The sequence below is a fragment of the Motacilla alba genome, chromosome 4A (assembly GCF_015832195.1).
Source record: "Motacilla alba alba isolate MOTALB_02 chromosome 4A, Motacilla_alba_V1.0_pri, whole genome shotgun sequence".
In the NCBI taxonomy this organism is placed as follows: domain Eukaryota; kingdom Metazoa; phylum Chordata; class Aves; order Passeriformes; family Motacillidae; genus Motacilla; species Motacilla alba.
Genome location: NC_052045.1, coordinates 14,500,891 through 14,622,418, shown reverse-complemented (window position 1 = coordinate 14,622,418; position 121,528 = coordinate 14,500,891). Strand labels below are relative to the sequence as shown.

Here is a 121,528-nt window from a genome sequence, read left to right as displayed (position 1 = left end):
GGTGCCCAGAGCAGCTGTGGCTGCCCCTGGATCCCTGGCAGTGCCCAAGGCCAGGCTGGACACTGGGGCTTGGAGTGTCCTGGGATAGTGGGAGGTGTCCCTGTCCATGGCAAGGGGTGGAACAAGATGGGCTTTAAGGTCTCTTTTAACCCAAACCATTCTGGGATTCCAGAAAAATATGTGAGGGGGCTTTACAGGACAGAAAGCCTGTGACACCCCTGGGCTTAGCTTGTCTCCCAAAATAGTTACAGCCTCTTCCACTGTCACAGCCAGACTGTCTGGGCAGCCGGGGACTTCCCCTCCCCAGAGAGCTGAGGTTCCTCTCCAAATTGCAGAGTGGCAACAACTTCTTTCAGGGGAAGTCTGCCGACTCTTTCTGCCCCCTCAGTGGCTGGGGAGATCCCTCCAGGTGGGAGCAGCTTCACTGAGGAACGTCACACCTGGGCAGGGTGAGGAGCTTCTCCAGCTCCATCAGCCCCCTGGTATGTGCATGGCAGTCCTGCCTTGAGGGACGCATCCCTCCATCCCTTTTTCCTGGGGATATGAGTGGGGGAAAGCAGGGGGATACAGGCAACACCTGCCCCGAGGTGGTCCCTGCAGTGGTGCCCTCCATGCAGTTCAGGAAGGAGGTGACTGGCTGCCAGCCAGGGCCACCTCCATGAAGCTGTCACCTCCATGTCCCAGCAGGTCCATCTGGGTCCCCAGGAAGCCAGGAGATCTGCTCCAAGCCAGAGCTGCATCCCCCAGCCCGGAAAAGGGGCTCAATGGGGACCTTGGGAGAAAGTGTGTGGGACTCAGGGCCTGCTCTGCCGGCAAACGCCCCCGTGGGCTGCAGGGGAGCCACAGGGAGCCGGGCTTGCGGGAGCTGGGCTTGTGGGATCTGGGCTTGTGGGAGCCAGGCTTGTGGGAGCCGGGCTTGTGGGAGCCGGGCTTGCAGGAGCCGGGCTTGTCGGAGCCGGGCTTGTGGGAGCCGGGCTTGTGGGAGCTGGGCTTGTCGGAGCCGGGCTTGTGGGAGCCGGGCTTGTGGGAGCTGGGCTTGTGGGAGCTGGACTTGTGGGAGCTGGGCTTGCAGGAGCAGCTGCAGGCCCGTGCAGCCGCCTCGCACGGGTTACCCACTTCCCGCTGCCGCTGCTTCTGAGAAAACACCCGGGGGGCCCTTGGGGACCGCAGCAGGGAGCAGTGACAGCCTCGCTGGTGGCCCTGTGCGGCAGCACAGCCCCACTCCAGCCTGGCCAGGGCTGCGTTGGAAGCTTTTCCTGCCGTGGGGAGCAGGGCCCTGGGGAGGAACTGCCTGTATCGCAGGACGTGCGTGTTCGCTCTGATCGATTTTGCAGCACCTCCAGGGCACGTGCAGGGCCACAGACCCTGCAACCCACGGACCCTCTGACCCACAGACATTCCTACTCACCAGAGCCCCCCTCACGGACCCCCCAGCCCCTCAGCCTTGTATCCCCGTGAGTGTGGGAGCAAGGTCAGGGTTCCTCCTGGGCTGCACAACAGCCCGTGGACAACTGCTCCTCCATGGGTCAGTGGATGTCTCAACCTCCATCTCAGGGCCACTCTGGTGTGTCCCCAAGCTCTTGCTGGGGTTCCCAGGAAACAAAGTCCACCCCCTGTCCCTGCAGAAGAGCCCCTGTGCCCAAAGGGAGCCGCTGCAGCAATGTGCAGAAGTCACAGAATCATGGGATGATTTAAGTGGGAAAAGCCTTCCAAGACCATTGAGTCCAACTGTTCCCCCAGCACAGCCAAAGCCACCATTAATCCATGTCCCCAGATGCCACATCCACGTGTTTTTTGAATATTTCCAGGGTTGGGGGTTCCACCATTGCCCTGGGCAGCCCAGCACGGAGGTTTAGGATGATCTGCTGTCAGCACAGGCTGGGCAGGACAGGGCTGGCATTCGGGCCTCTGTCACCCCACACATAGAACTGGCACTGTGGAGCCCAGTGACACCCCCTGGGCCCCAGCCCCAACCCGAGCAGATGCTGAGGTCTGTGTCACTGGGGCAGGAGAGGCTCCTGTGCTAATGGGACAGCTCAGCCGTGGGACAGGGGCAGCTCCCACCCACCCATCCTAAACCCAAGGGGCTGGAGGAGCCCGGGGTGACACCCCAACCTGCTCCTGGCAACCCCCACAACAAACAAACCCGCAGAACGTCACCAGAGCTGTGCTGTGGCTGCAGGGGTTATCGGCCTCAGCAGATTTGGGGCCGGAAAATATTTATTTCTGTATCTTGGCAACATTTGCCACTGCTGTGCGGGTGGAAGGGGGCGAATGGGACGTGGGGACAGTGACAGCCCGAGCATTGCTGTCATCATTGCTGATGACATTGTCCTCCATCAGGACCGTGCTGGCTGGGGTGGGTTCAAAGCCCCTTCATGCACAGGCTGGGGAGGAGCTGGTGCTGCCCAGGGGCAGAACAGGAACCGTGGGTGGAAGAGACACCAGAGTCAGAGCAAGACAGAGAGGGCAAAACGCTGACTGCAGTGACTCAGAGGGGAAAAACGCCCCCAGTGACACTGGGGTTGCTGTCATCAGCACAGTGGGACAGTCCCCACACCACCCTGGCTCCAGTGATGGGGGCTGTGTGTCCCCACAGAGTGTCACAGGCAGATCCCTGAGTGTCACAGACATCTCTGGGTGTCATCACCTTGGCACACACTCACTCTCATCTCCTGGCTGCCCCTCAGGGTCCATTTGGGACAGATATCAGTGGTCACAGCACACAGCATGGGGACAGCAACAGCCCAGAGCGTCTCCTTGCTGGCCCTGCCCAGGGACTGCCACCCTCCTGCAGGACCAGCACCACCAGGCTGGGATCCGTGTGTGCTCAGAGCCTCCTCGGCAGCACTGAGTCCTGGGGTGGCAGAGGGGGTGTCCAACATCCTCCTGCTCATCACCCACGGACCAGGGATGAGGGCACAAACTGAAACTGCCCATTTCCTGCTCAGACAAGCTGCAGCAGAGCCACATGTGACCCTGCTCCACGTGAAGATCACAGGGAGAGAGAGGAACGAGCAGAGCCACAGGTTCCTCTTCTGTCATCCTGGTGGCACCTCCCGGGGATGGGAAACCCCAGGGGAAAAGACAGGAGGGGAATCCTGGGGGGACCCATCATCCCATCCACGGCCAAACCTCACTCAAAGCTCAGCTTGGCAGAGGGCTGCAAAGCCACATCCCTGGGCCTTGCTCCTGGGCTGCTGACAGGGGCAAGATCCAGGGGAAGTGGTAGCAGAGCCTCTCCCTGTGGAAGCAGGGCCCTCCATCGCAGAGGGATGGCAGGCAGTGGTCCATCTCCCTGAGCAGGTGGAGGAAGGCACGGGCTCTGCGCCCTCTGCCACCCCACACTGTCCGAGCGCCATGGGGAGGCAGGACAAGGGAGTCCTGATATCCCTCTCTAGCCAGGCATGCTGCTGAACTTGCTTCCCTGAGGTTTCCCCCTTCTCCAATGCCAGTCCCACCAGCTGGCAGCCTCAGGCATCCCTGCTCCCACCCCTGCCAATGGGAAAAAGATGGACACAGACAGGCAGAGGTTTAAAATCGTGTTCACAGAACCATGTCCCCTCTGTACAGCACAAAACATATTTTTTACAGTATTTACAGCAGCAGCTGGGGCAGAGGTACTTGGGGGGCAGAGAGGGGCCCGATTTGGGGCTCCCCATGCAAAGCAAAGGTCAGCAGTGACAGATGCCACCAAGGAACCAGTCTTCTCAGCCTGGAGGGGTCACTGAGGTCACACTGATATCCTGCAAGCTCATCCTCTCCAGAATTACTCTGGGGGCTTCAGCAGCAGCCCAGCTCCCCCCCAGACCCCTTGGTCCCTGGAGTCACCAAACCCCGCACAGGGCAGGGCCAGGTGCCCGCCCAGGGCTGTCCTCCCCTGGCGCTGGCCTCGCCATCGTCCCACGGCCGGATCCGTCCCCACTGCCCGTCCCTGTCCCCGGAGCCATCCCCACCCCAGCAGGGGTGCAGAAGCAGAGGCAGCATCAGGGAGACTCAGGGCTGGGGCTGCTCCTCTCCAGACTCCGCAGCACAGCTCACATCTCTGCAGGATGACACAGAAGAGGGTGACAGTCTGCAGGGTTAGAGCAGAAATCTGGGGCAGGGGGTCAGCTCTGGTCCCCTTCCTCCCTCCCTCCCAGCATGGCTGGGGCCTGCAAAGGAACACTTCCCACCGGCCACCTCATTTTGGACACCAGGGATGGGAACAGATAGCAGAACTGTGCCTTACACAGTCTGCGTGGGGGAAAATGGTTTTTTTAACCAGGTTGTCTCTGCCTCCAGCCTGTCACGCAGGGCCCCTGTGGGAGGAAGTGGCCTCTGCCTCGGTTTCCCCAGCAAAGCAGCCATTGGGAAGCAGCCAAACTCCCCAGAGGTGCTGGGAACAGATGCCAGATGCCCAGCACAGCATCACCCCCTCTCACAGGGACACCCCCAGGCTCTTACCAGGAGGGAAACATCTGGAGGAGGAGAGCATGACCAACAGGCTGGGACTGCCCTCCCTGCCACCACACAGACCCTCTCTCCTCCCTCCTGATGGGGTGGGTTAGGATACACCAGGAGGGAAGATCCCTTCTTTCCTCCTGCTCACCTTCCCCCCCAGGTAAAGAGCAGCCTCTGAGCAGCAGCTGGAGGGAGGCTGCAGGCAGAGGACCACAGGTCTCTGTGCATCTTCCCAAAAACATCAACAGCTCTGCAGGCTGTGCTGTTGGGCTTCACTGCCAGGACTAACCCAGCCTTCATGTCCCCAGTCCCCTCCCCCAGGCACCAGCACTGCACCTCATCTGAGGCAACTGAGGCAGCAGCGGGGGAAGACACTTAAGCCACGGAAATTCTTCCCAAGCTGAAAGAGTAGAGGGAGGTGACATCCATGAGCCCCTCCCCAAAAGGAAGGATGGAAGGGTTCCACCACTGCAGCCAAAATCAAGTTCCAAGCCCCCTGCAGCGGGACCCCAGGCAGAGGAGGTGCTGGGAGGAGCCCCAGCCCAGGTGTCCCATCCCGTGGGGAGTGCAGGGATCGGGGCTGGCCATGTACCTTCCAAGGCTTTATCCAGGTCTGCGATGAACTCCTCCAGCTCCTGCGTGTCTCCAAGCTTTGCTAGTGGGGAAAAATACAGTCAGGTCTCCCCATTCCCCCTGTCACTGCGGAGAGGACAGACCCCCAACCCCTTGTGCCTAGCACAGCTGCTCCAGCTGTGTTTGTCCCAGCCAGCCCAGCCTCAACTGGGAAAATCCCAATCCAACTTCTGCCCCTTCCAGGCTCCTGCCAGGACACAAGGGCTCATTCCCAATCTGTAGGGCCCCACTGGCACCCCCCTATCTAGGGCTGGCAGTCATTGCCAAGCCCAGCTGAGCACAGAGAAGGAAGCCCTGCAAACCCCTTTGGGTGGGGCCAGGCTCACCTTTGGTGGGGTAAGTGTCAGCTGGGCTGTTGAGGTGCTCCTCACTGGAGTTGAGGCTGCTTCCTGGGGACGTGCTGGCACCTGTGGAGACAGAGCATCAGCCCCTGGCCTGGGCACAGGCACCTGATGAACACTTTGCAGGAACACGGCCCGATCGTGCCCATGGCACAGGGTGGCACACTCTTGGAGACCCCATCTGCTCCTCCCCTGCTTCTGGGAATGCTTGGAAAAATTGAACTGAGTTTCTTTCTCAGGTCAAAGGGCACCAGAGGTTCTCTGGGCACAGTTACAAGGACAGGGTTATTGCAGAAAACTGGGTTATCCCCAGCCTCTCAGTGTCCTACAGCAGCCTGCCTGGCATAAGGAGCCCCGGCAGATGTTGGCAGGTCCTGGGCCAGTATCCAGGGGTCATCCCCCCATTGCTCATCCAGCCCACCAGGGCTGAGTCAGGCAGCATCAGCAGGAAGATGTGCTCCACGGAGGAACCACAGAGCTCCCACCCCGGCAGACACCATCCTCCCCAGGGCTCCTCACCCCCAGCCCAGACTCACTCTCCAGCTCATCGATGCCACTGTCATACACACTCTGTCCCGCTTTCCTCTTCAGCTCCTCCAGGTGCTGCTGGTACTGACTGGCAGGGCCCCGGTCAAAGTCTTCCATGACCTCGTCGAACTCCCTCAGCAGCTCACTGAGCTCCTCAGCCATCGCTGGGGGCAACATGGGGGTGTTGGGTTACCCACCTGGCAGGCAGGGCCGGCAAGAGCCTCTTGGGAGCAGCCCATGCTGGGGACGGGGCAGAGCCGGGCTCCAGTCCCGGCTCCGCAGGCAGGGGCCAGCACGGGTCCGAGCGCACGCAGCTCCTCGGACAGCTCAGCCTTCCCTCCAGCTCATCCCACCGCCAGTAAGAGCTGGTCCTACGCGGGCTTGATAGAATCCCAGAAGGGAGCTTCATGCCCATCCCATCCCACCCCTGCCATGGCAGGGACACCTCCCACTGTCCCAGGCAGCTCCAAACCCCAGTGTCCAGCCTGGCTTGGGCACTGCCAGGGACCCAGGGGCAGCCGCAGCTGCTCTGGCGGGGCTGGCACATGGAGCAGCGGAGGAGGGCACAACCCCCGGCCGGGACCCCCGGCTCCTTCCCGCTCCCGGGGGATGCCCGGCAGCTGCGGGGGGACACAGGAGCGGAGCCCCTCACGGGTTCCGAGGAGGCGGCATCCCCCGGTTCGGTTCGCTTCGGCACTCACCGGCTGCTCGGCTCCCTGCGCTCCGGTCCCGGCGGCAGCGGCGCCTCCCGCTCCGCTCCCGCCGCTTTTGGCCCCGCACCGGGGGCTGGGCGGGGGCGCCGGGAGGCTCCGCCCCCCAAACGGCAGCGCGGGACCGGGGGAGTCCCGGGATCACCCCCCCAGATACCCCCGAACACACACCCCCACACACCCCCGAGCACCCCCGAACAAACACCCCCGAACAAACAAACATCCCCGAACAAACAAACACCCCCGAACACCCCCGAACAAGCACCCCCGAACGCGCCCTGCCCGGTCTCGCTCCCGACGAACCCCGGACAGGAGGTGGGACACGGGCGTCGGGCTCAGCTCCCGGGGAACAAGGGACAGACAGCCTCAAGCTGTGCCAGGGGAGGGTCAGGTTGGATATTAGGGGAAATGCTTCATGGACGGCGCTGTCCGGCCCCGGCACAGCTGCCCAGGGCAGTGGTGCAGTGCCCGTCCCTGGAGGGATTGCAAAGCCGTGTGGATGTGGCGCCTGGGGACGGGGGTCAGTGTGGCCTTGGCAGTGCTGGGGAATGGTTGGACTTGGTGCTCCTGCAGGGCTTTTCCAACCTCAGCCGTTCCACAATTCTCTCCTACAGGTTTCCCAGAGAGCTGTCAAGCCCAGAGCTGTGTCTGGGCCCTGCCCTGGATCCTGGTCAGCAGCGTGAGCGAGACACAGGAGCTTAAAAAAGAGGAGCCCAGGCTCTGCTTTCTTTGCTGTTGACTCTAAACCCACCCATGAACCCAAGCAGCCGGTCCCGCTCCTGCAGATACTCCCTGTTGTACCCTCATACAAGCCCTAGGCCTGGCTCTGCCCCACTAGTCAGAGGGGCTCACGGGGGCTTCGGTGGGGCTGGAACTAAAAACCAGCCAGCACCACCCCAACAGCAGCAACTGCCCCCAAAACCAGCAACTGCTCCCTAAACAGCAATGACCCCCCCAAACAGTGACCAGCTGCTGAGAGCAACCACACCCCCCAAAAGCAGACTCCCCCCACACATTCAGCACTGCCCCGAAAAGAAACCCCCCCTCAAGCAGACACCCCCAGCAGCAGCAGCCCCTCCTCTGCCAGCCCTGGGGATCAGCAATGATCAAGGCAGAACCTTCCCTGTCATTTCTGAGCCCCAAGGCTTGCAGGGGCCAAGAGCCCCTGAAAACAGAACCCGGAGCAGAAGCCAGCCAGCCCCTCCGGAGCGGGTCCAGAGCAATGCCAAGGCTCCGTGAATGAGACGTGCAGCTGCCTGGGAGGGGGTTTATTTTTTGAGGCTGGAATAGAGCAGCTCCGGGCCAGCCCCCAGCGCTCCAGCAGCGGGAGCAGAGTCTCCGTGCAGGCCGGTGCCGGGCTGCCCTCAAGCGGAGTTTCCAGCACTATCCCATCAACACTGCCAGGGATAAACACCCTACGGCGACTGTGATGGCTCTGTAGCAGCCAGAGAAAGCCGGTACTTCCCAGTGAGCTCCCCGTGCCCCCCTGTGCCCGTTATGGTGCTGGGAAAGTGAAATCCAGCAGGACTTTTCCTGCAAAGAGCTGCCTCCTGTGTCAGCATCCCTGTTCCATCCTAGAATCATGGAATCACGGAATGGCTTGGGTGGAAGGGACCTTAAAGTCCATCCCGTTCCACCCCCTGCCATGGGCAAGGACATCTTTCACCATCCCAGGCTGCTCCAAGCCCTGTCCAGCCTGGCCTTGGACACTTCCAGGGATCCAGGGGCAGCCACAGCTGCTCTGGGCAATCTGTGCCAGTGTTTTACCACCCTAGGAAGGAAATTGAAAGGCTGGGGGCAGCTCTTGCAGCAGGTACAATCCCACCCAGAGCAGTGGCTGGACACAATGTTGGTTTCACAGCTGACACTCGAGTGTTCCGGTGGCCCCTGGAACCTTCCACAGCCTCATGGTGTCCCAAATTTATCTGCTCCTCCAGACACAACAGCTCTGCTGCTCTCTGGAGCTTATCAGCTCCCAGGGGGTCTCACCAGCTATCTCACAGCACAGGCTCCTCCGGGAAATGCTTCCCCACCCATCCCAACTGTTCTGATCTGCAGGGAAGGGGGACCTTTGCAAAATAAGAGCCCAGCCCTGAGCAGGGCACCTGAGAAGGTCTGGGTGCCTTCAGACCAGGCCTGGGTGCAGGCTGTGGTGGAATATGGAACACTGTTTGCAGAAGTACTGTTTTGTCCCCAAAAGTGCCCTGCTGTGGCTGCCCCATCCCTGGAAACATTCAAGGCCAGAAGGCCAGGCTGGATGGGGCTTGGAGCAGCCTGGTGCAGTGGAAGGTGTCCCTGCCTGTGCCAGGGCCTCACCACTCTCACGGCGAAGAATTCCTCTGAATATCCCATGAATTTCCCAATTTCTCCCTCTGGCAGTGGGAAGCCATTCCCCTTGTCCTGTCCCTCCAGCCCCTTACAAAAGCATTTGGATTCATGGATAAGGTCCCTCTGAGCCATCTCTTCTCCAGGCTGAGCACTCCCAGCTTCCTCAGCCTGTCCTCCCAAGAGTGCCCGCAGGTCTAGGGATGGCAATCCATTCCCCGAGGTCCTGTGAGAAGGAGGTGGCAGGGGAGGGCCGTGCTGAGGACGTGGCAGCGGTTGGACCCGCAGGGAGGTGCCAGCCCGGCAGGTGACCCCAAGTACAGCTCTGCCCCCAGGGCACAGGCACAGGGGCTGCCCCCAAAGTGAGGCAAGGGCTGGGTTTTGTGGGAAAAGCTGCCTGGTTTTGTCCAGAGAGCCTGGCCAGGGCTCGCTAGATGCCAACATCCAGGTTTAGGAAGGAGACGTTGCTGTAGAGCTCCGAGGAGACCGAGCCTCGCTCCAGGCTGTGCGTCCAGCCGGGCAGCGCGGACGGAGCGAGGTCCTCCCTGGGATCCTCACGCTCTGCGCTCCTAAGGAAGCAAAAAAGAGAGAGATGCTGTTTGCAAATGCTTCTACTGCCTACTGCACTCCCAAATGGGCTCAAGCAGTGATCCCAAAGATTGCCATCTCCAGGCAGTCCCAAAAGGAATGTGAAGACAAACAAGAAGCTGTAGCATGGATCACAGAATCCTAGGTTTGGGTTGGAAGGAACTTTGAAGAGCATCTAGTCCATGGGCACAGATACCTTCCACTAGACCAGGTTGCTACAAGCCCCATCCAAACTGGTATGGAAGTGGCCTGTGGTCCAGGAAAACCCTTCCCACAGGACAATTCATGTTTACTGAACAGTCACCAGCTCCACTGAAGGCTCCTGAGCATCCCCTGCTTCCCAGGATCCCCTGTTTCCAACCATTCCCTACTTCCAACCCCAGGGAACGAACTCCCTCCTGCATTGTGTGCCCTGGTGGAGCCAGCTCATGGGATGTGAGGTCCTTTCAGCCACCATTTTTACCCTTAGGGAAGGGCATGAGCTCCAGTTCTGAGCCTCAGTGGGACTGTCCCATCTTGCACCCAAAATGTGGATGTATGGACAGATCTGGCAGCCCCACACGGACCCACGGGGCCGGCAAAGACTGCAGTGAAACAAGGACACCAAGGATGGAGGGGGTTTGAAGGAGGCCGGTGGTGGAGAGGGAATCAGCGTGTGACACCGAGAGGCAAGAGCAGGGGAGGGGCTGGAGGAGCTGTGTGGATACCAAAGCTCTGGAGAGAGCTGGCACAGGCTGAGGAGCAAACAGGGAGCTCTGAGGGACGGGAAGGATGGAGTGTGAAGGGCTGTTGCTGGGGAGCTCGTGACCAGGGTGCTGTAGGAAGGAGCAATCTGGAGGAAGATGAGCAGGGCGTGCTGTCACTTGTCCCTGTGCCCTGAGGAGCCCCTGGGGCACTTACGGCACGTCAGGGAACTTCCTGCGCAGCAGGTACTCGATGACATCGGGGTCTGTCTGGAACAGCCTCCTCAGCACGTCGCATTGCATCTCTGGAGACACCTGGGGAGACACGGCCACACCACTCGTGGGACCACTCTCGGCAGGAGGCTGAGCAGAGGCAGCCAAGGAGAGACCCCAGGACGTGGTCACAGACCCAGCATGTTGGTGTCACACCCCACACGCCTCCCAGGGTCTGCAGGATCTCAGACCCTGCTTTCCCCCACTATCCCCAGTCCTTTGGCTCCCTGCAGACCACAAAAATTGCCATTAGGCTTTTTGGGGACCTGAAATGTCACATTCCAACAGACCTGAGGGGACTCTTACTACAGCCTGCGAGTGCCCTGTGGGAAGGTGGAGAGAGGATGGAGCCAGATCCTTCCCAGAGGATGGGAACAGACCGAGGTGTGCATCTCTGACAGTGACAAAATCCTTCCCCTGCTGCTCTTGGAAGAGTTCAGAGGGAAGGAGGGGCTGCCCTGAGGAGCCCCACGTACCATGAACAGGGAGTGGTGGTGCTCAATCAGCCTCTGGAGCACCAGGATTATGGCAGCGCTGTCCTCAAAGTTCAGGGCACCGGCATCTTTCTCTCCAGGCTTCTCCTTCTGCAGGATGTTGGGACCAAAGACTGTAGCCAGGTTTGACACTGTCATTTTATTCCCAGGAATCTACAAGGAAGCACAAATGGAAGCTGTGGACTGTGGATGTAGTGGCATGGGATGTCCCAGGATATCCTCACCCACCCCAGGGCAGGAACACAAGGGCGAGGGAGGGTGAGATGTTGGTCTGGGTCCAGTTTGGTCCTCTCTGAGCTGGTGGCAGGGCCAGCACAAAGGACTTGAGGTGCTGGAGCACACACTCATCCCATTCCAACCTGCCTCACCTTCCCGCCTTTTCCAACCACAATGATCCCGGGATTCCATGAAGAATTTGTTTTTTCCCGAAGCCTTCACCCAGGCTTGCAGCAGCTCCTCTCAGCTGCAGCCACAGCAGCCCGAGCACCTTTCCCCAGGCAGCTCCTCTGGAGCAGCCTTACCTCGCGGCCCTCGGGGTCCCGGGAGCTCTCAGCGTGCCGGGCCACCTCGGCCAGGAAGCGCAGGAGCCGGAGCAGGGTGTCACTGTGGCACGGGGGCAGCAGGAACAGCAGCAGCTGCAGGGTGTCCAGCTGGGCCGGGCCCTCCAGGGCTGGGGAGAGCAGCTGTTAGTGAGGGTCCCAGCCCACCAGGCACTTCCAGCCCTCCTCCACATGCTTGGCAATGAGCTCTGGTGGGAGCCAGGCTGCTGTCCCACCCTTCCTCCCGTGGGATGCAGGACCCAGCGAGGGCTGTGGCGTTGTTTGATACTGCACGGCCACACAGCCAAAGACTGTCGTGGACCAGAGGGATTTTTATAGCCCAATTCAAAAGAAATCAAACAAAAACCCCACCAAACCCACTGTTTACAGTAACTGCGTGTGGCAGTGCCAGGGAGCACAACACCCTTCCCATCGCTGTCCAGAGGCTTTGGAAAAGAAGGGTGGTGAGGAAGGATCCATTCCTGGCAGTGTCCAAAGTCAGGCTGGACAGGACTAGGAACAACCTGACCAAGTGAGAGGTGCCCCCAACACAAATCCTCCTGTGGCTGTGCAGGCTCTGCTCCTCAGGTACTCACTGGCTGTGCTGAGGAAGGCTCCATAGAGCTCTCTGGGAATCAGGGAATTGGGCATATCCCGGAGAAACTCTTTGAGCAGGGCAGCCACATCATGAACACTTTGATGCTCATCCAAGAAAACATCCAGCCCTTGGTCAAACTCTTCCCTCAGCTTGGAGATGGAAGAAATGGGAAGCATGAAAATCAGTAAGTTCTAGTCGGTTTCAGACCTCTCCACACCAGTGTCAGCTCTATCCATCCCCATCCACACGAGCCTCTATCCCCAACAAAGCACAGCCAGAGGATGCAGTCAGTGTCTCCTTTACCTGCTGGACTCTTTTCTTGGAGCTCCCGACACGGAAGATGCCAACAGTTTGGAGCCCTGGGGGACAGAGAGGTTAGTGCTGTGCATTCCCATGGCTCCCTGCCACCCTGGCTGCTCCTGGGAGCACCTCAGCACCGTGGCAGAGCTTCTCTTGCATGGCTTTCCCTTCTCCAGGCAGTGAGGAAAAGGAAAGGCTGTGGAGCCATGAGATTTCCTTGGGTTGCCTGTGGGAAGGGAGGTGATCCCATCCCTACAGTCACTGTGAGCAAGGGCTGGATGTGCAGCAGAGGTTGAGGCACCAGGAGATGGTCACTGACACACACAGTGACATTCCCTCCTCAGTGACATTCCCCTCTGGTGCTGCATCCAACCCAGAGGACTCTCCACAGGAGGCTTTTTGGAAGATGCCCTGCCCCAGGACTCACGGAAGCATTCAGGTTGGGAAAGACCTCCAAGGCCACGGAGTCCAACCTTCGGGTGAATCCCACGGTGCCCGTTAAACCCGGCCCTCCTCCCACCTCGGGGGTGGTCAGGCCAGGATGTCCTGGTGGCCACACACAGGGAGTTTTTCCAGCCCTTACCGTGCGTCTCAAGGTGAGTGCAGCACCTGTCCACAATCCGTGGCACCTGCCAGGTGATGGGGTTCAGGCTCAGCGGCTTCTTCTTGCCCCGGCTTCTGCGAGGGTCCAGCTCGTGGGGGTGTGAGAGCTGCAGGGCCTCCAGCAGCTCGGACGTGTTGTCACTCAGGTCTGTGATGGAATCCACACACAGGGCCCCCTGTGATGGAGCACAGGGCATTTGCAGGTGGCAGGAATGACCCCACAGATCCATCACTGCCGTGACCTCACAGGTTTCTGGGAAAGGGCAGCATCCAGTGCCACCCCTGCCATGGGCAGGGACACCTTCCACTGTCCCAGGTTGCTCCAAGCCCCAGTGTCCACCCTGATCTTGGTCACTTCCAGGGATCCAGGGGCAGCCACGGCTTCTCTGGGCCCCTGTGCCAGGGCCTCCCCACCCTCATGGGGAAGAATTCCTCCCCAATATCCCATCCATCCCTGCCCTCTGGACCCCTAAATGTCCCCCTGGTAACCTCAGCTCCATGAGAGCTTTGCTAGTGAGGGTCCTCCCACTCCTTGCAGTCCACCTCTGAGGGGACTGGGCACATCACCATTTCCCCGAGGACAGACTGGGACCGGCCCAGCCTGGGACACAACCAACTCAGCCAAGAAAAAACCCTGGAAAATCCCATTTATTGCCGAATTGAGACGCCCCCATCCCACAGCACCACCGCAGCCCATTTTGGGGACCATACCCTCCGCTGGCTCCAGGAGCTCTTGTCCACAAGGGCTGGGGAAAGCGGCTCCTCTGGGAAGCCCCTGTCAGGTGCCCGGATGCAGCTGGTGCCCATTCCCAGCCTCTTGTGTCTCTGAGCCCGGAACCTGGTCACCGTGGCCTCCACCTCCAGGCAGAGCCGCCGGCTCCTGCCCACGGCCTCCTGCAGCTGCCGGCAGGCGCGGTCGTTGGCGATGACCTGGGGCAGCGGGACCCCGAAGGTGTGGGGAGAGCAGTCTGGGGGAAACACGGGAGGAAGGGACAGGCATTGCAGTGAGGGAGCTGAGCGGACGAACCCCGCGTGTCCAGGAGCACCTGGAGCCAGGCAAACCCGAAGGGAGCTGCTCCTCCTGGAGAGCAGGAAAGGTGTGGTGGGACCCCAGGTGCCAAAGAGCCAAGGGGGAGGGCAGGGTATGGGAACGGGGTGCTGGGGGGAGAGGCAGGAGGCACAGGGGCCTACTCTCCATCAGTGGGCTTCTTGAAGCCTGTCCCAGTTTTTCCTGGAGTTTCCTTCCTCTAACTGGCTACAGGCCCATGAAGATGCCATGGCATCTATGAAGCAACAACTTCATAAATCACCAAAAGATCCTTTCCAAATTCTAACTGTAAGAAATGGATTTGTAGAGAGTTCTCAGGGCCCAACAGAAGGTCCACACAGTATACATCCATATGCAAACTTTGAGACAAGAAATGCTGACTTAGAAGTACCATAGAATAAGACAGATATTGTTGAGAGAGAAATGGAGCTAGAAAAAAGTTTCAAAAGATGACCTTACAAATAAGACTAGATACTTTAGAGAAATAAAACTATGAAAAATGCATTATATTAGGACCCACGAGGGGTAGTTTTAGATGATTTGCTTTAAGGCATCTACAGCATGGCATGGCAAAAAGCTGATAGGCCAAGAAATGCTCACAGTGTGTCGTAATTAGGAAATAGCTGGCTTTTGATTGTGATAGCGTGAATTATAACATCTGTATTGTCTCACCCTTCTCATGAGATTGAAAATTGAATAAAAGTTTTTAAAACACTTCTCAGCTGCCCCATCTCTAGAGCAAGAAGAGAGTATTGTCCAACAAATTGGTGCCCCACGTGAGGAGCAGATAACTAAACTGTCCGAGCTGCTGGAAAGCCCCAAGGTCATTTTTGTAAAGTGTTGCTGAGAGAAGCACACATCCCAGGATCATAATTCTTGCAAGAAGAGAGAAGTTGGATTTCTACCCTCATCGCTGGCTCGAACAGGACGGAGATCCGACAAGGACTTGCCTGCTGTTCAACATCAGGTAAGCCTCAGGGAACATCTTAGGACACGAGATGTCCAAATTGCCTAGAGGTGTTTATAAAAACCTTAAAGATCTGGTCAAACCTAATTCCTGTAACATTTCAAAATCTGAGTTAAAGGACTTACTATTATGCATTCAGAAGCAGTTCCCAGCTGCGGATGAAGCTTCTATGTTATCCCTCCCTCTCTGGGAACTTTTAGGACTGAAACTATACAATGCTTTTACCATAAACAGGGATCAAACAGCCACTAAGTTGCTGCCAGCATGTCATACAATGATTGATATGTTTAAACATTCTACTAAATATTCTAAGTAAAATATGAGGCCTTAATTTCAGTAGTTTCCTTGAATGGGTTTTGTACTGGTGTGGGGAAGCTCATTCCTACCTGCCTCTGCTCTAGGATTCTGTGTTCCCCAGGGCTGTCACTGAGGTCCTTCAAGGGGTGCTAAGATAGAACTGGAGGTTGCAAGATTGGGGCAAAACGGGCAGATAGACACATTTATAGGTGTTCACCTTGAAAATGCATTTCACATTGCGCATATGCCACACACCTTTCCTTGCCTTCCATCAAGCTCGTGCCATTCCAAGAGCAGCAGAACTGCAATGAAGCATCCTGCTGGATTCGGGCACCTCCCACCCCACCAAGAATCACTCATTCCCCCTGAGAGCAGGGACCAAAGCCCAGGTAAAAGTGAGGCTCCTCACCTTTCCTCTCCTTCGAGAAGCTCTCCAGCTTCTGCCGGATGGATTTAATGCCTTTGGAGCCATCTAGGAGAAGACAAGGAGAAGGTTCAGCACCAGCATCTTGGGGCTGGCTCAGCATAGGCTTCCTGTCCCTCTGCAGCCTCCAGCCAGGGGACACTGCAGTGACAGCCACGACCCTGAGGGGATCCAGGAGTCCCCTGGGACACAGTGGGCAGCAGCTGCCCAGGGACCAGCCCTGGAGATGGACAGCACTGCCTGGGGAACAGCCCTGGAGATGGACAGCACTGCCCAGGGAACAGCCCTGGAGATGGACAGCACTGCCTGGGGAACAGCCCTGGAGATGGACAGCACTGCCTGGGGAACATTCCTGGAGATGGACAGCACTGCCTGGGGAACATTCCTGGAGATGGACAGCACTGCCCAGGGACCAGCACTGGAGATGGACAGCACTGCCTGGGGAACAGCCCTGGAGATGGACAGCACTGCCCAGGGACCAGCCCTGGAGATGGACAGCACTGCCCAGGGACCAGCCCTGGAGATGGACAGCACTGCCCAGGGAACAGCCCTGGAGATGGACAGCACTGCCTGGGGAACATTCCTGGAGATGGACAGCACTGCCTGGGGAACATTCCTGGAGATGGACAGCACTGCCTGGGAAACACTCCTGGAGATGGACATCACTGTCTAGGGAACAGCCCTGGAGATGGACAGCACTGCCCAGGGAACAGCCCTGGAGATGGACAGCACTGCCTGGGGAACATTCCTGGAGATGGACAGCACTGCCTGGGGAACATTCCTGGAGATGGGCACCATCCTCTGCGGGTGAAGGGGTGGAGGGACCCCATGGCTCTACACGAGCAGTGAGACCCAGAAAGGCTTTTGGGAATGTTTTACAGAGCACAGACATAAAAAGTTGTACAAAACACCATCACAAATGCCATCCTGCTCTGTAGGACTCCCACCTCACACATGCAGCAGCAGTGAACTGAGAATTCCCTCACTGCCCACCCTAAATCCTTCCAGGTCACATCACCCTATTCTGGCTCGTACTCTTCATTCCTGAGGAATTCTCTTCCTAGGAACAGCTTATATCTACTTGTTTGGGTTATTTTGTAAGACTTAGAGGAAAGCTCTGACAGCTGGAATGAGGAACATGAGTGTAGAAGCCAACATAAATTATCCAGCAGCACACTGACCAACCAGGAAGGAAATATTGGGGTTTGGGGCTTTTTTTGGCACTGCACCGGTCCCTAGGGGAGCTGCTGCTGGATCACAACAGCCACTGCAGGCTGGATCACAAGAGTCCAAAATAAAACAAAATAGAAAAGGAATCAGGATGTTTGTGGTCAAAGTACTCCAGGGCTGCAGTCCTGGAGCAACTGGGAGTTCTGGGAAGGAGAGGGGAGCTGTGCTGGACTCCTCATGACGCCGTTTCATGGCATGAAATCTTTGAGATATTAAGGTGGGAAGCCAGACTTGGGTGCCACCTTAAGCAGTTGGTGCTCAGTGTGAGGCTGGGCACTGGGAATTGCTCCATCCCTGGGAGAGGATCCCAGAGACCTGGGGCCTCCGTCCTGCCCTGGGCTGCCAGGAGTGGAAGGGGGGCTGGAGATCCCCAGGCTCGCTCTGCACTCCCAGCCCCAGCCCTGGTGAGCTGGTGGCATCCCCTGCCCTACTGGGATGCCAAAATATGGCCCAGGGCACAGGAGGCACATCAAGGGGATAAGAAGTGAATTTGGGAAGGAGTCTGGGAACCACAACTCTCTGGGTTTGCTGGTGGACACAGGCAACCCTGGGAACCCTGACAGGGCCTCTGTGCTCAGTTCCTGTGAAGCTCCTAAATTTATCCACCCTTTTATGTGCCAGTGCATTATCCACTCTCCCACAAGCCCCTTTCCAGCATCAGGACTTAGTGCTGGCCATGGATCCTAACAGCAAATCCCGTCCCACCCCAAGGGCACTCAGACAATCCCAGTGGAGGCCTCGCCAAGCTGTCACATCTGGTTTGGGTTTGGGGTGGGAGGGTCATGTTCTCACACTGCCGCGGACATGCAAACCCCTCCACAGGCTGATCAGGCCTTCGGGGCTCAGAGTAAAGCAGGAATGAGAAATAGAACGGACCAAAATGTGTCCCAAATGTCATCCCGGGCTGTGGTGCGGGGGTGAGCAGCAGGAATGGCTCAGCCTCAGCCCCCCTTGGCAGGAGCGTCCTCTCCTGTCCTCTCCCATCCTGTCCCTCCTCTCCCCTGTACCTCTGTCCAGACTGAGATGCCCCACGGGCAGCCTCTCCTGCAGCTGGAACAGTGCCAGCTCCTGCAGACTGGCCCTCTCCAGCTCCGACAGGCTCTGCAGGGCCACGGGCTGCATCCCAGGACTGGGGCCTGGCACACGGAGCGAGCCGAATGTCCTCTGGAAAACACACCTGTGGGAAAGGAACACACGGCAGCGACACTGCTTTAGGAGAGAAACTGCTGGGAGCACCCCAGGGAGTGTTTGCAGGAGACATTGGTCCCTCTGTCACCTCTCCAAAGAGCCAGCGGGGCTGCAGATGCCCCCAACTACATCATCTCACTTCAACCTTCCAAGCAAAGGCCTGGGAGGCATCAGGAGAAGATATTTAGATTTGATATTGGGAAGGAATCGTTCCCTGTGATGGTGGGGAGGCCCTGGCACAGGGTGCCCAGAGCAGCTGTGGTTGCTCTGTCCCTGGAAGCGTCTGTGGCCAGGTTGGACAGGGCTTGGTGCAGCCTGACCTGGTGGAAAATATCCCTGCATGGAAGGAGATAAGCTTTAAGATCTCTCCCAAATTCTATGATTTATCTCTTTTAAATCACAAACATGACCAGAGGTGCCCAAGCCCTTTACCCCAGACACAGGCTGGACACCCCATCTCCTCTCCCAGAGCTTCGGGGAGCCCTCCCTGTTGTGTGCAGGCTCTGGGAGAGCCCGCACAGGGACCTGGTCCTCACCCCACACCGACCTGGCTGCCTCCAGCAGGGCCACCTCCTCCTGGTGCCACCTGTGCCCCTGCCCCAGCGGCACCACCCGGCACGGTCCAAAGAGCAACAGCAGCCCCAGAGAGAAGATAGGATTGAGGTCAGAGTACGGGCTCTGAAAAGAACCTCCCCAAAGAGGCTTCAGGCAAGAATGAAAAATAAATGCCTGGAAGTCTCAAGGGATGCAGTGAGACCCCCAGGAACGGGACAGGGCTCCTGTGTCAGTCTCTGCCACCCCCCTCCAGCCCCTGAGACTGGTTCCTTCTGGCCAGGTTTGAAATTTCAGTTTCTAAAGGTTAGAAATTAGAAATTTAGAAATTAGAATTTAGAAAGTTATATAAATTAAAGAAGAAAACAAATATAAAAGAGTTGTTCAGAGCTCCCTGTAAGTGGACACTGAAAAGGGAATTCAGCTACATCATAGAATCCCACACTGGTTTGGGTTGGAAGAGACCTCAAAAACCATCTCATTCCACCCCTGCCATGGCAGGGACACCTCCCACTGTCCCAGGCTGCTCCAAACCCCATCCAGCCTGGCCTTGGGCACTGCCAGGGATCCAGGGGCAGCCACAGCTGCTCTGGGCACCCTGTGCCAGGGCCTGCCCACCCTAGGAAGGAATTCCTTCCCAATATCCCATCTATCCCTGCTGTCTGTCAAATCAAAGAGGCACAATGCAGGGATTTTTATAACTTCCATCCTGCTCCCCTGGGATGGCATGGGGCAGGAAACTCCTTGGCTGTCACAGATGAGATCATCTCCCCATGCCAGGGACAGGTCCTGTGCCTCTGCTGCATCGGGAGCTCCCAGCAGGGCGGGAGCAGCTCTGCTGTGCATGGATGGCTGGATGGACGGATGGACAAACCCCCAGAGAGACGCACTGCAGGGAATTACCTTTGTGCAGGTGAAGCTCCACACTCCAGCAGAGCCCACGGCCACATCCCCAGCCTGAGCAGAGTCTTGGGGGATGTGGCTGCCATGGGGTGAGGAGGAGGAGGAAGCCCAGTCACGAGAGGGAGCGGCAGAGGGAAGGCAGGAAGGAGAAGGTCGGACGAGCTGCTGCTTATCTGCCCAACCGCAGGCGCCGCTCGAAGAGCCCTGTGGCGTGCCACTGCCACCGGTACTGCCAAAGCTCATCCTCCAGGAGTTACCCCCAAACACCTGTCCTGCTGCTCACCCCAGGTGTGGATTTATGTCCCCGGGAACAGCTGGGATGGCGACCAGCACCTCCAAGCCAGAGGCACAAGAGCAGTGTGGGTGTCCCGGCAGAGGACAGGGATCAGTGATCCCTGTGAATCCCATGGGACAGGAGAGCTCGCTCAGCCTGGGCAGGCACCAGGCTCCCCACAAGGAAGGAAATGCTGGCCCGCAGCAGGGGCAAAGGCAGAGCCCCACAAAAATCCTCCTTTGGAGGGGATGCCGGAGCAGGAATCTCACTAACTCAAAAACAGGACTAGAGCTTATTTCAGGAAATCTGACGGGGAAAGCTCAGTCCAGCTGCCCCCTCCAGTCCCAAGGAGCAGTGGCTGCTCCCCCAGTCTCAGCTGCAGTTTCTCTCATCCCAGCTGGAACAAAGGGCCCACTTTTACCTTGCCTGTGTCCTCTTGCAGCAGCACCAGCAGCTCCTGGAGCTCCCGGCTCTTCCTTTGGGACAATGGTTTTCACAGCAGCATCTCCTCAAAGGCTCCAGGGGCCCTTCCAGCCCACAGGCAGGAGGAGAAGTGGGGAAGTGATGGAAAGGAGCTGCCACAGCCACAGAGGGGAGGAGAGAGGGGATGAGAATGTGAATTTTCTGCCAAAGAAATGAGAGCCAGAAACAGCGTGTGGAGAGAGGGCAGGGCTGGGTGGAAGGAACCGCGCTTCCCACGCTGGACACGGAGCCTTGGCAGGGATTGCTCATTGCTCAATCCCCTCCATCCTCAGCTTTCCCCACTCCCATCCATGGGCAACCAGGACACCCCCGAAGCATCAGCTGTGCTGGCAGGTGAAACCTGAACTGGGAACGTGCTGCCTGGGCTGGCTGGGGAGGGCCAGGGGATGATTCCCACCTCAGCCTGGTGCTCCACCATGGCATCTTCCCCGTGACAGAGTGTCTGGCAGGGTCTGGCACATGGATGCTCTCTACATCCAGGGTCCCTGCAGAGCTCTGCTGTTGAGGAGCTCACAAAGCTCGTGGGGTGGAGCTACAGCTCAGGCTGTTTCCAGAGGGTTACAGACCTGGGAGAGCCTCCCAAACCTCTACCAACACCCAAAATTGGCACTTCCTTGCCAGTTAACATGCCCATAGCCCTTTGGGGGCCACAGCCGGGCTCCTGGCCCATGATAATGGAATAGTTTGGGCTGGAATGACAAAGAAAGCAGCAGCGCCAAGATTTGCCCATAAAAAATGTTTATTCCTTAAAAATACAGCATTCATCTGCAGGGATGCAACTATTCAGAACATTTTTAAAGGGTTTTTATCTGCTCCCAGTGTGGCAAGCGCTCAGTGTTGGGAGCAGAGAGAGCAACAGCCCATGTGGGAACAGCCTGGTCCCAAGGGAAGATCTCTGTCACCCATCCCTGGATGCCACCTCAGCAGCCCATCTGCAGGATGGATTTCTCCTGGGAGAAACCTCAGCCCCTCTGGAAAGGTCCTGGGACAGGGGAGGCAGCAAGACCCTGGGGTGCTCGCCCTGAATCACTTTCACTGCACCAGCCATCGCCCCACAGGCCCTGGCTCCTCTCCCTTCTGCTGCCCCATGGAACAACCTGCCTGGTCTCTCCAACAGCCCCAGCCCCCTCAGAGCCCCAGGAGGTGGCTCTGGCTGCCCACGGTGCCCCGGCCCCATCCCAGCTCCCACCCTGCAGCCAACAGAGGCTGGGACCCAGCCAGTCCTTGTGCTGCAGGAGCTGCCCTGCTGGGGAGCCCAGCCCTGTCCCCACTGACCCCACGCCTTCCCTGGCTCCGGGTGCTCCAGCCACGGCTGCTCTCAGGGCTCTGCAACTGTCCTGAGTCCTGAAGTTTCTTCCTTGATTTTCCCAAGGAGAGCTCTCACTGGGTACACACCACTCTGCTCTCTCTCCACCTGGCTGACCCCCAGGGACAGGTGGCACAGTGCCACATTCCCACCTAGCACAGTAGGGGTGTCCCCTCTGTGGCCACCCTGGCTCCCCCAGTGCCCAGGGAGAACCGGTGCCAGGCTCTGCCAGTGGAACAACAACGAGGAGGATGATTCATTGGGGCTGGAGGATGAAGGTGCAGGAAGAAATCCAAGGGATCTGGAGAGACCTCAGAGCCTTGGGGTGAGTGGGAAAGGGAGCAGGAGCACAGGCAGTGCTCTCCTCTGTCCTTCCCATTGCAGGGGATGGTGAGGGGAGAAACAGCTGGCTCCAAGCCTGATGTCACCAGTGGAATTTTGGGGTTTTGGACGAGGAATTGGTTCACACACCATCAGGTCTCTGTGCCAGGTACACAGAACACACCAGAAATGTCCCTGTACTCACCTGGGCACTACCTTGGCCATGGCACAGGGCCAAGCAGGAAGCACCTAGCAGGATGACACCAGGGCTGGGGACGTGTCACACGTGCGGGAAATGCCTGAGAACAGGAGCACATGAACTGGGGCTTCTCCCCCAAAGATGAGGTGGGATCAACAGCCCAAGTGAAGGGCACCAACACCTGGGGCATGGGGAACGAACAGGAGGGGCTGGAACTGTGCCAGCTGCCGTGCTGGGAGCACACTGGGATGCCTAGCAGAACAGGAATACTGCATGGGGTGACTGAGAGCTCTGCAGGTGACACCAGGCTGGGAACGTGAGGCTGCTGCAGGCAGGAGGATCCAGAGGGCTCCAGGCAGGCTGGGATGGGCTGAGCTGTGCTACCCTGCACCTCTGCACAGCTGGGCAAGAGCATGGCATGCACGGGGAACATGAAGAACAGAGCTAGGAAGGATCAGGAGCAGAAGTCTGTGCTGCTTGAGCTTGGTCTCCAAAGCAAAGTAGTTGAAGGAACTGGCTGGTAAAAATCACCAAAAGCCAGGCTGGTGTCGCTCTGCTCCACCCACATCCCCAGAAAATTAAACACCCTTCCCCTGTAAAAGATTCTGTACAGACTGACCCAGAGCATGAGTGGCACTGCCAGAATCCCCCTCTGCCCCCACCTCAGCTTCACTGTTAACAGAGAGAACAGCAAAAAAAGAAACAATTCCTTGGCTCAGAGGCCCCTGACGCATCTAAATCTTCTGTTTAAACATACCTTGGTTTTTACTCATAGAAATATCTAAAAAATGCCATTTTTTCCCCTTTTGGTGATCTAGAAACCAGAAGAAGCCCCTTTGTTGTTGCTTCAGGACAGTCTGTGGCCGTTCCTAGCAGAAGGAAGGTTGAGGAGAAGGAATTTGGGCACGCAAGCACATACAACATTGGCAGAACACAGAGTCAACACGCTGTGCTTCAAAGGGTCAGGCAGGAGCTTTTTTCCCCAAATATATTGAACAGCACTTGCCCAATAACAAATAACTGATCAAAGCAGCTGCAGAACTTGGAGGTTCTTCCCGTGCTGCTCTGGACTTGGTTTCACTCTTACACTTTGTACCCCGAGGCCATGGTGTGAGGGAATCATCAGGAACAGAGGAAGGAGCATCCCAGGTTTTCTCAGCATCCACATCCCACTGTTTGCAGTGTTAAGTCAAAGCTCAAGTCATTTTCAACCCATCAAAGCCACAAAACTTCCACCTCTTCTCCAGGCTGGCCCCAACCCCGCTCAGCTCCTGCCGGAACGTGTTCTGCAGTCGTGTCATGAGAACTTCCACCTCTGCCGTGCAGATCTGGGGGAACACAAAGAAAACAGGACTGAAAGGCAAGATGGAAGCCCTGATGGCTGGTGATAACTCAAACTCAAACAGTTACACGGCTGAAGTTCATCCAGGCTTTCCCTGAACTCCTGGGGATAGTGCTGGGACACCAGGAGCTGTGACAAGAGCTAAGACTGGGGTTGCACCACTGCACAGAAGGAACCTGAGGTGAGCCCAAGGTCCTGCCAAGCCACACTCAGGGCTACAAGCAACTTCTGAAGGGCTCTTCCATGGCTCCAAACCACCTCGGATCTTAATTTTTGTGCTCTCTGCTGATCTTCTTGGTGAGAATGATGGACAGGGAACACGGGAAAGATATTCCCCTTCCTCTCCTGTTGGCAGCTTCAAGAAATCAGGTTGTACTTCCAAGTACTCCCCCTCCTCCTGCCTCACCTCAGACCCAAAGATCTGCTCAGGGTTAAAAATAACATCCCAAACTAATCTGAGCTCCTGCAAGAGTCAAGGAGGAGACAGAAGAGCTCAGAAGGAACACAAAGGACGGTGGGAATAGGCCTAAGTGTGAGTGAACACGAGGAGACTGATGCCATAGCACAGGTTAAAGGGTGGGCTCTGCGCAGGGGTTCTCCCAAGCAGAAGCTCCCAGAAGCCCTTCTGTGCACTGTGGATACCAAAGAGGAAGTTCCAGAAGGCAGCTGAGTGCTATGATGGCAGTTTTATAGGAGCTCCAAACCAAAATAAAGGCAGCTGGTGGCCCCACAGACAAATTCCAAGCTAGAATGAGGAGATAAAATTATTAACTCTGTCTTTATAAGGCTGGAGTGAGCAAGGCCAGGCGGCCACGTTTTCTTAGGAAAGGGCAAACTAAACACTCATTTATATACACAAGCAGCTGGATAAGTTCCAATCCCAAGACAGGATTCCCATGACTGTGGGGCCTCCTGTCCCTGGGGCTCTTTAAGGAAGACAGCTGGAGTCCAGAATAAAGGAGAATGAGATGTAATTCCTTCCTAAAGAAAGGAATGAGATGTAATTCCTTCCAGAAGCCTTTGCACCGTTGCTCCCATTTACTCTGAAAAGGAGCACAAAGCCACAGGACACGGGACTGCTTGGGGACACGGTTAGTGGTGAACCCCAAAGCTGGGATAGTGGCAAGTGTCCCTGCCAGGGCATGGAACTGGATGGGCTTTGGGGTCCCTCCCACCACAAACCATCCTGTCATCCTGAAATGCACCCATCCCTCATTCTCTTCCAGCAGATTTCTGCAGGGAGTCGAGCCCAGGCCACTGTCCAGCCCGGCCTGTCCCACACCCACCTTGCTGTCCAGGCGCTGCAGGTAGGAGCAGATGTACTCAATGCTGGCTCCAAAGGGATGCACATGGAGAAACGTTGAAATTATCCCTGGGGAAAGGAACACCCCAAAGGTCATTGTCACGAGACAAAAGCCAGCTGGGAACACCAGCCCTGTGCCCCTGCAGGCAGCCAGGGGTCACAAGGTCACATCCTGACCCCAGCAAAGCTCAAGGTTTTCCTCAATTCCAGGACTCCCACCTCCCTTGGGATAACCAAAGAAGCCAGAGGTGGGCAGGAGGAGTGCAAGGTCACCTTGAAGCAGGTCCCCCCAGCTCAGGTCTCTGGAATCACCACCGACCCAGCAGAACTCACCAACTAAGAGAACTTCTCGTTCAGATTTCACAGGGCTGTTGCTCAAGGTCTTCTCCACTGGACATTCTTTCTCCTGGCTGCAGGCACAAACTCTGGACGTGCTGCTCTCCTGCAAAACAAACCCACAGGACACGTTCCAGACAACCTGGCACAGCAGGGACTGGCTTGGGCACACTCCAGAGAGCGTGCAGGGGTGCTTTCCTGGTTTTCTGAGTCACTGCATCCATCACTGCTGTATCTGAAGTTTATTTTCACAAATGCTCCCAGCAAAGCACAGCTGTGTCCGTGGTGCTGGGTGTCATCCACCAAGTGAAATGAAAAGGTCATGAAGTTCAGCAGATGCCACCACACACCCTGCACCAGCCTGCTCCCTGACATGACATCTGCTCCAGAAGGGCCTTGCTTTAAACAACAAAATACAAACCAGACCGTGGCCTTGCCATGACTGATTAGGCTGCAGAGGTTTATTTTTCAAATGCCCACACTGACACAAAGTCATTCATCAAGTGCCATGGGGCTGCACAGGGCTTAGGATCAGACTGTCCCTTGAGTTTGTGGTACTGAATTAAAACAGAATTGGGCATAATTTATTACCCCTGACATAAACACAACAACGCAAAGACAGTGGCTGCACTAAAAGCAGAACTTGCTTTTGTTCCCTAGTTTTATGTGGAATTCCAGTGGCCTGAGAGCTGTGGACAGCTATAATCGGGAACAGCTTCCAGTGACCAGTGAGATGGGCTGGAGGGAGGCCAGCGACCAAGATAGAACTGAATGGTCCCCTGGGTTTGCTCAAATTCTTACACCAGTGCAGTTCTCAGCTCGCAGGGCTGAGGCTGTGCCCAAATGGCCTGAGCTTCCACATTTGCTTCTAGAGGAGAAAGAGCAGCGCTCCCCTGTGGAAGCTGATCCAGGGACTGCAGCCCAGCAGCTGCACTGCAAACCCACAGCCTGCCTGCTCCTGAAGATCACAGAATCATGGGATGGACTGGGCTGGAAGGGACCTTAAAGCCCACCCCGTTCCACCCCCTGCAACAGGCAGGGACACCTTCCGCTATCCCAGAGCAGCAGCTCTTGGACTTACATTCCCTTGGCAGTCAGCTGCATCTCCCTCCTTGTCCTCTTCATCTGCCATGCTCTGCTATATATGGGCAAAGAAAGGAAAGATTACTGATGATAATCTGTTATTTTTGTTTTGAAGATCCTGCTCTGATGATTACTGGAATACACAAAACCATTTTTAGTTAGTAGAAAGGCATTATCTTCCCTAGCTACTGGCACAAAAAAGTGGGACTAAAGATGGAAAATGAGATAAACCCAGTATCTGGCTTTGTGGGCCAAGGGGGAAGCGCTGCCTCATGCTTCTTTTGTGCCTGTGCTATAGAGGAAAGAACCCAGCAAGTGAAGAGTCAGATCCACAATCAAATCAGAGGGGATCAAACCTGAGAAGCAGAACTATGGATTTCTGTCTGGAATTCTGCATGGGTTTTTGTTGGGAATAAACCCAGCAAGAATAAAAATATCAAAACACTCACAAAAAATTCCAGTTCCGAAGTGTTTTAAGGAGGCCAGATAAAAACATGCTCCCAAACCACAGTTGTAAATATCAGTGTCTGATAACTGAGACCTTGTTCCTTGTCTTTTAAAAGCTCACGCTGCAGAAAACCCTGTTCCAGCTGTGATACCACTGTACACTATTCAGTGACTGTCATTTTATAAATAAAATGTATTTTATTTATACAGCTGCTGAGATTGTCTCACAGGTACATGAAGCAACTGCAGGTCCATTCCTGACAGACATCCTGCAATTTGAGAAGTAATTTTTCCTCACTTTCCAAGGACAACTGCCCAAAACCAGGGCTGGGCATTCTCACCAGGAGCGCAGGACAGATGTCCTTCACCACAAAGGTGAGGACTGCACAAGGAAGACCTGCATGGCACATACCTGCTCCTTCAGGTTTTCTAGTAATGTTTCTATTTTAAGTTTGTCTTCTTTCACTTTTTCCAACTCAGCTTCTCTTTTTTTGTACTCCTCTTGGACTTTCAAAAGATGCTGGAAGGGAAAAGATAAACTCTTAACCTGCCTTCCACCTCCTATTGTTCAAAGACCATAAAATTTAGAAGGGCTTTTCCACGAAGACCAGACAGATCACATCCAGAACCACTACGAGATGAAGCATAAAAGAAGGATCCACCTTAGAAACACCTTTTCCTATTAGCATAGAAAAAAAGCACACTTGTGTAAACATGGGGCAGTAATTCCATCCCCAATGGATGGGATTTCCCACTTCCTAACTCAGCTGGTTATGGACAGACTTGGTACTTTGGAAGTCACAGTAACGAGCACACCAGGAATCCTTCAACTATGGATTGCTTCCATGGGACTTATCAGCTCATACACAATCCCCAGTACCAATATTTTCTTTGGGGTTTTTTTAAGCAACACTGGACACAACAAAGTTGCTCCCCCCTGCCAGTTTGGATCCTGCTAAAATCTAGAGTGTTTTTCCAAGTGTTTCTGCCACCCATTCCAGCCTCCTTCCCCTGCAGCACAGCCCCAGCTATGAAAAATTCCAGGCCCACCTTCTGCATGCCCTGCAGAGCCTGCTGGAGGAGCTTCATCTGCTGCTCCTTGGTGGTGTCCTCATCCCTGGAGGCCTTGCCCTGCTCCTGCTTGAGCAGCTCCACCTCGTTGCGATAGGCGTCCAGCTGCCAGCGCAGGCTGTCGTTCTCCTCCTTCAGCGCCTCCACCTGCGACACCAGCGCTGGGGACAGCACAGCAATCAAACCAGGGACAGCAAGGAACCCCTGGCTGCTCTCCCCACCCTGCACACAGGCTCAGCAGCTCAGGATACAGATCCTGAGCACACAAAGGAATGGCTCCAGCTGTTTGGGATATCACAGGGCTGGAGCCCCTCTGCTCTGCAGCCAGGCTGGGAGAGCTGGGGCTGTCCAGCCTGGAGAAGAGACTGATCCAGGGAGACCTCAGGGCCCCTTCCAGGGCCTAAAGGGGCTCAAGAGAGCGGGAGAGGAACTTTGGACAAAGGATGGACTGACAGGACAAGGGGAATGGCTTCCCACTGCCAGAAAGACACCACTGAAGAGAAGCACGTTATTAGCTGTAAAAAGGGATTTTACCTGACTCTTCCGTTTCTTTCATCTCTGCTGGGTTTTCTATTTCTTCATCAGACATTTCCATCTCCTCCTCTCTCCGAATGCCCATCAGCTCATCATTGTGGATGTTACGGATCTCCTGGGGTTCAGAAGCAGAGAGGGTTTCAATACAGATTTTGAGGAACAGGTTGGCTGAATGAAAAATTCCTGAAATCTAAGTCTGCAAAAAACAACTCCAGGACATGACTTAAAAACTGGCACAGATTATTAGATCAAGGGCAATATCCAGCACAAGTCACTCTGTCAGAGCTCCTGGGATTACAGACTCTTCCATCTCCCTTCTGCTCTTGTGATGAGGCAGCTCAGCCTTGCTGTGCAAACCATGAGGAACTGGAGTCAGCCCTAATTCTCTGGAGCCAAAATCCCAACCTGAGCTGGGACAGAGCAAACCAAGCTACAGCTGTACGCCTGCATGGACAGGGACCTCCTCAAGGTGACCCCAAAAGGCTGAGAGACCCTTTAACCAGCATCTGATACTTACAATGAGGTAAGAGACATTTTAAATTACACCTAAAAATGTACCCTATACTAGCAGCATTTTTATAAATATATAACTATCTGCCAAAATGTGTACCAAGAAGCTGCATCTCGTGGCTTCCACCTTCCTTTAAGAGCAGTCCCTAAGCCGAGGGAGAGCAGAAAACTGAGCCTGGCAGCTGAAGTGCTCCTGAAAGAGTCCTCACCAGTGGTCTCACAGCCTCTTCCTACTGGGAGAACTTACCTTGGAACAAAAGACAGCTCCAACTGGAGAAAGAGCTCCCACCCCAGCCACAGCCAGCAATCAGAAGGCAGGGAAGAACAGGAGCACTGGGCTAAGAGTGAATCTGAATCAGCACTTGGCTTCTCAGGTGCAAAAGAAACCTTGGCTCCTCTTTTAGCTGCTACAAAGGTTTGACTCAGTGGGATCTGGAAAGTCCCATAGGTACAGTCTCATGGGGAGATCACACCTGGAAACTTCCCAGGACAATGTGGGCATTTAGAGTATTCCAGCATGGTGGAGGATTAACCACCTGCTTGGTACAGCAGGGCCCTGGCTGGGCCAGATCCAGAGCCTTCCCAGGCTGCAGCTTTGCAGGAAGGTGGCCTGGACACCCCAATCCACAGGAATCACAGGCCAGGATACCTCCAGCCCACAGGGATCCCAGGCCTGCATGTCCCTGGCCTGCGGTGATCATGGATCAGCAGCCTCTCAGCTTTGCTGAAATTCACTCTGGATGTTAAATAATCTTAAAGGTGAAAGACATCTCCTGGCTTTGCTGGGATAGACTTGCTTTCCAAGTTTGTAGTAGAACTCAATATCCCAGACAAATCCAGAACCACAGGAAGATTTACACTAGGGGTAAGGAATGACAGCCAAAGGGAGCAGGACAGGGTGGAGGAGTGGGATAATACCTCATGAGACTCAACAAGGCCAAGTGCAAGGCCCTGCACCCCCAAGGTGGCAGCATGGATCTCATCACAGCCCCCAGGACAAACATCTCCCCACCCATCACCTTCCAACAAACACCCTTTCTTTACCTTAGCTTCCTTATTTCTGACATTTTGCCTGACTCTCCTATCTGATTTTATTAAATCTTACTGGACTAAGAACTATTCTTCCTCCTGCAAGAAGAGCAGTGGGAGTGACAAGCATTCTTCCATCAGTTCCTTTCTGATCACCATCTTTAAACCACACATTTCATCATGTCACTTCATGGGATAAATACACAAACATGAGAACATCCCCCCTCAAGCTTTCCAGGCTGCTCATCTGCAATTATTTCCACCTCAAGATTGAAGTATCACATAAAATGTGATAAAAGATTCTGGATGAAACTTAGAGATGCTGTTTTTTTTTTAATCTCTCTAGAAATCCTTTTTGCTTTAATATTAAAATCAGCAGGAAAATCAACATTTATTATCATTATTATGACTATTATTGTGCACAACTTCCACCAGCAGACAGGTGTCCATGTATTGCCACTGGTGACACAAATACCAAGAGAAAATTTATTACCTGTACCACAAGAGCCTCCTGAGTGATTCCCACCTCACACTGTGAAGGAAGGTGTTGTTATCCATGCGAGCATGGCGCAAACTGAACATCAACATCCTGACAAGCAAGAGACCGTGCTGGAGGATCTAACACAAGAAAAGATTACCAACCTCTGCTTGTTTGCACCACACGCTGATGTTCTTACGCTGAGCTTTCGTGAAATGGTCCCAAGCCTTTTGTTTGGAGGCAGAATGGTACACGGCCACTATCTGCTCGACTGGAGTGGCAAATCAGCAGCAAATCGGGCCCGAATAGCATCCAGAGAGGGCGAACAAGAGGAGTAAAGGAGTAAAAAAGTGGAATCAGGCAGGTGGTTTGGCTCCCCTTTTCTCATAACACTGCACTGTGCTGACGCTACACTCAGGGAGGGGGCTCAGTGTCTGGAAAGAGCCTTGTGGGCTTCACCAGGCCAGTGCCAAATGCTCACAGAGCAACGACCAACTGGGACATGAGCTCTGCTCTCAGCTGGGAAAAAGGCAGGACATGTGGAAAAAAAGGCAGCACGGGTGCTGAAAAATATCCAAATACACTGTGTGAGGCTGGCTGGGAGTGTAAGTCCAGAGGGGCAGGACTCACCTCTGAAATGGGGTGATGAGCTACAATCATGAGTTGGCCTGTGGACAGTGCCACAGCCCATGTGAGATACAGAAAACGACCAGGACCAAAGCAAAGACACCAGCCATCAGCTATTCTGGGTCCTGGGATTTATTCCTCCTGCTTCTCTAGAAATTTAGAGGATTTGGAATACACGAAGTGTTTCTCCTTGGCTGAGAGCTCACCCACAGCACAAAGCACATCCACTTGATTTTTCCTATGCTTGTGATGTAGTACCTATAATTCTCACAGAATAAACACATCTCCCTGCTCCTTAGAGTAACCTAAGAGTGGCTGAGATAGCAATCTTCGTTTCAGAGAGTGCAGTTACACACTAGTCTCTATTACTACTTACTCTGCAGTGCTCATTGTATGTCCCTCCGGACCGTGTGCCCGTAGCTTTTACCATTAACAGAATTTAAAGGAAAAGAATAATTTTTCAAAATCAAGTAACAGCTAAAATTACTAGATACAAACCCAAAAGTTAAAAATGTTCAAAAGCTAGGCAAGGGGCTCAAAGAGAATTAGTACAATTGTGGAGAAGATACTTGTAACGAACTAAAAATATTCAGATTTACTAAAGCAAGGATGTGTAAGAGGCAATGAATAGTCTGAGGAACTATTACAAATCACATCCTGGAATTAATACAGTCCATGACTCTTCCTTGATTTCCTGGTTTTATGAAGTACTGGGATTTGAAATTCCCCAGGTCTGCAACAGGGTGTTGGAAGCACTCTGCTGCTCCTACCTTTTGCGAACAAATCCTGCACACTTCGCTGAGGCACCAGATTCCCAGGAACTTACCTTGTCTGTGCACAGGAGGGGTTGAAAAGATGACAGAACTAATAACAGACGATAAGTAAGAGGAAACAAATTCAGAATTCATTCTCTCCTGCCCCCCGATGTGGACTCTTACTCCAGTAAAAAGTACCACAAGGGATTTTTGCCAGGTTAGTGCCATGCGATTCCAAAGCAGCCGGAGCTGCACTGAAACAACTGCCACTTCTTTTCCCAGAGCCCTTTTAGTGGGGCCTCTCCAGACTCTGGAAATGAAGAGTCTTCCCTACACCAGACAACCAACATCCAGCTTGGAGACACTACTCACACTGCACCAGGATCCCTGAGAGAGCCAGTTTGAACTTCTCTTTAGCTTCTTCCATCTCCTTCTCGTGAGCCGCCTTCTCATTGACGAGCCTGCGTATGTGGCTGTTGGCCGACTGGATCATGGAGTAGAAGTTGTTAGCAGTTCTCCTGTTCACTTCCCCGCGTTCTATCCAGGTCAGCAAGGTCTGGATGGCTTCCGAGAACTTGGTGTCATCTGCAGGAAGAAAGGACAACTTTTCACCACAGCTCTGGGGTGGCCTGGGCAGCTTTCAGGTCCTTTCCTTGGAGCTGAACTGCTCCTTCGAAGGTCAGCATCCTTCAGGTGAACTCATCACAACTCCTGGAAGCAGGGAAGGATCTGAATATGTAGCTGTACAAAGGAAGGCAAGTCCAGCACCAAGCTGATGAGCAAATCACCTGCTGAGGTGCAGCAAGAGGAGGAACAAGCACTAGAAACTTACTGGAATATGTCACATCTACTGAGATGGACCCTTTTGTGAAAGGAAATGATCTCCAGCTCCAAAATCATCAGATCACTCATGAATCTCAGGCTTCCAAGAAGGTCTTACATTAGTCCTTCCACCCATAACCAAAATTATGTGGAAGAAACTTGTACTGAATTGCACAAGTTTCCTGCACTCAACAGGTTTGTTCAGCCTTGGGAAAACAAGATTTAAGGGAGACCTCGCCACTGTGTCCTGGGGAGGGCTATGAAGATGGAAACTCCTCTTTTACAAGAGAGTCACGTGGAAAGGATGAGGGGGAACGGGTACTCCCGGGGACAACTTTTCACAACAGCAGCATTGTGGAAGTGCTGGACTCCCGAGTACCAGAGGCTTTCAAGACTGGGCTGGGCAGTGTTGGGCCATCTCATCTAGACCATGCTTCTGCCAAGAAAGGTCAGGCCAGGTGACCCTCCAGGTTCTCTCCATCCTGAGATTCCACAAATATGATTCAAGCGCGGGGAGTTTTTTGACTAAAGAAGGAAGATGGCGGCAGAGCTGCTGTGTGCTGACCCCTGGAGAAAACAGAGCTCTGCCCGTCCAGCCCCTCTCACCTTTCAGCTTCTCGGCCACCACGCTGCACTCGTGGTCGGAGTAGTGGACGACGGGGGGCGGGGAGGGCGGGCGGAAGCGCTCCTCGGCCAGGCGGCGCCGGTGCCGCTCCTCCCGCGCCAGCATGCGCTGCTTGCACTCCCACTCGTACAGGTCATCCCGTGCCTGCGCAAAGTCCACGTGCAGCCGCCCCGTGTCCTTCTTGTCCGTGCTGGAGCCCAGCCGGATGCGGTAGCCTGGCAGGAGGGAGGGTGGTCAGTAGGATAGGGGACTTACCTGAGGCTCCCATGGCTAAAAGAGGCAGGAGGGTTCGGCTGACAGGAAAAGAAAGCCCCACTAGGGCAAGCCAACCAGCCAGCTAAAGCCCCACAAGGACAAGCCAACCAGCCAACTAAAATCCCACTGGACAAGCCAACCAGCCAGCTAAAACCCCACCAGGGCAAGCCAACCAGCCAGCTAAAACCCCACCAGGGCAAGCCAACCAGCCAGCTAAAACCCCACCAGGGCAAGCCAACCAGCCAGCTAAAACCCCACCAGGGCAAGCCAACCAGCCAGCTAAAACCCCACCAGGGCAAGCCAACCAGCCAATTAAGTCCAGCGCACCAGTCAGCAAATTAGGAGCAAATGTCCATTTTTTTTAGGCACTATGTACAGAATTAGCTGGACACTTATCCATTTAAGATGGAAATAGACTCTGCACCTCAGCCCAGTGTTTTGTAAACATTTTCAAGTGACAAAGCATTGCTGCCTTTCCTCTCAAGAGCTGTTTTCATCTATTTAAGCAGAAATGCAATGGCAGCAGAAGGCAAACTGACACAGCATCAAACTGACACAGCCCCAATTCTATTGCTCTGCCTATAACACACCACCACAGCTCTGTCCCAGAATTTTAAGCTTCCCTCTGAGCAAAACACACCCACCAGACAGGTAAAGTGCCTTGTCCACCATGAACTCTTCAGCAAAGCGGATGTGGCAGAAGTTCTTCTTGCTCTTGCGGATAGCTATGACCTCCCCACACTGCTCAAACACCTCCATGATGATCTGCTCCGTCCCGTTTTCCGGCAGGCCTCCAACAAACACTGTCTTGCACCCTGGGGGCCTCTCTCTTGTGGCTGGAGGGGGAAGATCTGAAGAGAGAAAGCAGAGCAGGTCAGGTTTTGAGTTGCCAGCACACATTCCTTCCACCTGCTCCTCTCTCCTGAGAGATGACAACACCTTCCTGGCTTCCTCCCAACACACACCTGGCTATGGCACACTCAGATTTACAGAGTGGATCCATAGCACTGCTGAGGCGCTAGATAAAAATAAGCACATTCACCAGCATGTTTGCAAAAAGAAGATCTTGAGAGTCTGGAGCCCTCCAAACACTCTCCTGAGTGCAGGAGGTTCACTAAGCTGCTGTCAGAGAACACACACAGCACCAGGAGCTCCCAACTTCATCATGGAAGGTGCTACAAAATCACAGCTTAAAAAACTGCCCTAATGTACATAACACATAAAAAACATACTCAGGGGATTCTTTGTGCTGCAACTGCACACACTCCAGACTTGTGTGCTTGAGCTACACCTCACACTGCACACAAGAATCGAACCATGAGGACTTCAAACACTCAGTGACTGGAATGGCTTCTTCCCAAGACCTTATCAATGTAGCAGCTGAAAAGGCTATTTCTGGAAATGGCAAACAAGAACAGGTTTTTCCTGTTGCTCTGTCACCCTCTTGCCAGCAGTGAGCCCCAGGAATGGCCCTTTTCTCACACACACCAGGGTTTATATAAACATAAACACAGGGATACCCTATAGAGACAAAGCACAAGCAGACAGTTACGTGGGTTAGGTGGGAAGAGAGTGCAGCTCTTGCAGTGGATGATCTCCTTCACAGCCGGCATGTCCGGAGGGATGGGAGGTGGGACAATCCCCAGGCCTGGCATCATGGGGTTGATTGGAGGGATTCCAGTCATCATTCCAAGAGCAGGATCAAAATCTAAATGGGGGAGAGAATAAGGGAGTCAAGCGTGGGGGGCAGAGTCATACAGTGACTGTGAGCTCTGACAGCAAACGGGGAACACTCCCACGCGTGCCGGTGAAAATCAGGAGCATGCCAACATCAAACTTTAGATCTGTGCCCTTAAAATAATGTTTTAAAACTATTTCATTGCTCATTGCCACAGTCAAGTAACTTTTCTCCGTTAAAATAAATCACTTCCTTCTCTCCTCTGTAGACACTGGCTCCCATCTAGGGTCCAACCCTTCCCACAGAAGTTTGTCATAAAAAGACACCCGTGACATATGGAAACAGTGGAAAACCTGACCCAGTTTGGTTGTATTAAGTAGTTCAGCAGCACAGACAGTTGTGACAGAGGCTTAAGGGCATCAGGAAGAATTTGTACATCGAAAAGGTTGCCAGGCATTAGAAGGAGTGGAGTCCCCATCCCTGGAGGTATCCAAGGATGTGGCACTCAGTGCTCTGGGCTGTTGACAAGGTGAGGATCAGTCACAGGTTGGACTCGATGTGGAGGTCTTTTCCAATCTAAATGGTTCTGGGCTTTAGGGCATCATCTCACCAAGCAGACAAGTGCAGCAATTCCAGCAGCTAAGAACCTGCCATTTCCTCAGTATTTTGAAACACAGTCGCAGCAAAAACACAGATCTGAGGCCAATCCTCTGCCACCAACTGGCGTTTTTGGAGGAAGGGACAAGAAACCTTCTTGTTCCAACTGTGAAACATGGATGTAGGAGTACACGGGAATTGTATCCTTATCCATGGGATAGGCTAGTGTTGATTTTTCCTTCATGGAAGAATGTCAGCAGGAGAATGACACAGAAACAGCATCTCCACAGCAAAGCCAAATGTGAAACAAGGCCTTAGGGACAGGAGAGAACTCTATTACTGTGGAGAGAGTTGGGGCTGTTCAAACTGGAGGAGAGAAGGATGTGCTGTCTGCCAACACAGACATTCCCTCCCCAGGTGAGCGGGCAGGTCTTATGGCAGGGAAAGCATCCTTCTTAGTGCAGCAAAGCACTGGAACAGTCAGTTCCATTCAGGACTTTGATGTCCAGCATCCTGCACTGCTGGGAAATCAGGCACAACTCAGCTCCGTTCCTGCAGGAGCTCTTTCATCCAGAACAAGATGACTCAGCCATGCACATGTATTTCACACCACAAGATCATCATTTCTGGAGCAGAATTCTCCATTAATTTCTGCCATATTCATTTTGCTACCCTGTTGCTTTCCCCTTGATCTTCCTCCCTTCCTTACCAGCCATTGCAGTTCAGTTTAGAGTAACATGCTCCTGGATATCACTGGTTTCCTGACCTCTGTGTGGCATCATCCTCCTCCTGCACCACTGCAGGATACCTAGGGGTACCCCACAAAAACTATTATTTGCATTAAAATATATGTATCCTCATCTGCTCTCAAGTCAGGTCTCTAAATAAATCACTTGCAGCATGAATGCATTTCAAACACAGCTCAGTGTGTACGTGCTGGGTGTCTACCCAGCCACAGCGCAGCAGGCTGTTCCCAAAGAGCTGTGACAGGCTCAGCTCACCAGGCAGGAGGGGCTGTCCTGTCATGCCCATGGGAGCCATGCCCAGGTTGTTCATGGCGGTGGCCCAGGCAGTCGGGTCGGACATTGGCAATCCCATCAGAATGGAGTCCAGGCTCAGATTTCTGCCACCATCTGCTGAGAGGAACATAAAAGTGATTAAGGGCTTAGAGCAGATCTCAGCTCTGCCCAGTGAGACTCTGCAGTGTAAGCACCCAAAACCAGAGCTAAACCCACTCTCAGGGAAGAGCCAGTAAAAAAACCCCACCAGTGCTGTGCCTCTGGAGCAGCTGGGACCTGGAGAATACCTTAAAGCACCTCAGTTATGGTTCATCCACTGCAATTAACAGCTCTAAGGGGCCTTGAAGGAGCACTGATTAAAGGTAAGGAGACACTGATTCCTCACAAGAGATTCAGGAACAAAAGACACATCCAGCAGGTATAAACTGTCAGACTGCACTGAACTGAAGGGAGCTGTCCCAGCAGGATCCTCCCACTGTCACTGGAAGTGCTCTGTCAGCTCATCAAAACCATCCTTGAACTGTGCTGTTAAGTCCCTGATTCTCCTTCAAGGATTTTTAACTCTCCAGGGAACAGCTGCATTTCACCATCTCTTTCTGCAGCCGAGGGCTTTGCACATCACCTTCCTTCTGCCTCAGGTGCAGCCTCATCCTTCCCTTCTGCGCCTGGAACCTCCCTAGGGAAGTTCCCACCTCATTCCCACAGACTGCTCAGTCCATGCTGTAACATCCCACCTCCACGGCACAAGCAGGTGCCACATTTCCCACTGGTGGGATTGCAGATTTCAGCCACAATATAATCTGCAGACATTATTCTGTGTTCCTTATTTTCCCAATGTCCTGTGAGAAATCCTGAAGCTGGCATCTAGGAAGTTTTCCTTGCAAGATTCCTTGATCTGACATTACAAAATCAAACTGTTCTTTTAACACTTTGTTTTTATGACATTATCTTAAACGTGAATGTCTCCAGTCATTCAGCCTGAGGTGCCTTACTCTGCTTTTAATTAAGGTCACGATTTTTATCTTGAGATTCCGTTCAATTAGGAAAATTCATCTATTTGGACAAGTACAGAGAATCACAGAAGGCTCTGGGTTGGAAGGGACATGAAAAACCATCCCATTCCAACCCCTGCCATGGGCAGGGACACCTTCCACTGTCCCTGGCTGCTCCAAGTCCCACCCAGCCTGGCCTTGGACACTGCCAGGGAAAGAGCAGCCACAGCCGCCCTGTGCCAGGGCCTCCCCACCCTCACAGGAACAATTCCCTCCCAATATCCCATCCATCGCTGCCCCCTGGCAGTGGGAGGCCGTTCCCCACTGTTCTATCACTATCTACTCCTTGGGGAGACCCCACGGTCCAAGCCTGGCTCCAGGCACAGAGGTGGGGCTGCAGCAGCAGCAGCACACAGCTCCCCCTGCCCACCCTGCACAGCCACAGCCCTGCACCCAGGCCACTCTTCACGGAACCCTGGAGTCCTGCCAGCAGTGGAGCTGGTACCAGCAGTGGAGCTGCTCTCAGCTCACCTGGGGGAATGCTGCTCCTCTTCCTCTTTCCCAGGCCGCTTCCATCCTCAGCCGGGCTGTCCGACACCCGCGGGCCAGCGGCGCTGCCCAGCCCCAGGGACTCGGTGCTGGCAGGGTCGAAGGACAGGTGGTTTAAACCTGAAAGAGAAAAGCACACTTAGGGACTTGCCTTAAACTGGTTTGTGATGCTTCTGGATCACTGTAGTGAGAGAAATGCCCAGTTCTGGGCTCAAGCAGCACTCCAGGCCTTGAAGGAATTCTGACTTCCAACCCCAGCTCTGCCTGATCTGAATGTTACATAATAAAATATTACTCACCAGCACCAATTCTACCACCCACACAAATCAAACTGCCTGACAGTGTAAGCCAGGGGGGCATCTTCCCTGGGCTGAGCAGCATTTCAAGCCTGGAGACTCAAAGGACAGAGTTTTTCCCTATTTCTTCAGTCCATGAACACACTGATAAGAGTTATTTAAGTTTCACCAGTTGAGAATTCACCTGGAGTGATTTACTACCAAAAAACAAGGCACAATTGAGAGACATCTTCAAAATGAGAAGATGCTGTAGCAGTTTTTGTTCAAGGAGTCTGCCACACAGCTGCTGTTGGTCATTGACATGGAAGGGGCTCTGGGATGCACGTCCCAAAAAGGGGAGCTCCAGGCCCCCCCCGGGCTGCACCCTCCTGCCAGGGAGCTGTGGAGAGCAAGGTTTCCCACGAGCCTCCTTTCCTCCAGGCTGAAGGGATGGGGCCAGCGTCCTGAACTGACCATTGAGTTCCTCACTCCACCTTCTGTCACAGTCAGCACTTGCAGGAATGCAAGACCGAAGGAGCACTGAAATATCAAGTTTGATTTATCTTTGTCTCAGCAAATTCACCCTGAACAGCCAATACAGGGGGAAAAAATAAAAAAACAAACATATTTTTTTGTGGACCCATATAAAGTGATAAAAATAACCACATTTCTAAGGTGCTCTGTGTTCCCAGGGAAATCAGCAGAACTGAGAGCAGCAACAATGACAATTATCCCCCCCCAGGGTACTGATGGGCCAAGGCATTTGTACCGAACCTTCCTCCAGCCCCTCTGCAGCGTTGTGATTTCTGTTCCAGAGGATTCCAAGAACTTAAGAAACACGGCTGCTGGGTCTGGCTGTAAATAGCCAAGTGGGTACAGGGAGCCTGGCGGGCTCCTCTCCGAGCCTCTGAAAGCTGAGAACGCAAGAAGCAGCCAAAAAAACAAGGACTATTCAGCTGGCAACAACAATAGTCACGCCCGGCCACGCAGGATGCCTACAATGCTGTGTTAAAGATTCCAAAGTCAAAATATCATGGAGGTCATGAGGGCTCAGGAAAACAAATCTGAATGTGGCAGGTTAAAAATAGAGAGGTCGTGCACAGGGAAGACAGCAGGAGAAAAGAAAAGGAGCAGTTCTAAGCTTACGTTAGTATTATCTGTGAGATGGAAAAGGCAAAATTGAACTTGAACAAGAGTTTTCCTGCATTTGGGAATAGGGAAGGATGGAGAGAAGCAGTGGAACAGCCGGATACTGGTGTCACCAGCATGGACAGACACCCTCCTCTGGCTGAAGACAACGCTGTGGAGACACCTGGCACTGACCAGCACCTGAATGCCAATGGACACTGCTCCAGCCACTGCTTTCCAGCCCACTGGGGAACACAGGCAACCACTCCCTCAAAGGATTTCCAGCCCCAGTTTGAGTAGGAATCTCAGATGTCCCAACATGTCCCCAGGGCCAGCCGACAGCCAGAAGCAAAGCAGCCATCAGCTGGAAGGCTCTGGGTGGAGGCACCCGTGTGACCTGGAGCAGGAGCCTTGTCCTCAGGGCTCACCAAAACAGGACCAGCTACCATCCACCAGAACCTAACAACAAACATCGAGCAGAAAACTCCTTGGGAAAGCTTCTCTCACTTCACCAGGATGGAGAAAAAGCAAATGTCCCAGGAAAGTAAAGGGCAGTATGGAAAGGGGGTGATGGAAGCCGTAAGCAAGGGACCTTGCTTGCTGCTCTCCAGCAGCAGTTTGCTCCAAAAATTAAACCAAGCCAGAGAGAAGATTCCCAACACAATCTGGAGTAAGAAACCCCTCATTATGTTAGATTTGCCACCCTACACAGGATAAATGCTGTGGACAGCAGCCAACTTTCAGACCCACCTGCCTCTCTCCTGTCATCTCAGCGAGCAGCCAAAGCTCCAGCCACACCCCACTGGGTACAGAGAACAGGCTCAGAAGAAAGCTGAAGATGCAGGAAATCCTCTCTCCTGGGCTCTGAGCAGGATAAAAGCTGACAGGCTCAATCCAGTACAGCCAGGAGGCACAAACAGGAGCATCCCTCTGTCCTTTGTGCCAACCAGAACGAGGTGTCCTTGGCCATTCCAAGCTGCTCTGCTCAGGAGGGAAGGCACCAGCACAGAAGCAAACCACAGGGGTTTGCTCACTATTCCTGTCGTAAGCCAGCCTGGAAAGGCCAAAATAAGATTTCTGCATTTGCTGGGAAATGCTACACAGAAGGTAAGGGGGGAGGAGAAAATCTGGGTTTCCAGCAAGTGTCAGAACTGGTGTCAGCACTTCCAGAGCCATATGTGGCACACGTGTCAGGGTGCCCTTCATCTCCCTGTTCCCATCTCCAGGGATTTTCAGAAGAGTCCATTTTTAAGAGTGAGACATGAGGGACTGCCATAATGCAGTGACTAAACATTTAAAAATAAAAACTAGAAGATTCCTCAGCAGAAAAATGGATCAAGGAAAGAAGGGGAGGATGCTGAAAGATGAGCAGAAGGCGACTCTGAGCAAGGCCTCTCCCACAGCACAGCAGGTCCTTGTGGGTGGTTTTCCCCTCTGGAAACAGGTGCTGAGCTGTGCCTGATGGGAAGAGTCCACAGCTTCCCACTGGCCTAAGCAGTACTGACAATGCACAGCCCACTGTCCCGGGATCAATCCAGGTCTGTGCTGGGCTAAATATGGCTGCAGCTTCCCCTGCACAGCTTCAGAAAGGGGCTGGGAAGAGAGGAAAGATCTCAATGTTCCAGGCATAAATCAAGGGAAGTATCCATCCTCACTGGGTCCCATGCCAGACCCGGGACAGGACTTGGTTTTCCAATCCTGCTAACAGAGCTGGGCCATTTGCCTTAATGACCAGGGGGAAAAAAAACCCCAAAAAGTCCCTGAGGCAAACTGAAAAGCCTGTTTTAAGTTCACTCCCATTACCAACAGCTGGAAACATAGAAATCACAACCAAAACACAGGATTGTGCAGCTCCTGTGCAACACTCCTGGGACCACTTACAAACAGCACAGCAGCCACAGGGCTGCCACCTTGGGATTTGGGCAAAATGTTCCCTGCTGGGTTCAGGAGCATTCAGTCAAGTGGTGGCATGAGCTCTGCCATAAGCCTGGCACTGCTCTGGAGCCACAAGCTCCAACTGCAGCCTCACTCTGCCCAGGCACTGGAACAGCTTTCCTGCCATCCAGCCAGCTAATAAACAGCACGAACATAACCTCTGCCCCAAAACTCAAATGACAACTATTACCAGGTACTCTGACACTCTCCCACACCTAAAAGCCTGTCAATGATACACTCAAAAAGCTGGTGCAGGCTGGTGCTTGTATGGTTGTATTTTGGGGTGCCCCATAACCTGTAAATCTGCTACACTGGGTCATACTTTGGGGTGCCCCAGGTCCCTCTGAAGCCCTCAGGTGACATTTTGGGGTCCCCTGGGCTCCTCTGAACACGTATTAGGCTTCTCTTACTGAGCATCAGGGGAACTCCAGAAATGGGCTGACACAGGCTTTACTATAAATACAGATTTACCTTTAGCCAGCATCGGCAAATTTAGGGAATAAGCACTGCTCAGTCTGAGCAGGGTGCCTGTGTTTTTGGGAATAAACTGGATTCTGGGATACACCCTGCCATTGATTACACAGTTCTCATTTTAAGCCCTCAAGAAATGAACTTGAGAAGACACCGAAGTACATCTGCAGCAATCAATTAAAACACAAGAGAAAAGAGACCAGCAGGGAAGGCAGAAGAGAGGGATACCAAAGCTTTGAAGTTACATTTTGATCCCAATCATTTCCTTTTGGAAACTAATTCCCAGGTTCAAAAACTACTGCTGGGCTCGTGCACGTTCCTCTACCGTACTCCTGGCTCAATTATCACTGGTAGAGCTTCCTAAACATCAGTCTGAGCCAGGAGCTGGCCAGGCACACTGATGAGAGCAGCGCAATTTTGACAGTGACTTCTGTCAACTCCAGATAATCCTGCAGGGCAGCAGGAGCCGTGCAGGGAATCCCAGAACCCCCCGGTGTTACCTGCAAACTGCACGAGGAACATGGCAAGATGCTCATGGTAAGGCAGGAGTTCAGACAGTGCTCCCTCGCTCCCAGCTTGGCTTTGTGTTTGAAAATCCGAGTGCCAGGCTGAGCTCCCTCACTCAGCTCCCAGCACAACAGGAAAGCTGGGACCCAGTGACAGCAGAACTGCCCCGGGGCAGGCAGGACAGCCCAGGCGTGAGAGCCCAAGCTGGCCCGGGGCTGGCACCCAGCAGCTCCACGTGTCACCATCCATCTCCTGTGCCTGACACCCATAGGCAGATTCCAGCATGCAGGGGACGGAGGCGGATGAGCAGGTGGGGAGGCAATTAACAGCCAGAGCATCTGAATTTGCCAGGGATTTCATCCATCACTGCTCTAAGCACTGGCACGCAGCTCAATAAACCCTGTTTGCATGCCCGAGATTAGTGGCCTTTGCACTGGAAGATTAATTCCTGGTAATCCTTGATGGTAAGAGGCACACGGCTCGCTTTCCTTGGTTCTGGAAGCTCGTATTTGAAAGAAATATATTAATTTCAGGCAGCTAATTATTCTAGCAGGGCTCTATAAAACCAAGACATACAAAGAGCCCCTTCCTCCTTTGTGCCCAAGAATGCAGCAGTCAGCAACCCCAGTCAGGGATGCCAACCTGCAGAGTTTTCACAAAAATACAGCCACAGCAGCAAAAACAGGGGAATTTGACCAAGTCCTGTACAAGCTGTGCTCTTCACTCAATGCTGTAACCCAAAACAAAGGAAAAAACTCCTTACCAGCATGTGTGTACGTGCATGTGTGTCACCAGCAGCGATCTAACACGGCTCTCGGTGCTTCCCACCAGTGAAGCCTGCCATGCCCACCACGCCAAATTATTAAATACTCCATGAAATGTTTTCAGGATGCTCACAAGGCTCTGCCAAACCAGCCTCCCTCTGCACACACATCTAGGAATTCTAACCCTGGCATTTCCAGGGGGTGAGCTGCTCGTGCTCCAGGGGGTGCAGAGCAGGCAGCTGCAGGCAGCTCAGTCCCATCCCCTTCTGTCCTTCCAGACTCCCTCAGCACTCCTGGAGAGCAACATCCAGCAAGTGCCACCTCTGAACACTCAACGGCTCCTATTTGCAGAAATATCTTTTGGAAAAGCTAGGAGAAGAAAGCTGATGGGCAAGGGGATGCAGGACTAACTACACAGAGCTACCAGGAAAGAAAAAAAGGGGGAAGAAGAAAAAAAAAAAGAAAGAGGGGACAAAAAAGGGGAAGACACAAAAAAACCTCCAGTAAAGCCAGCAGTCAGGATCATCAGGAAATCCCAGTGCAAAAACTTGGACTGATGGGCAAGAGAGCCTCATGGAAAGCCAGCATCAGCATGAGGAACTGCTGGCTGAGAGTGGAGCAGCTGGATAGAATGGACATGCTGGAACTGAAATAATGTCAGCAGAAAAGTTGGGGATTAAGGGAGAAATCTCACACCATCTTTGGAAGGTATACAGAATACCTCAGTAGCAACACCTGATCTTTGCAGTGACTTGGTGATTGAACCTCATCCCTGCTACGAGCTCCAAACACATGACCTTCAACACAGAAACCTGACCTCAGCCCCGCTCCCACACAGCTTTCAACAACTCAGCTCAAGGGCCTTTTTAATTAGATCCTCAAAATTCCTCAAATAAGCCTTGAAGAAACAGAGAACCCAACCCCTTGGCTTCCAGCACAGGAGGAGTATGGCTGGAGTAAGAAGGAACACAAGTTGGAGGGAAAAACTCCTATCCTGTGTCACCTCCATGCTTTCCCAGGGTCTCACAGCTCTGCTGCAACTTTCTGCAAGAAAATGTGGAAAAATACAATGGCTAGTTGATGTAGCTACAGGGGAGGTAGGGACAGTGCAGACTAAAGAGGAGCTTACCCAAGGATTATTGTTTGTGTAACAAATACACGGCACTAAAGAACAAAAACATCTCCACGCAGCACGACATTGATGGATGTTACTGGGAACAGCACACAGCACCAAAATAAGAGGAAAATAAGAGAGTAAGAAGCACACAAACCAAAGAAGCTCAATATAAATGCTCAAGGAACCAAAAAAATGCATGTATGTGCATATATGAGCTAGAGTCCAGGGCTGTGGGAGAGCTACAGCCCACAGCAGCTGTAGGCACCAGCACGAGCGTCCCCAAAGCTCCCTGTGCTGCCCACGGACCATCTGCTGTGGCACCACAGACCCAGCACAGCCCAGCACAGCGTGAGGCTCGGGGGAGAGAGAGCACAGCCAGGTGCATCCCACCTCAGGGGAAGCTGCTGCCACCTTCACCCCCCACCCCTTTTGTGAACTGCTCGTGCTTGGAACACCAGAGTAATTTCTTTATATGCAGCCAATCTCTCCTTGTGCCAATTCCACAGGATCTTGGGATAGAAAGAGACCTTCAAGATCACCCAGACCCACCAGCAACACCACAATAACCCCTAAAACACATCCCCAAATGCCTCTTGAACACTTTCAGAGGTGGTGCCTCCACCCTGAGCGATTTATTCCAAGGCCTGACCGCTCTGCTAGGGAAACGATTGTTACAAATTCCTAACCCGAACCTACCTTGGCACACCTTGAGGCCTTTTTCCTCTCACCTTGAGCAAACACGACATGGCACAAGGTCCCGACCCCCGCGGCTGCCCCTCCTGTCAGGGAGCTGTGCAGAGCCAGAAGGTCCCTCCTGAGGTCCCTCCTTTTCTCCAGGCTGAGCCCCTTTCCCAGCTGCTCCCGGTGCTCCCGACCTTTCCGTAACAATCTCCATCTTTACTGATATGACTTTAATCTCCTTTTTGAAGTGATTTTAAGTACCGCTGAACCCAAACAGTGCCACAGACACTTCCCATGCGGAATAAACTTTCCCACACGGCCTCCCCACCACCCCGACGGACCGGAGCCCTGCAGGTGTCCCCGCCAGTCTCCCCGAAGTCCCGGCGGCTCCCGCGAGGCTGTTCAGGCCCTCCACAAAACTCCCTGGCTGGTTCGGCCGGGCCGGAGGAGGCCGCTCCTGCCCAGCGAGCCCCGCTGCCGGTCGGGCAGCGGCCCTGAGGGCAATGGAGAGCGGAGCGGCGCCTCCGCACGCCCGGGCCCCGGCAGGGGAGCGCTCCGGCCCCGGCCGTGGCTGCCGCCCGTTGCGGGCCGGCTCCAGCCCCGCTCGGCCTCTCCCGCCGGGGCGAGGCCGCCCCCGCTGCCCGCAGTCAGGGTGCCGGCTCCGGTCCGCGCCCCCGCTCCCCGCACTCACCTCACCGCCCGGCCCGGCCCGGCCCGGCCGCTCCCGCACGCGCCGCCGCTTCCGCCGCACGCCCCGCCCCGCCCCGCGCGCCCCCGCCGCGCGCGCCCATTGGCGGGGCGGGCGCTGCGCGCGCACCGTGACGGGCACGTGACGGCGTCCGGCGGGGCGGGAGCGCGCGGGGCGAGACCGGCCACACCCCCCGGGACCGGCCACACCCCCCGGGACCGGGACACCATCCCACCGGGACCGGCCACACCCCCCGGGACCCGGACACCATCCCACCGGGACCGGCCACACCCCCCGGGACCCGGACACCATCCCACCGGGACTGGCCACACCCCCCGGGACCGGGACACCATCCCACCGGGACCGGCCGCACCCCTCCGAGACGGGCCACACCCACCGGGACTGGCCACACCCCCCGGGACCGGGCCAATCCCCCCAGCACCGGCCACACCCGCCCGGGACTGGTAACATCCCACCGGGACCGGGACCGTCCCACCAGGATCGGGACCATCCTACCGAGGCCGGTCATACCGACCGGGACCAGCCCACCGGGAGCGGGAACATCCCAGCAGGAACTTCCCCCCGGGAACACCTCACCGGGACAGGGCCGGCCCCGCAGCCGCGGCCCCGCTGCTGTTGCCCTCCTTTCCGCCGCCCCGGTTCTGTGCCCGCCCCCCGCGCCCCTGCTATGTCCTGGCCTCGGGCAGAGCGGCCCCCGGTGCCGCCCCGAGCCCCCGGTAGCGGAGCAGAGACCAGCCGGGCACAAGGGCGTTTATTCAGCGCGGGGCAGCAGTGGGGCAGGCGCCCTCCCTCCTTGCCGGGCTCGGTGTGGAGCAGGATGGCTCCATCCCCCTCCCTCCGTGGCCGCCCCGTGCTCCCAGTCCAGCCGCTCCTGCGCCCTGCTCGGTGCCGCGGTCACCGCAGGCTGGAGCGGGACTGCGGCAGGGGCTCTCTGGGATGAGGGATGGGAGCAGGCCTGGCCTCACAAGGATCAGCTGCCACCCCAGGTTACTCCAGTTACTCTGGAGATGTGTCCAGAGATGGAGCGCCAGCTGTGCCAGCCTGTGAGCCCTCTCCAGCCCTGGCTTGCAGAGGGAGGAGAGGGGTCAGTGCCAGCGTGAGATGCCCAGAAAGGGATGCTCCACTGCAGGGGGAGTTCTGCTTCCATCTGCAGCTTGTCCACAGCGTCACAGAATCTCAGAATGGTTTGAATTAGAACTTAAAGCCCATCCCATTCCAACCCTCTGTCATGGGCACCTTCCACTGTCCCAGGCTGCTCCAAGTCCCAACCAGGCCTTGGACACTTCCAGGGATCCAGGGACAGCCACAGCTGCTCTGGGCACCCTGGGCCAGGGCCTGCCCACCCTCCCAGGGAACAATTCCTTCCCGATATCCCATCCATCCCTGCCCTCTGGAAGCAGGATGCTATTCTCCCTAGTCCCATCACTTTAGACTCTTGTTCAAAGTCCACATTCTCCATCTCTCTTGTAGGCTCCCTTCTGGTGTCGTCTGGAGGTGTGTCTGGAGGTGTCCCCTCTCCCATCCAAGGCACTGCAGTGTCTGTGGCACCGAGCAGGCTGCCTGGCCCCTGATCCCACTTGGAATGGGCTCCTGCCCAGCCAGGGCTCCTGCTCCTCACTCAGACCTGCAGGCTGGCCAGTTCAGTGATGGACTGATGGACTCACGCAGCACAAGGCCCATGTCCAACGTGTCCCTGTTCCCCCTGGGACCTGCTGCAGGAAGACGTTGGAGGGAAGCAGAGGCTCGGCGAGGATGAGGACGGTCATAGCCACAGCCAGCAGAGCTCAAGCATCACCAAGAGCAGGCAGCAAATCCCCAGTGCAGGGAGACGATGGGCTGAGGCCAGAGCCGAGTCAGGCTGGATCCACCCACACACCTGCAGCAGCCCCCCGAGCCAGCCTGCTCTGGGCAGCCCTCCTCCAGCTTCAGTCCCTCCGGCACAGCCAGGAACCCTGCCTGCCATGTGGGACCTGGGCCCAGGCCTTTCCCTCGCCAAAGGGGATGCCACAGAGGGACACTTGTTTGGGGTCTTTTAAAGACACTTTCATTTTGCCTCTTTCTCTAGGATGGGGCAGACCTTAGCTTCATGGCAAGTTCTGGATGCAAGTGGATACAGCCCTGAACCTTTGTGTCTGCTAGTGGGGCAAGGACAGAGGTGGGAGCAGCTGCTGTTTCATGCAGAGCACCCTCATTTTCAGAGTAATGTACTTTTTTAGCAAATAAATCTCTTCTAAGGGAAGTTTTCTTGCCGTGTGAAATGAAATGATTTTATGAGAGGCAATGAAGTACCACTTAGCCTCTGGCAGGGGCAGCCATCTGGCCACTAGGGCAGAAGGGGGGCTCCCATGGGCAGAGTGGGTGTGCAGGGACCTTTCCAGTCCCAAATCCTGAGTGGGACACAGCAGCTCTTCTTCATGGGGATCTCTTAGGCAGCCAATGCTCCTTCTCGTTAGCCAGTTACTCATTGACTCACTTTACAGCCTGGGTAAACAGTGACAGCAGTGCCCAGGCTGTCCCCCTGCCCTGGGGCTGCCGGGCACGCCACACTGCACACAGGTACGGTCACTGCCAAGCCTTCTGTCCCCATGCCCAAACTCACCCCCTCACCTCTGCTCCGAGTGGGCACAGCCCAAAGCAGGGGTGGCCCTGCGTGGAATTGAGAGCTGGGTTCAGGAAGGTAGGGGGAGCACCTGTTGTCCAGGAGAGCTCGGGGATGTTCACAGCCTGCCCAGTCTTTGCTGCCAGGGCCAAGGAGATAGAGCCCTCCCTGTCCCCACACCTGCCCCAGGAAAGGGGGGTTTGCTGCCCATGGAGCCAGTGCTGCCGACAGAGGGGGAGGCAGGGGGTGGACACCTGGCAGGGGAAGCTGGGTGGCAATGGGCAAAGGGTATTTGCCTGCAGACTGAGTGGGAGAGCTTGGCCCAGGAGACACAGACACGGGGCTGCTCCAGCACAGGCTCTCCAGGGAGCACCTGCAACCTGGCATGCCTGGGGCTGGGGTGAAGCTGGCTGTGCTGGGGGCTGCGGGGCGGTGGGCAGGCTGGAATCCGGCCATGATGGTGCCTGGGAATTAGCATCCAGACTGGTCCCACCCATCTGTGATCTTCTTCACAGCTGGCAGGCCCTGAGTTCACCGTCACAATGCAGGGAGGGAGCTGGCAAGCCAGAGACAGCCACTCCTTACCAAGTCAGTCCTGGAGCTCCAGGCAGGACACAGCAGGAGGAGCCTTGGTGTCTCTGCCAGGGAAACAGCGGCCGTGTCCCAGGTGGAGCAGGAGCCTCCTCTTCACACCTGCAGCCAGCTGGGAGAGCTGGAGCTGCACGTCCCTCTGCCAGTAGGAGTAGAGCAGTGGGTTCAGGAGGGAGTTGCCCAGCCCCAGCAGCCAGAAGAAGTTCTCGATGACTTTGTAGGGGAAGCACTCAGGGCAGGCCATCTGCACGACGCTGGCGATGAAGAAGGGCAGCCAGGAGAGGGTGAAGCACCCGACGAGCACGGCCACCGTGCGCATGGCCTTCATGTCACTGGTGGCACGGGGTGGGGGACAGCCCCCACCCAGCCCCGCCTGCTCCACCTCCTGGATGTGCTGCACGTGTACCGAGGCGATTTTCAGCATGTCACAGTAGAGGTAGAGGAAGAGGAAGAGTGCGGGGAAGAAGCCGAGGCAGAACATAGTGAGCATGTAGGAAGGCTGGAAGATGTTGAAGAAGGAGCATTTCCAATGGTCGGAGATCCTCTGGAAGTGTGGGATGAAGACTGGGAGGAAGCCGACGATGGCAACAAACAGCCAGAGCCCCACCAAGCACGCCCCGACCCGCGGGCCTGTCACCAGCTGGAAATAGTGGAAAGGCTTCCGGATCGCCAGGTGCCTGTCACATGCAACCAGGATCAGGGACAAGATGGAGGCAGCACAGGAAGAGGTCACAAAAGCCATTCTCAGGATGCAAAAGCTCTGGGAAGGATGAAAGGGCTGGGAAAGCTCATCCATGGCCAGGCCCATGACTGTGAAGCCAACCATGGCATCCGCCAAGGCAAGATTGAGGACAAAACAGAGCCCCTTGGAGCCGCTCTTCCAGATGTGGCAGAGCAGGACAATGGCCACCGGCACGTTGGCAGCGATGATGAGTGAGGCCAGCACGGCGAGGATGGCTCCCAGGGCCCAGCTGGCCGTGGCCGCCTCATGTGAGACACGCCACAGGGATGGTGCGTCCTCAACACAATTCTCAGCCATCACTCACCTGGGGCCTCTCAGCAGATGCAGGCAGCAGGCACAGCCCCTCACTCTCCGGGGAGCAGCAGGAGCCGGGGGAGCAGGGCTGTCTCTGGGGAAGCAGAGCTCTGCCAGCAGCTGCCCGTGGAAGGGACTGCTGGACTCGCTGCTGTGCCCGCGGACGTCCCTCCCCTCCAGCCACGTTTCCAGACAACCCTGGAGCAGGGGGTGAGCAGGGAGCACCTGGGCAGGAAGCTGCCACGGTGGCACATGGGGCGGTGGCTGTTCCCCCCCAGGCACCAGGGGCTGGAGCAGAGCAGTGCCTGCTCAGACACCGGGGCTGGCAATGGGGACAAGCACAGAGTTCCCAAAGTCCAGCACAGCTCGTGGGGCTCCTGGGGGTCACTGCCAGACCCAGGACAGCTTCTTGCTGCTGGGACCAAGGGAACACCACTGACGTCCTGCTAGAACAGCAGCCCTGAAGGCAACCTGGTTACAGTGGGGGAAAGCACTGACAAGGGATGCGTGCTCAAACAGATGGAGAAACATCTGCCAGCCTGGGACAGCAGCATTCACAGCTGGGAACCTGCAGTGCCCGTGGCAAGCACAACCGAAAGCCCAGGGTATCCTTGGAGAGGCTGAAACCAAAGAATTGCTGGAACCTGCAGGGCAAAAAAAATCACAACCTGCAGAGGGGCCTCAGATCCAGGCAGAAGGCAGCCACGGCCCTCTGAGAGCTGTTGTCTTCTGCCCACTCATGGATCCATGCAGAAGTAACTGGCTGCTGCCACAAAGAGCCTCTCTCTGCCCTGCAGCTCCCCCTGCACAGCCCTTCAGATCCCCAGGAACAGCAGACTGGCTCCAGGCTCCATGACACAGGTCATATTTAAGGGAGACCTTGTCCATCATTGAGTGACCTCACTCCTGCAGGAGTTGGATGAACTTTGCCGTGATACTTCCAGTGAAATCCATGTAAGTGCTACTAACAGTAAAAAATAATGTTTCTATGTACACACTGACTCACTTTGCTAGTCATGGATGTATTTACCTCACAGTAACTTGAAACTAATAAATTCATGAAAGCAAAGCCTCTGCATCCTTGTGCTACAAAATCCCTTACCCCTCCGGGGGGATTGACCTTCACAGGGGCTGACAGGGAGGGCTCCAGCCCACACAGAGCGGCACAAGCCTCTTCTGCCCCATGAGCTGGAAAAATCCAAGCTGCCAGGAAATGGGCAGGACTGAGCGTCTGTCTGTCAAACAGGGACTGCAGAGAGGGTGGGGTGGGGCGGGAGGGGCACTGCCGGAGGGCAGGAGCTCGGGAATGGGGGCACTGCCTGCGGCTGCAGGGCCCTCCTGAACACCCGGGCTCTGCACTGCGGGCGGCCACAGGAAGGATTGTGGTGGCCTTACACATCCTCTACTTCTGTTTGCTCAGGGAGACATTTGGGGAGCCTTTGCCCTGATGTTGGAGAGAGTCCAAACCCTCGGCATGAGATCAAGGATAAGGGAGAAGTGGCAGGGCAGTCAGGAGCAAGTACAGCCTGGAGCCAGAGCCTCCCTCTCCTGCTTTACTGCCATTTTTAGCTTTCACGAATCAGGAGAAGTGTATTTCTACCTTAAACACCTGGGGAGGGCTGACTGGTTCCCATGGAGCCTTCCATGTTGGAGTTCCACCCCCGGACCTTCCTGTGTGTGCAGGAGCAGGCTCCCACACGCTGCCTGGCACAGCCTGCTGAGCCAGGCCCTGCACGGAGAGCCCTGCGCTCAGTGGAGTCACCTTCCCTTCCCCTGCAGCTTCTACAGGCAGCTCTGACTTTGTAACACCAATTCCCTCCCATTTTTCCCAGCGGGATTTGGCTGAACATTCCTTCTATGACTTCCACACACACTCAGCTCACAGCAGGCTCAGCCAGGACATGTTGCTGTGTCACCAGGGACCTTCATCCAAACCAAAGCCACCCCACGGAGAGGAAAGGGAGCAGGAATATAAAAAACATTTGCTTCCATAGCCATAAACATTATTAATAACCAAAAATCAGAAGAGGATGACCAAAATATCCTGCTCAGCATCAGAACCACCATTTTCGAGTGCTGAGCGCACCTTCAGAGCACAGTACTGAGCTTTACAAATTATTTAAGCAAAAACAATGTAATAATAAGCAGGAATTTAAGAGACTGAGGTTTGGCAAAATTGAGCTGAGAGGGCAACAGGGTTATTTTCTGATACTAACAAACTTGGGTTTAAAAACATCTCTACTGAAATGAATCCTAGAGATTGGTTTTATATAAATATGTGGAGAATAAAGGGGTCTACAGCATGGTGAAAGCCACACTTCTGTGCTCTACAAGGGCAGACACCCCTGCAAGTGAATGAGCACAGACCCAAACTCAAGCCACCCAGTCAATAAATAATTTAATGAAGTTACAAGTTCTGCAAGAAACATGATGACAATGGCACTTTCATGGGCCCCGCCCCACGGGCACGGGAGGAGACCCACACCTGCCAGCCACGAGCCACAGTGCCCCAAAGGCCACTGGAACACACAGATCTTCACAGAAGATATTCCTGCAGGCCCAGGCACGTGGACACCTCCGGGTGGGAAACATGCGACTCCCGCCTGTGCCAGGCAGCTCGTGCTCCAGGGACCATGCATGTGGGGAGAGCCCAGCCCACGGGGACCAAACACCACGACATGGGGACAGTGGGATGAAGAGGGAGGCAGCAGCACAGCTCTGCTGCCAGCCCCGAGAATGACTCTGGTGAGATGAAGGCAGCTCTCAGAAGGGGAGGCGCTTCAACTGCTCGTATGTGATAAAAAACTGAAGAGAGCGTCAAGGAATTGGGACAGATGTGAGGCAGCTGCCTGGCAGGGTGGGCAGAGCATTCAGCTGGGCTGGACACCCATCCAGGGAGCTCCCAAAGCCCACCCATGGAGCTCCCTGTCCAGGCAGCACAACCTGACCTGCCCAGGTAGAACAGAGCTGGGGCACAGGTGCTGCCAAGAGCAGGGAGAATGGACCCAGAGCAAACCCAGCCTTGCCCAGACCACTGGGAGAGGGAAGTGGCTCCAAGCCCAGACTGGGAGCTCTTTACAGTGAACTCCCCACCCAGTTTCAGCAGGAAGAATGCTCTGGCTCAGCACACAGCAGCGCTGGTCCTGCACAGCGTCAGCACCTGCCTCAGCAGCAGAATGTTCCCCACGATTCCCTCCCAAACGGGAGCTCATCCAGGAATCTCCTGCAGCCCAGGCCACGCAAGGTCTCAGCCAAGCCCTCAGAGACTCTAGAGGAACCATCAGCAGCGCCCATTAGGGTCCCCAGTGCACCCCATTGGGTGCACTGCCCTGCCCTTCCCAGCGGGGCTCTCCCCGTGTCCCACTCTACCACCTCTCAGCAGCACAGGGAAGGATACGATGATGTTCCAGGGACCCAGACGAAGCCAGTTGGGCCAGAAGCCTTTGTAGAGTGCAAAGAAGCCCTCACTCTTCCACGTCTGGGAGGAGAGACAAATGGATGAAGAGACACACCAGGCCCACGCTCTGCCCACCTCCCTCCCCAGTGCCACGCGTGCCCCGCTGGCCCTGCCCAGCTGCTGGAGCAGGGAGGGAGCTGGAGCAGGGAGCAGACAGGCCCGTGCAAGAGTGAGAAGCATCACTGACAGTCTCTGAACCCAGCTAACTGCGTCATGGCCTGAATTTTGTTCCAGGAGGCTGGGAGGACGCTCAGGCTGACAGCGGCCTCAGGGAAGCGACCTTGGGGCCTCTCCCACCTCACCGATGACACTGTGTCACTGCAGGATCTCACTGCTCCCATCAGTGTGGTGCTGAGACCTGGCCAGCCTCCCAGGACAGGGACGTGCCCACCTGTCCCCTCACCTTGACGAGGCCATCCAGGGTGCCCTTGTAGAGCTCGGTGCTGCCCACGATGGCGCGCTGGTTCATCATCCGCGTCCGCACCACGTCCACGGGGTTGGAGGCGATGGCTCCCGCCAGCCCGCACGTGAAGCTGGAACTGCACACACCGAATCAGGGCAGGGACAGCCCTGGACACAGCCACCCCCACTCAGACAGACACAAAATACCTTCCACCGGACTTTAGCAAAGGCATTTAGCAGTGGACACGAGGTGCACTACTTGCTCCTGCCTGGAAAAGGGGCAGCGGCGGGGCTGCCACAGGACCCTGCGGAGCTCAGGGGAGGGAAATGCTCAGCTCAGCTAACCCAGACCCTCACCGGGGCCCACAGCTGGTTCCACAGGGCACTGGCAGCCTTGCAAGGGCCCCAGGTGCTGCCCAGGTGACAGGAACCTGAAGGCACCCCCTGGGAGTGCACATCCTTCCCAACAGAGAAAACATTTCTTTGGGAAGGAGGGAGGAAGAGCAAAGACACCAGAAAGGACCACAGAGCTGCCAGTCTCCCCTTCCACAGAGAGTCTAGTGCTCCTCACCCTCACCTCAGCTGGCAAAGCAAATGGAAGCTCTGCAGCATCTGCAACACGGAGGTGAAAAAGGATTCCGGTGTTCTCTGCCAGCCCTGCCCAGAGCAGGCTGACTGCAACACTGACTGACTGCTCTGGGTCCTGCCAGCTTTGTGCTTGCTCCTCTCTCAAGGCTCTTCCAGCAGGGGCTGCAAGGTCACAGGGTCTGGACAGGTGAGGACTAGGGACTGGAGCAGCTTTTGAGGGGTTATTACATGTAGCTACACACGTGGATCTCCTGCCTGGCTCACACCAGCGCACAGATACCAGTGGGGCAACATTTCTGTCATAAGACAGCTGAAACCAAGCTGGCATTTCCTGTCACCAAAGGATTTCTGCCAGGTCCGTCCCCAAGGAGGTCTCTGGGATGTGGGGATGCATTAGTGGTGGCCTTGGCAGTGCTGGGGGAACGGTTGGACTCAATGGTCTTGGAGGTCTTATCCAACCTTAATGATTCCATACCTGCTGCTAACTCTGAGCTGTTCCAGCTGACAGAGCAGATCCTTTGGAAGCACTAACCCTGCTCCAGATCCTCTGGAAGCACTAACCTTGCTCCCTGCAGCTCCAGAGCACTCTCTCCATGAATGGTCTCTCCCCAGCCCCACCTGGCTCTTCTGCCTCACACAGCCCCCCAAGCCTGTAGCAGGTACTCACACGAAGTGGGCAAAGATGGTGTCCCCCATGAGGCCTGACAGGATCAGATGTTTCTTGGTGATGTCGTAGACTGGCAGCTCCACCCCCACCACGATGGCCGCCCGCTGGGCCGTGGGGACAACACCCTGTGCAGCATGGGGACACGGTCACCAATGGCAGCCACATCCCCCAGCCCCTCGCAGGGCCTTCTCCTGACAGCCCTCCCTGTACCCTCCCTGCAAGCACACCACCTGCTTCCCAGCTTTGCTTCAAAGCCAAGGAGGATGTCTCCAGCCTGGCAGCGTTATTCCAGCTGGACTAACTCCACACTGCTTCCCTGCTCCCAGCACCAGCACACGGGAACTAGGCTGTCACCCCCTCCCCTTCTGCACCAATTTCAACACCAAAAAAGATTGTGCCCCACAAGAGCAGCAGTTTAAGAGGCCAGGAGGGGCTCCAGGTGCTCCTTGCTACAGAACAGCATGAGGGCACCTGCTTCCCAAAGATTTTTCTTAGTTCTGCTGCTGCTGGGGGATTCTAGGAGTTGGTGCTCACCCTCCAGAGGCCTCGGGTGCCTTCCTGCTGGTAGATGTCAATGAAGCTGCCAATCATCCCGCCCTGGAACAAGCTGCCCTGAGCCTGCATTCGGATCTGAAAGAAAGGGAAGAGTCAGCAGGCGGACGTCAACACCTGTCCTGACACCAGGGACAGCAGCTCCATGGCCACAGGGCAAGGACACCAGGGACAGCAGCTCCATGGCACTCCTGGGAGAAGGAGCAGAGCAGCTCAGAGCACACACTGTTCTCTACGTCCCTCTCCCTGCAAACCACACGGACAAGGATGGCAGCAGGCAGGGGGCAGGGGCAGCAGCAGGGTGGGGGCACTGGAACACGAGGAACAAGGCCTTCCCTCTGAAAGCAGTCCCAGAACAGGGCTCTACACAGGGAGAAGAGTGGAGAAGTTCCCCAGGCTCTCTCTGCCCAGAGCAGGGCTACCCTGAGCCCAGGGCACCAGGCAGTCCCCACTGGGCTCTGCTCACTCCATGTAACAGGCAGGCCCTTGGGGCAGTGCCAGCCCCGTGAGCAAGGGGACAGGAGCAGCTGGCTCACCTGGCCCAGGTCAGATAACACAGCTCCCACCCCTCACCAGTACAAATGCCATAAATGCCATGATTCTTGCTGCCCAGAGAAGCTGTGGCTGCTCCATCCCTGGAAGTGTTCCAGGCCAAGCTGGACAGGGTTTGGAGCAACCTGGTCTAGTGGGAGGTGTCCCTGTCTGTGGCAGGTGGAAGGAGATGGTTTTTCATGTCCGTCCCAACCCAAACCATTCCAGGATTCCATGATCTTTAAGAGCTCTGTTTTTAAACATCTATTAATGACCCTGGGCTTTGGTCCCCATTCATTAAAAAACCCAAACATGCAGAACTGGTGGCTCAGAAAGCACTGAGCTGCTCCTCCCACGGGTCCCACAGCCAGCCAGGAGCAGCCCTTACCTTCAGCACATCTGTGGGATTGGCCAGAGCAGAAGAGATGACCCCCGAGACCACCCCACAGATCACATTGATGAGCAGCGTTTCATCTGCAACCAAGGAAAGAAGGTCAGACCCTCACAGGAGGGGGCACAGTAGGAAGGAACAAGGGCTGGGTAGAGCAGCTCAGATCTCAAATCAGATGGTGAAGCTGCAGGAGCAGGGCCTGGTGCCACAGCCCGTGACAGGTCTGTCCCCACACCTGTCAGGGACAGAAGGTGGCAGCTGAAACACTCAGCAATGCACTCTCAGAGGGTCTGACTGATTAGAAGGAAAATCCTTGGACACGTGAAAATTGTGGACAATTATCTGAGATTTCTCATTGCAGGGGTGAGCCAGGACAGAGGCAGACAGAGAGGGACAACCCAGTGTTTCCCCAGGCCCCCTGGATTTGCCTACACGCAGCCACTTGGAGCCAGCTGAGAATCAAGAACAGGCAGGGAGTTAGATGTGATTAGTGCCAGGGAATAACCCCAGATTCCAGGCCCAGTGTTAGGATGATGGTTACATTAGGAAAACACACAGGCCTTTGCTGGTACTGACCACGACACTTCCCAGAGGACACCAGGCCACTGGCTGCCCCAGGCCTGTAGGGAGACAAACATTCAGGCATGGAGCTCACAGCTGAAAAGGCTGGAACAGTGAGGGGGTGTGGGGACTGTGTACACAGACGGAACCAGGCAGGAAGAGGCCTCACTAAAGCAGGACAGCAGCCCTGAAAGGACCTCTAGTCACAGAATCTCCTGAGATGGAAGGGTTCCACAAGGATCATCCAGTCCAACTCCTGACCTGGCACAGGCACCCCAACAATCCCACCCTGTGCCTGGGAGTGCCATCCAAATGCTCCTGGAGCTCTGGCAACCTTGGGGCAGTGCTCCAGCACCCTCTTGGGAAAAAAACCTTCTCCTGATACCAACCTAAACCTCCCCCGACGCAGCTTTGTATCCTTAGTGTGCCACATTTCCCCCACCCATCCCGCTTTCCCAGGCTGGAATGGTGTTACAACATTTCCTCATATCACAGCAGGGATGGAAATCTCACCTGCAGATCTCGGTGCTCCCTCAGGGAACATCCACCAGACTCTTGCTGCTCCACTCCCCAGGCAGGAGATGCAGAGGGCACAGGTCAAGGGCACTGGTGGAACCTCACCGTTACAGTCAGGGCCAAAGCCAGAGAGCTAGACTGCACCATTCCTATGCAGAATGTGCCTGGCTGAGCCAGGGGAGGCTCAGGTTGGACATCAGTAGGAATTTCTTCATGGAAAGGATGGTCAGGCATTGGCAGGGGCTGCCCAGGGAGGTCTGGAGTCCCCATCCCTGGGGTGTCCAAGGAAGGACTGGATGTGGCACTCAGCACTCTCGGCTGGGGACAAGGTGGGGATGAGACACAGGCTGGATGTCTTTTCCAACCTAAAGGATTCTGTGGTTCTCCTGTGATTCCGTGAAAGGAAGAAACCTGGCTAGGAGATGTTTGGGTAGGAACCACAGGCAGTACAGACCATAGTGAGGTTCCCATCAGGATTGAATCCAATCCTTGCTCTCTCTGACAAACAAAACCGCAGCACCCACTAATGGAGCTCCATTCCTGTGAGAAGCTTGGGGTTGAAAGGATAGAGCAAGGAATGAGCAAAACACACAGCCCAGAGTGTGAGGCGGGGGAGCTGGGAGGTGCCCGTGCTGCCCTTTCCCAACACCAACCTTCCATGCGATCCACGAAGAGCCGCTTCAGGCTCTGGTAGATGCCGATCTTGATGGTGCCGTAGGACGCCTGTCTCAGCAGCGCCGGGGCGATCCTGAGGGGGAACAGATCCTGAGCATCCCTGCAGGCCAGCCCGGGCCCCCTCCCCATCCGCCCTCAAACTGCCGGGGCCAGGCACGACCCCGCGGGGGCTCCGAAGAATGCAGCACTGCCCGGATTATCCGGGACTGCCCCAAGCACCCCAGAGCCAGGGGATGGCACCCACGCAGCCCTGGCCTTGCTCCCTGCCTCGGGAACACCAGGGGACTCCGCTCAGGGGGACAAGGCAGGGAGGGATCCAGAGGTCACAGCAGCGGACAGGAAATGGGGGGCCGGGATGGGCAGGGAGCAAGGGAGCAGGGGGATGCCGTGACAGAAGGTGGAAGAGGGGACCTGGACTGGGGAGAGGGTGCCGGGAAAGAGGCAGGGCAGGGCCGAGGTGAGCAGAGGGGAAGAACCCCGGGATGGGTGGGGTAGACCCGGGGAAGGCAGGGGGAGATGCCGGGGTGTGGGAGAGGTCCCGGGGTGGGCAGGGGGAGGGCCTGGGGTGGGCAGGGGGAGATGCCGGGATGGAGGGGGAGCCTGGGGCGGGCTGGTGGGAGCGAACACGACAGACGGGGCGATGCTGCGGTGCTCCCAAAGAGGGAGCCCAGCACAGGCGGTGGGAGCTCCTGAGCCAGAGGGGACGGACCCGGGGCAGGCGCCGGGGAGGCCCGGGTGGGTGCAAGGAGGCGCCGGGCCGGGTGGGGAACCCGTGGCAGATGGGTGGGTGTCCCGGCACGGATGGATGGGGCCCCGGGGGAAGCGGCACCCGCTGCCGATGGGCCCCGGCCCCGGTGCTCACCCCGAGTACAGGGCCCGTCCGCCCTCCTCGCGGCAGATGCGGAACAGCGCGTGGAACATGCCCCGGTACCGCACCTCGCGGAACCGCGCGTCGGTGCTCTGACCCTGCACCTGCAGCCGCGTCTTGGTGAGGTCCACGGGGAACGTGCCTGCGGGGATAGCGGGGACACCGGCCTCAGCGCCCGCCGGTACGCGTGCCGGTCCCGCCCGTCCCGGTCCCGCCCGGCCCCTGCGCCTCACCGAACTCGGCCACGATGGAGGCGAGCCCGCCATACACGAAGGGTTTCCAGTTGAGCGCGGACATCGCATGGCGGGCGGACACCGCCGCGCGCGCCGCCGCCACCGGGCCGGGACCGGAACCGGAACCGCGACCGGAACCGGGCTCTGCACCGCCGCGCCGCGCGTGCCCCCTGCCGGCCCCGGCGGCACCGCGCCGGCACTGCCCGCGCCGGGACGGCGGAAGCCGCGGGGGCCGCCCGCGCCCCAACCCCGCCGCACCCCCCTCGGCTGTCCCGGAGCGGTCCCGGCTGCTCCGGGGAGGAAATTCCCCCTCGCGCCCAGAACCGGCACGGAGGCGGACTGCTGGAGCGACTGCTCGTTACAGGCACCAAATCCAGCTAAAGCCCCTCCCTTCTCCGCCCTGCGAATCCCACACTCCATCGCTCCCGGTTTTCCAGCCAAATAAGCCTAAAATCAGCGTAAGAACAACAGATGACACCTCCTCCCCGGCCCACAGACAGGAACACTGCCCCCGGGCCCAGCTTCTCCCTAGCAGGAACTTTTATTAAGAAACCTTTAAACAAATCCATGATAAATCACCCCAACACAGCGGTGCAGCCCTATGGATACATCGTGGAATCCAGAAGATGCTGGGTGGGCACAGGGCCCAAACCCACGAAGCCAGACAAGACACCCAGCAGCCTCTGCCCCCGTGCAAGAGGGGGACACCGCCCCAAGGGATTTAGGGAAGGAGCGCATCCTGCTGCTCCCGGCCTTGACTGCTGGACACCCTCCCCAGTCAAAGGACAGAGCCCTGTCCCAGCCAGCAGCACAGGCAGCATGGAGAGCCCTGACCCAGGGTGGGATGAGAGGCAAAGGGAAGCTCCCAGGTGAAAGGTCCAGCCATGGCAGCCCAGGAGCTTGGAGCAGGTTTAGGCAGGCTCAGAGCCTCCCTCACCCCAAATGCTCACCCAGGACTCAGCAGCGACCGGAATCTCTGCCAGAGCCCCGCTCCCTGTGCCTGGAATGGAGCTCACGAGATCTGCCTCCCCTGGGGGACGCATCTTGCCGGCTGCTGTGCCCGTCGCCTCTCCTGCCAGCCTCCTCCCTCTTCTCCCGCTCCTCCCAGGAGCCGCTCTGGCCCCTCTGCTCGCGGCAGTTCTTGTCCCCCCTGCTGTCCGAGTGCCGCTGGTGCCGCCGCTGCTCCTCATCCCGCTGCGTCCTGCTCCCGGCGTTCCTGCCGGCGCTGCTGCCAGCATAGCGCTCGTACCCGGGGTCCTCCTTCTCCTTCTTGATCTTGATCCTGGCAGGGGGCTCCTCCGTGCTCACCCGCTTCCCAGCTTGTGGGCTCGACTTTGACCGTTCTGCTCTGCTCCGCTGCTTCTCTGGAACTAGGGTTCACATTTCGGGATGGACCAAACTCCAGGAGCAGCTTGCTCCCCACGGCTCCCCTGGCACCATCCCAGCTCATCTTCCACTACAAATTCTCCCCCTCCACCCAATTTCCCAGCCTGCTTCCCCCTCAGGGAGATCCCAGTTCACTTCCAATCACAACTTTTCCTCCTCCAGCTGCAGCCACCCCACTTCTCTCCTTAACATTCACATCATGTTCTTCCCAGCAACGCTGGGCATTTACACACCACTAGGAATGCTGAGAATTTCCAACTTCCCTTTCATTCCCTTTCCTCAGTACTACTGTGATCCACTTTGCAGGAATTACCTCTCCAGACCTCAGGACTCTTCCCTCATGGCTCTCCCTCATTTTTGAGCATCTCCTCAGCACTCTGTAGCAACACCTTATCCCCACCCTCATTTTGTGCCCATTTTTGTTGCTCCAACCTTCTCTCCACGCAGACTCCAGCCCCCAACCCCTACTATGGGCATGCCCACCTGGGATCCAGCCTGCCAGGAACACTCCTTACCTTTCTGCTTTTTCACGGGCACATCCTCATCCTCAGACGAGGACTCGGATGAGGTGTGAGGTGGCGTTTTGACCCCGCAGCCCTTGGCATGGAGGGCTCTAGTCACGTCATCCCAGTCCTCAGACTCCTTGGGGGGGCGGTAGTTGGCCACGTGGTCCACGCGGATGGTCCGTCCCTTGATCTGCGGGGCCGGGCAGTCACCGCCAGCTCCGGGCTGTCACCGCCAGCTCCCGGCTCCCAGGGCCGCTGCCCGCGGGGGGAGCACTCGGGGAGCCGCGGCAGGGCCTGAGCTCCACTCACCTTGATGCCATTGAAGTTATCCACAGCCAGGATGGTGCTTCTCTGGTCCTCATAGCAGAGGAAGCAGAAGCCCTTGGACTTCCCGGTCTTCTTGTCCCGCACGAGGTTGATGTTGACGACCTCGCCATACCTGGGACACGCACACCGTCAGCACCGCGGCAGCGCCCGCCCGCGGCGGCGGGGCCGGGGCCGCGACACTTACTGCGAGAACACGCAGATGACATCACCCTCGGTCAGCGCGTAGTGCAGCCCGCCTGCGGGGAGAGGGGAGGGGAGGAACGGGTCAACAGCACCGGTACCGGTACCGGCGGTGGAACTCCGCCCCCGCCCCGGCCCGGTCCGTACCCACAAAGATCCAAGCGCTGTCCTTGTACTCCGCGTGCCACGACACCGCCTCCTGCACGCCCAGCTCCGCCTCCCGCGCGTTCAGCTCATTGATCAGCTTCACCTTCGTCAGGGGGCTGCGGGCGAGGCACCGTCAGCACCGGCACCGGCGGGACAGGGCCGAGCCCGGCCTTGGCCCCACACCCCCCCACCTACTTCATGGCGGCGGCGGCGCGCACTGCGCCTGCGCGCGGCACCGCCCCGCCCCGAGCCGAGGCGGACGTAGCCGATTGTAGCCGAGTCGAGCGATTGTAGCCGAGTGGCGGCATTAATTACCGAGATAGCCCGAGCGCGGCCGAACAGGACCGATTACAGCCGAGTCGGGCCGATTGCAGCCGAACGCTGCACGCCGAGCCGGGCCGATTGCGGCCGAACCGAGCCGATCACAGACGATTACGGCCGACCGGGCTGAGGCGCAAAGCAAGAGTCGGAGCGCAGGGGGCTCAGAGCCTTTATTGGGGTCCGGGCGGGTCCCGCTCAGCACGGGCAGGAGCCTTTCCCGCTGGCCTCGTCCAGCCGCCGGGGGTGCGGCTGGGGCTGCGCCGGCCAGCCCTCCGTGTCCCGGCAGGGCAGCGAGCGCTGCGCCTTCAGCCGGCACACCAGGCACATGAAAATCGCGTCCACGTTCTGGCTTTCCTGTGGGTCCTTGGCCGAGGTCTCAAACAAAAGCATGTTGTGAGCGTCGGCGAACTTGAGGGCCAGGCTGGATGGCACCTGGATCAGGTCTTTCAAGTCACACTTGTTCCCCACGAGCACCCTGGGGACGAGCGGGGGCACCGCGTGCCCGTTGCACTCCTCGATCCACGTCTTGAGGTTGGTGAAGGAGCTCATCTTGGTCACGTCGTACACGAAGACCACGGCGTGCACGTTGCGGTAGTAGTGCTCCACCATGCTCTTCCGAAACCTCTCCTGGCCAGCTGTGTCCCACACTTGCACCTGGGAAGTGAAGCAGACAAGAAAAGATGCTACAGGAGTGCGGAGCATGGCCCTGGCAAGGCCATGGGGAGGGGTTTGAGGAGGACTTCCTGCTGTCCGGGTTTCAGAGAGTCCCAGCATGGTTTGGACTGGAAGGCAACTTAAAGATCATACAGTCTAACCCCCTGCCGTGGGCAGGGACACCTTTCACTATCCCAGGTTGCTCCAAACCCTGTCCAACCTGGCCTTGGACACTTCCAGGGATCCAGGGGCAGCACTGGGGCAGCTTCTCTGGGCAACCTGTGCCAGGGCCTCCCCAGCCTCACAGCCAAGAATTTCTTCCCAATATCCAATCTAAACCTGCCCTACTTCAGTTTAAGGCCATTGTCCTGTCCCTCTATCCCTTGTCCCAAGTCCCTTTCCAGCTCTCTTGAAGCCATTTCAGGCACTGGAAGGGGGTCTAAGGTCTCCCCCAAGGCTTCTCTTCTCCAGGCCAAGCAACCCCTGCTCTTCCAGCCTGACTTCAGAGGGGCTGCAGCCCTCAGAGCATCTTTGCAGCCTCCGCTGGACTCATTCCAACAGATCCATGTCTATTTGTGCACCAAATCCTACGCCATGAATGAGAACGCTGACGATTTCACAGGGGAAAAGAGAAAATGAGGAGGGAGAGCCACCCTTTGTGTAGGAGCACAGTGGGAGGGCCAGGAGCTCTGTGGGGATGGGTGAGGAGCCAACAGAGCTCATGGGGGAGGAATAAAAAACAAAACATCACAGAAGACTTCGTAGGGGGTCTCTGCTATGGACCACCTGGCCAGGAAGGGCAAGCAGATGAGGTGCTCTGTGGACAGTGAGCAGCAGCCTTGTGTTTGCAGCCCCTGGTTCTCACAGAGAGCTTCTGCCACCCCCACAGAAGGACAGCACAGCAGGGCACAGGCAATCCAGAACATTCCAGGACACCATCGATGACAATTTCCTGACCCAAGTGACAGAGATGCCAGGAGGCCTCTGGGCTGGATGAGCAGACAGTGAGGTGGATTGGGAACTGGCTGAATGTCTGGGCCTAGACGTGATGGTCAGTGACACCAAGTCTGGTTGAACCCTGGTGACCAGCAGCGTGCCCCAGGGGTCAGTCTGGGTTCTCCTGGTAATGTTTTGTAGCCTGAAAGTGGCAATTTCCAAGTTAATCCAAATTGCCCTGTACCCATGGAGACAGTACCTGCCTTGGAGTCCTTCCAATTGAAAAACGCTGGCAAAGCAGAGCTGCTGCTCATTCCTTTTAGGGCCAGTCTCTCCCAGGCAGAGCAGAGAAGGAGGGTCCTTGTCCCACCTCTCACCTCCTCTCTAGGATACATATCCCAGGAAAAGGCTGGTTTGCTGCACTACCTCCCACTCCTGCCCACTGGAGCTCAAATAATATCCAAAGGTAGAAAACCTGGCAACATTTTCTGAACGGTGGCAGCAAACAGGCTCCATGCCAGCCTGCACCACAGCTCACACTGGCACAGCTCTGTGGGGCTGGACAGAGCCAGGGAGGATGAGCACCTCTAAAGAAGAGAGGGAAAAACATTCATGGACAGCCTAGAAGCACAGCTAAAGCTCTCACCCACCAGCACAAGGTCAGGTTTCATTGTGAGTTCAACTTTTGATCAGCCATCTGTCAGTACAGCAGCGACGTTTGTTCTTCCAGCACCAGCCTCAGGGGCTGTGTGGGTGCTGATCCCCACAGCTGTGCAGGCCAAGCTCCACCACAAACTCTGCTCCCGGGTGGTTCCTACCAGTGCCAGATTTGCTCTGACACACCAGCCAGAGCTCTTCGGGTCTGGGCTGATCATTCTTTACAGGTGTCACACCAGTCTTCATAAGAAAATTCATCCTGCTGCAATCACAGCTCCAGGTGCAGCCGGGAGCAGGTTCCTGCACCGCTGCCGCTGGCTCGTGTGAGCTCTCAGCTGTCGGTGGCTGCTGCCAGTCCACCGCCCTCTGCCCCTTCAGACCCCCTGGCTGTGGCACAGAGTCCTGTCCCCCATCCCACCACAGTTCTACCCCTCCGCTGGTCCAGTGTCCAGAGCTGGAGCCACCTCAATGCTGCGAGGATCCAGCTGTGCCCATCATCACAAGGGTGGCGGTGACTCACCCCGAGCCATCACTTCTGATCTCTGCATGCTCCAGCCAACCCCAGAAATAGTGACAAGGCAGCAGGGACTGGTCCAGGGCCATCTCTGCAACACAGGGACGAGAATTGTTCCCTGGCCCTGTTCCCTCCCTCCAACCAGGATGAAAGGAAAAGCCCCCAGGAGGGGTTTGGCAAGAGGCAGGGATGGGGACCGGCTGCCATCGCTGCTGGGGCTGCTGCCGGCCAGACTGGGGCCGGTGCAGGGCCCACCGGGGACAGAGTAGGGCTCACGGAGGATAGAGGGGGGCCCACTGGTACCAGTGTGGAACCCACAGAGGGTGGAACGAGGCCCACCAGGGCCGGTGTGGGACCCACCGCGGGCTTAGCGGGTCCCTCCGGGGCTGGTGTCAGCCAGCCCGGAGCCGGTGCGGGGCCCACCTTGATGCGCTCCCCCTCGATCTCCACCGTCTTCTCGCGGAAGTCCACGCCGATGGTGGCCTCGGTCTTGCCGGGGAAGGTGCCCCCGCAGAAGCGGAAGGTCAGGCACGTCTTGCCCACGTTGGAGTCTCCGATGACGATGATTTTGAAGATGCGGGTCTGCACGTAGGGCTCCAGCGCGGGGTCGGGGCCCGGCGGTCGCCCTCCGCCGCCGCCCGCCGCCATCCCTCCCGCACCGCTGCCGCCTCACCGGCTCATAGGGGCGCGTCGCCCCGCGGACCGGCTACGGCACTGCACGGCACCGGGTCCTCCCCGCGGACCGGCACCGGCACAGCTCCGGATAGCGGCACCGGCACCGCTCGTCTCCGCCCCACACCCCGGCTCCGGCACAGCCCGTCCCCGCCCCGCGGACCGGCACCGGCACAACACGGCTCCACCCCACGCACCGGCACCGGCGCAGCCCCGCGTAGCGGCACCGGCACAGCCCCGCCCCACACACGGGCTACGGCACTGCACGGTCCCGCCCCGCGTACCGGCACCGGTACAGTCTCACGTACCGGGACCGGCACCACACGGTTCCGCCCCACGCACCGGCTACGGCACGGCCCGTCCCCGCCCCGCGTAGCGGCACCGGCACCGCGCGGCTCCGCCCTACGCTCCGGGCTCTGGCACCGGCACTGGCCCGGCTCAGAGCTCCGGCCCCGGGCCAGCCCTGCGCCCAGCCACGGACCGGGAACCGAGCGCCTTCAGCCCGGGCCGGCGCAGCATTCCCAGAGGAGCGGCAGGGACCGGCAGGGCTGCGGGCAGCGGGCAGCGGGCCTGGCCCTTCCCGCAGGGAGCGAGAGAACGAGGGGCACAGCGAGGCGGGACCAGACAGCGGGGGACACCAACACCCGCACGGTCCCAGTGCCAAGAGGTGGCAGTGGGATCACAACCGCCGGTGCCAGAATGACCCTCTTCATGTCCAGCTGGGCAACTACGGCCCACGTGTGCCAGCATGAGAGAGACCAGGAAAGGGATGTGTCCCTCCTGCCCCAAGAAACAGAGCAGTGGGGAGCCAGCAGCCCCGGCACGAGGGCACGGGGGCTGCAGCAGGAAGCACGCACACAAGGATTGCAGAAGTGAGGGGAGCAGGTGACAATCTGCAGGAGGAGAAGAGAGCCATGGCAGGAGGGGATGAGGGGACTCAGGTCAGCTGGACTGGGACAGCATGAGGCAGTGGCACAGCAACAGTGGCATGGGGGCCGATGGGAACATGGGACAGAGCCCCAGGGGCTGCAGTGCTCCTGCTCACACAGTGCAGGTGATCCCAAAAGAATCCAAAGACCCCCAAAATGGGCCTCTGGAAGATGACTCCTCCAGCACTAGCACTGATGGGCCAGAGGCTGGGAAGGATTGACCAGACCCCCAGTGGTCACGACCACCCCAGAGTGTCAGTGTCCATCTGCTTCCAGCAGCATGGACATGAAACAAGGTGCACTAAGCCTTGCAGCAGGTGGAAAAGCCTCAGAAAGCTGAGTCTGATGGAACACATGCCCCCCTTTCCCATTCTGGTAATGTCTGCAGGTCCTGCACTGCTGAATGAGAGAGACACTGTCTGACCATGGCACCGTCCCGCCCTAGGAATAAAGAGCAGCCTCACAGGATTGTCCCCATTGAGGCTCACTCACTAGTTTTGGCCCACAAAGGGAGCTCAGTTGAGAGACCCAATGGGCATCAGGGCCCCCCAGCTGACCATACTTCTGACCTGGCCAAAAACCTGTGGACCAAAAGTGAGATGAGGACATTGCAGAGCGACCCTTCCTCCATCTCCCTGTGCAAGGACACAGCACCAAGGAGGCCCAGGACCAAGCCTGTCTCTCCTCAGGGCTTGCTTGATCCCCTCTGCTCAGGCCGGTTTCCCACCCCTCCACACCACCACCAGGAATGGGAGGAAAGTGCTTTTAACAATGTTTTCCAGGAATTCCTGGAAGTTTTTATTCACAGAAGCTGTTTGTCAGGGACTTGAGCTTCTTGCTTTTTCTTCTTCATAGTTTCCAACTTGCCCAGCCTGTGGAACAAGATGCCAGTGTCAGGTCCGAGCTGCCTCCCCTCAAAGGGACATGGCTTTCCATCATAGCGTGCCAGGAACGTCAGACCAGAGAGACGCCTCTCTCCTGGCCCGACAGCCAGCCGGGACAGCAGCTTGTCTGCCATGTGTGGGACCACAGGCTGCAGGAGCGTCCCGTACACGCGCAGGCACTCCAGCGTGACGTGGAGGATGGTGTCCAGCCAGAGCTGCTCTGCAGCATCCCTTCGGTCAAGTTTCCAAGGCCTGTGCCTCTGGAAGAAGCCGTTGGTCTGCCTCACACACTGGGCAATGCATTCCAAAGCCTTGTAGATCTGGAAGCCTTCGAAATAACTGTCCACCTGCGCAGGCAGCGAGGCCACTGCTGCCACGAGCTTGTAGTCCTCAGCACACGCCCTGCCTGTGTCTCTTGCCTCTCTGGAATCCAGGACCTTTGGGAAACAGGGCTCTGAGAAGCAGGGGTAGGTGTTGCTGGGGTTAATGCTGGGGGCTGTTGAGCGATTCAGCAGCCCCCCGAGCGCATCGGCCAGCTCTGAATTCACCAACTTCACCACCTTCTCATCATAGTAGTCACAATCCCTCTCTGGGACGCCCTGCCGCAGCAGGAAGTACCGGAACCCGTCCACGCCGTACTTCCCCACGCACACGCTGGGGTCCACCACGTTGCCCAGGCTCTTGGACATCTTCTGCCCCCGCACAGTCCAGTGGGAGTGCACCAGGATGCGCTCGGGGGGCTCCAGCCCTGCCGCCAGCAGCAGCGCTGGCCAGTACAGCGCATGGAACTTGAGGATGTCCTTGCCCACGACGTGGTGCACGGCCGGCCACCACGCGCCGTGGCTCTCGGGGTACCCCACCACGCTCAGGTAGTTCACCAGGGCATCCACCCAGACATAGATGGTCTGTGTGGGGTCACTGGGCACGGGGATGCCCCACTGCAGCCGGTTTCGCTCACGGGACACCGACAAGTCCGGCAAGTCCTCGTCCAGCCAACGGAGCACGCACTGGTAGAAAGGGTCAGGAAAAATGGCACGTGGGTTGTCCCGGAGCCAGTTCTGCAAGGGATCCCGAAATGCTGAGAGCCTGAACATGTAATTCTCCTCCTTGGTCCAGTGCACCTGGGACGGCAGGAGAGGAAAGGATTATGGCCCCAAGAACAGGCTGACAATTTGCACACACCATTCTCCGCATGGAGGCTGTCGCACACTGCCCGTGTCTGAGTGTCCCCCCATGCCATGGGAAGCTGTCAGCACCTTTCTGTGACTAGTAGCAACCTTCTTACCCAAGGCACTGCCTCCTTGGGATCCCCAGGAACACACCTGAGGACTCAGGTATCTGGGATGGTTCAGCATCCTGCTTCTAAAGTAACCCCCTAGGAAGGAACACCTTTCCACCTGCCAGGCTGATGTGACATCAGAAAGGAGTTAAGGAGATGAGAATACACCTTCTTAACAACATAGTTTTGCAGTAATAGTGGAAAATCATGAAAAGACAAAATGACACTCTAATTCCTGCCCTACTGCCACTCCTGGTGCCTGCCTTTGTTCCCCTGGGGCCATACTCCTCTTTTTCCTCAATTTATGCTTTAATGCATCTAAGTCACTAACTTTGTTTGCTTACAGCACTGACAGCACTTCTCCCCCACAGTTAAACCCATTAAATGACACATTTAGCTAAACCAGTGAAAACGTGGTGGGTGGATGTGGTACGAGTGAGCTGGGTAAGGCACTCAGGGATCCATGGCTGGGTCAGCAATCTTGCAGTGTACAAGAAAGACCTGAAGAGCATCATCAAAGACAAGCTGTACATCCTCAGCCCCAGGCTCCACTCACTCACCAAAAGTCTGGGGTTTATGGCATGTGCAAGCTCCCCCTTTTCCTTCACAAAATTCCCAAGGAACAAACTGCCCAACTGCCTCTTTCAGGTCAGAAATAAACCCTCTCATCCTTGCTCACCACTCTGAAAGAGCTTCTCTGCTCCATGAACACTCCTGTTTCCTTGGACAGTTCAACACACAGGTGAGGCCAGGAACTGTTCTCAGGGTATTCTTGACTTTGAAGTCTGCTGACTGTTTTAAGTCTAAAGAATGATTACTTTGCCTGGAAAATTATCTTTTGCCCAATTATACTTAGGTGCTTTCTCAAGAGTTACTATTTGCCAGTATAGTCTTTTCCGTGTGGACCAACGCTCCCACATCCCAGCCTCACACAAACAGTACAGGAGCATAACCTGTGCTGAGCTCTGAGCAGAAGTATCTGTAATTGCTGGATTCAATCATGTAACTCTACACCTTCTGAGAAAACAGTGGCAGAGAGACACTTGGGAAGGTACCACACTCCTGGGCATGCCCATCCTGGCTGACCACAGGCAGGTGATGTTACAGTGCTTTAGGCAGGGCCAAAACCCATTTAAGACACGGGTAAGTGTCCAGAGGCCAAACTGAACTGTCTCACAAAACAGGTCTGAAAGTTGGAACCCCTCAGTGAAATACACCCTTATCCTCCTGTTCAGCTTCTGTCATCGCTCCTGTAGAACATCATTCCTGGGCCGACAGCCTGTGGACTCAGAAGGGGCTGAATCCTTCCCGTGGCACGTAGCTGCCAGGTGGGGTCTGGCATCTCTCTGACACTCCACTGAAATAGAGGAGAATCTCAGCCAACACGAATTAATAAAAGGCTACGGGAAGCATGAAACACCCCAAATCTGGCCGGAGCAGAGCGGGAGGTGAGCGCGCAGTGCTCCTGCAGCCCGTTACCTCGTGGCCGGTCTCCAAGGACACCTTGCAGGGGCGGCCCTGGGCGTCCGTGCCCTCGGCCAGCTGGCTCTCGGGCAGGAAGCTCTCCTCGGGCGTGCAGTACCAGCCCTCGTAGGAGCCCTTGTAGAGCACCCCTCCATCGCGGAGGGCACCCCAGAAGTGCCTCACGGCTCGCTGATGCCGGGGCTCGCTGGTGCGCGTGAAGTCGGTGTAGGCGACGCCGGCCTGGCTCAGGGCCTGGCGGAAGAGCCCCGAGACCCGCTCGCAGAGCTCCGCGGGCGACGTCCCCGCCGCGGCCGCGGCCTGCTGGATCTTCAGCCCGTGCTCGTCGGTCCCTGAAACGGAGAGAGGCCGCGGGGCCGTAGGGAGAGGCCGGAGCCCGCAGCCCCGCGGGGACACGGGGGCCTGGGGACACGGGGAGGGGGGTCAGCCCCGACAGAAGGGGTCATCCCGGGGGAGGGGGCTCGGGCCGGGGGTCTCGCTGACCCGTGCAGAGCCGGGCCGGGCCGGCGGCGCGCAGGCGGCGGTGGCGGAGCAGCGCGTCGGCCAGCAGCGCCGAGTACAGGTGCCCGATGTGCGGCGGCCCGTTGGCGTAGAAGATGGGGGTGGAGAGCAGCAGGCGGCGGCCGGGCCCGGTGGCGGCGGCGCGGCGGAGCGGGCGCGGGAGGCGGCGGGGCGGCCGCCACATGTCGGCGGCGGCACCATCGATGCGGCGGCGCGGAGCGGCCGCCCGGAAGCGGCGGGAGGCGCGTGCGCGGCGGGGCCGGGCCGGGCCGGGCCGGCGGGGCCGCGACCGAGGGACCGGCGACCGGCGACATGTTCCGCTGCCGCGCGGGCCTGGCGCGCGCCCTGCGCCCCCCGCCACCGGGACGCGCCCGCGCGGGTCAGTGCCGGGACCGGGGCCGGGGCCGGGACCGGGGCCGGGACCGGGGGGCGCGACTCTCGCCGCTGCCGGCACAGGCCCGGGGCCGATCGCCGCCGCGAGCGCGGTTTGCGGAGGGCACCGGGCCCGGCGGTCATCCCGCGGGATCGGTGCGGGCACGGCCGTGCCCGGGGCGCTGCGGGAGGGGGCGCGGGCGGCGGAGGTGCGGATGCTTCGGGAACGCGTTTGGGATAGCGCGAGTGACCCGGGGCTGGTTGGGACCTTGGTCTCTTTTCGGGCGCCGCTGGCTTTGCTGCGGTTTTTGTCACAAATAAGTGCCTTCAGGCAAGGGTGAGGCGGGTTTTGCTCTCAGCGGGCGGGAGCAGGTGGAGGCGGGGATTGGGAGAGCCCGAGCCTCTCCCGGGAGCGTCGGCCGTGCTGGGAGCCGCGCTCGGAGCCGTCCCCGCCATCGCTCCATTCGGGCGTGAACGGGGCCGGCAGCAGGCTGGGATTTGGTGATGGACAAATCAAACGCGGTGCAGCGGCTCAGCCGCGGGTGCTCCTCGTCCGGCTTGCGCGGCGGGATCTGCTCATGCACCTGGATCTGCTCATTTCCACCGGGGATGCCCTTTATGCCAGCAAAACCCCGTTCCTTGCTGGTGGTTTATCCCGGTGCAATGAGCTGTGTGAGCAGAGGGAATTTGGTGTCGGTGTCACCATCTCTGCTACCCACCCTGGCTTGGCTCCTGCTTTTGCTGGAGTCAGGTGTCTTCTCAGGCAGGAGAGGCCTGGAGAAGGTGTTGGAACCACCAAGACACATCTCTGTGATCGGCCAGCCCAGAGAGGCTGGAGGCTCCAGCTGCAGGCAGCTGCCTAGAGATGCTCCTGCTATCAGTTAGTTCAGATACCCCTTGATCTTACCGATGATTTGGTCTCCTCAGCTGCCCGGAGCACCCTGTTGTGGCTCAGGATAATGCCCCGCAGTCGCTCAGATGTGAGGCTGGGTTTTCCAAACAAGGAATTGGTTTGGGTTCAGAACTGACTTAGTCTCTAAATTTCCAGACTTACCTTTGTATTGACAGTGTTTTTGTGTTGTTTCTCCAATAAATTGTGTTCCTTAGGCACGTTGTTGCAGCGCTGGAATGTGCCCCCAGACCTGCAGCTGAGCAGACAAATGGCTAGCACAGGCGTGCCTGGGCAAAAGGGCAGTAAATCGGTTTTTGTCCTTATTATGGGCTTGTCAACCTTAGGAGCAGGTGCCTATGTAAGTAGAAAGGTGGTTCCTGGGAAGAAGCTGCAGTCCATCTCTCCTGTCAAGCATTGCTGTATTCCAGCTCTCTTAACTCAGCTTTTGATTTCTGTAGCTTTATCTCTGTTTCCTCCTTCAGAAAACTTCAAGGGGGAGCTAAATGCAAAGTAACTTATTACGATTACTTGGGCTTTAACTGTAATTTCAGTTACCTTTTAAGTTTTTTTTACCTTAAAGGCACTCTTGGGTTTCTTTGTTATGACCAGCCACAGCTCTGTCTGTTGTCCTGTATGGGACAAACAATTTCTTGCCAAATCTCAGTTCAGAACATTTGTTTAACTTGTGTAAGTACGCCAAATCAACCCCCAGCTGGGGAGTATTTATGTCCTACTTAAAAAGGATAAAGGTTTGCAGCCTCACTGAAAGAGTAAGTGCCATTCCCAGAGAGCTGAAGAGTTCAGCATTGCCAGGGAGTGGATAGAGCCCAAGTTTACCCCACACAAATCTTTGTTTCCAAGCTCTTTGTCTAGGAGGATCATATTCACTAAAAGTTCCAAATCCCAATTTTCTCCAAAGGAAGCTCCTGGGAAAGAGGAAAAAAAATTCAAAACAGTGCATGGAAGAAAAATATTTTCCTATTTCCTTTAAATTTAATTCTTTCCTGTGCCCTGCTGCCCTTTTTTTTTTGGCAGACAAGGTAGCTGAAATTACAAAGCGCACTCTGCTTTTCCCAAGACCTGTTTAATCAAGAATCTCTCCTAATACTCAGCTCTTTCCCTCTTCTCTTCCATTGCCTGTCTTCCCCTGCAGTTTTGCAATGCCATCCGCTAAGATGCCCTTCTAGATCCCTGACGTCTTCAGGTGTTCCTGGCAAAGCTGGCAGCAACCTCTTGTTATACTTAATAGTGGGAGGAACAGTCACTGGGACAGGAGTTTATGTAAGATGCTTCACTAAAGGTGTTGGTGGGGTGGGAGGGTGGAGGGTGGGCACCTGTCTGTACCTCCCACCCTGCAGCCCTTCACTTCCAGCCCTCTTTGTGCTCCCTGGCCTCAGGTACTTCATTTTCAAGGGACATTGCAAATAATTTAAGGTTACAAATTGAATATTCTCAGATGGTGCAGTCCTTACTGGAGAAACTTGCCTTAGAATTAACCTTTCCACAGTAAGTAAATCTAAACTCAAACTGGCCATCTTTCTTTGTGACTGTGTAAGGCCACAAATTATTAGTGCACTTCTCATGATATCAGTGATGCTGGCATGCAGAAAAGGAAATAATACCTGAATATAAGTGTGCTAAAGGGAAGGAAAGAAAACTTGTCCCACTTGGTGATTTCCTCACAGAAGAGCACTGAAACATCACCCCATGGTCCTGGCAAAGTATAATTCTGCTTCTGACTAGAAACAACTTGACATTGTCCCATTGGAAATATTTATCCTCAAGGCCTGATCTGATGTTCTGCCTGTGCATAGTAGTGTTTTTTTCCAAAAGGATCAGATTTAATTTGCTTTGTGCTGCCCTTTGGACTCGCTTAAAACCTTCCTGATTCTGCTTGTAAAAGCAGAGGTGGTTTGTTAACCTTGGCTTTTCTGTCTTTGAGCAAAAGGCTTTAAAATACCTTTATCTTAATTCTTCTAAACACTGACAAGTTCTTGTTTTCTAATATTTCTGGCATTTCTCTAGTTCTCTGGACAGGATTTTGTCCTGTGCTGTTTTTTGTGCCTGGCATTAAATTCCTCCATTCTTGTTTAAAACTATTTGCTATAAAACACCAACTCGTGAGGACTGGCAAATGAAATTTGATGTCATGCACATGATAGAGATTATTAGCAAGGCTGGGTTTTGCCCCAAAGAAAGGTTTGCTCCCCTTTAATTTTTTTACCCTTGGGGAAAAATACTGGACTCTGACCTGCTCCCAGCACTCCCAGTGTCTTCAGCTCCTGTTCAGGAGAAACCACTTTTTCTTGTAAGTTAATGTGATAAAAGAAATGTTCCTTCCTTGTCTGTACCAGTAAATTGTACGTGCAGGCTCTGCTTATGCTGTATCCCGACTTTCACAGTCAAATGAACAGGTCAGCTTCAGCTGGAAGAGATTCCACATCCAAGGGCCAGTGCCTGGAGCAGCCCCGCTCCCGTGGCTCAAGGCCCTGCTAACGTCAGGGCTGTCCTGCCACCACCATGCCTAGAGAAAGCCAGTCAGTTGTTGGCTCTGCCCAGCTGCTCTGGGCTTTGGAAGGTGGGAGATGCTTTTGCTTTGGATTTGTCTTCCCTTTCTGCAGTCTTGTGTTGTGTCATGGCCCAGCTTGCCTGCCATCTTGGGGCTGGTTTGGCTGCATTTCCTCCACTGGAGCTGGTTCCCCTTAGAACAGGTGTGCAGCCAAACACCTGCAGGAAGGTTCATTGCTTCTGGGAAGCAGCCAGACATCCAAGGCTCGCCACACCTGGTGGAGCAGGTCATTTTCTGAGCACGTTCTCAACGGGCACCTTGTCCAGGGAGGCATGTTTTGCCCCACATGTTGTCACTGGCTTTTCCATCGTGTGGGGTGGACAAAAGCCTGTCAGGGGCAGCAGCAGGATGGTGCCTTGGTGTTGTAAGGCGTACTAAGTAAATGTCTCCTGTGTGTCTGCAGGCGTACAAAGCAATACAGGAGAGCAAAGAGCGATACGCCAGCCGGCTCGCGAGGATAACCAGGCAATCCCAAGACAATGAGTCCCCTGCCTCAGGTGGGTACCAGCCTGCCAGGTCAGGGGCTGGCTCTGTTCTTCATGAGCTGGAGGCCTCCAAAACAAACAGAACAGAGCCTCTCTGGAATCACAGATATGTCTTTGTAGGATTGCACCTCTCAGTGTGTGCCATTGTTTCAAATTCCCATTCAAGGCCAGGTTGGACAGAGCTTGGAAGCAACCTGGTCTAGTGCAAGGTGTCCCTGCCCATGGCAGGGAGGTGGAACTGGATGAGCTTTAACGTCTCTCCCAGCCCAACCCATTCTGGGATTCTGTTGTTCTATGACTTCCCAGCAGAGAAGACAGTGCTGGCTCCATGACCCAGAAGAGGCTGTTTTACAGACCATCCTGAGGATGAAGTAGGATGTCTCCTGGGGCTGATTTCTGTCATTTATTCCTTCTGTGGTAAAAAGAGAAAAAAGTGAGCCCTGCTTCTGGCTTTGACCTTTGCATAATCTGGCAAGGACACTGATTCCGTAGGGCCTCCTTCCCTGGCTGGTGGAGAGCCTGTTCATCCTGGAGTGAACCCTGAACTGCAGCTCTCAAACTACAGCCTGTGCTTCGTTGACTTAAGCCATGTCTTTCTTCCCGTTCAGGTGCAGGTGCTGCTCCTGAGGGCACAGCAGGTGAGTTCTGGTGCCAATACTTAACTGCCTGCTTTGTCCCTGCCCAAGGATTAACTGCATGTGTCTCAGCAACAGGACTTGCCTGTGGGAGGAGGTGCCTTCTGCAGGCCACTCGAAAGTTGTCTCCTTGAACAAAATTACTAAAAAACATGCCTTGGCCTTTTGGGGAACTTCCCTTTCTTATAAACTACTCACTGGTTGGCCAGTGCAGACTTTCGGGCTTGCTTAGAAAAACCAGTTTGCTGAAATCCTGAGATCTGACTGATTCCTGCAGGGAGCAGCTTTGGGGGAAGCAGCAGCAGGGTTCTTGGGAAGGGTACTGGGGCAGAAGGAGGACAATTTGCAAAGGCAGTCTGGATGTGGAAGGCCCCTGGTGACATACTCTGCTCCCTGGGGCTGGGCCGTGTGCCCGTATTTGCAGTAAGTTGTCCCATCTGTCACCTGCAGCTCCGGCCACTCATCCCAAGGTCCCATCCCACGTCCCTTTCCTGCTCATTGGGGGAGGAACTGCTGCTTTTGCTGCTGCCAGATCCATCCGGGCCCGCGACCCCGGCGCGCGGGTAAGAGCTGTCCTGCTCCTCCTGTCCTGCTCTGTGTGCGCTCCCGTTCGCCTGCTCTCGCTCCAGCTGATGTGTTTCCTGGCCAATTAAAGGTGCTGATTGTGTCTGAAGATCCTGCCCTGCCCTACATGCGTCCACCCCTTTCCAAAGAACTGTGGTTTTCCGACGATCCCAACGTGACAGAGACGTTGCGGTTCAAGCAGTGGAATGGCAAGGAGAGGAGGTACGTGGCACTGCAGGTGACGGGGCACAGGAAGTGGTTAGTGACAAGGTGACAATGGCCAAACTGATCCTGAGAGAGAACCACCAGCCAGTGGAGCACTGAGGGCAGGGAGGGGTGTGTTGGTGCTAGCAGGGGTTGAGGAATTCTGCTTCCCACCAGAGCTTGCTCAGTACTCGATACCTCTTGAACTTTGCTGTGATTCCCCTTAGAAGACATGTCCCTCTGTGGGCAGAGTCCTGGGAAATAAGTTAATAAAGGTGAAGCTCCACAGGTTAGAGCAGAAATCCAGGGACAGGGGATCACACTTGATTTTTGTGACTTCTGTGATTAAGCCTTACTTGGTGGTTGGACTTCATGATCTTTTCCAACCTGACCAATTCCATGATTCCGTGATCCAAACCCTAGAACTTCAACAGTGTGAAGACCCTAATTCTTAAAAATAGATGAATAATTGTGGAGCTTGTTATGGATGCACAGAGCTGTCTTTGTCTCATTGGAGTTGCTGAACAGCTGGATTTCTGGTATCCCAGAGCAAGGGGAACCTGTTTGATAATGGAGCTTTTCTCAGTATCTATTTCCAGCCGCCGTCTTTCTACGTGCCTGTCGAGGACCTGCCTTCTGTGGAAAATGGTGGGGTGGCAGTTCTGCCTGGCAAGAAGGTGGGTACAGCACTGGCTGTTGTTCCTACAGCTCTTCCTGAACAGAACCTGCACTCTTAAGCTGGTACTGAACCACTGGAGTTGGAGGGGGAGTTGGCTGGGAAGGGGAATTTGGATAAGTTTGGGAAAAATGTGATGGAGCAGAGATTATGCTAATCTGAAGTGCAGTTTGACAGCGAGAGAAGCCAAGAGAAATACCAGTGAGCTGAGGGAAGATGATGAAAAAGAGAGAAGGATACGTTTGGAGTCTGGGCATGGGACAAAAATATGTAGACCCTAGAGACAGGGCGTGACAAGTGGGAACTGGGCTGTGTGGGCTGGAAGGTGAGGTGAGGAGAGCACAGAGATCACAGTAGTGGGTGATAAGGTGAGCAGGAGCACTGTACTGAAGCAGCAGGAACGTGGAGAAATTTATGGTGAACCTTCTAAAATATTTATATCCTCGGTTGTTTGTATTTTGCAATGATAAATGCCAGTGATTCCTCTTCCTGCTGAAATGTGCTGTGTCTGAGCCCATTTCACACTCAGACCTTGGGAAGATCAGCCTGAGTTACGGTGACTCCCAAAGAAGTTGTCTCAATTCCCACTTCCAGTCGTCTCACTTCCCCACTCCTACCCCCACCCTAAACCTAAAGGTGGGAGAATGTTAATTCCAAGTTTGTAACTCTGCTCAGTAGTCCATGAAGGGAAGAGCTCGAGCTCAGCTGGGTTCATCTTGCAGGTTGTGCACATGGATGTCAGAGGGAACACAGTGAAGCTTAGTGATGGGACCCAGATATCCTACGACAAATGTCTCATTGCCACTGGTAAGTGCTGTGTTTTTTTCTCGTGTTCCTGGTCTTGTGCCAGGCTTTTTATTTCAGTGACATTTAACTAGAGATAAATTCTCTAGAGTACCTCCCCTGTGGAGTCAAGCTGGGAAAGCTGGGGGAGTCCAGCCTGGAAAAGAGAAGGCTTTTGGGAGATCGTTGAGCCTTCCAGTGCCTAAAGGGGCTCCAAGAGAGCTGGAGAGGGGATTTGGACAAAGGTCTGGAGTGACAGGACAATGGGGAATGCCAGAGGGCAGGGTTAGGTGGGATACTGGGAAGGAATTCTTCCTGGGCACAGGTTGCCCAGAAAAAATGTGGCTGCCCCTGGATCCCTGGGAAATGTCCAAGGCCAGGCTGGACGGGGCTTGGAGCAGCCTGGGATAGTGGAAGGTGTCCTTGCCCATGGCAGGGGGTGGAACGGAATCAGCTTTAAGGTTCCTTCCAACCCAAAACGTTCCGTGATTCTTTGGTTCTATTTGAGGAGAAGTCTCTGCAGTGTCAAACATGATGTGGAGCAGTCACGTGAGGGACAGTTGTGCAGACAACCGTGCTGCGTTTTTCACCTGCCTTGCATCATCAGCTTTTCTGGGACATTCAGGCAGCAGCAGAGATACTAGGATATTCCCATACTGGAACAGTTTGGGAAGCACAACTGAGATCCAAAGCAGCTTTGCACTGTCTGGATACCCAGTGCCACAGCTGTGGTGTCACTAGTCTCCTCTCCTTGTTGTGCGCAGGGGGATCCCCAAGGAACCTGCCTGCCATCGAAAGAGCAGGAAAGGATGTGCAGAAAAGGCTGACCCTGTTCCGAAAGGTAACCTCTGTAACATACTGTGACAGTATGTAGGATTATAGGGTTTGGGTATTTTTAAAAATTTTCCCTCCTGTGTGACTTTGCTGCACCTTCCAAAGTGAACAAAAGCCATTGAAGCCACTGTTGCCATTCCTGTTGGAGAGGATTGGAAATGGGGTAAATGTTCTTTCAGATTGAGGACTTCCGAAGGCTGGAGAAGATTTCCAGGGAAGTCAAGTCCATCACAATTATTGGTGGTGGTTTCCTCGGCAGCGAGCTGGCCTGTGCTCTGGGAAGGAGAGGTGAGCGTGTCCCCAGCTGTGACAGGCAGTGAGTGGCAGCAGCCTCACATTAGAAACGTCTTTTCAGTCCCCATCTGCTCAGGTTTTGCACAGACTCTGTGTTTGCTTAAAGAAAACAACACACAAGTGTTTTGTTGCCTGTGTGGCTAAGGTTTTCCCAGTCTCGCCCGCATTAGCAGCCTCTGATTACAGAGGTGGGAGCTCTGCGGGCCAGTGCGAGCTGCAAAGTCATTCCACCCTCTGAAAAGTTACATTTGTTCTCTGTGCTCAATGCCACCCTCAAACTATGATTTTGAGGTTTGAACTGGATGATCTTTAAGGTCCCTTCCAACGCAAAGCAGTCCATAATTCTGTGATTTCAAAGAGATGGTGAGCAGCAAGATTCTGTCAGTGTGTGCGCTGGACCTTTATGCTAATTTTTTTTAGTTTTTGCCAAAATATCAAGCGTTTCCCTAAAAGTCTGTTATCTAGACTTTGCAGATATATGTGAAACAGTAGTCAGTCACTTTGTGACTCCTTGGGACTCAGAACTCCCAGATTTGGAAACTTATGTCAAGCTCCTTGTGTAAAGTGTATGTGTTCCAACATCTGCTGCTGCTCTTCATCTTGCTGCTCCGTGCTTCCCTTCCAGCACGAACCCGAGGCCTGGAGGTGATCCAGCTGTTTCCAGAGAATGGCAACATGGGCAAAGTCCTGCCCGAATACCTGAGCAACTGGACCACGGAGAAAGTCAGAAGAGGTGAAGCTGCTGAGCGGGTTTGGGCTGGCGGCTGATGGGCAGCTGCTCCTGGGGACATTCAGCTCCTTTCTGTCCCTGGAGCCTTGGGAGGGCTGGGCCCTGCAAAGTGGCTTGGGTGCAGCGCAGGGGAAGTTGCAGTTCAGGCAGCTTGGGCAGCACAAAGCTGCCATGAATCCTGGGCTTCTCGGCAGTTCCTCTGGGGAGGCTGAGCAAGCAGGCTTGCTGATGTCAGTGAGGCTTTCCTTCCCTGTGGCTGTTTCCCTGGAATGGTCTCTGTGTCTAAGCACACACCTGGGTCAGGCCAAGTGCTGTAGTGTTTAGCTGATAAAGTCAGTAAGATCCAAGACACCTTTTTTCATTTGCTGCATTAAGTGCAAAATAATCCTGTGCATTGGGAAGTGGAGAGGGAGAGAGGGAGGAGGAATGTCATTGGGGTGTGGATTGCAGGGCCTGATAACCCACAGGTCTGAGTTACTTTCTGTTTTGGAAGCTGTGTTGTTGATCCTGTGGGTCTGGCTGTGGCACAGCAATAGGTAATTGAGTGTCCTTAGTTCCTGAGCACCTGTATTAGGGAATTCTTTTGGATGTGGCCTTGTCATCGCATGAGATGTACTTTGGATTGCCTTTTAAGCAGCTTTCAGACTTTTTATCTGGGTTTCTCCCCGTGCTTCCCCCAGAGCTGCACTAGCACATGCAGCAAAGCTGGAGTGGGCTCTGTCTTGGTTCCTCACCCGGCATCTGTCTGCACCAAGCCCCTGCTGCAGGTGGGATCTGCCCAGCCCTGAGCAGGCAGTGAGGTGTCCTGTGCTCCTTTCCAGAGGGGGTCAATGTCCTGCCCAATGCCGTGGTCAAATCCGTCTCCGTCTCCGGCAACCGGCTGCTGATTAAACTGAAGGACGGCCGGAAGGTAAATGGGAAAGCAGGAAGAGGGTCACGTTTGGAGGAGCACGCAGGGAATTAACATCCTAATTATGCATTCCCAAACAGGTGGAGACAGATCACATAGTGGCTGCAGTGGGGCTGGAGCCCAATGTGGAACTGGCCAAGTCAGCGGGGCTGGAGGTGGACTCGGACTTTGGGGGGTTCCGGGTGAACGCAGAGCTGCAGGCACGCTCCAACATCTGGGTGGTGAGTGTGGGCACAGCCTCCCACAACATCTGGGTGGTGAGCGTGGGCACAGCCTCCCACAACATCTGGGTGGTGAGTGTGGGCACAGCCTCCCACAACATCTGGGTGGTGAGCGTGGGCACAGCCTCCCACAACATCTGGGTGGTGAGCGTGGGCACAGCCTCCCACATCTGGGTGGTGAGCGTGGGCACAGCCTCCCACATCTGGGTGGTGAGTGTGGGCACAGCCTCCCACATCTGGGTGGTGAGTGTGGGCACAGCCTCCCAGTGCTGCTGCTGCTGCTGTAGTGGGACACACAGTGACAGGAGGAGGTGAAGGGGGTGAACAGGAGCGAGTAAGGAGAGCAGTTGTAGCGCAGGCCCAGAGCCTGGTCAGGCGCTGCAGCCACCTCGTTGCCGTGGTAACCACAGCAAGTTTGGAATATTTATGCTGTGTAAGAGGAGTTGGGGTAACCTAAAGATAGCCTGGATCACTTGCTTGCATAAGAGTCCCTTGGTGGGCGTTGATACTTTGATTCCTCTGGAAAACGTTTGTACCTCATGCTGCATTATTTTTCCAAAGACTGGGGAAGAATGCTGAGAAACTGGGAGTTGTGTATTCCAGGGAGTGGGATGAGGTAGTGGTGGTGTTTGGGGTTTGTCAGAAAAGCTCAGTTCCTTGTTCCACTTGTTCTCTTCCTGATGCTTTTTGTTTGGGCATGGTGGAAGCTTTCCCTGTCGCGGTGCTCACGGGATGGTTCTCTCCAAGGCAGGGGATGCTGCCTGCTTTTATGACATCAAACTGGGCCGCAGGCGTGTGGAGCACCATGATCACGCTGTGGTGAGCGGGAGACTGGCTGGAGAAAACATGACAGGAGCTGCAAAGCCCTACTGGCACCAATCCATGTTCTGGTAACAGTCCTTTCCTCTTTGGGGGTTCCTTGTGTGGCCACGTTGCAGGAGTTTGGACAAGATACACCTTGAGAAGTGTCTGTTTCCCAAGAGGAGTAAACCACCTCAGCAAACACCTTGTACAGCTTCATGTTACTAAAGCTCAGGGCGGGGGAGGTGTTCGAGCATTTGCTGCTCTGCCCTCACCTCCCTCAAGTGCCTTCCCTTCCTGCAGATCCCAGTTTCTCCCTGAACGAGTCCCATTCCACAGAGCAAGGAGCAATACAGAACAGCCCTTTCCTCAGAGCAGACTGATTTACAGGTTGAATTTAGCAGCAGCTTTTCTGTTATGATTATCTGAAGTTCCCCAGCCCAATCTGTGGGTCTGAGTGTTGCACTTTGCTGAACTGATATTTTAGTGGCAAAGTATTGCTGCATCCAGGTGTACCTGAAAAGTTGTTTTCCAGAGAGAGGTATCAGGAAAATGAGCAATTTGGCTATATTTTCCTGAAATTCTTTTTAAAACAAAATGAATGAGAACAGAAAAAGGCAACAAAAAAAGCCCCCTAAAAATTAAAATCCAAAAGGCTGTTAGTTCAGACCAATTAAAAATCCCAAATCCTGTTTATTGGCAGGATTTCAAATATGGGTAAAAGAGTTATAGTTTTTTCAGGGAAATCCCCATAGAAACAGTTATTTTTGACTTGCCGTCACTTACCTGAACTCTTGGTTTGTCCTGCCTGGATTCAGGGCCCAGAGCATTTCTCACTTCACTTCTAAACAAGAAACACAGAGCCACAGAATCCTTGAGGTTGGGAAAAACTTCAGAGGTCATCAAGTGCAGCTAAGGACAGAGACAGCCATTTCCCAGGGGTGCTTTCCCCTGGGATGCTCTCAGCCGTGACCAGATGCAGGTGAAGGAGGGCTGTGAGTTGCAGCCCATGTTTGTTGGCAGGTTTCACACTATGCCAGCCCTCGAAGAGTGACACTTCCTTCCCCCATGCTGAAAAGCTGGGAAATGACAGGAATTCCTCATGCATTTTGTCAGCGTGCTCAGGATCCTGATCCTCTTGGAGAGAAGGTTGTGTGGAGACCTCACAGCATCTTCCAGTGTCTGAAGAGGCTGCAAGGAAGCTGGAGAGGGATTGGAGTCCCTCTCCAGTCCCTCCCTCCCCCAGGACAAGGGGGAGAGGCTCTGAACTGACAGAGGGGAAATTTAGGTTCAATATACAGAAGAAATCCTTCCCTCTGGGGGTGATGAGGCCCTGGCACAGGGTGCCCAGGGAAGCTGTGGCGGTCCCTGGATCCCTGGAAGATCCAAGGCCAGGCTGGACATGGCTTGGAGCAATCTGGGATAGTGGAAGGTATCCCTGCAGGAGAGAGGAATGAAATGGGTTTTGAGGTCCCTTCCAACCCAAATCATTCCATGATCCCTCCTGAGCTCCAGCTGATCACAGCTGCCATGTTACTGGTGTTCCTTGCAGTCACCCCAGTCTGCTGGAGGATTCTGACCAGGGAGGTCGTGTTGTACATAGATTCCTGCTTTGTGATGCACCTGTTTCCTCAGCATCCTGGGAAACACTTCAGACACCTGCTGCTTACTAGTCCCAAACCACAGCTGCTTTATCTACTATCAGCACCCCAGTTCAGATCCAGGTGCCCTGTTCAAGAAGGTGTTAGGGCAAGATTTCTTCTCTTTAGTCTTTTCTGAATGCTCTCAAAAATACTCACTGAATGACTGTCCATGCTGCCAAGCCTGGTGTGGAAAACAGCCCTGCAGAAGCTGGGAAGCCTCCAGCTGCCTCCCAGGGAGCAGGCCTGAGGGATTTCAAAGTTTTGGCCAGTGTGCTTGTTTTTCTGAAGCTCGTGGCCATGGGCTTGTCATGTCTTGACTCCTTGTTCCACCTGTGTGTGCAGAGGAGACTCTGTGTCTCAGTCAGTGTGTCAGTGTCCTGCATTGCCCATGCCATGCTGGAGTAAGGAGTGGAGCACGGATGGATGGAACTGCCTTGGATTTGTCTCTGCTACTGCTACAAATTACTTCATTCCCACTTCATTCCTAGGAGTGATCTAGGCCCCAATGTGGGGTACGAAGCCATTGGCCTTGTGGACAGCAGTTTGCCCACAGTGGGAGTGTTTGCCAAGGCGACGGCGAAGGACACGCCCAAAAGCGCAACAGAACAGTCAGGTAGGGACTGGGGAGCTCCTGCACGTGCTGGTGTGGGGACCACAGAGGCACCCTGACCTCTGAGAGCACGAGGAAACAGCAATCTGCTGTCTCGTTTCTCCACCAAGCTTTAAAGGCTGGCTTTTATATTAAAATGTGATAAAAACATTCCTCCAAGAAAGTATCACAGAACACGTGATGCCATGCAGACTTTCTCAGGCAAGTTTGATCTCCTTCTTGGCAATAAAATGGTCTGTTTGAGACAACAGAGACTCTGGATCCAAGCATGTTTATTTTGTATCTGCTGCCTGGAGGAAGCAGACTGTGCTCTCCTTTGCATTTGGGGGTGGAAGCTGGGGATTGTTGGTGTTATGCTCCATGTTGGGATTGTTTCATCCTTGTGTTAATGAAACTTAACTTTTGGGGAACACAACTCAAAGGGAAACACCTCAGGCTCCTGCAGAACATGCTCTTGAGTCTGCTCCCATCATCACATGTCCTGCACTGGGTGTGTGACTCCTCCTGTTTCTGCCTTAGGGACTGGAATTCGATCTGAGAGTGAAACAGAAGCGGAAGCCTCAGAAGTTCAGATCTCTCAAAGCTCTTCACCAATGCCTCAAGTCCCAAAGCAAGGAGAAGATTACGGCAAAGGTGTCATTTTCTACCTCAGGGATAAAGTCGTGGTGGGAATTGTGTTGTGGAACATCTTCAACAGGATGCCCATTGCTCGGAAGGTCAGTGCAGGGCGAGGATGATGGATGGGGGGGTTTGTTAGAGCGGGGCTTTTCTTGTGGAAAAATCAATCTGTCAATTCAAAGTGAGGATAAATAAAGGCAGATGCTCTGTCTGGTGCAGAGCTGGGCAACATCCAATGGGAACACTGTTCTGGGTGAATTAGGGGAACTGTCCCTGTGGTTTTTTGGATGTTTGCAAATTTTTTACACAAATAACTCAAACCAGGTGCGTGCTCCAAGCCCTGCCTTGGCATGGCTGAAATTCCAGGTCTGTAGTATAGGCTGGAGTCACAGTGATGGCACAGGAGTGAATGTCCCATTTTTGTGTTGCTTTGTCCTATGCCCAAGCATCTGAAAAAGGCTCCAATGTCACCATCTCAGAGACAGCCACAATGGTAGGGCTGGAGCAGCCCTGAGCAGGGTCTTGGTGTGTCCCCACCCCTGTGGCCTGGTCCAGACCTCTGAGCTCAGCTAAGCCAGACCCAGGTCAGGTTTTAACACCTTTGAAGAATTTTGGTTGTTTGAACCGTGGGAGTGATCCCACAGTGCCCTCGGGTGATCTGTCCCAAGACAAACTATTCATGGTGGAAGTCTTTGTTGATATCTAATCTGAAGATGCAATTGAAGCATGTTGCTTCTGCCATCCCCATGGGAGATCCTTCCTTCCTTCCTTCCGCCACTTGCACCTCTTCCTTCCTTCTGCCATTTCCTTCCTTCCTTCCTTCCGCCACTTCCTTCCGCCACTTCCTTCCGCCACTTCCTTCCTTCCGCCACTTCCTGCCTCCCTCCCTCCCTCCCTCAGCAGTCCTTACCTAATTACATAGTCTCTTCATCTTGTCTAAAGGTTGCAGGTTCAAGCCAGTATCCTGGCTCCAAGTCAGGGCCAGGCTCACCTTTGCAGAGCTGAATCACTTTTTAAAACACTTGTTCTCCCTGGCTGTAAAGAGAAACCCAGAAACGAATCCCACAGGGACAGGAGGTTGGTTTTCCTGCTGTTCCTGTAGGCAGGTGATGGTACATTTTAGACTCCCATGTGAATTTGGGTGTAGAAAGTGCTGTTGTGTTGTGGCTGTCTCAGTCTGGTGCTTCAGAGAGGATCCAAGGAGTTCCTGGCATTGGCTGTGACAGTCCTGCAGCACCGGCTCTCTACAGGATACGCAGGATTTAATGTGTTCTCCTCCTTCCAGATCATCAAAGATGGGGAGGAGCATGAGGATCTCAACGAAGTAGCAAAGCTCTTCAACATCCATGAAGACTGAACTCCACAGCAGGAACACCCGGAGGGAGTGGGCTGCTGGCTGTGTGCACCCCTGCACCTTGGGCAGCTTCCTGGGAGCACTTGGGAATATTCCACTCACCCAAGCCCAGTGTTTGCACCAATAAAGTCAGATTGTTCTAGTCACCTGCTCCTTCCTGCACCCACTGCCTGGCTGGTGAGGAAAGGGGAACATGCTGCCCCACTGGGGTCAGTTTTCCCTTGTGTGAGCCTTGGAGAAGCCTGCAGAACTCCCTCTTTCCTTGCAGGAATTCCCGCTGGGGAGCAAGCAGGCCTGCAGGCTCTGTGCCTGTACTCCAGACTGTCGAAACAGATTCAACTTGGGAAAATCAATTACCAATCAAAATCAGGGCAGGATGATGAGAAGTAAAACAAATCTTAAAAACACTTCCCCTCCCTCCCTTTCCTTTCTGGGCTCTTCATCCTCCCTCCCATTGTCACAAGGAGACAGGGAATGAGGGCCGTGGTCCGTTCATCACATCTTTTTCTGTCCCTGCTCAGGGAGAGGGGTTGTAGTCCTTCCCCTGCTCCGGTGTGGGGTCCCTCCCATAGGAGCCAGTGCTCCATGAAGTTCTCCTGTGTGAGTCTTTCCCATGGGCTGCAATTGAATCTTTTATCCCTGAGGTGTCACCACCCTCTCTGCTGGGCTCAGCCTTGGCCAGCTGTGGGTGCATCCTGGAGCCGGCGGCGTTGTCTTTGTCGGCCATGGGGAAAGTTCTGGCAACTTCTCACAGAAGCCACCCCAGCAGCCCCCTTGCTGCCAAAACCTGGCCATGCAAACCCAACACACCTGACAACCGCCTTGGGTGATGCAGGGCCTCGTGGTGCCCTTGGACATTGTGACACGGCAGGGCCTCATGACACCAAGGGGCTATTGTGACACAGCAGGGCCACATCCTCCCTGTGGGGTGTTTAAGGAGCCCCTCTGGGGTACCAACTCAAGCAGAACACCTTGCTGAGGAACTAGCAGCTTCCCAGCACACCTGTGGAAAAGGAGCCATGGAGGAGCAGAACCCCAGTCCCCAGAGCCCCAAGGAGAGGCACCAGCTGAGAGATGGAGGGAGAGGCCAACAGGAGGATGGCACCAGGCGTATCAGCACCCTGCCCAGGCAGCTGCCTCCATCCCACACCTCTTCCTCCTCCCGCCCACAGCTGCAGCAGCCTCGGGGCAGCCAGGGCCGGTCCCTAATTCGGCTGACACTGCCCCGCAGCTCCCAGGGCCGGTCCCTAACCCGGCTGACATCGCCCCGCAGCTCCCAGGGCCGGTCCCTAACTCGGCTGACACTGCCCCGCAGCTCCCAGGGCCGATCCCTAACCCGGCTGACACTGCCCCGCAGCTCCCAGGGCCGGTCCCTGACCCGGCTGACACTGCCCCGCAGCTCCCAGGGCCGGTCCCTGACCCGGCTGACATCGCCCCGCAGCTCCCAGGGCCGGTCCCTGACCCGGCTGACATCGCCCCGCAGCTCCCAGGGCCGGTCCCTGACCCGGCTGACATCGCCCCGCAGCTCCCAGGGCCGGTCCCTGACCCGGCTGACATCGCCCCGCAGCTCCCAGGGCAGCCAGGCCTGGTCTGTGCCCCGGCTGACATCGTCCCGCAGCACCCTGGGCTCGGGGGGTACCGAGAGCCGTCTCAGCCTGGACGAGGGGTGCCGGGAGCAAGGCTCGCAGGGACGCAAGTCGCGCCCTGGTGGCTCCGTGCAGCCGGCCATCCTGGCCAGCAGAGCCGCGGCCCGTGGCCAGCACCGGCCCGCGAGAAGCCGCCGGGCCGGCAGCGGCCCGGTGAGGCCAGAACCGGTGAGGCCAAGCACAGAGGGCCGGACGAGGCTTTCCCTGCCCACAGCCCTGCAGGCCCAGCAGCTCCGGCACTCCTGTCCCAACAGCTGCTGCTGGGGGAAACCAGTGACCTCTACAGATCCCCAACTCTCCTTCCAGGCCTCCGTGAGGAAACCGGTTCCTGACCCCCCGAGAAAGGCCTCTCAGCGTGTGGATCAGGACACCCAAACTGAGACCTGGGCACGAGAGGCGGATTCAGCTGTTCAATATGCTGAGCAGGAGACACAGACAGATACTGTGGCAGAAGAGGAGAAAAATTCAGCTGCTCCCCTCACGGTTGACCAGGAGACAGAAACTGAGACTCCAATACAAGAGAAGAGTTCAGCTTCTCCGCAAATCACTGACGAGTGGACGCAGACCAAGGCCCACAGCTCTGCCCCCTCCACAGGCACTGAGGCCCTGGCTGACCAGCAGCCGCCCTCCCCGTCCTGCAGAGCATTCTGGCGCTCCTGCACGGCCGGACAGCCTCATGCTGCCAGCGTCCTGCGGGATCCCAGGGACAGCCGCTGCTCCAGGCAGCCACTACGGCCTGAGCACAGCACACCAGAGAAGTGGGGATGGACGGCACTGCCGCCCTACTCTTGGCCATGGCTCATTGAGATGAACCGGTTTTAATAAAACATTTAATTTCTCTAATCGTGCCCACCTTTGCCTGGTCTATCGGGAGAAAGTCGGCTGCAGGTGAGGCCTGGGCAGAGCAGAGGAGCCCCTGAGCTCCTCCAGCCAAGCAGAGCCCGTGCCCTTGGCCTCTGCCAGGCTTCAGGTGCTCCAGCTCCTCTGGTTGAGATCCTTAGGCTGGTGCTGGTAGCGAGCCCCCAGCTGAGCCCTGTCAGCTCTCTCCCACCCATCTGCTTCCAAGTGAATATTTCAGATCATTCATTTGGTGAGTTTTCCCTATGGCTGCACCTCCTTAGGTTCATGAGGAACCTCCCCAGTGTGGGAGCACCTCTCCCCTCTCTTTTTAAGACCTGCCTTGACTGCTCCTGTACCACTTTGGGGAGTTCCTCTTGGTGGTGTGTGGGCAAAGCTTTCCTCCTGGTCCTGTCATCATGCATTCCTGCTGTCCTTCCTAAGGAAACAAGTAACAAAACTACAGCGCTGCCCCGAGCGCCCTCTGCTCCCACAGAGGTGAGTGAAGCCAGCCAGGGACCAGCTGCCCCATGGATGGGCTGGGGGTGCCAGGACCAGACAGGGCTACCCCAACACCTGTGTTTGGGGATCGCTGGGCTTGGCTGCAGAGTTCCCAGCACCAGGGTCAGGCAGGAAGCTGGGAGGAGCAGTGCAGTCTCCCTGTTTTTCCAGCTGTGCAGACGCATGGGCCCTGCAGGTCTCACAGGCCACTTCCCCTCTCCCTTCCCTGAGCCACAGACTCAGGCTGACATGCACAGAAATCTGCCTGGACACGAAAAAAAAGGCAGGAGCCAGGGAGCCTGATGCAGGTTTTTTCTGTACATCAGTGTTTTTGACACCACAGCCTGTTGCTGCATATAATAAAACAGAAATCAGAAAGAGCAACCAGAATACACACCCAAAGGCAAAAAAACCCTTGGCTTAAAGAAGGTGCTGCCGGGCCCTCGAGGGAAGGCTGGCAGCGGGGCTCCAAGGGGGAAAACGCCTGCCCTGGCTGGGGAGAAACACAACACAAAGGAAAAACGAACCAACAAAAAAACTCACCCAAGGCTCCCGCTGCGGAGCGGGGAGAGCCAGAAATCCCCCGATTGTCCCGACCTCAGTCCTGTTAGCACCTGTACAATAAAACTGTACCGGCCCCGAGGCAGAGCAGCCCGCCCGCACCCGCTGCTGCACAGAAAGCTGCTCCCGGGACACCGGCGGGGAGCGGGCCAAGGGGGCGGCTGCTGCCGAGGGCACAGAGCCTGGGGCGGGGCACAAGCTGCCGAAGCGGGGGACGCGCTGGGGGCCGCGGGCTGCTCCTGCCCGGGCGGCACCGCCGGGGACAGGGAGCGGCAGCACGGATGAGATGGAGGAGGAGCACGGGAGAGGATGGAGCAGTGGGGCCGGCTCCCGGCTGGAGCTGAGCGCTGGCAGCACAGGAGCCAGCTACAAAGCCAAGGGAGGGGGCTGTCCCCTGGCTCGTTGCCAGGGAGGGACGGGAACCCCTGGGCCTGGCTGGCCTCGGGGCACGCTGGAGAGGGGCGGGGGACGGCCTCATCCCACAGCCCGGAGCTCACCATCACAGTGATACAGACTCAGCAAAAACAAAGAAAACATTACAAATTAAATACTAATTAAATAAATACTATGGAAGACATTGGGAGGGGGAGGGCAAACGGAGAGGCGCAGTTCTGTAGGGTCCAGTGGGGAGGGGCGGCGACTTCCACCCCTCGCTGAGCCCCGTGCAGGGGGTTCCATCACCCACCGGAGCTGCGTGAGGCGGCGGCGGCAGCGACCGCCACTGCTCGTGGGCGGGGGACCTTGGGAATGCCTTGGAGGCGAGGGTCCTCCCTCCCCAGCTGGCGGAGACCCTGAGGAGAGGAGGAGCGGCTGCTCTAAGACTCGGGTCCCTGCTGCTGGCGCTGAGAGAGCTGCTTCCCCTTGGTCCTTATTATTGCCTCGTGATGCCGGGAGTGGCCTGTCCCCGTCAGCTGCTCCAGGCCTGGTACTCCACCACCGAGCCCAGCAGCTGCAGCAGCTCGGGCTCGTAGTGCACCAGCTCCACAGTCTCTGCCGCGCCCGGCGCCAGCTCGGGGCTTGCTGGCACCTCCTCCTGCGCCAGCACCTGGCTGAGGGACACCTGGCGCTGGAACTCTGCCCGGGGCAGCGTGGCCACCTCGAAGTGCGGAAAGCGGGCCTGGAATATGCGGGAGGACAGCTTCAGCCGCTTGAGCACATCAGAGAACAGGAACCAGTTGCAGGGCCTGCGAGAATGGCAAGAGCACGGTGGGTTATGGGGGTGGAGGGGGCTGCAGGCACGGTGCCCTCCCCCCTGCCATGCTGGCCCTCCCCTCTGGCCCTGGCACTGTTCTCCATGTGCTGCTTCCCCTCAGGAGCCCACGGACTGGAGTTTGATCACGGCCTCACAGGTCACAGATTTTTAACACACTCACAGCCAGGCAGGGACAGTGACGTGAAAGTCCTGCCCTCAACAAGGTCCTGGCAGCTTCCCTGCCAGGAATAAGCCACATGGTCAGGAAGTGGAGCTTCTGGTGTGGTTTATTGCTGGAGGGCATGCTGCATGTGTATGGACAAACACTGGCAGGCACAGAAATTTGCTGCAGAGAAGAGTGGTGCTTTGGTTGCTGCCTCTTCCAAGTCACCCTTCTGCCCCAGCAACAGCCACTGTGTCACAGGGGGTGCAGGTGGGAATGCTGTTCCAGTGCTGGGACTGATTAAGCCATGATGGAAAGGAAACAATCTCAGAGCCCTAAATGTGAGCTGCTGCTGAAGGAACACAGGGCTAGAACTAGCAGGATCACAGGGATGAGAGAAGGGAGCTTCCTGACAGGCACAGCACCAGGACACTCAGGGCAGCAGGATGTGCCTGGCCATTGAGGGTGGGGGGAACCCTGATGAGCCTTCCCTACTCCCTGAGAACATTGCAGGCTGTGCCAAGCCAGGCACTGCTTCCCCATCTTCCCCAGTGCCACAGCCACAACTTCCCTCTGCTGTCCAGAGCAGCTGTGGCTGCCCCATCTCTGGAAGTGTCCAAGGCCAGCTTCGATGTGGCTTGGAGCACCCTGGTCTAATAGAAGGTGTCCCTGCCCATGGCATGGGGGTAGAATGGGATGAGCTGTAAAGCCCTTCCCAACCCAAACCATTCTGGGATTCTGTGACGATTCTATGAACAAAACCACCTGAGATACACGAGCAGCTATTAACAACCCCCCTGGAACAACCAACGTGCTGCTGCCTGTGCCAGGGCTGCAGCCAAGCCAGCTGTGGTCCTGCTCAGTGCTCAGGGAAAGGCACTCACCCCCGGGAGACGGACACTTGGAGGTTGTAGCTGGGAAGCAGCGGCTTGTCTGAGAACTCAAACATGAAGTTATCTGCTTCTTGCTCCTCTTCTTCCTGGTCTGAGCTCCCTGGAGGGTTGAGCAGCAGGTCACAGCCGATGCTGTCCTTCCCCTCTGCAACAGGACAGAGGTTGGCACTGCTTAGTCACACACCAGCCCGTGCTGGTACTCCCTGGCCACTGCCACAACCCCGCAGACACCTTCCCACAACATCCCTGCAGCCATGTGAGAACTGCACCCCTCCTGCTCCCCTCCAGCCCCTCGTCCCAGAGGAACATGGAGCCATGGAGCAAGTGCTGGCTGCTCTGCATAGAGAGACTGCTCACCGGCCAGGTGAGGTGGGGAGAACATCCCGAGTCATGGCAGAAAGCTCAGGTGCGCTCTGGTCCCACAGGTGGGACAGGGCACAGTCTGCACCTCAGCCACCCCACTGGTAGACCCCAGACTCTCTCCAAAATGACCTTGGGCCCTCTCCCATGCCAGCACAGATATCCTCAGCCTGGGAGAGCCTGGAACAGCGAGGAGGGAGGTGGATGTAGAGAGGCTTTGCCTGCACAGGCCCTACCAAGGAAGGCACAGCGAGCACTCTGCTCCTGAAGAGCTTCTCCACCTAGATCCCACCCTCAGAACCTCTGGCAGGTAATCCAGGGCAGCCAGCACCCAACTCAGTGAGGACAGCAAGGCTGTGCCACCAGAGACTAATCCAACCAAGCAATAAGCATGAGGGGAAATTTAAGGTGGATATACAGAAGTTCTTCCCTGTGAGAGTGGTGGAGGCCCTGGCCCTGGCTCAGAGAAGCTGTGGCTGCCCCATCCCTGGAAGTGTCCAAGGCCAGGTTGGATGGGGCTTGGAGCAACCTAGGATAGTGGAAGGTGTCGCTGTTCATGGTAGAAGAGTGGAATAAGATGGTCTTTAAGGTTCTTCCAATTCAAACCATTCTATGACTTAGAGAATTTGCCTGGGTGTTCCAAGAGGCATCTGAGCTCCAGCAGGATCTGTGTCCAGAGGGGATGGAGAACAGCAGGCTGGATCCAAAACCATTTAAGAACAGGTAATTTTCCTATTTACCAATCTGAAAAGCTCCTGTTGAAACTTGCTGCCTGGATTTTATCATGAAGAGGTGTGAATAGTCTTAAGTTTGCAGAGTGGTGTTGTCCCACTGAGATAATACAGGATAACTCCAAAAACTTCCAGATAAGAGAGTTTAGATTCTGCAGAGAGCAGCGAGACCCAATGTGTCCCTAAGCAAATAAACCAATCATGCAAAAGTTCAACCCCACGCACAAGAGAAAAGGCTGAAAAAAAGAAAATCTTCTGGTGTGCTGCACGAGGAAGCTTCACACACCCAGCTGCTCACCCAGCACGAGTGGGATTCCAACTGAGGAAAACAGCAGATGACAGGGGACACTGGCTCAGGCAGGGTCTTGGGGAAAAACAATTATTCCTAGTGCTGCCAAGGGAAAAAAATTCCCTAAGAAACAGGGTGCTGAAATCGTCCAAACTTGCTATAGAATAGGACAAAAACAAGTGACATGATTATTGATCCAAATCAGATGCCATCACTGAAAAACCTCAGATATCCTGAGCAACTCAGAAAAAAAAAATTAAGTGGATTTAATGTGGCAAAAATAGGGCTCACTGTGCGTCCTGAAAGCTCAGTCCTGTCCCTCTGCCCGTGCAAAGGCTGGGACAAGGACAGGAACATTCTGTACCACTGAGGGAGACAATCAGGCACAACAATGCCTGTCCCAGGTGGAGACAAACCCCGGACTGGGACTTTGTGTCTGGAGCTCCAGCAGCACCAAGCGCAGGACAGTGATGACTTTTCCACACCTCAGAGATCCCACACCCTGGCTTCCTTCATTATCCTTCTCCCCCCAGAGAGTTGCAGACCTCAAGGAAAATGTGGACAGCATTCCTGCCTCAAAGAATAGGAACAACTCAAGCAGGGCTTGGGATTTCTCCTGTACCCTAGGGGACATACAGTGCTTCAGCTGGTGGAGCTGATGGAAAGGGAGATTTCAAAGGACTGACCCACGGGAGGAGGAGAGTTGTTTGCTGCTTGTGGTGATTGAGAGCAGCTCTGTTATTCCAGAGCAGAACCAGGTACTTCCCTGCCCCGGGCTGTACCTGTTCCAGGTGACCCGAGGTGACTGCTCAGGTACCTGAGCCAGAAAGGGACATTGCAGGACACACAGTAAACAGGCTGTAGAGAAACCAGCCCATGTCTCAGGCTTGGGCATCCTGGTTTTTCTGTAGCTCTGGCAGTGTCCGGCAGCAGAGCCTGGCACAGCGCAGGTGACGTGGGGCTGGCACCGCAGCTGCTGCTGCTGTAAACTGATCCCAGGAGGACGGGGAGGAGGGTCCCTTCCTGTGCCTGCTGGAAACAGACCTGAGGCAGGGTAAGGGATCACTTCCCAGCTGGGTTAGCTCCTGTCTTGCCAGGCAGCCTCCCAAAGGCAACACTGGGAATGCCCCATGGATGGGGCAGCAGGAAATCAGTGATGAATCAAAAGGGGTAGTATCTTTAAAAATATCGCAAAGAACAGCTATTTTTCTTTGTAAAGGCTTGTGACAGCTTTGAGAGTGAGAAATTCTGAGGAAGGAGCTGAGGTTTGAACTGTTCCCTTAGCAGGGCTGAGGTGCAGCAGCCTACAAACAGTGCTCTCAGGAGTGAAGAATTTCTCCTGTTCTGGAATGAAAGACATTAGGGTCCTCCAAGGACAAGTCCTCTTCCAAGAGCACCCTCCTGAACGTATCGGATTTGGTTTTGTTTCTAGAAGGATGTTGGAAATTATGGAGGTGAACAACTACAATCAACAAGCAGCCTCTCAGCCTGCAGTGTAAATGCTCTGAGTCCTTACAGAGGGCTCGGGAGTACTGAACTTGGAAGAGGCTGGAGGGACTCCAGTGTGCCACAGGCCCATGCCAGATCCAGAACATCTTCCATTGTAACCACAGTTTTGAAGAAGTGACCGTAAAGGCAGCAGTCAGCCCTTCACTAGGAAAAATGCCTTGTGTTGTAAGAAAAGGACCTCCCCTGGATGAAGATCTCCCCTCAAAGCAGGGGAGAGGGATGGGTAGTTCTGGGAGCCTGGAAGTTCAAGACTTCTACACATTGAAGGAATGAGTATGTCCTTCACCTTCCTTGGTGATCGGTTAGCAGGAGAGCAACAAGAACTGCTCCAAGAATGACATGCTTGGGATCGACAACCAAAGACCCTCAGGAATCAGCAGCAGCAGCACCTGCAGCCCAGTCCCACACACAAAGGGATGCAGCTTCCCAAAGAAGTCCCTCCCAGGAGCAACTCCCAGCATGCATCACCACAGCAAGGTCTCTACCCAAAGCGTTAAGTAGAGAGGGATGTGGCCAAACCCGAGGTAATGTGGTGTTTTCCACAGCATCACCTCCTGCTCTGCCGCCGACCCGGCCCGCGCTGCACTCACCGAGCACGGAGCTGCTGTAGAAATCCCAGGCTGTCCGAGGGTCTCCGTCACTGCGGCCCTGCAGGTCTGACAGGTAATCTAGAGAGAGAAAATCCAGACGGTTAATGGCTTGAAGCATCATCCCGGTGTGCACATCCACAGATGCAGGGGGAGCTGCTTCACCCCTGCTGCTTCTCCCACTTGGGCATTACGGCAAAAGCTGAACCACAGCTGCAGGAAGGGTGTTGCTGCTCAGGAGTGGGCATCACCCCAGGCCCCCAGCCAGGAAATGGGAGCTGAAAAGGGAAAACAACAGTGTGAAGTGGCTTGGAAAGAAAGATTTGTAGAACAGTCCAGAGCTCTAAATCACCATCCCCAAAACCTGTGTGAGTAGTTGACCCTAGAGGAGCTCACACAGCAGTGGGAAAAGTGAGTTTTGTCAACACTGGGGATTGTCTGACTTGTCTCTGTCTGGGAGCCACCTCTGGCTGTCCCTTCATTGCTGTTGTGGAGAAGCCACAACACTCATCTTGTGAGTACACAAATGGCACCGAACGCGGCCAGGGATCCAAAACAGCCCCTTCTGCCAGCAGCAGTATTTTGGCAGGGGTCTTTTGCCATAGAAGGCAGCATTATTTGGCAACAAAAACCTGTTCCCTTAGGTTAAGCAGTAAAACCAGGGACTGTGGAACAGCATCTCCAATCAGAGCACTGTCTTTAGTTGTGTGACCACAGCACAGCCGTCTTCTTGCACACTGAACACTGAAAAGTGACTTTAATCTTATACAGGAAACACCTACAATTCTATAATTAAAATTTGGGTGGTAAAAACACGCTTGTGTGACAGGACAGAGCTAAAGACTAAGTCATTTTCTGCTCAGGCCCTTTCACACAAAGATTTGGCCCTGTATGCTGCCGGAGGGGAAGGTCTGGAGCACCGTGACCCCAGGCCTGGCACCTACCACAGAGGAAGTGCTTCATCACATCGCTGGTGGCCAACTTCACTGCTGTCTGCCCGGAGTATGTGGCCAGAGTGGGATCAGCACCATAGGAAAGGAGAAGCCACATGGTTTCCAGGTTGTCATTCGCTACTGCGTCATGGATAGGCCTGCAAGGGCAGAAAGGGACCGGGAGTTCGCTAAGGAAACGCTCTGGTTTGGGTTAAGATCAATTTAGTGATGACCAACATGAAGAACCCACTCTGGTCCCTGCCCCACGCTGCGCTGGCTCACCTGGTGCCGTCCTGGGCGCTGCAGTTGACGTTGGCACCGTGCTGGAGCAGGATGTGCAGGATGTCGATCCAGCCGCGGGCACAGGCCTCGTGCAGGGCCGTGTACCCCGCGTTGTCATGGTGGTTCACGTCACTGCTCTTCTTCTGCAGGCAGTACAGCACCACATCCTGCACAGCAAGAGGGCGGCTGTGACAACCAGCCCGGATGGGGCAGCGGGGGCACAAGAGGAGGGCACAGGACTCACCTTGTAGCCCAGGCGAGCTGCTCGCTGCAGGAGCGTCTCCCCTGCGTTCTTGTTCACAATCAGCCGCCGAGCTCCAGGGGGAACATTCTGGGCTGGGGGCACCTCAGGGGAACTCCCTGGGCTGGCCCGATGGGACTTACAAAGTGTCCACAAGTCCTGGGGCTTCTTTGGAGAGCACATTTTGGGCTGGTTGCAGCAGCCTTTCCCCTGGGAAGGAAAGGAATACAACTCCTTAGCACATGTGGCCATGACTCATGGGAGTCCCCTTCTCCCCTCACATGTTCCCCTCATCTGTTCAAGCCATACCTTCCCCTCATCACAGATCCCTGCCAGGTGTTTGGTTTTACATTTGCGTTTTCCTGATGGTTTCTCTAGCTCTTCTTGGATAGGAGAGGTGTCAGAGTGCTCCAGGAAGAAGCCATTCCGAAAGTCCGTGTGTCCTTGAGGTTTCCGGGGGGATGGGGATAGCTTGCTCCTCAGCTGCAGCTCTGTGCCTTTGCCTTTCCCAGACTCCTTCTGCTTCCGGTGCCTGCAATCTAAAGGAGAAATGTGAATGAGTGTGGAGCTTCTGTAGGTACCACACTGAAGGTCACCCAGACCTCTGCCACCAGGCAAGGCAAACTGCCCAGCTCTGAGAGCTGCACAGAAATCAGAGAAGTTGTGGCTGCACCATCCCTGGAAGTGTCCAAGGCCAGGCTGGACACAGCTTGGAGCACCCTGGGATAGTGGAAGGTGTCCCTGCCCATGGCAGGGGTGGAACTGGATGAGCTTTAAGGTCTCTTCCAATCCAAACCTTTCTGGGGTTCCATGATTCTAAATCCAGCCCCAGGGCAGGGGCACTGCAGGAAGGAGAAGCAGAGGGAACACACAGATTCTCCCATCTGGGATGAACTCATCATGTACATGCGACACCCAAGGAAAGATGGGAGCAAGATTCATTGGGATATGTCTTAGAGGGGCAAGACAAGCAGGAGCTGTCTGTGAACACTCAGTGCTTCCTGCCTAAACATAACAGGCCTGCTTTGCCCTCTCACATCTTCCCCTGAAGTTAAGGAGCACATTTAAGTTTTCATTAACATGCGTCCCGTTAAGAAGCACCAGGATTCCTCAAGGGAAATCCAGCCTTGTCTTCCCTGAATGGAGGAATCCTGCTCACCCAATCCTGCACCATGAGACTTACAAGCACTCCATGAAACAAATAAGAGATCAGTTAAAAAGAGACAGAGGAAAGGACTTTGCACTGCATGGAGAGAACTTCAGGACTCTACTGCCACTGGAGGTGGCTCCAGGCCACAACTTCTGAATCCAAACTACAGCAGGTCCAGCCTCTGAGGGAAGCTGGACAGACAGACAGAGACTCAAAACATATGTGGTAAAGCTGCTGGCAAACCCTCCTGAATGCCACTGCAAAGCTCCTTCCAAGGCTCCCCTTCTGAACAGGAGGCATCCCGAGAGCACCAGAGTTGCCCAGACGCCAGGAAGCCAACTCGAAACTTTGTTCCTGGTCTGACAGAGGCTCCCAGACACCACAGGATAGTGTAACGCTGTGCTGCAGCAGATACCAGCTGCTGGAGGACAGCAGCCACCTCTGCTCCCCACAGCACCTCAGCAGCACCTGAGGAGTGCCAGTCTGAGCTCCAAGGTGGCAGAAGGCAACAGGGCTGTGGCCACTTCATGCCCTCCAAGAGCACAGCCCAAGCATGCAGACAGCTGGCACAAGTGCTGCCCATGACAGCTTTGCCCCTGCTGTCACCTGTGTGACTCTGGACTACGAGCCACAGCCAAGCAGCAGCACACACTGAGCATGGCTGGACAGGCCCCACAGCCTCGACTGTCCCTGCACAGGGACAGCAGAGACTGCTGCCCTCAGGGATGTGCTCGTCATGGATTTAGGTTTCATGGAGGGTCTGGCAGTGGCAGGGGGAGGTGCAGGAGCAGTGGCAGAGCAGAGGTGGGCACAGGCAGGCACAGCGTGTTCCTCCTCACGCCTACAAACCACAGAGGGGGATCCCCCATCACTGCACTCTTACTAATCCTCTCGCCCTCGTGCACCCTGGTGCAAGTCTGCAAGTGACCCTCATAGAGCAAGACAAAGCCAAGAGCAGCCTAGTTGGATCAGGATGGCTCCACATCCCCCTGCCTTAGCACAGATATCTGAGCATGGCTCCCAGGGACCCTGCTTGTCCAGAAATATTCCACTGTGCTACCTCATCCCATTCTCATTTTCCCATGCCCTCTGTCTTAATCCAAGGGTAAGATCAGTGTCTAATTAGCCACATGAATTGCTGTTTACTGCTCTGGAATTTACTGTAAATGTTTCTGAAGGAAGAGCTGGTCAATTGAAGCAGCCCATGCTACGGCCACCAAGTCATTAAAAGTGAGTGAGTTTCACCATTACAAAAACAATAATGAAAACCAAATCCCCCAAAAAATTCCACACAAAACAAAAATTTCCCCTGCTGGTCCCCAGTTTAGTACCTGAACCCACTTCCCAGGTTGTACCTGCTTTGGATTTCCGCCTCCGGTGGGGATATCCCACTTGCTCCTCCTCCCGCTCAGTCAGGTATTCCCCTGTCTGGTATTTCCGACTTTTCTGCCGTCTCCTTTTCTTCCTTTTGATGTGGCCATCCTCCTCCTCCTCCTCCTCCTCCTCGTTGGGCTCCCACACCTGCCTGGGTGATTCTGCTCTCCAGGGCAGCTCCCGGGTCCTCCTCGTGTGACAACTGCTCCTCTCAGACACAGACCTGTCCCTGTCCCTGTCCCTGCGGCTGTGGCAGCGGGATGTCCTGTGGGATTTGCGCAGCTTGCGATGTTTCAAGGATGTCTCCTCCTCCTCCTGCTCCTCCTCCTCTTCGTCCTGCTCCTCTTCTTCTTCCTGATCCTCCTCCAGCAATGGTAAAGTCTCCGGACCACTCACATCACACTCTCCCGTCACACCAGCAGAAGAGCCAGCAATGCTTCCTGCAAAAAAGTGGGATTTCTGGCTGACAAAAAAAGCCAAGAGGATCCACAGGGCAAAGCCTCAAAGCAGGACAAAATGCACGGACAAGGCAACGTGAAAAGGGAATGCTCCCAGTCCAAGCAGGACTGTCACCGTGAACCTGGGCACCAACTCACCTGACTGACTGCGTGTCCGGCTGCTCAGCACCACCGGGATGAAATCCCGGAAGTTGTTCTTGGGCTTCTTCTCCAAGTACCCTGTGAGGAAAACCAAACCGTGAGAAAACAGACCTGTGATGTGGGAAGGGCAGTGCAGTGTCACCATAGCAGGGGCTGCTGTGATGGCCCAAGGCTTTAAACCAACAGAGGTTGGTTTAGATTGGACATAGGGAAGAAGTTTTTGAACATGAGGGTCCTAAAACACTGGCACAGGTTCTCCAGAGAGGTGGGAGATGTGCCATCCCTGGAAACATCTAAGGCCAGGCTTGACCAGGAGCAACTTGGTCTAGTGGAAGGTGCCCCTGCCCATGGCAGCAGGGTGGAAAAAGATGAGCTTTAAGGTTCCTCCCCACCTCTTCCATTCTGGGAGTCTGACCATGCTGCAGCTCTACTTTGGATCCCAACCCAGCTCCAGAGGCCATTTGGCTTCAGGAGAACAGCAGTTTGGCCCCTAGGACAGCCTGATCCCGCAGGAACCCACTGCCATTCCCAAGAGTACCTTCCTCGTGGCTGTCTCCACGGTGAGCCAGAGATAGGCACTCTGTCTTCGCTGGCCTCCTACGCTTGCGCTTTACCCCGAGGCTGTTGTGATCCGTGATGGCACCCGGGCCGCCTCGGCCTTCCCGGCCTTCCTGCTTGCCAAGCTCATGTGGATTGTCGTGGTGTTTTTGCCACTGTGAAAGAGGACATGGACTGAAGCTGGAGCTTCCCACTGACTGAGCTGGAGCAGCACAAAAAGGACAAAACTCTATCTCCACTGATTACCCTGGCGCCCTCCAGCTTTTTTGACAATCCAGATACATTTCTGCCCTGGACAACCTGCAGCACAAGTACATTCCCCCACAGCCAGGCACTGCCCAGGAGCACAGGTAGAAAGCCTGTGCCCTCAACTGTCCCCCCATGAGAGCTCCCTCCTTTCCCCCGGCCCCACCTTTGCCCTGACCCAGCAGTCCCAGCCCATCCCATGCACCTTCCGGCCATGCACGCTCCGGCTTCCCGACTTGCTTGAGGACTCCTCGCTGTCCTGGCCTTGGCTCTTCAGTCTCTTGTGGCTCTGCCTGGTGTCCCCATCATGCTGCCGTTTGGCCTTGCAGCGTGTGCCACCCTCCTGCTTGATTTGCCCCGTTCCTTTGAGCTTGGCCTCAGTGAAGGCCTGGGGAGCCGCCGCAGCATGCAGGCAGGTCACCGAGGGAAAGGACACATCACACTCCACTCGTTCCTTCTTGACCCTGCACAGATCCACCTGCTGCACACACGGGAGGGGCTCCGTGGCCGGTGGCTCCTGGGAGCCCTTGCAGCCCAGCTCTTTGCGCTGCCCATCTGTGGGCACCTCTGGCACCATCCGCAGGCCCTGCTGCCCAGCCGTTGGCAGGTCATGTGACAAATACGCCGCTAACACTTGGTTTTTGGGCTTTGCATCTGGCTGTTTGAGGCTACAGCTCCCCTGGGGAGCCTCAGTCTGTGCGTTGCTCTCCTGACTGGAGTTAGCCTCTGGCTGAGTGCACTCCTGACTTTTCGGAGCATTGTCCAGCTTCCCCTTCCCCCCTTTCCCATCCAAAGCGCTGGTATGGAAAGCTGGACCTGCCTCTGGTGGTGCTGGGTTGGTCGGCTCCTCGCAGGGCTTGGGCAAGGTCCGGCAGCTCTTGCTCTTGGCCGCAGCATCTTGTTCGCCCTCTGGCAGGCTCTGGGCGGCCGCGCTGGGCTCGGCGGGCTGCACGCTCGGGAATGCCGGCAGCTTGCCCGCCCCGGCTGTCTTGCAGGGGCTGCTCTGGTTCAGGGGCAGCTGTCCTGCCGTGGAGATGCCGATGGAAAGCAGCGGGGTTTGATGGTACGGAGACCAGCCCAGAGGCAGAAGTTGAGGATTGGAAGGTTTTCCATTGACGGGGCATCGCGGGTACACGCTTCCCTGGACAGGATTCCAGGTAGCGATGTCCTTGGACTGACACAAAGGAGCTCCTGGAGCAGCTCTACCATGAAGAAGTTTCCTGGCAGGATCCTGCTGTCCTTCCGTGCCAACCTGGTTGGCTTTCTTCCCACAGGGAACGCCGGCACTGCGGGGCTCGCCCTGGTCAATGATGGAGATGGGCTCCTGCTTGGGCAGGTGGCGTGGGTCCCTGCTGAGGCTCACGCCGACATCCTTGCTGAGCAGCAGCGAGGCCGGCACCGGGTTGGCGACACCAACATAAGTGCCGGGAATGGTGCTGATGAGCGTGGTGTTCTTCGCCCAGGAGCCCTGCTCGCCGTTGCGCAGGAACTCGGGAAAGATGACCAAGGGTGGGGTGGTGCCGAGGCACGAGGTGACGCTGCTGCCCGTGGCCTGTGCCGCGCGCTGGGACTTGGAGAGGACGGTGGTGAGCAGCGCTTTGCCGCTGGTGTGCACGGGGGTGAGGATGGGCATGGGAGGGGTCTTGCGCTGGCTGGGTGGAGGCAATTTCTGGCGGTTGGACTTGGAGGAGAGATCAAGAGGCATCTCACTGCACTCCGGGGATGAGACCATCTCACGCTCTAGCTGGGGAGGGGACTTCAGAGGAGACAGGGAAGTGGCAGCCCCCGGTGCATGTGGCTCGGGAGCTGCCGGGGCTCTGGCCTGCACGGCTGTGCCAGAGGAGGGAGCAGAGCTCCCCCCTGCTGTTGGTGCTGCCGGCAGAGCCTGGCTGGAGGGCAGGGCCAGGCCGGTGCTGGTCAGGGGAGCGCTCTCAGCAGCAGCCTGGGCACTACTTGCACCCGAAGGTGGGGGGCAGCTGAGCTGATTCACCTCCACAGACACCACTTTGGCATCCGAAGCCAAGGGCCTGGTGACAGAGAAGGTGTAGGGGTAGGAACGCAGCTCTGGGGAGGCGATAATGCCCGGTAGGCAACGTTCGTGCAGGTAGGAAGGCAGGACGGGGAAGGTGAGTGTGGAGGAGACCCCTAGAGTGGCTGGGAGCGTGGCCACGCTGAGCGGCTGCCCGCAGCTGGGAGGGGGGATGTACACCAGTGACTGGCTCGGGCTCAGCACAGCCCCAGCCTGGAAGGACAGGGGCAGCTTTTGCATAGCAGGGGCCTGAGAGGGGGGAAAGCAAACCCTGTTCAGTGTGAAGGTGGCGGGACTGGAGGCAGAGGTGTTGCAGCTAGAGACAACCACAGACAACGTCCCTTCTGCCAGCACGCCTGGCCCTTGTGCTGCGGTGCTCAGGGAGGGTTTCTCGTTCCCAGCAGGCTCACTCTCTGGAGCCACGCAGCAGGCTGGGGCAGCATCAGCCTGCTTGTCGCTGGGAGGATCTGCTGGTGTCCAGGAAGCATCAGCACCACTGCTCTCCTGCTCCACAGCTCTGGGGGTCGCTGGCTCCTGCCCTCTGCCATCCCCCTGACCTGCCAGAGGGCCCAGGGCGTCGTCTGTCACAGTCTTTCCCACACACTCCAGGTTTGGGTTGGGATCGGGTGGCTGCTCCTCCAGTTTGGGTCCAAGCTTTTCCTCCACCTTGCCATCAGCATCCAGCCCCTGGGCACTGCTGCCACCACCGCTGACTGCTGTGAGCTCCACCTGCAGCAGGAAGGGAGAAAGTGTTCCTGGGAGCTGTGCAAGTGGCACCCAGGGAAGCAGGAAGGATCTGCCCACCCGGCTGCAGAGGCAAAAGCAGCAAACAGCTCTGCCCAAAGGAGAGCACGGCTTTGCCTCACTGCACGTCTCTCAAAAAGGAGTCAATGAATCCATTAGGGAAAATGCTCCTGCTTGGCCTAGTCCATCAGGGAATGGCCTTCTTGGACTCAGCTGTGCAGGCAAAGAACTCACCTCGGAAAGGCTGCTGCTGACACAAAACTCTTGAGACACCAAGTGCTGGGAGCTGCTCGTTTTTGACTCCTCATCAGAAATGGGGGCTCTCCTAGGTGAAGCAGAAGACACAGCATTATGAAACCCCAAAATACCATCCCAGCATCGCACCCCTCCCCTCCCTGTGCCTGTGGACAGTGTGAGACAGTGGAGCAGCTGTACACTTTCCTTATCCACAGCCACCCAGCCATTGGCCAGCCCAGCTTTCCCCAGTGTCACAGCCTGTCACACACCTGATCCTGTCACCTTCATTTCCCATTCTGTCCCACCACACCTTTCCATCCTCCCCTGAGTCTCATCCTGCTTGTCTTTTCCCCAACAGACACCTCCTCATTCCCATTCCTTCTGTTTCCTTCCTGTCCTGGGACCCCCAGCCCAGCCTAGCTGCCAGTGGGATCTCCCTCTGGTGCCAAAGCTCTCTGGGCTCAGGAGGCCTGGACAGGAGCAGCGAGTGTCCATGGCCATCCCGATGTGTCATGTCTTGCTGGCCAGTGTGTCTAGACCCTTCATCTCTGGAATGTGATTCCCCAGTGGAAAGCTTGGACAGGACAAGGACAAGGTTGTGGCCTCTTTGGGACACTCCTTCCCCGATGGTATTCATCGGACAGCACTTCCCTGCTGTTTTGCTTGGGACAAGCTGCTAGTGCATGCACAAAACAGATCAAGTTTGGATGCTGTTGATGACATAATTTCAGCCGGATTTGCTTCCTGTGTCTTGGGCTTTCACAGCAGTCACAGACACAGAGCTGTGGACACACGCTTTGTCTTGGACTCAGTACCCCCAGTGCTGGGGCCTGTAACATACCCCTAGCATCAGGACCTCATTCTGGGCTGCCTCAGCCCTAGGACTCCGCTTTGTACCCCCAGTGCCAGGAACGTTCTCTGTAGCCCTTGCAGCAGGACCCTACTCTGTTCCCCCAGTGCCAGGAACCTGCTCCGTGTGCTCAGCCCCAGGACGCTGCTCTGTGCCCCTACTGCTGGGACCCTGTTTGGGGCTGTTTCCGTGCCATCCGCATCGACCTTCGGATCAGTGACAGCCCGGTCGGTCCCCCCAGGGGCTCCCCGGCCCAGCCGTCACAGGCGGCGGGGCGGGGATGGCGGCCGGGGCCAAGCCGCCTCAGCCGGCGGCGGGGGCGAACGGGACGAGGGGCCGGGGCGGGCGGGGTGAAGGGGACGAGGGGCCGGGGCGGGCGGGGATGAACGGGACGGGAGGCCGGGGCGGGCGGGGTGAACGGGACGGGAGGCTGTGCCGGGCGGGGTGAACGGGACGGGAGGCCGGGGCGGGCGGGGTGAACGGGACGAGGGGCCGGGGCGGGCGGGGTGAACGGGACGGGAGGCCGGGGCGGGCGGGGTGAACGGGACGGGAGGCCGGGGCGGGCGGGGTGAACGGGACGGGAGGCCGGGGCGGGCGGGTCCCGCGGTGGCCGCAGCGGGGCCGGGGCCGGGCGCGAGGGGGAGCCCGAGCGCAGCCGCCCGCCCGCGGCCCCGCGGGGCCCGCCCGGCACGGCGCTCCCGGCGCTCCCGGCGCTTCCCGGGCATTCGCGGCGCTTCCCGGCCCGAAGCTCGCCCACCGCTACCCGCAGAGCCGGCGGGACCCCCCTGCCCAGCTCCCCTCGGCTGCCCCGGAGCAGCCCTGGGGGCGGTGCGCGGTCTCCGCCCGGCCCTGCCGGGGCTCCCCGCGGGGCAGTGCGCGATGCCGCACAGATGGGGCCCGAGCAATGAGATGAGGATCGGGGACAAGAGAGCGCCCGGGCGCAGCCCCCGGCCTGCCCGGACATCTCAAAATTTGACGCCTATTATAAGCTCGGAGCAGCGCCGAGAGGCTCGGCGGGTATCGCCATCGGAGCCCTTATCTGCGGGACACAGGGCGGCCGGCGGTGCTGCGGGCGGCAGATCGGCTCTGCCCGAGCCAGACCTGGGGCTCGTCCCTGCCCACCGCTGCTGCACCGGCCTCGAGGGACGCCCGCCAAAACCCTCGGCACCCGCGGCCAGCAATGACAGCCACACGCTGCCTCTGTGCACATAAAACTTCCCTGGCTTTGGCAAACGCATGGAACAGACGTGGTGGCCTTGAGGAAGCCACAAACTAGTCGGTTCTGAGAATAAGCCATGGGAATGAACAGGCGATGCAAAGAAACAGAGCTTGGCTTGATCGATCCTACCTCCCAGCCACTAATCCTCCCTAATCTCCTGTTTGGTGGCAAGTCACAACTCTCCCATCTGATCATCTGGTTGGCACAAACCCTCCTGGGTCACCAAAAGCTTTTAGTTCAAGCTCTTTTCCTTCCTTGGCCATTGAGACCACAGGTCTAGTGAAGCCAATGGCACATGCAGACAACTTGGCTTTGTCAGCATCAAAGCTGTGGAGGTAACGTAACCACACATGGACAACAGATCCTCTGCTGAGACCTCCAGCACAGTCCTTGCTGGAACAGGGGATGTGGGGACCCTCCTGGAATGCCAACATATCCAATACATCCAACTCCTCCCTGTGGCTCATTAGCACTTTGGGCCATTTTAGACCCCAGTAAAATTGGGTTGAGCCAGCACCAGTTCCCTTCCCACAGCCTCTCCAGATCCCTCAGGGGCTTTCTCGTGCCCCCTTTCCCCTGCCCGCCACCCACGCACCTCACCTCTCCTCGTTGAGGCCACACATGCGAATCCGCTCTGTGCTGGTCCAGTTGTGCACCCCGCTGTAGAGAGGTGCTGTAGAGATCATGACAGCTGCTCCTCACCCTCCAGGACCTGCCGGGGCTCCAGGGACCACTCTGCCTGCAAAAGGGAAACAGAAGGTTGGGAACTCTCCTCGGGCTGATCGATTCAACCACCCTTTGAGAAAACTCGTCCCAGCTTTGCTGCCAGGCAGATGGGGAACAACACCCCGGGATGCCACAGGTCTGGAAGAGGACTAGGAGGAATTAGCAGTGCCTTTGGACAGAATCCACTGTCCACTCATCCTCTCATTAAACAGTGTTATTGCCACTGGCTACCACGAGAGTTTCACAAAAGTGTCTTCACACACTCACACATCCTTTGAAACATTTCCTCCCCTTTTCTTCTCCCTCCAGAGGAACCTCCTGCACCAGAAGACACCAAGCAGAGCTGTACAAGGTGATGGTCTTTTACAGCACTGAAACTTCACGGCTGCACAGGACTCTCCTAAAGCAGCCCATGGCAGGTCCTAGGGGCAAAGCCTCAAACAAGGGGGGTCTCTTCCACAACTGAGGGCTCCTGGAAGGACCAGAGGTTTGCCAGTGGTGCTGCCAAGGGTTTATCCCCTCCTTCTGTCAGGAAGGTGCTGGTTTTCTTTGGAGTTATGGGTGGAAAACACGGGGGAATCCAGAGATTCAGGAGCATCCATGAGGCACGGTCGGCTGGGTGGAGCTTTTCAGGGGAGAGAGTTGCAGCCAATCGTGCAGCGCTGGGTGTTGGAGCATTGAGAAGCTCTGCTGCTCCAGGGAAAAGGCAGAGGAGGAAGAGAGGATCTCCTGTGCTAACAAGTGGACTCAGCCAAACCAAGCAGGACTGACTGCAAAAGGGAGAGAGATGCCGTCAAGGAGGTTCAGGGAATTACTAAACCCTGAAGGTAAAGCAGGCACAGAGCCACGGCAACGCTCTCGGCGCAGCGGTGGGAGTGGGAATTAGCTGGAAGCAGCACGTGATCCCCAATCTCCGCCGGTTGCCTTTTGCCTGACAAACTCCCGGCGACACCAGCTCTGCACGGGACGAGCAGCAGCTTGTGCCACGAAAGGAGCCCCACGGGGACCTGCCGGCCAGCAGCTCAAGGGACGAGCCCGGGGCTGAGCGGCTCCCCCGAGCGCAGCTGCTGCCGGGTGTCCTCGCTGCAGCCGGAACGTGCCGGTGGGGATCCTCCGAGGAGGAAAACGGGGCCAGGCACACGGCAGAAACGGGGGCAAGGCAGCTGGTGTGCCAAAGAGAAACCGACAGACCCATCTGCACGTACGAGGGCACAAGTGCACAAACAGCGTACGGAAATCAGAGGTCAGGGGAAGAGGTGAAACCTGCTAAAAACACACACTGTGAGACGGGAGAAATCCTCGGTAGCGATGGGGGAGACGGGCAGACGCCAAGGCAGAGAGCAGGGTCATACCCAAAGAGACCGAGGTGGCTTGGAGCAGGAAGGGGAGGAGTCTTTCGATGCTTGGAGAGAAATGCAACATAAAGGAAATAGGGGAACAAACAATCTGCGGGGATTTCACCATCTTAGGCTAAACTGAAAGGAGGGGAGGAGGAACGTTCTGCCCCCGAGCACAGCAGCAGGACAGATGTCCCAGGAGGAATAAAAAGGGACCTTCTCTGCAACGGGAGAAGGGATGTGTGCAGCTGCACGACGGGGAGCTGGGGACAAGCAGAGATCAGGCGTGACCCCGGAACGGGTCTGGCAAGGGACGAGTGATAACGGGGTGCCATGAGGAACTGGAAGAAACAGCACGTTTGGAGTGCTCAAGTAAGAGCTGGTAAAAAGGGCCAGAACGACGGCCACAGGAGGAGAGCTGGGAGGACACAGTGACAGAGATCAACACTGTTTCGTGGATTCTTGGCCTCTATCCTCTACAGACGATGTGGGACACATGCCAAAGACAGGCATATCACAGGGAACGAAGAACAGAAAAGAAAAATAGTCCAGAGATGAACTCAGAGAAGGAATAAAACAGGGGCCAAGCACCAGACATGGGTTCAAATACAAACCAGTGGAACAACAGTATTCTTAAAAAGGCAGACCTGGAAGTTTATTGGGAAATGCAGGGATGAGCAGCCTCCCGATGCAACACTGAACCACAGAGAGCAACTGCAGCCTCCCTGGGTCAGAACACTCTTAGCCGAGTCGGCACGAGGAAAGCGAGCAGATCTCCCATCTACACTGGTGCAGTTGGAAGCAACATTAAAGGGATGTAATTAAACTCATAGGAAACCCTTGGAGAACACAACTAGGGCATGGCTTCACATGCCTGTCTTCAAGCAGAAGAAGCTGTTGAGAAACTGTTGAAGCCCTTCTCTCCCCTCACCCCTTCAGTCATGTCACTGAAGCCCTGCAGTACCCCCATAAACCTGGCCAGGGAGTTGATCTCTGTTTAAAACACTTTTTTTTTTTTTTTTTTTCCTGGCTGGACTGGTTTTAACCCATACCAGCTCCTAGATCAGCTTCACCAAGAGGGAGAGAGGGCAGAGCCTGGCACAGACTCTGCTTAATCCACAACGTCTGCCAAAGGAAGTGTATACAAAACCACAGTCTTATTTTGATTTAGCTAAATAGGTGCTCAGCCAATTCTAATTAACGCCAAAGAAAACGAGTTTAGAATGAAGTAAGAACATCGAGGCATTCTGCGTGGGGAAGCTCATACGGTATTAAAGCTCCTTCACCTCCCGAAACAAAGTGTGCCCTAAGAACTGTGAGCAAGGAAGGTGCTGAACACGCTCGCCTCCAACGGCAAACCCTCTGAGAGGTTTGCAATGAAACTACTATGGCGAATTAAAAGAAAAGAGGATTTTGTTCATTAAGGCAATACATCTCATCGTTTCGCAAAAGGAAACGATGCTACTCTGCAAACCCGCCTCTTCCAGGCTCCAGGAAAAGCAAAGCAGATGTTTTCCTTGCAGTGAAAGTGTGCTGTTACTCAGGTTAGTGATGACTTGGCTACCCATGGAAGCTCCCTTGGATTAAGTCAAGAAATTACTCTTCTGAAATATTGCTGTACAGTGATGAAAACAAGTTTCCAGAGATGAAGTTCTTCAGGAATGGACATTTTTTAACCATTATCTATTGACAAGTCCTCCTTGCAATGAAAATCCCACAGCGCCAAGACAACCATCATTTCAGGGCAGGCTGAGCAAAGGTTCCAGGACAGGCTCCGCCAGCATTCACCTACCAGCTCCCAGTGCTGACAGGAATCAAGCTCATGCCATCTCCACGCTGACCCCTGTTAAACCCTGTCTGTTCCCTGGCTCTTGGGGATCCCAACTTGAGCTGCCTGAAGTGAGGCTGCCTAATTGTTTCCCGCAGCCCCTCACAGTCACACCTCCCACCCCAGCATTAATGCAGCAAAGGGGTTGCAAAGCAGATTCTGAAGCCATCCTGCTGCAAGCCCCATCTCTTCTCCCAGTGACAGCAATCCCTTGGCCCGATCAGGACCCCAACCTCAGTTTCTCAAGCGCTTGCACTGGCAAACATGTAAAGCAACTTCTCAGGCTGGCACCAACCTGCCAGTCACAGATAGCCAAGGGTTCGCCTCTCACTGGGGAGTTTGGTGCTGTTGGTGTTTGCCCGCACAGATGTCACAACTATGTTGCCACCTGGTCTAACTCACTTTGATCAGATTACCCAGAGCCATGACCTCCTCCAGCATCCACCTTATGGCACCTGTAGTGGAGCCAGGCCTACCAGTGCGGGAAGGGGGCTTTTCCCTGCTCCTCCCAGAGACAGCCTGTGCCAATCACTTCTCCACGGTGCAAACACACCCCTCTGTACGACCATGCAGCCTTGATCCCCCACAAAAGGCTTTCCATGTATTTTCCTGCTCTGTGCATTTCCAAGTACTAAAACCACTTGGATTTCAAGGCACTTACACGTCCTCCCCACCACGCCAGCCCCAGCACATGAGCTACACACCAAGAGATGGACAGTGTCTCACTGCACCCTGCCTAGGCAGGTGGGAGCTGACAGGTACTGAAACACCAGCAGCCCCCCCAGCACAAGGATTCCCTCTGCCTGCTCTGGGCAGGCACATCATCCCCAACACAGGTGGGAGAGCACCAAGCAAAGACCCAACAGGCAGCAACGTGCTCCACTGCTGGCAACGGGAACTCGCACAATGGCACAAGTTGACCCAGGGAGAACATCAGCTTTGCCTTTCCCCCTGCCTGAGTGGCAGCCACAGCATGAGCTGACTCCAGGAATCCCAGTGTGGGTCCCTTGGTGCAGCTCAGCTGCTCCAGAGCCTTTATGGACACAGTAAATGCTGCCCGGGCGGTGGTGCCTCTGTCCATGCTGGCATTGAGCGGGCCAGTGGCACAGAGGAAGGAAAAGGACTTCCCAGCCCTAGGGTGTGGAACAGAGAAAGGCTACCACATCCCTCGGCAGCAGGAGATGGAGAGGATGCTCTGGTTGCCCTCCCACAGCACCATGTGGCTCCTGTGGCCAGGGGACACTGCGGAAGGCCGGGAGCAATGCACTTTGACCCTGGAAACACACCCGCGGGAGGTACCTTTGAAACATTCATTCCCAGAGCAGCAAAACCTGTAAGGAAGGGGGTTTTATCCCCTGGATGGCTACAAAATATAAAAGGAGGTCAGCTGGGGGGGAAACTCGGGTGGGATTCAGCACTCAGAGCACAGCTGGCAGCTTTGACAGCAGCGGGAGCAGCGGAATGAGGTGCAATGTGCCCTGCAGCTCTTCCCAGGGGTCAGGTGGGCCAGAAGGGAACGGTCTGCAGAAACAGGCAGGTCCCCTTCCCTTGACAGAGTTTGTTCACTTTGGCAATTCTTCGTTGCCATTAGTAACGCAGGCAAGGAATTCCATGTGTTTTGCTATGGGATGGTCTGGTGTCCATCGGAGGCGCAGAGGGCCGGAGCAAGCACTCATGCCCCCAGCACCTCGGCTCTGAGCACCACTTTGGAAAAGCTGGTGGAGCAAACTCATGGCAAAAAACTAACAATGAAATCAAAAATTAAATCAAAAAACCTATGACGGCCCTATCACAGGACTCGCAGTGGGCATTCAATGAGGGAAAAAATTAAACAAGAAAACGAAAAAAAAAAAAAGAGAACAGACTATCTTATGTTATATTATCACTCATGCAGAGGTCAGAAACTGTAGGAGAATGGACCAGGAATGACAAGAGTGGTACAAAACCCAGCAAGGACGGGCCAGGCCGCCTCTGGGGCTGTCTGGGCAGAGCGGTGCCCGGCGAGGGCAGCCCCGAGCCGGGTTTGGTCCCCGCTGCCTGCACAGCCGCCCCGGCCGCTGCAGAGCTGAGCCAGGCTTTGCCTACACGCATTTGCTTAAGCTGATTTAAAGACACAGTAACACCACACGTAATTATAGATCCTCGGCACGATGAATTGGAAATAAAAAAGAAAAAAAATCCATCCCTATTTCAGAAAAAAAAAAAAAAGTTTGCTGCACACTGGGCAGTGCTGTGATAATTGGTCCCAGCTGCTGGACAACTGGTGTCACTAAACCCTGGCTTGTCTGCAACAACCAGGCTGGCCCCACCAAAGCCCACGAATTTTTAAGGACTGAAAAAGAGCTATTAAGGGATGATAATATTCAAAGATGTCTCCAACAAGGTGCACATCATCCAAAACGCCAAAAGGAGAGTGCAGCCTCCCATACCTGGGAGCCAGACTGGTGCTCCAGAGCCCAGAGGTCCCAAGGGCAGCTCTGAAGGCCAAACCCCGCTGGAGCCTGGGCTCTGACACCTGGAATGCGCCTCCAGACCCAGGTGACAGCAATGCAGCTGGCGTCCTCGACTGGCGCCACAGAGCCTCCAGCCACTGCCGGCACTGGGACCACCGAAACCCAAAGGGTGGCCAGGGCAATGGGAGCAGCGCAGCGGAAAGGGAAGGGAAGGAAGGCAAGAGAAGACAGGGAAGGAAAGGCTGCTACAGACAGGGCCAAAAAGATGCAGAGGAGCTGCGAAGGGCACGGGATGCACCGGCCCTGCCCTAGCACTCATCCCCAGACTCCAGGGGATGAGGGTGCCAGAGAGCGGATGCTCTGAGACAGGAGAAACTCAGTTCGTCTCTATTTTAGCCTGATGGACCTTCTCCCGACGCTGCTCTGAACCGGCCTCACCCAGGCTGGGATGAGGGGACCGATGTCGCTCGCCGAGGAGCCAGGACCCCTCCCGGTACCGGCACGCTACCGCGGGAGGGCCGGTTTCCTCCCCGGTGAGGGCGGCAGGAAGCGCCGCCTCCCTCGCCCGGTCCTGCCGCTGCCCGGCCATCACCGTGGGCACGGGCGGGGGACCGGCCGCCCCCGCCGCCCCGCCCCGGGCGTCGGGGGGCGTCGGCACGGAGCGGCACCGCCCCGGCCCCGGCCGCAGCCCGCCCCGGGTCCGGGTCCGCGGGGGTTCCCCGGCGAGCCCCCCGCCCGAGGCGCGGCACGTCCCGCTCCCGAGCCCCGCGAGGCCACGGCACGGCCCACGGCCCCGCGCCGCCGCCGGGGCCCCGCGGGGCGGGCAGCCCCCCCTGCCCGGGACACGGCGGCCTCGCGGCCGCTCCGGGGGCTTCGCCCCGCGCCCCGCAGCCTTGCCGGGGGCTAGGCCCGGCCGTGCTGCCCCGCGCCCGCTCCCGCAGCCCCCGGCTCAACAGTTGCCCCCGGGGCCGCTCCCCGGCGGAGCGTCCCGCAGCCCCGGCAGGCGCGGCCGGGCCCCCGCGCCGCCGCACCGGGGCAGCCCCGGACATGGAGGTGGCGGCGGCCGCGCTGCCCCCGGGGAGGGCTCTTCCGCCACCGCCCGGCACCCGGCCGGCCGGCACCCGCAGCCGAACCGGCCCCGGGCGCAGCGGCGGCCGGGGCGGGCTCGGGCCACGCCGCCAAACTCCACGAGCGCCCGGCGCCGCCGTCCCGGGAGCGCCGCGCTGCGCGGCCGCCCCGCCCCGCCGCGGGACCCCCCGCACCGCCCCGGCAGCGGCAGGTGCCGCCGGTGCCGGAGCCGGAGCAGCCGTGCCGGGCAGGGCAGCGGCTCCGCCGCGCCGTCGCGGGGCGGGGAGCGGAGCCGCCGCCGCCGCCCGCTGCCCCCCGCCCGGCGCTGTCAGTGCCCGCCGCGCCCCCGCCGCTGTCCCGCCGCAGGACGTCGCCGGTCCCCCCAGCCCGCACGCCCCCCCCCCGCGCCGCCCCACCGCTGCCCCCGGGGGTGTCCCGGGACCGTTTCCATGGAGATCCCGTCCGGACGGCCGGAGGGGGGGTCGGGCCACCCGCTCCCCTCCGCTTGCCCCCGTGTGCCGTGGGTGCGGGGCGGCGCGGGCCCGGGGTGCCCGGGCAGCGGGGGCCGGGGTCCAGCGCGGGGCGGCGCGGGGCGGTGGGTACGCACCTGCTTCCCGAGGCGGGCGGGCGGCGGGGGGCGGCGGGCCGGGGCGGGCCCCTGCCCCAGGCGGCGGGTCGGACCCCGGGCGCTGCGAGCGGCGGTTCGGCGGCAGCGGCGGCGGCGGAGGAGACACTGGCAGCGGCAGCCGGAGTGTGAGGGCGAGAGCGAGCCGCGGCCGCGCGGGCTGCCGGGAGCCGTAGTCCGTCCGCCGGGGCCGGGAGCCGCCGAGCCGCCCCGCGGACTGCGGGTCCCGGCGTGCCGCGCGCCCCGGCCCGCGCGGGGGGGCCGGTCCGGAGAGGGAACGGGCGGGCGCGGGGAGGGAACGAGGGAGGGAGCGCGGGGAGGGAGGGAGGGGGCTCCGCGCCCGGCGCGGCCCCGGGAGGGGCGGGGGTCGGGAGGCCGCCGCGCCCGGGGTTCGGCACGGCACGGAGCGGAGCGGCTCGGCACGGGGGGAGCCCAACGCACACACGCCCCGCACACACACACACGCCCGCCCGACCCCGCGCCGGGGCACCGGCTCCCGCACCGGGGAGCGACGCTCGCTCCGCACCGGGGGGAGGAGAAGGATGGAGGAGGAGGCGGCAGCGGGGGCGGGCGCTCGCTCCACGCCCGGGCAGCGCCGGGCGCCCGACAGCGGGCAGAGCCGGACGGGCAGCGCACGGCGAGCGCGGCGCACGCAGCCCCGTTGCCCGCAGTCCCGATGTCCCCAACCCTAGAGTACTCAGCCCCGGTCCCCGACGCCCGCTGCCCCCCGCCCCGTTGCCCTCCGCCCGGTAGCCCCCGCCCGGTGCCCACCGCCGGGCGCGGCCGTGGGAGGGTGGGTGTCCCCGGGCGCAGCGGGGCCGGCCGGTTGAGAGAACGCGGACCCGCCTGTCCAGCCCAGGTGGGCGTGTGGCCCCCACCCCGGCGACGCTGCCGCTGGGTGACCCCCCCCGGGCCCGCTCCCCCCTCCGGCTCGATACCCCGCGGGGCGCGCAGCGCTGCGGGGCGGGGGTCGAGGCGCCTCCCCCGCGCCATGCGGGACATCGAGCGGCGCGGCACGGTGCGGCGGCCGCAAGTTTGTCACCGGTCCCCGCCCGCGGCACTGGGGCCCGCAGGCCCGGAGGCCGCCGCACCCCCCGTGGTGCCCGGCCAGGCCCGCTCCGCACCGTCCCGCACCGCCCCGGCGCTGACAGCCTCGCCCGGCCCGGGGCCGCGCCGCCCCCGGCACCCGCACGGGCCTCGGAGACCGGCGGCCTCGCAGCGCCCTGGCGCGGCCCCGCCGTGCGGGCACCGGCTGCCCGGCACGGCCCGGCCCTGCCCGGCCACGCCGCCCCGGGCTGTGCCGGGCCCCGCGCAGCACCGCCCCGTGCCCGCTCCTCTCCCGCGGCCCCTCGCCCCGGCCCCGCCGCCCCCCTCGGCCCGGCCCCCGCGTACCGGCAGCCGGGGGGGGCGCGGGGGTCCCTGCTCCTGCACGACCCGGAGGGGAGGGCGGGACCCGCCCCCCCCGGCCCGCGGCGCGGGGGCCGGACGGGGACGGGCAGGACCGGCCGGTCCCGGGGCGGGGGGCGCGATGCCGCCACGGCGGCCCCCGTCCCCGTGCGCTGGCACCGCGCTCCGGCATGGAGCGGCCCCGGGGGCGGGCAGGGGCCGGGGGCTCCCCGGGGCCGGGCCCGCAGGGCTGCGCGGTGGGCTCGGAACGGGGCGGTGCTGCGGTGACCGCGGCCCCGATCCTGCGTGGGCGCTGGGGAGGGGGGCTGGAGGATGTCGCCGTCCCGCGCCCGTGGCGTGCTGCTCGGACCCCTGAGGGCTCCGTACTGATCTCCATGGGGTCCGTGCCGCCCTCACCCCTGCAGGACCTGTTTGCTCCCCCGCTTCGGTCCATCCGATGGCAAAGTCTCTTCTTATTTCAGCGTTGCCGTGGCCGGGGCCTCCAGGAGGTGGGCATGGGCTCCAGGGTGTGGCCACCCCCAGATGGCACATCTGGGTTGGCAGCCACACCCTGGTGTCACCTGCCGGGAGAGTCCTCTGCAGCATCAGCCCCAAACCTTTTCAGTGCCTAAGGAGAGGAAAAAGCATCTTACACACAGATTGAGCTCTATTTTTTGCAGAGAAGGCCACAGCAGCCTGGGGCAGGAGATGGCCTGTCCCCCTTTTGGGGCTGTGGGGGCTTGGAGAGCAGTTTGAGGCAGGGGTCTGTGGGCAGAAGAGTGCTGACCTTGTGGGGCATGAGATTCGGGGATTGTCGACAGCACTGAGAGGGGTGGCAGGGTGAAACACGGGGCTGCCAGAACCGTGGGAAGGCAGAGAGCCAGGGCTTCACCGAGGAAGGCCATGAGGGAGGAAGTTCTTCCTGCAGAGGGGAATTACTCCACTTCTCCACATTATATTGAACCTTTTCCCACTGTTACCTCCAGCTAGAGTGTGGGTAAAAGAGGTGCTCCAAGAGGCATTTCAGGCTAGATGATGGTCAGAAAGCCAGGCTGGCACAGCCTGAGACAGGCACATGACCCCAGGTTCATAAAGACCTGCCTTATTTGCATCCTGGTGCAATTAAAAACAGACTGAGTAACAGCCTCATCCTGCAGCTGCCTCACCCCATCCCTGCAGGAATCGCACCCAGGGTTGCATGGTGCTGACTGGAAGAGCTCTGCATCCCACCATCGCATCCTCCAACATGCCACTGCTCCTGTCCCATTTAATTAGAACCTTTAAAATCTTCAGGATGGGATAATTTGCACCAAAGGATGTTAAAAGGTGGTGGTGAAAAATTCTGTGGCTCTCATGTTCCAGGGAAATGGAAAAGTCTGGGAAATGAGGGGCATTCTCCATCAGGGAGCGGAGCTGGTCAGGCACCAGTCATGGACTGACTTGAAGAAATGCCAATGGGAATGATCTGTCACAGGGAAAATACGATGAAGAGCCCTCATTGGTAATTCCTCAGGGGAATCAAGCCAGGCCTCGTGCTCCAGAGGGAGCTGGGGGCTCCTTTACCTCCCCTCCATCCTGGGAACACATCCCCCAGGATGCCCCCGCTGTGGGCAGCCGCAGCTGCTGCCTCACCTCAGCATTTCCTCCACACCAACTTCCTGGGCAGCAGAACTTCTGCCGAGCTCCACAGGTCCAAGGGCGCCCGTGAGCCCTCCGAGTGCTCAGGGCAGCCCCTGACACGTGTGTGTCCCCTGCCTGCTCTGGTCCCCTGGGCCACCAGGGCCTCAGCACTCTGCTCTGACCTGGCCTGCAGTACTGTTGCTGCTGCTTTTGTCATTACTGCTCCGTTTTGTGTCCTTTTAAAATTTATTTCTCCTCTCCCCGCTGTTTTTTTGGGCAGAATCCACATCACTGCCCCCTCCTTGACCAGAAACCAGAACATGTTGGGTAACACAACCAGCTGGGCATGGCACACTCTGCTTCTGCCAGGCTGCTGTGGGGAGACCCTGACCCTTCTGGGAATCACGTTAGTGCCAGCCATGGTTGAGCAGCCAGGCTGGCAGGCGTCTCTGGATGAGCTGGGATCAGGGAGCCTTCTCCTCTGGCAGGGTGGTGGCAGCTGGTGGCAGCAAAGGTGGCTTGTAGTTCCTGGCACAAAAAGAAGAGGAATGAGGTGATGCCTCATGTGCTCCATGTCACCTCCATGCCCAGGGCTGGTTCTGCCCTGGACACCTCAGCTTCCACTGGGAAGGTGGGGCTGTGACTGCAGAGCCAGGGGATGGGTGTCCCATTGGGAGGAACAGCATGTCCATTTCTATGGGGTCTGGAGAGTTCTCACTGAGTTTCTTGGGACTTTTCTGAAGAAGGAACCTCTGTGCTGCTCCCTCTGAGGTGGGCAGAGCTCACCTGGGTCTGGCTGGTGCAGTGACACTGTGGAGAGGTGTCACCTCTACCTGCAGCCCTCGTCCTCCCACATTCCACGGGCTGTCCCACTCCGACAACAAACACTGGTAGCGTGGGGGGCAGTGCAGATAGAAGGTGACGGTGTCAGAGTGGCTGCCTTGTCCTCCCTGCTGGCACTCGGGGACAGGGAATGGTGGGCAGGGAGGCCAAGTGCTGCGGGGCCCATGACAGGCCGGGCTGCTGCCTGCTTCCTGCTGTGCAGCCCCTCTTTCCCCTGCTCCCCAGGGGACACGGTGCTCAGGAGGGACATGGGACAGAGTCCCACCTCCTGCGTGAGAAACTGGATCTGTTATGAGCTCAGAGGCTGACATTTTGAACCCAGCTGCTGGGGCCAAAACAAGGCTGCTCCTGCCTTGGGAAGGGAATTTCATGGATTGAGATTTTGGGTGGCTTCCTCTTGGACCACCCAAGGGAGTTTGGGATTGGCCTCTTCCTCCTTCTCCACTCCAGGCCTCTGCGCTGGCTGGAGAAGTGTGCATTGCCCATGGTGAGCAGCACAGACAGGAGCCAGCGGGCACACGCTGTCTCTGCTGCCCTCCTCCTCCTCCTCCACATCCCAGGAGAAGCGCTGGGCTGGGAGAGCACCGCTGACGGGTGAGAATGTGGGATCACCAGGATAAGGCAGGGAGGAACCATGTTGTGCCTGGGAGCCAAGGGAATAGCTGGCAGCCAGGGCAAGGGCAAAGTGATGGAGGGGAGGAGAATACAGTGGGTGAGCAGAGGTTGGGGTGCCAGGGGAGCCCCAGAAATCAGTTGAGGAGCCCTGCAGATCTGGCAGGGGTGAGAGGAGTGACCGCACAGAGCTCTGGCTCCACTCCAGCCCTTTTCAATGCAGCACGAGACTCTGGAGAGTAGCTGGCTGTGGGCAGAACAGGGCCTGCCCCTGCTCCCAGGCTGCCATTCCAGATTCCAGCTCCTTTAGTGTCTGTCCCCCAGCCCTGAGCTTCCCAGGTCCGGCCTCGGTAGCCACCGGAGGGGGGCTCCTAATTATAACAGCAGACAAAGGGCTGGGCTCTGCCCGCAGTGCTGCATCTGACAGCCTGTGCCTGGGGATGCTGGAAGTGCTGCTGGCAGGCCTGGCAGTGGCCAGGCTGTGTGGGGCCTTGAGGCCTCCCAGGAGTTGGAGGCTGGAATGGCTAGCAATGCCCGGCCTCAGGCATCATCCCCAGGCTCCTGGCTGCTGCTGCTCTGCCAGCTGAGAAGCCCCCATGGAGGCTCCAGATGGCCTTGGCTTGGACAGGACAAGGATGGCCAAGGAAGGTCCATTTGGGAGCAGAGGTGGAGCAGGAGCATGGAGGGGGCTGAGGCAATGAGGGACATGGGGGCTGAACCAGCCTCGCATATCCCACAGGCACCCAGAGGGCAGGAGTGTGTCCCAGCGTGTCCCAGCGCGTGCCTCAGGGGCATTCCCGTGCTTGTCCCCCATGTCTGCAGCAGGAGCTTGGGGTTTGCCAGAGCTCTGCCGTGTGCAGAACGGAAGGTGCCACCTCTGCGGCAGCTGTGCTCAAACGAAGCTGCTATTATAACACTGGCCAGGGCACACGTACACACAGCTGCCTGCCAGGAGGACATCTGCCTCTGCTCACCCTTCCACTCGGTCTCACTCCTGCCCTTTGAAGCCCTTCACGTTCCCCCTGGCAAGTTTTTGGTGGGCTGGCTGTGCTGGAACTCAACCAGGTGTCCCCCCGCTCTGGGATGCTGCTGGTTTGGGTCTGGGTACCTCATCCCCTGGTGCAGGAGTGCAGCACGGTGCCTGCCTCCCACCTGGTGCCACTGACATCCCACCCTGACGTGTCATCGTGGGAGCTGCAGGGTGGCAGCTGGGACAAAGTCATCAGGGGACACGGGGATTTCCCCCTTTCGTCTCCAGGCAGCTGGGTACAGGCAGGGACCCGCCATCTCTTGGAGACCCTGACAGCACAGCCCGAGTGAGTGGGTTCCCGCTCTGGAGGGTGACAAGGCTGGCGACAGCTCCCCCAGGATGTTCACAGCCGCAGGTATCGGTGTCTCAGCGCTGTCACCGAACTGGTGTGAGGAGCGGTGGGTAACACCACAGGCACCCCCGAGCCACGGAGGGCCCCGGCCACCCACGTCCCCGGGAATGGCCCCGCTGCGGGGCGAGGGTCCCGACTACAGCATCTCGGCAGAATCTCCGGCTCAGGTTGTGCCGTGCTGGATACGGCATCTCCATGGAAACCCCCGGCTCGGGCGGTGCGGGCTTGGGAGATGCCATCTCCACGGAAACCGCTGCGGCGCCCGGATGCGGCCGGGATGCGCCGGGCACCGGGTACCGCGGCGGGAGGAACGGGGTGTTAGCGCGCCCCTGGAGCGGGGCGATGGAGGCTGAGAGACTCGGGGAGCAGGGACCACCCCTGTCCCCTGTCCCCGGCACGGGACGTGTTGGGGAGAGCTTTACTGAGCCTGACGTTCCAACCCCAGACTTGCCTCCCCTGTCCTGTGTGTCCCGCACTGTGCCAGGCTGAGCCTCTCGCCTCTGTCCGGTCGGGGGGCGGTGCTCAGCCCCTCTCGCTCCCCGGGGAGCGGAGCTCGGGCCCATGCTGGGGAGGACCGTTTCCAGCCCATGGGGGCTGGAGGTGTTCAGGGACACGGAAATTCCCTGATCCCAATGGGCAAAGGTACAGGACCCCAGGGATCCAGGGGTGCTCCATGACGGCCCCAGCGCTCGCATTCACATCCTCAGCTTGGGAAGGCAGAAGGACAAGATTTCAGCTGCAGAAACAGCCCAGACAAAATATTTTACAGGTTATTTATAGCCTGCATTTAAAAAAGATAACAAAAAAGAAACAAAAAAACCCCAACCCTCCCAAAAAAACAGCGACCAAGCCTTTTGTTTGTTGATTTTAAATCTGCCTTTTACTCCATCCCGCTCCCACTGGCCTCCCGGGACGCCGGGTGCAGGAGCCCGGCCGCACCGGCAGCTCCCCGGCGCTGCAGCGGCCCTTGCTCTCGGGTGGCTCCCTGCCCCGGGGGACCTGGCGGTGGCCGTGCTCGTCCCCAGCCCCTCGGCAGCGCCGCCGGCCCTGCCCCGCTGCCCGCCGCCCGTGTGCCAGGCAGGCCGGGCGGCCCCGGGCCCGGATTAGCCCCCGCTCCCCGCTGGCACCGGGAGCGGCTCGGCCGCCCTTGCCGCGGCTCCCCGCTCCGTAAGCCCGGCTTTGACGTAGCCCGGAAAGTAGGCCAGTAAGAGCAACCGCAGCCGCTCGCGGCTCTCGGGGGACGCGGCGCTCCGGCTGCCGAGGGAGGGCTGCGCGTTCGCACCGCGGCACCGGGGCTCCCGTGGCCCACGCGGTGGCCGGCGACAACGGGGCTTTGTCCGGGTTCTCCTCGACTCGCACCCTGTCTGGCAGCCTGCGGCCGGCCCTGCCGTCACGGGGAGAACGACGATCAGGCAGGGGAAGTCCCCGCAGGGAGCCACCCCAGCCCGCAGCCGCGCCAGGTTCCCCGGCCCGTTTCTGTCTCCTCGCAAAGGGCTCTCGCCCCCTTCTCTGCCGACCTGGGAGGCTGCAAGCAGGCAGCCCTGCCATCCCCCTTTCCTGCGGCAGACCTGGAATGGGTTTTTAGTTGAAAAACCCCGAGCCGCTGTGCCCAGTAAATCCATTTCTGCAGAGAAGTCAGAGGGCCAAGTGTTGCCTCGATGTGGGGGCTCCAGAGAAGCCTGTGCTGTAGCAGGAGCCTGGAGGGGCAGGGATGTCAGCACCAGTGGTCACCCCACACCAGGGTCCCTCCTACGCAACCCAGCAGCTCATGCTAATGTTGTCCCCGTTTATT

At 56.9% G+C, this 121,528-nt stretch overlaps 11 protein-coding genes across 17 annotated transcripts; 2 read left to right on the top strand and 9 right to left on the bottom strand.

Annotated features, from left to right (window-relative positions):
* Positions 1–3,528: 3,528 nt before the first annotated feature.
* Positions 3,529–6,776, bottom strand: LOC119712952 (regulator of cell cycle RGCC-like). 2 transcript variants are annotated; one of them, XM_038164868.1, is made up of 5 exons: positions 6,647–6,776; positions 5,954–6,109; positions 5,403–5,483; positions 5,036–5,098; positions 3,529–4,075 (listed from the first exon to the last, which is right to left on the bottom strand). In XM_038164868.1, the coding sequence occupies exons 2-5, from the start codon at positions 6,105–6,107 to the stop codon at positions 4,038–4,040; spliced, it is 336 nt and encodes a 111-aa protein (XP_038020796.1). In that variant the 5' UTR covers positions 6,108–6,109; positions 6,647–6,776; the 3' UTR covers positions 3,529–4,037. The 2 variants fall into 2 exon arrangements, with proteins under 2 accessions (XP_038020796.1, XP_038020797.1); XM_038164869.1 differs by having other exon boundaries at positions 3,529–4,045.
* Positions 6,777–7,653: 877 nt separating this feature from the next.
* Positions 7,654–22,131, bottom strand: ARHGAP36 (Rho GTPase activating protein 36). Of its 2 annotated transcripts, none has more exons than XM_038164867.1 (11): positions 19,668–20,341; positions 18,032–18,201; positions 15,780–15,842; positions 13,770–14,026; positions 13,039–13,234; positions 12,459–12,514; positions 12,154–12,304; positions 11,540–11,688; positions 11,001–11,171; positions 10,469–10,566; positions 7,654–9,549 (listed from the first exon to the last, which is right to left on the bottom strand). In XM_038164867.1, the coding sequence occupies exons 1-11, from the start codon at positions 19,751–19,753 to the stop codon at positions 9,411–9,413; spliced, it is 1,536 nt and encodes a 511-aa protein (XP_038020795.1). In that variant the 5' UTR covers positions 19,754–20,341; the 3' UTR covers positions 7,654–9,410. The 2 variants fall into 2 exon arrangements, with proteins under 2 accessions (XP_038020795.1, XP_038020794.1); XM_038164866.1 differs by lacking the exon at positions 19,668–20,341 and adding an exon at positions 20,363–22,131 and having other exon boundaries at positions 7,655–9,549.
* A 923-nt stretch (positions 22,132–23,054) lies between these two features.
* On the bottom strand, positions 23,055–45,931 carry ENOX2 (ecto-NOX disulfide-thiol exchanger 2). Of its 3 annotated transcripts, none has more exons than XM_038164865.1 (15): positions 45,877–45,931; positions 38,285–38,422; positions 36,744–36,878; positions 35,020–35,175; positions 34,112–34,318; positions 33,194–33,427; positions 32,138–32,350; positions 30,548–30,654; positions 28,367–28,481; positions 27,812–27,993; positions 27,174–27,281; positions 26,313–26,369; positions 25,229–25,337; positions 24,879–24,964; positions 23,055–23,578 (listed from the first exon to the last, which is right to left on the bottom strand). In XM_038164865.1, exons 3-15 carry the CDS (start codon positions 36,838–36,840, stop codon positions 23,447–23,449), a joined length of 1,803 nt encoding a protein of 600 aa, XP_038020793.1. In that variant the 5' UTR covers positions 36,841–36,878; positions 38,285–38,422; positions 45,877–45,931; the 3' UTR covers positions 23,055–23,446. The 3 variants fall into 3 exon arrangements, with proteins under 3 accessions (XP_038020793.1, XP_038020792.1, XP_038020791.1); XM_038164864.1 differs by lacking the exon at positions 45,877–45,931 and adding an exon at positions 45,522–45,776 and having other exon boundaries at positions 36,744–36,875; XM_038164863.1 differs by lacking the exon at positions 45,877–45,931 and adding an exon at positions 42,612–42,871.
* Positions 45,932–48,343: 2,412 nt separating this feature from the next.
* GPR119 (G protein-coupled receptor 119) lies at positions 48,344–50,845 on the bottom strand. The gene has a single exon (XM_038122821.1). It carries the CDS (start codon positions 50,116–50,118, stop codon positions 49,078–49,080), a length of 1,041 nt encoding a protein of 346 aa, XP_037978749.1. The 5' UTR covers positions 50,119–50,845; the 3' UTR covers positions 48,344–49,077.
* Positions 50,846–52,496: 1,651 nt separating this feature from the next.
* SLC25A14 (solute carrier family 25 member 14) lies at positions 52,497–59,728 on the bottom strand. Its single transcript, XM_038122689.1, has 9 exons — positions 59,557–59,728; positions 59,318–59,465; positions 58,434–58,528; positions 56,701–56,786; positions 55,764–55,859; positions 55,230–55,354; positions 53,976–54,111; positions 53,513–53,593; positions 52,497–52,920 (listed from the first exon to the last, which is right to left on the bottom strand). Exons 1-9 carry the CDS (start codon positions 59,618–59,620, stop codon positions 52,879–52,881), a joined length of 873 nt encoding a protein of 290 aa, XP_037978617.1. The 5' UTR covers positions 59,621–59,728; the 3' UTR covers positions 52,497–52,878.
* Positions 59,729–60,073: 345 nt separating this feature from the next.
* Positions 60,074–62,232, bottom strand: RBMX2 (RNA binding motif protein X-linked 2; the record flags this gene model as incomplete). Its single annotated transcript, XM_038123039.1, has 5 exons — positions 60,074–60,926; positions 61,458–61,638; positions 61,758–61,887; positions 61,960–62,011; positions 62,103–62,232. Coding segments are annotated over 5 exons (906 nt in total), but the record flags the coding sequence as incomplete, so codon positions are not given.
* A 343-nt stretch (positions 62,233–62,575) lies between these two features.
* Positions 62,576–66,195, bottom strand: RAB33A (RAB33A, member RAS oncogene family). The gene is made up of 2 exons (XM_038122690.1): positions 65,608–66,195; positions 62,576–63,077 (listed from the first exon to the last, which is right to left on the bottom strand). Exons 1-2 carry the CDS (start codon positions 65,830–65,832, stop codon positions 62,619–62,621), a joined length of 684 nt encoding a protein of 227 aa, XP_037978618.1. The 5' UTR covers positions 65,833–66,195; the 3' UTR covers positions 62,576–62,618.
* A 1,350-nt stretch (positions 66,196–67,545) lies between these two features.
* Positions 67,546–71,171, bottom strand: MARS2 (methionyl-tRNA synthetase 2, mitochondrial). Its single transcript, XM_038122687.1, has 3 exons — positions 70,914–71,171; positions 70,428–70,762; positions 67,546–68,790 (listed from the first exon to the last, which is right to left on the bottom strand). The coding sequence occupies exons 1-3, from the start codon at positions 71,113–71,115 to the stop codon at positions 67,588–67,590; spliced, it is 1,740 nt and encodes a 579-aa protein (XP_037978615.1). The 5' UTR covers positions 71,116–71,171; the 3' UTR covers positions 67,546–67,587.
* On the top strand, positions 71,116–86,279 carry AIFM1 (apoptosis inducing factor mitochondria associated 1). 2 transcript variants are annotated; one of them, XM_038122686.1, is made up of 17 exons: positions 71,116–71,310; positions 73,349–73,476; positions 75,168–75,261; positions 75,858–75,887; positions 76,335–76,447; positions 76,540–76,670; positions 77,239–77,329; positions 78,051–78,135; positions 78,876–78,952; positions 79,125–79,233; positions 79,865–79,972; positions 80,791–80,879; positions 80,960–81,100; positions 81,848–81,990; positions 84,033–84,157; positions 84,674–84,870; positions 86,058–86,269. In XM_038122686.1, exons 1-17 carry the CDS (start codon positions 71,244–71,246, stop codon positions 86,127–86,129), a joined length of 1,800 nt encoding a protein of 599 aa, XP_037978614.1. In that variant the 5' UTR covers positions 71,116–71,243; the 3' UTR covers positions 86,130–86,269. The 2 variants fall into 2 exon arrangements, with proteins under 2 accessions (XP_037978614.1, XP_037978613.1); XM_038122685.1 differs by lacking the exon at positions 73,349–73,476 and adding an exon at positions 72,411–72,553 and having other exon boundaries at positions 71,176–71,310; positions 86,058–86,279.
* Positions 86,280–86,418: 139 nt separating this feature from the next.
* On the top strand, positions 86,419–88,844 carry LOC119694971. The gene is made up of 2 exons (XM_038122688.1): positions 86,419–87,537; positions 87,706–88,844. The coding sequence occupies exons 1-2, from the start codon at positions 87,146–87,148 to the stop codon at positions 88,592–88,594; spliced, it is 1,281 nt and encodes a 426-aa protein (XP_037978616.1). The 5' UTR covers positions 86,419–87,145; the 3' UTR covers positions 88,595–88,844.
* Positions 88,845–89,407: 563 nt separating this feature from the next.
* On the bottom strand, positions 89,408–115,393 carry BCORL1 (BCL6 corepressor like 1). 2 transcript variants are annotated; one of them, XM_038123014.1, is made up of 14 exons: positions 115,286–115,393; positions 106,457–106,595; positions 103,785–103,875; positions 100,983–103,535; positions 100,512–100,686; positions 99,971–100,051; positions 99,356–99,814; positions 97,160–97,389; positions 96,854–97,060; positions 96,610–96,776; positions 96,340–96,485; positions 95,399–95,476; positions 91,911–92,064; positions 89,408–90,855 (listed from the first exon to the last, which is right to left on the bottom strand). In XM_038123014.1, the coding sequence occupies exons 2-14, from the start codon at positions 106,540–106,542 to the stop codon at positions 90,579–90,581; spliced, it is 4,704 nt and encodes a 1,567-aa protein (XP_037978942.1). In that variant the 5' UTR covers positions 106,543–106,595; positions 115,286–115,393; the 3' UTR covers positions 89,408–90,578. The 2 variants fall into 2 exon arrangements, with proteins under 2 accessions (XP_037978942.1, XP_037978941.1); XM_038123013.1 differs by lacking the exon at positions 115,286–115,393 and adding an exon at positions 113,876–113,928.
* Between the last annotated feature and the right edge of the window lie 6,135 nt (positions 115,394–121,528).

Bases quoted from the DNA above. Each gene is read 5' to 3' on its own strand.
- LOC119712952 (XM_038164868.1), bottom strand. From the start codon at position 6,107: ATGGCTGAGGAGCTCAGTGAGCTGCTGAGGGAGTTCGACGAGGTCATG. The intron at 5,484-5,953 runs GTGAGTCTGGGC...CTGTCTCCACAG, and splicing joins TGGCATCGATGAGCTGGAGA to GTGCCAGCACGTCCCCAGGA. The intron at 5,099-5,402 runs GTGAGCCTGGCC...TTTCCCCACTAG, and splicing joins TGACACTTACCCCACCAAAG to CAAAGCTTGGAGACACGCAG.
- ARHGAP36 (XM_038164866.1), bottom strand. From the start codon at position 20,673: ATGAGCAATCCCTGCCAAGGCTCCGTGTCCAGCGTGGGAAGCGCGGTT. The intron at 13,235-13,769 runs GTATGGTCCCCA...GCTCCATCACAG, and splicing joins GCTCCTGGAGCCAGCGGAGG to GGGGCCCTGTGTGTGGATTC. The intron at 12,305-12,458 runs GTAAAGGAGACA...TCCATCTCCAAG, and splicing joins CCAAGAAAAGAGTCCAGCAG to CTGAGGGAAGAGTTTGACCA.
- ENOX2 (XM_038164863.1), bottom strand. From the start codon at position 42,633: ATGTTCCTCGTGCAGTTTGCAG. The intron at 36,879-38,284 runs GTGAGCTGAGAG...TGTTCCTCTCAG, and splicing joins GAGGAGCAGCATTCCCCCAG to CAGATGGTGGCAGAAATCTG. The intron at 30,655-32,137 runs GTGAGTAGTGTC...TTGCCACTCCAG, and splicing joins CTCAGGGATCCTGGTGCAGT to TCGAGCAGATAGTGGCCGTG.
- GPR119 (XM_038122821.1), bottom strand. From the start codon at position 50,118: ATGGCTGAGAATTGTGTTGAGGACGCACCATCCCTGTGGCGTGTCTCA.
- SLC25A14 (XM_038122689.1), bottom strand. From the start codon at position 59,620: ATGTCCGCGCTCAACTGGAAACCCTTCGTGTATGGCGGGCTCGCCTCC. The intron at 56,787-58,433 runs GTTGGTGTTGGG...CCTTGGTTGCAG, and splicing joins CTTCGTGGATCGCATGGAAG to ATGAAACGCTGCTCATCAAT. The intron at 53,594-53,975 runs GTGAGGGGACAG...CTCTCCTCCCAG, and splicing joins CCCTGGATGGCCTCGTCAAG to ACGTGGAAGAGTGAGGGCTT.
- RAB33A (XM_038122690.1), bottom strand. From the start codon at position 65,832: ATGGCGGCGGGCGGCGGCGGAGGGCGACCGCCGGGCCCCGACCCCGCG. The intron at 63,078-65,607 runs GTGGGCCCCGCA...TTCACTTCCCAG, and splicing joins TCGAGGGGGAGCGCATCAAG to GTGCAAGTGTGGGACACAGC.
- MARS2 (XM_038122687.1), bottom strand. From the start codon at position 71,115: ATGTGGCGGCCGCCCCGCCGCCTCCCGCGCCCGCTCCGCCGCGCCGCC. The intron at 70,763-70,913 runs GTCAGCGAGACC...TCTCCGTTTCAG, and splicing joins CCCGGCCCGGCTCTGCACGG to GGACCGACGAGCACGGGCTG. The intron at 68,791-70,427 runs GTAACGGGCTGC...CTGCCGTCCCAG, and splicing joins CCTTGGAGACCGGCCACGAG to GTGCACTGGACCAAGGAGGA.
- AIFM1 (XM_038122685.1), top strand. From the start codon at position 71,244: ATGTTCCGCTGCCGCGCGGGCCTGGCGCGCGCCCTGCGCCCCCCGCCA. The intron at 72,554-75,167 runs GTAAGTAGAAAG...GTGTGTCTGCAG, and splicing joins CCTTAGGAGCAGGTGCCTAT to GCGTACAAAGCAATACAGGA. The intron at 79,234-79,864 runs GTGAGCGTGTCC...CTTCCCTTCCAG, and splicing joins CTGTGCTCTGGGAAGGAGAG to CACGAACCCGAGGCCTGGAG.
- LOC119694971 (XM_038122688.1), top strand. From the start codon at position 87,146: ATGGAGGAGCAGAACCCCAGTCCCCAGAGCCCCAAGGAGAGGCACCAG. The intron at 87,538-87,705 runs GTCCCTGACCCG...CTCCCAGGGCAG, and splicing joins CCCCGCAGCTCCCAGGGCCG to CCAGGCCTGGTCTGTGCCCC.
- BCORL1 (XM_038123014.1), bottom strand. From the start codon at position 106,542: ATGATCTCTACAGCACCTCTCTACAGCGGGGTGCACAACTGGACCAGC. The intron at 100,052-100,511 runs GTACTCTTGGGA...TTTTCCTCACAG, and splicing joins TGGAGACAGCCACGAGGAAG to GGTACTTGGAGAAGAAGCCC. The intron at 92,065-95,398 runs GTGAGTGCAGCG...GTCCTGTTGCAG, and splicing joins CTACAGCAGCTCCGTGCTCG to AGGGGAAGGACAGCATCGGC.